We start from the raw sequence: 144,179 nt of genomic DNA, 5'->3' as shown, positions 1-144,179 counted from the left end.
AGTCACTGCAGCCCATGCACACCTACGAACCCACGTACACATGCACAGACACAGAGGCACAGCACTCTGCCTGGCCCAACACACCTAGGAAGACCCAGGACTGCCCACTTTGCCCTTGGGCAACCTAATTTCCTCGCACACTGCACCTGCACCCTGGTCCCCCGAGAGCCACTTCTCAAGGGCACCCACAGGGGCTTTTTCTCCCACTGCTACATGATCTGATTCACGCTCTGTGCTGCGTGACATGACACACACCCTTGAATTCACCCATGTTATATTTAACACTGGAAACAGTCCAGTTTCCCCAGGCCCACGTGTGTGATGAGGCGGTGAGCTTCCCTGTGGTGTTGTTCACGGTGGCACCACACCACCTGAGGTCACCACCCAAGCTTGGCCTCACAAGCGACTCCCCTCCTGTCCTTCCTCACCCGTTCAGGGTAGGACCAAGTGTCCACTTCTGTCAGCACCCCACCTAACTCTGGCCCTTGCTAGACTGACAGCCAGACTGTAAATGATGAGTCCAGTAAATTCAAGAAAAAAAGGAATTGCAGTGGTAGATATGAAGTGAATGAGGAACAGAACTGGACCCAAAGCATTTACCTCTGGGTGCTTGGTGGTACTCCTGAGTCCCAACAGCAGGCTCGTGTCAGTTGCTCTGAAGACGGGTCACAAGAGGATGCAAACTTTAAATTGCCAAATAATTAAGGTTAGTCAAGCATAACTTCAGAATTTCTTTTCAGAGGATAAAACCGTGACTGCTGGCACGTTGAGACGCCCTTAAGGACAGAAAATTAAATTAATTTAACAGTCAGGCTGCCATAACACTTTCTTTGGGATTTCCCAGATGGAAATATGTGTGAATGAGCTCTACAGACTATGTTTTACAAACCCAACATTTCAGGAAGCACCCAGACTGACTGCACATAATCTGCACAAAAGATCTGTGGATGTTCAGTAGATCTGAGAGCTCGGGAACATGTTTGACTTACCACGCATGCTTGACTCTGTTGAATAACGTGAGTGAGCATGGCAAATCCACAATCCTGGACGCTTCAGACTTACCATATTATTGATTCCCACAAGCAGAACAATGCTGTCTGAAATCCCCAGGACTTTCAGGCTGGCTGTGCACATGCCGGGTAGCTAACCTGTGCATGCACTGTAGAAACATTGCAGATTTCCAGATTTATGGCGGCTCAGGCAAAGATCTATCATCACGCAGCCACTCAGCAGGGCTGCCCACTGGCTAGAAACCCTGGGCCAGTGTAAAAACCCTGAGGCTCTGCCTACGCAGCACGTCTGCAAGGAAAACAGGGCATCCCCAGGAACACTTGGATGCGTGGGGGCTCTCTGTTAACCGTGATGGCAACAAGGGCTTGCTTCTGTCCCCTTCGCCTCCAACAAACACTTTCTTTTTCAGACAGAACCCGTGCCTGGTGCCATTATTCAGAAGGTTGCGCTTGTTTGCACCAGCCCATCAACAAACAGATGAGGAGCCCATGCAATGCTAATTATATACTACAGGTACCTGTTAAGCCATTTTATAGACAGTTGTGTGCCTTTATAATTTAAAGGGACAAGTGCAGTGAATTACATGTAAATGAGGTCTGGCTTAGTGTCACAGCATCTATAAAGGACACAAGAGAGGCAAATATAGCAGGGAGCCCTTTTCTTCTCTGCATTACTGCAAAGGAGGCAGGCAAAGCGCCGAGGCCGGTGTTGCCTGCTGACGGGGAAGCGGTGGTTTGTTAGCACAGCCAGAGGCACCACGCGCCCGAAGGGAGAGTGTACCCGCCAGGAACAGGGTGTAGCAGAGGCCTCTCCCCACCAAACCCCAGCCAGCAGGTTGGGATCAGCATCGGAGGGAGCGCCCGCAGCAGCCCTGCAGGGAGGGAAAGGCTGCACCCAAGCCGTCCCCTCCCAAATCCCTGGGGCCAGCTTCCCGCCCAGCACCAGTGCCTGCCGCTCAGAGGATAAACGTGAAAAGAAATGCATGTGAAGGGAAAACCAAGAAAAGGAGGGAAATGGCTAGGGAAGGAAAGCTCACTGTACCCTTGGCCAAGTTCCCAGAGCTATGCAGTTTCCTAGGAGGTATCACACATGATACCACAGCATCAATCCATAAACAAATAAATAAACAGGCAGTGGTATTCACTTACGTACTGCAGTGCAACTTCAGTTATGGTGTTCAATGAAGGCAAAAGCCTGGCAGGATTTTTAAAAGGACTCAAACCTGTCTTGAACAGCGAGGGATCCAGAACTGCATTAGGTAAGAGCCTTCTTAAGAGTCTGGAAGGTTGCACACTCACCTCGTGTCACACAACAACCCATCACTGATGGAGACGAGGAAGGACTTTTTCCAAGAGGCTGGTTTTCTTGCGAGTCCCCTCTTCTAAATTCTCCCACCCTTCTACATTCATATTAGTCATATCTGAAAACAAGAAACTGAACCAGAAACTATGTTTCTTCTCTATTATTTTGGATGCCGATCTGGGGGGGTGGAGGGGGTAGTGCAACTGAGATTTTTAACTTTGCTGACTTTCATGGAGGTATACCTGATTTGCACATACAATGTGCTTGGTCACCTCTCAGCAAAGTTTTCCTTCCACAGACACCACCACCTTGGCACAGCTGGCAGTAACTGGTGATGCTGAGGACAATTCCTACAGTGGTGTAGGTGCCTGCTGGATCAAATTACCAGTCCTCCCTGCAGGTGGTCATTCCTGATCAGCAGTGAGCAAATTAGCAGAGCATCAGGAAAAAGCCGTCTTTGGGAAAGACAGAATTTCAGCTTCTAAGCTGGCCCGTCCATAAACCTGAATGTGTTTATGTAAAAGGAAGAGACCTCTGGAAATCCAGAAAGAGCAGTGTCAGACTGAGGAGTCGTATTCACTGCGTGTTACCGCTGCAGGCAGGCATGGTATAGGAGGTGTTTCACAAACCAGACATGGCTATCGAAAGACCCGCACTTCTCCCAGTGCTTTGCTGGATGAGCAAGTCGTAAGTTAAGGGCCACAGAGTGTGGCTCACCCAGTGGAGAAGCCACCCTTCCCTCCCTGCTTTCCTTCAGGCCAGAGATACCTCCCGGGATTAGATCATCCCTCAGTGTCAGGCTGCAGCACTCGGTTGCCAGCCATGGGTGGGTGTGTTATTAGTCAGATTTACATGTCTAAAACATTATTTGTGCAAACACCCCAGGGCATGGCTACGAATGCGCACAGAACACAAATCTGAAAAAAAAGAGTTCAATAAGTAGAAAAAGCAATGTCTGAATTGAAGCACCCCTACAAGTAGGTCAAATCTACTCACAGCAAGTTGGCTAATATGATTTCTCAATGGATTTACTGCAGAATGTGTTTTGTTATTGGATGCTTCTTCCAGTTGTATTCATATTGCTCTGCTGGATGCAGTATGTGCTCAGTATTTGTCTCTAAAAAGTAAAAACTTAAGTTGAAGAGTTCCACACAAGGGGCACATCTCCAGAAGAGATCCTCTAAGCACCCGCAATAGCCATTAAATCAAAGGGACTTCATAGGCCATGACCATACAGAATAGTTATTCAGCTACCTAACTTGGGGCTGGCAGGCTGTCACTCTGACTTTGTTCAAACCACCTCTCTCCGTGGCACTAGGATGCTGCTGTCCCTGGAGAGTAGTAAAAATCACAAGGAACTCCAGACAGAGACGGTAAAATATGAAGCCAACCTCAGAGGAATGTAACAGACTACAAGCAGTTGACAAGGTATAAAAATGTACTGTAAACCTGTTTAAAACATTTTCACAACAAAAAAAGGAATCTATTTTAAAGGATCCTACTCACACTTTTCATTAACAAGAGAACATTAATGGCCACAGTCAAATGTTGTTGGGGAACCAGGCACGGGAGCATGGGGCCACTGGAAAGCAATTTTGAGCTGTATCAATATCATGCTGAAACAGCTGAACTGAAATGGTGCCCAAAATCTATCCTCCTGACCGCCTGGCTCCTGATCAGTTGTCAAGGAGGAGCTGTGCTTTCCTCCTCCCGCAGCACTGGGGAAGAATAAAGGGCCAGGGCTGCAGCTCTCAAACGGAGAAGAAGAAACGTTGTAGAATCCAGAAAAAAGTCCAGAATAAAGAAACTTTCAGAAGCCTTTTAGGGCACTGGGCTGGAAACATCACTTGAGATCTCTGGCCATTTTGCTGCACACATTTGCACACATACGCTTCTCCTCAACCTCCGCGCACTCTACAGCCCCAGTCCCCACAAGAAACAGGCATGCTGCCCATGTAACCACACCATCACAGTCTTGTAATCCTAGACCTGGTGCAGCCCAATTTACCTGATTATATCGCCTTTGTTCACATTAAGTGCTCATTGTGAAATCCTCTCAAGACAGGAAAAACTAGATAACAGGGGAAGAGCTCCTCTGTGGAGATTGCCACAGATGACACCTGTGAGGCATGTCCCTTCAGTGATGTACCTTTCACAGCTCAAGAAATCAGCATGACATCCAAAATGACCAAAAATTTCCCTGAGACGTCCTAAGCATGCCATCGTTTTTCACAGCCAAGCTGTGCAAGGAACAATAAAACCAAAATTTATTTCAGTTTGCATTCCTAAAACGTATGTAAAGAACCTGACGCAGGACACATAACACACACGCCCCACCACCCCTGAGGAAATCACAAGTAACAAGAGCCAGATTTTTAAAAACTCTTTTGTAATAAATTGATTATGTAAGAAAAAAAGATTTTAAATGATTCACAGGAGTGGTGGGCACACCTGCTAAATTATTCAGATATGGTCAAAATCAGCAACCCCAAAGATAAATGAAGATCATGTTAAAACTCCTCCAGTTGCTGCCAGGAAAAATAAACAGACTCAGCCCACTCTTCATGTTTTAACAACTCTGATCATAACCTAGGGCCATCCTCTTAGGTCATTTCTGTCCTAGACATCATCCATTATCCCTCCACACAACAGTGCAGTTCCAGCCCTGACTTCTCTCTTCTTTATTTCATCCATCCAAATATCCTCCCCTCCTGCCTCCCTGGGTTGCATTGGCGGGTATAGAGGGGAGGGTGCCAACTTGCCTTCCCGCCTGCAGGGAGAGAGTATTAATCCCTTCCTGCTCCGTGGAAATGTGGGAGCTGCCTACCATGCTGCAAGCCAAATCTAAGTTTATTTTTAAATAGTACTCTCTTGATTTTTGGTATTCTAGGTTTAGGAAAGGCTTCAATCTGATCTTATCTTACGCTGCTTTCCTTAGCGACCTCAAATTATGAAGCTGTGATCCAGAAAGAACATAGCAGTTGGTATCACCATATAGAACAATATGCAGCAAAATGCTCTCAGACCTACATCCACGCACATCCCTAAGATTAATTAATGAATGAATTCATTAGACCAAATTGAAACTTTCTGGTAGCAAATATTTGTTGTTAATTGAATAAAAATAAACTACTGAAAATATGGTTATGACCTTTGCATTTTGCTAACATTTTAAAAGCCTACATGTAGTACTAAATACAGAATTACTTGCCTAACAATTTTTCTATAAAATATACTAAGCTATTTTATTCACTTTGTTCCTGTTGGTTTAGAAAAAGCAAACTATTAATTTCTAAAAGTCCCTTTATGGACTCACTATATGGGCCATATATTACAGGTTTTTCTCTGTTTCAGTAGTGTAAAATTTCTAGATTTACACAGCTAAATTAATGAGAATGTATAATTTAGGACTCTGATGGTCCACAGATGATTTGCAATTCTAAATTTTAATTAGCCTCACCAATTCAGTGCAATAACTTATTGTTAAGCACATGCATGCAGGCTGGGACTTGTAAACTTGCACATAGTAGACGATCAACATTGTATTAAATCACTAAGGATTGACAGTATGTAATGGAGAGTTTTGATGTGATTTGTATTAAATGGCTTTTCTGATAGGAGACAGTATTTTTATATGAGTAGAGTATTTGCCTTGTATCTATTTACAGTACTAATACAAAACATAACAAACCAACAAAGCTATGCCAGCAGAAGGGACATTGTTGAAACACATTTTTAATTCCTTGAAGAGTCATGTTTTATTGTTATTTAAGAGGATATATTGGTAGAATTAGAACTGTTTTGAAACCACACCTAGCAACAGTTCAAGGAATGAATTTGTTGAGCAAAAACTGCACTGACAGTAAGTGCACAATTTCTCTAAACTTTCAAGATGAAAAATTTTTGAAGTAAAATGTTTGAAGTTAAGTTTGCTATTTAGGTAGTCGAAGTTTGCTGCTCTTTATCCTTAGTTACGGCACTGACCTCAGGCAGCCCCAGAAAATGTCAACGGAGAATTGCAGCCAAAAAACCACTAAAGCTGCATCCTGTCCTGTGAATGTCCCATTGATTTCGGTGGTGCAGAACCCATCTGAAAAGCTTTGCCGAAAATGGTCATGTGCAGTTCCACTCTAGGATTCCTCTTTTAAGAATGCCATCCTCAAAAATTGTTACTGCCAGCAGCAGTGTACAGTGGCCTAGGGTTTGTCCCAAGTTTCTTTTTCTCCAGCAAGACTAAGGAAAGCCTTCTGCACTGCTTCGTGTGCTTTCCATGCAGAAAATTTAGCCTGTAAAGAGTACCTTCCTCTGGGGGATCCTAATGCTTCAAAAATTATAAGCTGCCACATCCTCAACCTAACAGAAGAGCTGCCATTGACTGTAATAGGAATCAGACTGGCACTTCATTAATGCAGTGCAGATGATTTTTAATACCCTTCCAGGAAAGGAGAGAGCTCTAACAGCATATATGGGACATTATTGTCATTTCTGTGTGTGAAGAGGCAAGTGGGTCTGTTGCAGAGTCCTTTGATGATTTATGATCCAGATGGATTTCAGAAATATAATTTCTTTAGCAAGGACTGAGCCACCTCTGATTTGTTTTCTCCTACTAATGACAAGTCTCCCATGAAGTTCATCATTCTCCAGTAATGTTTCCCAAAGTGTGGATTGTGACTCCTTTGAAGACCTGAAAGTGTTTAAAAGAGGTCACATAATATTAGCAAAAGCAGAGTTAGTCAGCTCAGTTCTTCCAGGCAAAGACTTGTGTTTACTGGCTACCAGCATTTGCACCAGCCCAGGAACTATGATCTTCCTCTCATTGCTTTTAATTGTCCGGCATTAGTTAGGTCCCTTCAGCACATGGGCATGATTGTTTATACTTGCAAGCAGTAATTACCAGCAATTCTCATTATCCCATTCTAAAGGGACTGACCTGCTGTCAATTCAGGAGGTTGTACAAAAGATGGATAAACCAGAGGAGGCTGCATTTTCAGAAGCCCTTGATGTCTCATGTCTAAAGGAGAATAGACAGCAAACAGTTCCCTAATTTTTGAAGAGGTAAATAATATGTGGGTTTGAAACTGTGGAACAGAGGGAGAAGGGGCTGGGCATTCAGCTGGCCTCTGCACCCACAGAAAAACTTACTCTTTAGGCAACAAGTTCACCGTATGAGTTGGGAAGGTGGCAAACTGAAAAAAAAGGAGCAAGTGAAAAGGGAGATTCAAAGAACACTCACCAAAATCAAGATGTTGAGAACAAAATTAGTCATGAAGCCAAAGGACACAAAAAGAAGAAAAATATAATTGCCTAATCATCAGCACCAAGAGCTGGATAATAAATGAGAGGGACTGGAGTTACACAACTACGAGCAACATGACCGTATTACAGAGCCCGGCACGGTGAGTATATTAAAGCGAATTGCTAGGATCTGCGTAGGCACGGGGAACAGGGGAGATGGCCTTGCCTGTCATGTAAAGTACATCATTACACGTGTGCAGCTCAGAAATCACTCACAGCTAAAAAGCTTGGCAAATCTGCCCATTTGGTTTGTTGTTCAGCCCAGCCACCACAGGCTCTTTGCAACCAAGCTGCTCTCTTTGCAGACCTGTTAAAGGTGTATCCCCTACAACTAATCTCCGAGTTGCTGGCACTAAGGAAGAAAACTATCTTGAAAGCTTATGAATTAATATTATCACTTATGAAGTTCAAGATGAGTGAGCAAGTGGTCTATTGTATAGACTATCAAATCAAATCAATCAGCTAGATGGCTACATCCATAATCAGCTATCTGTGGTGCCAGAGCAGAAAACCGCATTATGACCTAGATCTTAATCTGAATGAAGCATTTGGATGTCTTCTGTTGCCATTAAACAAATGCAAAAGTACAGGTAATCATTTCCTAAATTGAAAATTAATTGCATCTGATATAAGGTAAATCTATACTAGAACTTGATTGAAGATAGTTTGATCACAGAACTGTATTTTTGGCACAAGGGATTATATGCCATGAGTTACATGTCAAGACAGTGAAGTCCAAACTAGTAATATATTCAGCTTGTGATTTAAAAGGACAAATGTCACTAAGTAGAAAATAGTTATGAGCTAAATCAAATGAGATAAAGAATTTAAACAAAAGTATGTGAATGTTAACTAGAAATTCTTGAGAAACTGTAGTAGATGTTCGATAAGCCACAGTTCCAAAATGCCAAGGGCAACCATCCCTTCCCTTAGGAAGGGAATGTGAGGGCAGATATTACATTAACTCCTATGAAGGAAAAAGGAAGCTGATAATAATTATTACCAGCCAGAAGATAGGGACCAATAAATAAAGAAATAAAAGCACAGTGACCAAAAAAATAGTGTTATGAAGAAGAAAAATCTTCTATAATTAATAGATTCTACAGTGCCTCTGTAACATATAATGAGATGAGAATGGTAAAATTATCAGTAGCAGTATACAAAAGGCAGAAGCATTAAAGAAATCTTTCTGTTCTGTGCTGGGAATCATCCCAGTCAGTGTATAGTCATATAAGGTAGTGATGAAAGGCGAAGCCTTGAAGCTCTATCAGTTCCCCTGTTTGGCAGAACAACACAATCCAAGTGCCAAACTTTCATTCATATCTCAAAATGTCATTAATTAATTCAAAGATTCAAAGATTATCAATCTGTTGTGATCACCTAACCTGCCCTCCTACATAGCACAAGCCATAGGACTTGCATGAATCCCATCTTAAACTACAGAAAGTCTACTAGGAAAACGCCTACTCGTAAGACTAGAACTATGAAACTGAGAGCTTCCTTCTTGTCAAAGCTTGTTTTGATTCAACTTCTGGCCATCGGAGCCTCCTACCTATCTGCTACACTGAGGAATTCATTACAATACTCTCAAAGCACTGTTCATAGACTACAACCAGGGCCCTCGTTTACCTTCTCCCCAGTAAAATATGAATGTTATGAGGCACATTTTGCCATTCCTCAGGACTTCGTTTGCACTCTTGCTAACATGATAGCATTCTTCTTGCCCTGTGAATACCCAAACTGGATGCTGAATGCCAGTAATTGTTAAACTGGTGCTAAACACAAAACTAACAGCAGTGTCTGCATGAGAAAACTAAACACACGTGCAAGTATGGGCACACGTTTGCTCACACTATGTCATGGTTAGTTCCATAGCACATTTTGGGAATATGTGAACCAGCCCTCTGCCAGACAATGCCTGACCATGGTTTGAGGGATAGCACGGGACAAGTTGCTCAAGCAAGCAGTATGAATGAGGCCACTGTGTCTGGGGGAATCTAGGTATATGGAGGCAAGCTGTGTTATCCCACTTGCCCTCACACAGAGAACTGAGCCTGTCTCACTTCACTGATTAGTATAGATATAGACTCTATAAGCTTCTCTAACCAATTTCCTCATATTTTTAACTTCAAGGGTCATAGAAGTTTGTTTTTCGCTGACCCACAGCAGCAACTCATGCTCAGACTGTTATTCACCCTGTTTACCATGTCCCTCTGAACATCACTCTTCCCCAGCACATATTTGTCCATTCCATCTGTATGACCTAAGACTTTTGTTCTCTCTCCAATGATTTTATATTCAACCATGTTAAAACAAGCAATCCAAGGTCACTTGAGTTATAATACTGGCACTACCCCTTTGACATTTGCTAGTTTCTTCAGCATTGATGTCCTGTGCAAACTTCATGTGCTTTCACCCATATATTTGGAAAAAGTACTGAACATCATAGATAGAAGAACCATTTCTCAAAGAACTTTGCTAAAACAAATCTGTTTAAGGAAGAGGAACTTTCACGCTAAGTAAGAGATTGTGCAATCTCCACCTGTGGAGACATCCCAGACCCAGCTGGACAAGACCCTGAGCAACTTGATCTGCCTTTGAAGCTGGTACTGCTTTGAGCAAGGGGCTGGACTACGGGACCTGCAGAGGTGCCTTGCAACCGAAATGATTCTGTGGTGATTCTCCATTTGTATTCCAAGACCTGTCAGCTGGCCAGCTTTCAATCAATGTAACACGTGCCATGTTCATTTTGTATTGTTTGGCTTTCTTAATTGCTGTCTCATGTGATGCTGGGTCAAATTTCATCATTTCCATTGTCCTTATCAAACTAACTTGCCATCTCATCAAAAAAGGTGGCAAATAGGATTTACAGTATCGATTTCACATAGAGTAATGTTGACTGGCATTAATTACATTTTTCTCCTTTAATTTTTCTTTAATCTAGTCCTAATCAGCTGTTCATTCTTATGCCCATGATTCATAATAGGCCTTACTGTACCTGCCATTAGTTATTCTGGATTCCCAGCTCCTCCAGAGTACCAGGAGTCACCGAATATCAGCCATGAGTAATTAGACACTCTTCAGAACAACTCTGCTGACATGTTTGGATGCAAGTGATCTGGATGCCTTGTTTTTAATGTTTAACTTCTCCTCCAGTTCCTGATGGAACGGAAATTGTTTCATCCCAATCTGCAGATAGGAATGCCATTCTGGACATCCTTCCAGATATAATGTTCATCAAACCCCGCCGTCTCCTCTCTGCCACCGGCAGCTTTCGGGGCCGACGCCGGCATCGCCAGCTGGCAGCCAGCGGGGCAGCAGGCACAGCAGCTGTTGTCCTCCTGCCTGCTTTGCCGGCGGCGGAGGCCTGGACAGCCAGCCTGAACGCTGCCTGCCGCCGCCACTGCGGGCAGGGCCAGGGTGGAGGCCAGCACTGAGGTTGCTGGCTCGGGCTGGCGGGGACCCCACCCGCCGCAGGAGTCACTGCCCGCGCCCTTCCCGCCCTCCTCCTCCTCGGGGAACAGCCCTGGCCCTGCTCGCCAGTCCTCCCCCGGGGCTCTCTGTCCCTGCTCCTCCCTTTCTCCTGCCTCTGCCTCCCCCAGGGCCGCAGCGGCCAGGCCCCGGCCCCGCTCAGCGCTGGCTCCTCCACCTAGGCCGGCAAACGCATTTTAGCTTCCTCTTCTGAAGAGCTTCGGGCGGCGGGGGGGAAACAGCGTAACGGGGATACTTCTTGCTCTTCGTATAACTAATGGCAGGCACTTCAGAATGGCCACTACTTGGTGTTAAGATGCATATCAAGAAGTGCCATTTGTCACACAGAGCCCAAACCTTATCTATTTTGCTGGCCAATCCAACACCAATAAATTCCAGGAGATTCTCACTTTTTTTTTGCCTGCCTACTCTGTTTTTGAGTCAACAAGACATTGGCATTTGTTCACTGTCTCCATACACTTCCACACACTTTATATTTGTCAGTACCTGTGGCACATCCAGAGCCAAATGCCGACACCCCTCTTTCCACTTACATCATCTGCCAGTACAGGCAGTGGACTAACATTCCCAAAATATCACAAACTGACACACTGACGACTGAAAAAGGACAACTGATATTTCTGTATTGCAGTAAAGAGAAGATAAATCCTTTTTGTCCTTTTTTTTTCCTGCCAAAATGCTGGTTAGTTTTGAAAGAAAGCTTAGTAGCCAGCATTGCATTTTGTTAAGTGACCTTAAAAATTACATTCATCGTACCCATTTCAAGCTTGTGAGAAAACTTTTAAATATGTCTCACTATTTTAGTTGCAAAATCTGCTTTAATTTTCCACCGTCAAACCTATGGGCTTTCCTGTAGCATACTGTTCTGCCTTTTGGTCTGCAGCCAACTAGTGTGTTTTGAATCCCAATTATCACACACACAAAAAATAAAGTGATTTTGCATATCAGCACTCATCATCTGTCACTTCCTGAAAAAGAAAATCTACCCAAACCGATCTTTCCACTCTGATTTTAGTTAGCGTTCGGAGCACGAGGCCACCCTCCAAAACACAGCTCCTAGGCTCTCCTGAACTGGTGGAGTTCACAGGAGATGCTAAGGAGGAAGCCACGGGGAGTTTTCTCTCTCCCCTGCTCTACATACCGCCAGAAGTTAGGTGTCTTTAATAGTAAGTTCCTTTCGCCTGAGATGTCGTTGACAAACAATACTTAAAAACATATGATGAATACGAGGAGGATGCGCACCATTCGCAGACCCTGCAGCTATGGCTCACTTAATAAATCATTGCTTTTGGCACTGGGACGTTAATCTTTCCCTCCCTATGAGACAGTGAGACGCCCTTCCCTATACACCTTATCTCCCATCGCATTAGGTTTCTCTCCCACAGTAGAAATCTTCAGACTGAAATGTAGCCCTTTCATTTGTGAAAGATTGTCTTCAGGAGCAGAAATGCTGAAGTTTCATGAAAAATCTTGTATTTATGACATTGTGCAGAGCAATATTGACAGGTTAACAATAGCTCTGCTTCTGACAAATAAATGTGTGGGGGACAATCAAGAGATTACAGGATGGGCCTGGTAATCAGCCAGCTTCAAATGAGTAAGTGGCCACATACACTTATTATCCAAGGCCCTATCCTGCAAGAACTTCAACATATCCCAGAAGAGTCCATCAGGTCCTGTTGAAATTAGGTTGATAGTACCATAAATGTGGAACAAAAAGGAAGACACAAACCCTGCCCAAAGGCTTACAAAGACAAATTGAAACAGAGTCACAATCCAGGCATGGGGATCTGCTTATATCAGCACAGGAAAGCATCAGAGAGAAATGGATCTCCAGAGAAAGAAGACAGACAGATGATCCCTGTTCAGACATGAGCAAGGGACCTGTGAGAACTTCTGGCAGTTCCCTCCACTTCCAGAGACATCCTGTGTGGCTTAGGCAAATCGCTAAGGGATAAATATGTAATATGTAGGTTTCATTCTCATCCTTGGCATGCAAGCACCCCCTGCCTTTCAGAAGCTCTTCATTCATTGCGTGAGAAGAACAAGATGCTCATGCAGCACGGGTGCAGAGATGCTGAACATGACCTAGGAAATGCCAGGAGAGGGATGAGTACTAAGCCAGGCTTCTCCTACAGTGCCAGTGCCTGAGTCCATGCTGCAAGGAGGTGTCCTCTTCCAATCAGGGGCAAGCTAAACCAGGTCAGCGATTGTACGCGGAAAGAGGAGGAGGATGTGGTGGAAGAGATGACGCCCAGTAGCCCTGGGGCAAGGGAACTCACCCAGGAGGTGGAAGATTCAGGTTTGGATGCCTTCTCTTCTGCCTGACTTGGAGCAGGGATTTAACCTCAGGTTTTCTGTCTCCTAAACAAGTGCTCTGAATGCAAACCATCTGTCACCCAGGTTTCTCAGTGTCAACTGCACTGCTTTGCATAGTATTTTTAAATATTCCTTTGGCCAGAGAGAAAAAAACATGCTCTCATGCCCTGGTGCTAGTGATCTGGGATGAATGGTCCAGCCCTCATCCAGTGAACCTTTAAGTACTTTATACAGACTGGATGAGCTGAGACCCACTTCTGAGACCCAGAATATCCTCTAGTCTATTGAATTGGGCACTTTTTACAGGAGAACTGGGTTTAGACCTAGCAAAAGAGGAATCCGGACTTGAACTTCTACCATGTCTGTGCAAGGTTTTGGGGGTTTGGGTTAGGGTTTTTTAGGGTTTGGGGCATGCAGAAGCAGGGACTCCTGTTTCTCATGCTTCAGGACAGGTGCAACGCAGAAGGCATGCTCTCTCAGATTGCACATTTCAGGTGAGGCAGAGAGACTTGGAGCTGTGAATGCCTGCAGGAAGCAGTTATTAGCAGCTCAGAGGCATTGGGGGGGGTGGGGGGTGGAGGATTGTGTGCATGCCCACAGCAAAAATGTGCGTGCATTATGGCCTTAACTTCTCTCATCATCAACACCAAGGGACATCAAGTGCCTCCCAGGCTAAGCAGAACCTTGCACAGGGGGTTCTGATGATCTCAGCAACACACAAGCATCAGGTTAGCCAGATACCAGCCTAAATGTTAATCTAGCCCTTAATCGCCAGACTGCATCTCCATTGTGGTGTGGCAGCATCACAAAGATGAGGCTCCAGGCCAGACTCACCTCCTATCCACCTTACTCGCTTGCAGAAGCACCTTCAGGGCAGGTTCTGGGGCAGCCCAGCTTGTACTCACAGGGATGAACTCTATGTGCACCCAATGCATTGAAGTGCACTCAAGGGCACGCTTACTCCCATGCAGTGCAAACAGGTCCTGGGACTCTGTGAAGCCTCTGCCTAGCCCATTTGCCCCTGCAGACATATCCTATGACCTTTATCAGCTGGACAAGAACACCTGGAGTGAGACAGAAATGTCTCTTGCCACAGGCGCAGATGGTATTTGTGGGCTGAGCTCAGGCCAACTACAAGTGGGAGTGGGAGTGGGAACATGAGATGCTTTGCTGCTGGAGGAGCCTTGCTCCAGGCCATGTGGGAGCCCATGTTGTGGAGGTGGAATACTCCCAGCGCCTCTGCCTCCACTCTGCTTGCAGTAGCTGTGATCATCCCCCTACCAGCAGCACTGTAAGGATGAACACAGCAGTGCGTGCTCTCTCACACGCTGGGGGCCACTGTGACCACTAAAGATAGGGGTATTTCAGAAGAAGCAGGAAAGCCGATCTGACAAAGAAAAAGTAGAAAGGTAGAAGCTCTTTCCTAGAAATACTCCTGAGGAGCAGAGCATAGAGATTAGGGATGAAGAAATGAACATCATTGCCAAATCCCAGCACACCAGTGTCATGAGTCAGGCCCCAAAGAATCACAAGATTTCAAAGCAAAATGACATTTTTGTTCTTTCTATTGGCCGTCTGATTTTTGAGGGTTCATATGCAAACTTTTCCTCCATTAGAAAAATAAAGATGAGATTTTACCCTAGTCATTTATCTCCAGAACATGTGGTTTACACCAAACAGAACAAAGCTCCCAATGAAACTCCCCAAGCTGACAAGCCTCCTATTAATCAGAGGGTTGGAGAGAGAAGGAAGATTGGAAGAAACGTGCAGCAGAAAGCTGGATGTGTAAGAGAAAAAGGCTGCAAACACCTCTTTAAGCCGTTCCTTAAGTCAGAAAGAGACTGGAAGACAGGATATAAATTAGGGAGGGTAGTAACAGTCATACCTCTTGGGAGAAAATGAAATTCTCCCTAGTTTGCCTTCTACCCCAAAGAGACTGCAGCAAGTACTGATTTTAGCTAAGAAACTTAAATGCTGAATTTTAGGTAAGAAAGAAACTTAAAACTTAGATGCAAAGTATGGGTAATTAGTGACATGGCTAATTGGCGACTTCCACAATTTGTTCTCCTACTGTGAAACAAGATGTTTCGTATTTGTGTAGACTGCAGCCTGAAAGGAATGGAAAAAGAAACATTTGAATATTTGCAAACATTGCATTACTTTTTTTATCGATCATGGTGCTATTAAGAGAAATATGTTTGAATGAATTCACTGAGTTTTTTGTTAATGCGTGATGCACACAGATGAGGATGTTGTGGGAAAATGCACTTGGGCATTCATCTTGTTTTCCCAGCAACATCTGCCACATCCATGCTGTTTTCCTGTCCCGGCATGTTAAAGCTCTCCACTCCTGTCTGGGAGAAGGCCCCGCAGATCACGTACAGATCCGAGAATTTTTATGAATGTGGGCAATCCAGATGTAACTGACAGCTTACAGGAAGCAAAATAAAGAGGGGTTTGTGTCCGTGTTTACAGTGTAGCGAACAGGTGAGTTTAATATCAGGTGTTAAATATATCCAGGTAATAAATCACACCACAATAAATCAAAGTCTTATTGCACTGTGAACAGCCTTTTTTCAAACTCATTCTTCCTTGACATGGAGTCTTTGTTCTCATTATGAAACTTCATATTTCTCAACGACTTGCTTTATCAATTTGCCAGTCAAGTTTCACAGCAATACAAAAGCATCAGGATTTCAATCCAGTTAAAAAATTCTAATGTTAAAAGCACAGATATTTAATAATTAATTACTGAAATATCAGCTCAAGTCCCTGTCATTTCAACCAAGATTCTTCATTCCGATCCAAACCTTTCTTTCTTTTTGTATGGTATCCAATACAGACATACTACAATAGTCCCAAGGAAACATAAAAGTCTCTGTTATATCTACAGATAAAATCTCTGTGACTTCCTAAATTAGAGGACTGTGCAGGGGAATGTTTTGGTTCCCTTAAACATATCGAAATAGCCAGCCTCTCAGAGAGGCAGAAATTTTACTTTAAGGTATTGCTACAAGTCTTCTCCAGCATGACTGCTGGGGAGTCTTCCCCCATAGGGACGAGAGAGGGAGAGAGCATGCTAACCAAGAGGGTTTTATGGATAAAGTGCATAAAACCTCTATGCATTCTGTGCACTGCAGTAAAGCTGAGGGCATGCTGCTGGCAGCACAGCTTAGCGTGCCTACATGGGATGCTGGTGCTGGTGACCCCCAGCCTCCCTCACGTCAGGGATCGCTACCACCTTCATGCCTGTGTTGCCCTACGAGCAGCTCCCTCAGCTCTGCTCGGCTTGGGGCAAGGCAGCGCTCACGCACACCTGCCTGCAGAGGAGCATGCGGCTGATAGCAACAGCCACTCACCCCAACGATCCGCCAATGCATCTAGTGCCCCTTCTCCTCCTCCACAGCTGTTTTACCCACAAGGGACTTCAACTGAAATTGTTATGCATCTGAAGTGTATCTTGCAGCATCCTCACCTGAGGGACAGTCTCTGCTAGGAGATGACATGCTGATAGTGGCACCAGTCAGGCCAGCGAAGCAAATATCTAAAAGCTCATCTATATTCACACTAGCTCAAGTTCACTTCCCAACACCCACGTCTCCCCTCTGCCTGTGAAAAATCTTTCAGCCGTAGGGAACCTCTCTGGCTTGCATTTGCCTCGGCTGTTTCCCAGCTAGTGCCCTTCCTGAGTGAACACAAACATGACTCAGCTTTTCCTTTGAAACAGAAGGAATTTGGTTCTCTTCACAGTTCTACTTTGGTGTGCTATGACAGAACACAGATTTGTCTTTCACTTTGTTTAGAAGATGTGACGCCAGTAGCAGTTATGGATTTAATTATATTTCAGCTGCTAGAGAATCTCAGCCATGTTTTTTATGTCTCTTCTGACCTCAAAAAGCCAGCTTTAAACAGGCAGAGCATTCTTTAATATTGCTGATTGTGGCTAGGTCTGACTTAGGTCCTCATAAAAGAAATTACTCCTTTTGTCCAAAATGTTCATTTTGGCAATATAAATCTCTTTCATATATATGTGTGTGTGTATGTATATCAAATAAATCTCGTTTTATAATTGCATAATGAATTGTATAATTAATATTTTAATTTCCTAACGAAACTGCATAATGAATGTCTTGGCACATAAATATATGTCAATATTCAAAATGTCTTTCATACAGGTACACCAACACTAAAGCTTCTCAGTAACCCTTTGTCAGCACAACCACAACAACCTCAAAAGAAAGAAAATAGGTTTGTAAAGGCTGAAACCTCCTGTCAAACGCATCTCAGAAAAGAACAACTTGTGATAGTCTTCATTTTGTTACATATTTAATAATGTTCATTATACCTCATACATATTTCCTATAAATTATTGCTTAAGGATTCATATCTGTGCTATATCACTGTCACCTTGGCTTAGATAGCTCCTCTGCTCTAGCTCCCTAGAAATATATTAGAGATGTTTTATTCTCTTAGTTCAAACCCAGCACCCCTCACTGCTTTGATAAAGTTTCCTCTTCTGGTGGGATTGACTTTTTCATTGCAAATTGGTGATAGACCTTAAAAAGCACCTTGGAGCGTGAGTGGCAAGGAGGAGCTGGTATTGCGCATAGCAATGGAATAAGCGGCGCATTAGGATAATGAAGAGGGAAATGTAGCTATTAGCGAAAGAGGGTGGATCTGAATCAGTCCAGCTCCCTGCCACAGCGACGCCTCACCTACGGCAGGCGTGGGTGAGCGCGGGCGGCTGCGTGCTCCCAGCCCCTCTGCGTGAGGCCGTTCAGCGCCTGCGCCGGCTTCTGACTTAGCACACCTTGGGGTTCCTGGTCCTCTCTCAACCTCTCCAGCCACCCTCGAGAACCAGTTTGGGGTCACAGGTACCACTTCACCACAGAGAGGCTGAACTTGAAATGAAGTCCAGGGGAGGAAAACAGCTCCTGCTCAAACCATTGCACAAAACCCAGTCCCCAGCTTTCACTAGGGACGGGCTAACTTTCATCCATCCATCACTCCTCTCCTGTCCTCTTCCGCCTCTTTCCTGCTTGGCCCATTCCCATTCATGTGTCAGGGGCATGTCTTTTGTGTGTCACTTGGCTGAACACCAGCGGAATATAATTTACATGAAACAGATATAAGACGTAGGGCCACTTTGGAGAATCAACAGCCTCAGGGGGCATTTGTTTTATTTTCCTTCTTTGTTGTGCTGGGAGCGGTATGGGGGAAAGAGCTAAAAAAATGGTATTTAGAAGATGGAGTCCCACTTAATAAAAACTGAATAAAACCAATAAAAATAAGCAAAGAGAAAAGCTTCTTTCTACATTCTCTGTGATGCTTCACTCACAGCATCCGACAGTTGCATTGCTGCTGGCATATTTTCCACGCAGGGCAGGGCTGGCGGGTGGCTTGTTCTTGTACAGCATTGCCACGGCAGGACCAGGCAATGCATCTGCCCTCGTCCTGAAATCAGGGAGCTGAGAAACAGAGCCTCTGCAGGTACAGCAGCTACTGCTGGTATGGTAAAAGCTATGTAAATCTGGATTTGAAGCTTCCCAATTGGGATCAAAAATACCAGAACCCCATAGGCAAAGCACCAATCTTGTATAAACTCACTGTGAAAATTGAGATTGTACACAAAAATCCGTGTTGGGTTCACGTTGACAGGTACCTGCAGGCTTTATGCTTGACCCATTACCATGCCTGCCTGACCCCCTCTAGATTTTCACCAGCCAGGCCAGCACACAGAGGCAACCAAAATTTGCTTTGGATGATTACAAAGAAATGTGATCATGCACCACACCTGACCTGAATCAAACGTGTACTTCTGGGAGATCCAGTCGTACACAGATCCAACATTAATAGTCACAGATTTACAGCCCGAGAAGTTTCCAGAGAGAAACCTACAGGGCCAGGAAACAGTCAGGGATTCATGGAAATTGAAGGCAAAAGAAACCATTATTGCAAATTGCTTCTTTGCATAACAAAGCCTGTAAAATCTTGTTCTTTGAGAGCTATCAATTAAGCAATTTTTAATTCACTTAATGCAGTGGGATTGTACTGCTTTCCTGTCAGGCACTTTTTCCATCAATGTCACGGGGACAAATGCTTTTCAGAAGTCTAACGGGCATTGTTAGTCCAATTTCTAATTTGAAACTGGGAGGAGAAATTGCTATCAAATTGAAATCTAGCTACCGCAAAACTACATGGCTGAGCATTAATTACGCAGCTATCCTTTCTGCTCACTATTTGCATGCCGCAACAGCCCCTCTAAGGTTCTGCCTGAGATCGAAGCAGTTCCCCTGTTCAACTTGCTACAATTTTTAAGCACAGGCAGATCTTTGCAGATCTCTGCGAGACGTCTCTGCGTGCTGAGCTTTAACACTGGCGGTCCAGAGCGTCACTGCCAACTCCAGTAATGCTCTGGGGAGCGATTTTTGAAATGTTTAACTTCAACAGTTACTGCTTCGTGTCCTTGTTGGTTGGTAGGAGCTTGTTTCTGCCCACACCGGGCAGAGCCGGCGCAGCCGGGTGTGCGCACCGCAGCCACCCAAGGGTGTTGCACACCCCTCCCCTGCCTCTGCAACAGCCCCGCCGGCCCCGGGCGAGAGAACTCCTCCCTGACCTTCTCCACAGGCAGTGGGCAAAAGGCAGCACGCTTAGCCCTGGGGTATTTGGCTGTTGGTCTCCAGTCCCCACGGCAAGGCAGGACTGACAGAAAATACACATTATTGTGCAGCCTGATCTGCTAATCCTCTCTAGGCTGCTGGAAATACTCTTGTCTAAGGGCAACACCCTGGCTGTAGGCTTTGGGGAGACTGCTTGCAGTAATTACAGTCTGTCATAACATGAGTTTATTACAATAGTTGTGTTCATGTAATAGACAGAAATGTTTGTTCCCTTATGAAATACACAGATGCTAGAAGATTTATGTGGGTAATGCAAACAATAACGCCAATCACAGATTACGAACCACAGTTGATCTGCATATACTGTACTGAAGAAATAACGACAGCAGTTTATAAACTTATCTGCCTAAAGCCAAGATTTCAGTAAATTATTTACCTTCAAGGAAGCAATATACCATCTCTCAGTGATGCCTCTTTTTATTGACAATCACAAGTTATTTACTGCCACTTAAAAATAAAACATGAGGGGGCTGAGGCCATTTGTCTGCTCAGGGGAAGGATTTCTGTTGGCTTTTTAAGCATGAACGGGCCCCCCCAGGAACCAGGTGCAGCATCAGTATGTTCAGGTAACGCTAGCATAAGCAGGTTTTAATTCCTGAACTCTATCATTTTGGCTGCTGTGGCAGGCACCCTCTAAACACAGTGGTGGAGACCTTGTCTGCTGCAGAACCGGCAGCCAGACCCCTGCACCGCAGCTTGCTCATGGCGATTACGGGAGCTGAAGGTCCTTAACACTAAAACAGTATTTTCCTACCCTTTTTGATCAAAGAAACACCTAATTTTGGGGTGAAAAAAAATCCTTGAATCATCTTCAACAGTACAGCCACAAGACCTAGATACAACTACCAAAAATGAGGTTAAGCTCTCAGTGTTCATTTAGAGCATTTTCTTTTGCGCAGCTTGTTTCCCAGGCTCACCCTCCTGGCACTGTAAAAGCATGGTTTATACGCGTTTCATTTCTTTGTGATTGTTTCAAGAAGCCTTTCTGAGGAGGTGCAGCTCATCCACCACTCGTTGACAGTGTTTTAAAGGACGGGGCCTGAAGACGGCTGCAGCAGGCAGGCAGCTGCCACGGCAAAGGGCTTGTGCAGCTTCTCAGGCTACTTATTTGTGTCAGTGTCATCCAAGAGATGCTCTGTGCCTTCCACCCAAACCACCACAGGCACCTCAGCAGCAGTAATCTGCACCTAGCCTTGAGAAAGTTTCTGTGGCATGGGTGGAAGTTTAATTTGTGTAAAACTGATACTTTTCTGTTGAAAGTTACATTTGCATGACAAGGTTTGTAGTTCCATCCTCTTGCTTTCATTAGAGCAAAATTTGCAGATACTTATTTGCATTCGGCAAATCATCTGTTTATACAAGCCACAGTAACACCTCTTACTTTAAGTCGGCTCTCTGCACACCGAGATGTCAGCAGGATACGCGAAGATGATGAACGTAGCTGTGACACAACTGCTCCTTTGGATCTGCTGTTGACTCTGCTTAAGGTATTTTTACTTAATGTATTTTCCTCCTGAAAAGCAACTAGGTACACACCAGTCAGGCACAAATGGGGAGACTAATCAGTATTGCTTATCGTTTAGAAAGCACCACAAAAATATTTGTCACCTTACAGAAGATAAATTCAGAAGCATTGAACAAACATGCGGGATAGTCCCTGCCCTGAGTAACGCAATTTAAAAACACGAGGTGATACAATTAATGACTAAAAAAGAGAGAAAACAGAGTAAACATGCTATTGAAAATGACGTTAAAATTTTCTCTACTGAATAAATTTAATCGCTTAAATATTGTTTGGCTTACTCTATCCTTTCAGAGCTCTCACTGTGCTTGATGCTTAACTTCCTACTTAATTATTTTTTGAAACCACAGAAGCCCTTTGTATCCACAACACTTGGTGCCAATGAATTCTGCTTTAACAACATGTTGCGTGAAGTATCAGCTCCTTGAACTTCCCACCTGATGATTTTATTTGATGCCCCCTAATTCTTGCACCACAAGAAGCAGTAAGCAGTTCATCCCCACACAGCTTCTCCTTTCCATTCCGTTTATCGACTGCTGGTTTATCCTCCCTCACTTCTCTCTTCTCAGGCTCAGCGATCTTGGTCTATTTAAGTACTCCTGATACGAAACCTATTTCATATCTTCAATGATATTTGTTGACCTTCTCTATACCTTGTTTAATGTTACTGTACCCTTTTTGAGAAGAGCACACAGTATTCAGAATGGGGGTGTATCATGGATTTATACAGTGGGGTAGTTTTACCTTTATGGGCAATTTAGTATCTTCCATTGCTAATTCAACTGAATTTTGGAAAGATGCAAAATGATGACAAAAAAGTAAATGTAAATCTGTAACTTTGGTGACCTCACACTGATTCTGGGACTTGATATTCAAGCTTAAGTTTTTCAAGCCCAATTACCTATCTGGGAAATCTAATTGCCTTAGTTGCCCATATAATTCTAAATATTTTTAAGGCTGTAAACAGAGACTTAGGTGCCTAAATTTTATTTGATAACTCATTTCTAGTTGAAAAAAAAGGTAATCTTTTTCTTTTCTTCTTGAAGTTGCTATATGAGAATGGGGTGGGAATGAAAACTTATAACTTACCTTGTAACTTATCTTATAAGTTAAAACACTACAAATCACAAATCTCCTCCCCACCTCTTTTTTCCTACTGGTATTCTCTGTTTGCTCCTAGAAGCTAAAGACACAACCTGTTGCTGTTATTGACCAGAAAGAGAATCTTAAACAACTCTACTGAGCAAATATATATGTATGTATATATAATTTGAATGGTCACACAGTAAAGAAAGCTTTTCACTTTATGAAGCCAGTTATAACATATATAGCCTATATACACAGGTGTATTGCATAGCTACAGCACTTCTTACCACAGAGCAGCCAGGTACTTTGAACTAGACCTAAATCGGCATAGGTTCTCTAAAGCTAATGGAGATGTGCTGGTTTAAATTAGTTGAAATAGGATGAAGCAATTCTCTGACCATGGAGGAATCATAACTCTCCCGTGACTTTCCAAAGGACTTCCAAGGGCTCGAACAGCATGATTTACCTTGCTATAAGGAGGTCCAGGCAATCCTTACACTGCATTCGCAAAGCTTTTTGGTCACAGCCATACTGCTGACAAAGGCATTATTTACACTGACTGGTCTGGTAAGAGAATGTAAGCACCTTAAAAGTGCCATTCCTCTTGCACAATGAGCTCCTGGCTGCTGAATCAGCGCTCTGGGGAGAGCGCTTCCTGCCAGCCATGGCAGGTGGTGTTCAGCCCGCACCTATCTGTGCTGCCATCGCACCATCTCCCTTCTTCGGGGCTCCTAGCAAAGCCTGTTGCCAGTCAGCACAAAATTGCCGCACTCCTTTTCTAATGCCAGTATTTCATAAACTAACAAATTGGAAGATTAGCCAGCTGTGACAATGCTCCTTTTTACCAGGGCAGGAATAACTGGTGAGAATCCCTACCGTGCACACATTTTCTTTCTGGTCAAGTGCACCGTTCTTTAATTACCAAACCAACCCCCTTAGATCAAAAATATGAAGAATCCCAGTATAACTACTGACTGTTTTAAAATATTTTTTGCTTACATTTGTAGTTACTTGGAAAATCCCAATGACTCCAAATAGTAAACCGCTGTACTATCTGGATAGGGACAGATATACTGCATTTGCACAACACACAGCACTGCCTGAAAACCTTCATCCATACCGGCTAAAAGTCAATCTATTTGAACGATGGATAAAGGTTTATCTTTGATTATCTTGTAAGAGATTACAGCAGAGCTGATGATATGATCCGACAAGTGTTTGCGATCCTCATTATTGTATTTCATAAGCTGCCACTCCACACCTCTCAGCACATCCCTGAACCGTAGCTACTGTGCAGGCTGCAAGGCAATAACGTACAGTCTGCGTGCTGCTAGCTGGTTGGGATGCCCAGTAAAAACAGATGCACCTAAACCATTTGGCGAGTGCTCACTGCAACTGTGTCATGGGAGGGTGCAGAGAGGACAGAGCCAGGCTCCCCTGGGAGGTGCACGGGGACAGGATGAGAGCCACATGCTGGAATGTGGGAAATTCCAGTTAGACACAAGGAAAATGTGAGGGGGACCGAGCACTGCCACAGAGGCTGTGGAGTCTCCATCCTTGGAGGTATTTAACACCTGACAGGACACAGCCTGAGCAACTTGCTCCAGCTGACCTGCTTCGAGCAGGGGGGTTGGACGAGACGATCTCCAGTGGTCCAACCTCAACTATTCTGTGATGCTGTGCATTCATAGCCACTTACCATATTTTAGATAAGGCAGTGGTAGTTAACAGATTATGCGGATTTTCATACCGCTGCAACTATCAAGGGGAAACAGCAATAAAGAATTAAAGAAAATTCAGTGACAAGAAAATAACTGTTATCTACAGAAAAAGAAATCAGAAATGTAGAGGTTGGTGATGTGCTCCCTAACCAAATTACCAGCTGGCAGCACAGCTCCTCAGGAAATGGAGTTCATTTAGACCAGGGGAAACTCCAGCATACCAGCGTCTCTTTTCAACCAGATTTGAGATGAAAAATACAGATGATATATTTTGCAGAAAAAATCCAAATTATTTCACTTAATAAAAAATGTGAATAATGTTAAAAGATGATCACATAATACACACACGCACATACATGCATACACAAAAATAACAATAAAAATAAGAATAAATTAAAGAAGAATACCAACGCTGAAAATTCAGGAAAAGTGATACAGGAGAATCAAAATAAAACAAGATGAGAATATCCAAATGGGACCTCCCCTTTCAATTTTGAACTTCTTTGAAATTTTCCCACTCAAAAAGCCAGTTGTTTTCAACATTCTACTTCACGAAGTACATTTTGCACCCGGTGGAGCAGCGTTTTTCAAAGGAAAATTTCCATTTCAAAACTTTATACCAGTTCAGCTATTCTTCCAAGAGCCGGTATCTTTGAGGAATATGGGCTTTCTTGATTGATACATCTTCATTTTTCCTGAGCCAGGATTTTCCTTTCCTTACAATAAAGCAGTGAGTTCTTCATGTTTGTTACACATTCCTCTAGTGTTTTATAAAAAGACATCTACAAATTTTACTGCCCTGTTTCTTTCCGGACCACCCTAACAAACAACTTCTGCTTTATATTTAGAATTGGCCTTTCTTGCTGGCTTTTATTTTCCTGTGCAGCCCTAACATGATTTACTGTAATTCTAATTTAACTATTAGTTTGCTGCACCATACACCTGATGATATGGCACAAATAACACCTACCTATTTCTCTCGCTGTCCAGGTACTTCATATCCCTCATCACTTAGGCTATTTGAGTACCCCAAATATCGACAAACAGAAATAACATAAATAATACAACTTTCTGACTTCAAAGTGCAGAGCAGAGAGGTAACACGATTAGCTTCCCAGTGATCCTAGCACTCAGTCCTCACTGTATTAAAAGCTGTGACACTGTGCATTACATTCTTGGGTGTAAGCATATAACATTTATGGAGGCGAAAGGAGGTTTGTACTTCTAGTAGTATAACGCCACTAAAGGTCATGTTAGAAGAACCAAAGAAAGAACTCTGTATTACAAAGCTATAAAGAACCCCGACGTTTCAAACCAATGGCAGTGAAAAATGAGACTGCCCCGAGCTGCCACACAGTTAACGTGTGAGGCAGCTGCCGCTCCGCACTCGGTCAGGAAAAGGTTAAGATTTTCTGGAAGTGGTGTCTCCACAGATGGCAAATTCCTCTTTCTGTTCAAATGAGACTGTCAAAAACAAAACAACCTCTTTCCCAGAGAAAGAAAACTAATTTTCCACGAATTCAACCCTTCCTTCTTCCACCATTTCCTCAGCTGTTGGTTCACTGCCAGCTCACTGCATCCTCAGCCCTCAGCTCCCTGTGGTTCTCAGAAAAGACCGTGCTTGCAGCTTGCTGCTGTTTCCCAGCCCCGGCTGCCCTACTCTTGCCGTGGACATTATATCCCCCTTCCCTCTGCTCTCATTCCTACTTTTCCCTCTTGCCCTCGCGGTTCCATCCCCACTTTGTGATATCATGTGCTGTGCAAGCAAAAGACGCTACCTCTCCCTGTAAAGCCTGACTCATTCACACCTCTGAACTCACAAAGTTAATTGCCCCAGGCGTTTTTTCATCTCGACAGCATCAAGCTAAGCCCATTCTCCTGGTGATTCAGTTTCGGATCTATGTATCACCAGCTGCTTTTTCAGATCATCTCTTATTTTCTGTGACAATCTTCGTTTGCTTCACTGGGATCTTCTTTAAGCTTCTTTGACATCAATAGATTTCAGGAACTGCAGTTGGTAGGCTTTTTTTTTAACTTCAGCCTTCCTCCGATGCTGAAAGGCTTCTCTTATGTTCTACCTATTTTTTTTTCTTACCATGTGAGAATAATTAACTGTATGTCATAACTAGTAGGAGCTCAACCATCAGAGTTAAATGTCTTAACTAACCCCTGCATCCTTCTCTGAATGCCTGAACACTCATCCATGAGAATGTGGATGTACAAATTTGCCATTTATATGTACCTGAAACTTTCTCAGTAGCAGGTCTATTTCTCCAGCACGTATTCTAATTCTTTTCTTATTCTCTGGCTGTGGGGCATCAAGATGGTCAATAACTTATAAGTTACTTTACTTCCAGGCAAAGTTTCATACTTTCACACAGTTATGGGAATGGTTTTTTTATATTGTAATGAATTATATAAAAATCTGCCCAAGAATATAAATAGCCTTTATTAGGTGAGCAAGCCAGCAGGAAAACAAACTTGCTTATCATAACTTGATGTGGAATAACACATTCATATGAGAGGGCCAAATTTTCTAGGAATTTCCATTAAATTCCTGAATCTCAGACTTCTTTGTAGGTCTTGGCTGCATGTACATGCAGATGGGCATTTAGTTTGTAACTACATACATGAATCAGGTGGCAACACTGGAGCTGCACGCTGGTACAGCAAGGAGGGACTGCTAGTGGCACAGCTGGCTATATTTTCATCATTTTCAAGCAATACAACCTCATATAATTGCTTTGTTTTGAACACATACAAAAAGCGCAGCAGAGCTGAGGAAGAAAATCCCCAGCCTCTGAACAGCCAAACTATTTGTGCAGCTGGATCCCCCCAGCTCCTGCAAAGGAGACAGAGCAGACAGCCACCTACGCAGCCTTTCAAGCCACCTAATTTCAGTGCTGTGCTAACCCATTGGACATGCCACTTTCAAGCATTTATTCTGCCCATAATTCCCATGCACAGCACTCACAGGGGTTCCTCTTCTAGTCTCTCTCTCCAGCTTAGAATAGTCAAATAGGAGTCAAGACAACTATACTATATGAACTATGCAATGGGTATGCACACAAACACTTATTATTTGTTCTAGCTTTACGTTGTACTTGTTCAGCTGACGAGTAACTTGGGGGAGAACATTTAGAGAGGCTACGTGTGCTTCAGAGGCCAATTAAACAGGAGGTCCTCTCCAAAAAGTTGTGCTTACAGTACCAGGGAGCCAGGGCCAGCTTTGCTCTTAGAGCATCTATGGCACTTGTAACAGAAAGCCCCACTTCTGTGAGAAGATCCTGCACAAGACACCTACATCCAGGAAAAGATAAATACTTTCCATAGGAAAATTGTGAAATCCTTTCGTGATGAAATATTATCACATATTTTCTAAGTACATGGCACATGAAAGTTATTACTTCATCATCTTTTCCTACTGCCTCTCTATGCTTTTAACACCGCTTTCACTCCCCTCCTAATTCCCACCCTCCCTAATCAGCACCTCTCCCAAAATCAGCAATCTCTGCCAGTGCCCGACCACCCAAAGTGCCCTGTGTACCGTGCCTTAGCTGACTGATTCACTGATGACTGCGACGATTACTCCCGATGAGAGAGGGCTTCGTGGGCAAAAGGAACAGAAAGCGATCTCTCGTTTTGCTAATCATAATTCCAATTATGCAAAGGGGATCCCCCATTAGTTCTCTTACGCCTGTTTTCATGGTAGAGCCATGAATTTTCCCATAGCTTTTGAGTAAGCCATGCTGGCTGGCTAAATTCTTTCCTTACAAATAATATCTAGGGCTGTTGATACCCAGGCTTTCCCAACTCAATCAAGGGTGAAATCTAGCACACTCAGTCTCAGCTGAAAAGCAACCTGTTTCCCTAGCACTCAAATGAAGTCCAGCCGGTCAGTTTTTACATCAGGAAATCCTTACAAAATATGCCTCCAGTATTTCCAAGGAGTTTTCTTGGCTGTTAAATTGAACTACGCCATGACAAATTGGCACTTTTTAACAAAATGCAGCCTCATAATTCTCACATTTCTGTAGATAAATGTCAAATGAGAACAATGTGGCGAAATTCCAGGTAGCTTTCTGGAAAGCAGAAAGGGTAATTAATCCTCAGTGTAGTTTAAATCTTCAAAAAATAAAAATGTTTAAAGAGCTCCAGGATTTAAGTTTCAGCAGAGGCTGCTGTAAGTACAGCAAGGCTACAATGTTCTTCCTCAGTGTCTGGCGCTCCCCAGAGATTTTTCTGTATAAATCCCAAAATTTAGGATTTAAGTTTTATTCACATTACGGGGCTGAGCCAGGCTTACCAGGATGTTGGGGCATCCTCATAGCTTCAGCTCCTCATTTCTCCCCTCCTTCCCACCTCTCCAAGGCCTACTCTCTTTTCTTTTCCCTTCAGAGATCACTGCTGTCAGTCCCACACCAGAGACAGGCCATGACCCCCAACGTGGCATTTCTTCCCACTGCAGACCCAAGGGTGTGCTCCATGGTAGGCATTTGCCTGTTAAACATTGAGTCCAAAAAGATCTGTGACATGAAAAAGCCTTACTCTTCTGCCATCGTTTCTGCTTTAGGCACTATATTTTCCCAAAAGTCTGACTTGTTCATTTATAGAAAAAATAATGGGAGCATTTTGCTCCTTATTATAATTGTATAAACATTTAGTGAGAGATCATCATTTTAAGGAAACCTCCATACTGATAGTCCCAATTCTACATCAATCAGAGGAGGTTTTTCCCTTCACTTTGGTGGGAATCAAATCAGACCCCAAACCGCTTGAAAGATGCATACAGGCAAGTCTGTATTTACTGCTCGCTGTTCGGGAGCGTGGCATATGAAAAATCAGACCTGCAGCTCCAGTACCGGGGAGCTCAACATGGAGTACGTGATTCAGGGACTCCTGCAGTGAGCATGACAAGCACAGCGACTTACAGAACAAGGCGGCACACCCAGTATCAATGTTTAAAGAGCTGAAACCTGATCTGATACCTTTGCAGAAGGACAGAGAAGTAAAGCACTATAAATATGTATTAGGAAAGGGATGTAAATTCAAGCTGTGAAACATTCCTTACAGAATAAAACTGTGAGATAGGCCACAGCCAAAACTATAGATCTGAGTTTCCTATTTCTCTGCTATGGGAAATTAGAACCTCGGATACAACTGCACCTAAATCCAGGATTAGGACTTTGGACCTGGATCTAATCTTTCCATCGCTGTGGTTTTTCAAAACAATGTTCAGATCTGATTTAACATAAACTCAGATCCAGACCCAAAATCTCAATTCAGTCTCAACTCCACTGAAAATGAGTTATCCAATTTATGCCGTTCAAATCCAAATTTGTCCAAAATCCTGGGAAGCTCAGCTTCAGCTAAGCTGATTCTGAAGTTCTACAGTGAAGTTCAGATTGAGATGCCTGAAAAGTCTGGAGAAATTACCTAGAGTAAGAGGTATCAGAAAGAGAAATCAGAAGCAAAATAGTGACAGGACCAGCTGACTGCTGAGAGAGGGAAGAAATACTGAGAAAAGGGAAAGAAGGAGACACTGTTGCATAGCTCTGTTCACATTTCTATCAGGTAGGATGTAAAAAGCCAGTTCTGGTGTGGAAACCATGGAGACATGTCACCATGCAATGCATCTATTCCAATAACTCTTGCTTTTCAGGTAGGCTTGCTGGAATGGGAACACTTCCATCCTAACCAGTGATGCAGCTCTGGGACTGGAGCTGACTTCCACTTCTCTTGGAAGCGATGGCACCTGACTGCTTCCACCTGTGAGCAGGTATCTAGGATTTTAGGTAGCTGACGCACTGACATGACGGTGTAGGCATGACATGAGTCTGGGGTAACAGGCCCAAGCACAAGTAACTTAAATCAGTACCAGTGACATCTCTTTAGCTGTTAAAGACCCTCATATCAAAACCAAACTCTTGGTTTAAATGTGGCCCTTCTAAACTGAAATGGTAAAATTCTTACTCCAGCTCTGAGAAGGTCATTTCCATAAATGGAGCCACATGTGGAATATTACCATTTCAGCTTTGCTATTCTTGATAAAGAAGGAAACCACAAATCCTTGCTTGCTCTGTACTACAGAAAGACAGAAGGAAAAACAAGTGGCAATGCTAAGTGACAGCTTGCTGTGCAAGCACAGCCTGAGATGAATGTAAAAGCTGGTAAGGAATGAACCTGAAACAACCCTGTTTCATTCTTAGCGAGACCAAAGGTATAAACCTCCTCCCATATGGTGTCTCCTTGATCAGCAAGATCCACATGGGCTGTTGAACTCAACAGAAACTAGTCTGTGTTACTGCTCCCTCTCTCATCTCTCACGTACTTACCATTGAAAGTAAGTCCCCTAGGTACCGCACAGAACCATAAAGGTCATTATTCAAACAAGAAAGGTACACTCCAAGACACGTGCAAAAAGCACCTTGCCACTGCCCTTACAAAGGCAGTGACATTGCAGAAATTCTGCAAAATTATCATGCCCAACCCACCGTGATTTTGTATTTTTGTCCTTTTGTATTATCCACATCTTTATTTACCTACTTATCATGTGCACGTGTGAAAACTGCACACACAGCCACAGGTGCAGTTGTTGCTGTACTGTTTTGCACATAGATCTGTGCAAAGCTTCAACACACATGGGCCAAGGACAGATTCCAGTGAGATGCAGACGGAGCGCTGATGGTTGTGCTGCAGAAACACTCAGAGGTAAGACCAGGGCCACGCGAGGAAAGGGAGCCCAGACTATGTGCCAGAGATGCCTGACTGATAGGGTAAAGAGGCTGGAAATTGCAGGCTGGATCTGAAATTCAGCTAAGACTTGCATGGGGCTGCAGTGAACAGAAAACTGGACTGAATGGGGTCTCTCACAAAACAGAGAGGAAATCCTAGCAGTGTTTAAAAGCAGGAGTAGTAGCTACAGAAGCAATTGAGATCAAAGGTGGAGGTTTTTTTAAGGTGGGAGAGACTAAAGCTTGCTTGTATTGTGGGGCAAAAAATGGCAGAGCAAAAATAAACGAAAGCAGAAAGCAGAGGAGAGTAGTGATGGGAGAGCTCAGCCTGAGATCAGCCTCCAGCAGGGGTATATTCCCTCCTCGTGCCCCACATGCCCCTATTACCAGCCATAGGGTGCCTGTAGCTTGTACAGCATGACGATGTTCCCTTGACTGCTGCCTGATCGCATTCCTCATTAACCATTCTGGGATGTGCCTTTAGGACCTTTTGGCCAGCCAGATCTACCTACATGACATTGCTGCAGTGGGCCAAGGAGCTACAATGACAAACCTGAGCTGGGATCTTGCATCTATGAGTACGGACACAGACTGTGGGCATGACAGCAGGCCCAGGCCTGTGCTCAAAATACACTACGTTATTTGAAGCATTTTTTCCCAAAATTGATGGCATAGCCCAGGAAATGAAAGCTGGTCTCCAGGACATTAGGCTGGCACCTACAATGCATTTTTTCTTCCATGCCCCAGACATGGCGATTTGTGGATCTATGGATGACTGCTCACATAGTGAACATTACCCACACAGCAAATGCTGGGAAGTATCTTCTGAGTTAAAACATTAACCAAATTCTTTGACAGGCCTGGAAGAAGTAAAGTTAAGGTGAAGCTTCCTTTTTTTTTCCTCTTTCTTTTTGTGAGACATTCAGCACTTGGCTCAGACCCAACATTATGTTAAATGTACTTGGTGCTCACTTGGGTATACAAGAGTTTGAGGATGTTTAGCATCCCAGAGGACTGGGGACACAAATCCAAGGACAGACTTTTCTTAGGAAATCACTTCAGGTGATCTTTAAAATTACAGGGCAAATGGCAACAATAAAACAGGTAATAAATTACTATCAATCACAACCAGAGCCCCATATCTCCTTATAAGCAAGTATCTGAAAGAAACCAAACTACTGGCAGTGCAATAAAACACAAAGGGTGTGGACTTTGTGTAACATGAAGACATAATTTCTGCTTCATGAGTCTACTTATAGAAAGAGGAATGAATTTCTGGGAAGTAAGCAAGTTCATTTAAACAGAAAATAAACTTCAAAGAAAATCATGAAAAGGGGAGGTTAAATGCAGAGATGACTTTGTTTTGAACTCTGTACAATTGCTTAATAAAAATGCCTGCTATTCAAATTTCATTTTTTGTTTAAACATTATAGTTTCTTTTGCTACTCTTGGCAAAATGCTGTCCTTATCCTGGAGGCACTTCTGTCATTACTCTTTTCCTTAGGCTCTGATTTTTAGGCTCCACAGGGACACCAGAATTCATCCCCACAGATTAGCTTCCAGGACTGGGGGTTGCTTATAGCTTATCAGAGGGTGTGGAGTGATGTTTTTCAGATACAGACACCAAAGCTTTCCTGCAAGAACAGTACAGGTTAGCTCAAAGTTGGAGAAACTGGATGTGTCACTACTGTAGAAAAAAAACAAAATCACATTCTTCATTACTTCTTTTCAAACTACAATATAAATTGGAACTATAAGGAACGTACTTCTGATTTTTAACTTAAAACTGCACACTTCTAGAGCAGCAGGGGTTAGCTGGCAAGTCAGCCCCTGCTTTTCTCTGCCTCTGATCCCAATTCCTCTTTTAAAAGACTCTTTGTGATCCTCTTCGGCATGGCCTATCAGACATTCACCAACGAAAGAGACCCAAAGGCAAAAGATGCAGTTTCTATTTACTCACATATTGTCTTTGAGAAGGAGAAGGTGAGATTTTCTGGATGGAGATATGCTTTAGCAATACGTAAGTCCTTCTTTTTTAAACTGATAGGATTTCAATTTTTATCAAATGACATAGCCATATTTTACCCACAATTTCCTTATTCTCTGAGAGCTGACCCAGCTGACATTTATGGCTTTAAGTGTTACCATGCTATATGTGACATCTCTTAATTCACATATGCACTCTGTACACACCGGCAAGGATTGCCAGAAGAAAAAACAACTTTTAACAGTTAAATTTCCTATGGCTTTCAGTGGACGTAGCTTCCTTTGGGGACCTAGCTCCTTTACCTGCCTTTGAAAAACCAAACCAATATTAATATTTAACAGTTTTTATAGCAACCCTTATACCAGGCTTTTAATGATGTTCTTTGAACAGATTAATGAATCAAACCTTCTAATACCCACGAGAGACGAGTAGTATTTACATACAACAGATCCCAAAGACCCCAAGAAGATAAAAATAAAACCCAAAGCCCACTGGAGCCAGAGGAAAGACATGGGCTGACACCAGGGACGTCAGGATCACAGCTTCAGCCAGCCACTGCTCTGAGAGCTGGAAAGAAAAGAAAGTTCCCTATTTACCCACAGGCCTGTCCTTCCCCTGTGAACATCAAACTCACTTGGAGCATGAAATGTTTCTGGAGACTGTGGCATTGTTTTGGCCTGGTTAATATTTCTTTTTATAAAGCTTTTTATCATGCTTTTCAAACAGCGTTAGCACCCACATGACCTGCCACCTTTTATTTTTAAAGAAGTATGACCGGTCAGATTCCTAGCAATAACTATTAAAGCCAGAGGGCATGTAGTAGCTAAAGATCCTCTATACTTATAACCAAGTACTTCTATAAAACACTGCTTCAAGCAGAGAAAATGTGGCAGATAAGGCACTGCTGGATGACAGTTACATTTTCCTCAAAGTAGGAAAAACAATGTCATAGTTCCCCAAAGGCCCCATCTCTGTAGGCTTGAAATAGAGGAAAAAAAAAAGAAAGAAAAAAAAAAAAGTAAGATTTCAATTTCTCAAGAACTTCCAGTAATGAAAAGACAATGGATAAGCCTTTCTTGAACTTTATATAATATTTTTGCATCTTCATGAATGTTATGTATACAAAGTACACATGCACACAAATACGCAGAGATGTCAAGAAAAAGAATGCCATTAACGCAACCACAGAGTTGAGAAATCCAACATTTCAAAGGCAGAAAAATGCAGTCTTAAAATAAAATGCTCTCCCTGAACTTTACCCTCCTGTATTCATTCTAAGATATGGGATTTGTTATAGAAATGAACAGGAGAAATACTGGTGATTCCAACAGCACAAACAACATAAAACCACTTTTTGTACAACTCAGCATAACATCCTCTACCAAAAGCAGTGTTTGGCCCTTCCAGATCTATAGGCTGGAGAACTTCAGCTCAGCCAGTTTTCTGCAACCTTGTCATACTTGAATTGCAATGGTCTATTAATTAAGCTAACTTTGGTTAAACTGTCCTATTGCTGAGCTATCCTTGCGCAAAAAATGTGTGGTTTTATCTGGGGAAAAGTTATTTAATGCATTTGGAATGAAAATGCAGTAAATGCATTCTCCTTGCTACAATGAGACAAACTATGAAATCCAATTAAATTTGATAAAATTGTGCACAGCTGGGACATGAGTTAGAAATCTAAACTAAAGATCTCCCTTTAGTACTCAATATTACTACTACTATCTTTTTTACCCTCCCAAACACTAATGCTCTCATAAATTAGGCAACATACGCTCTGAATATATCCAATTTTCTCTTTGTTTTAGGTGAAATAAAACTAATAACAACAAATTAATGAAATCTCTGCACTGATATCAAACACTGACATTTTATGAAATGCTTTACAAATTCACCGTTTAACAAAGTGCTACTGTACGTTAAAATTAAACGAAAGGTAATATTAATTCCTGCATCAAGGGATTAGAATTTCTGCAGTGTGGTGGAGGTTATCAACTGGAAACACAGAAGAGAAGAAGACTGAGGATACCAGGATCACAGGATGCCCGTTAGACCCAAATGTAATTATGAATTAAGTAATATGGTCCTGGGATATTTCAGACAAAATGTTTCCATTAGAAATGGAATAATACTCATGGCAATGTGCAAAACACTGCTGCACCTTCATCTGAAATATTCTGTATACAATTCTGATCACCCATTGTTCAGGAGGGATGAATTCTGGATGCAAAGACAGTGCAGATGACTGGCATGAGCCAAAGAATGGATAGGCTACCATACATAAGAACACAATAGCCTCATTTGTTTATCCTAGTGAAATGAAGGTCAAATAGGGATACAGCATAAACACCAGAAAACTAAAATAACTTTTTCAGCTACTGAATAATGCTGACACTTGATGGAAATTGGAATTAATAAATTCACAGCATAATTTAGATTTTTAACCAGCAAAGAAATAGGGTTCTGAAACAGACAATAGGAAAAGTGGAAATAGAAGTCTAACGAGTTTTACAGAGAAACTTGATTAACTTATTTATGAAAGGGATTGTATGACACAACTGTCTGCAACAGGAAAGACACAGACTTGACAATCCAAAAGGTCCTTTTGAATTGTATCATCCTACCCAATAGGCATTAATCCTATAGAGATGGTACACCCCACAGGTTTTCTGGGGTTCAGCCACTTGTAGAAGACCGGCCATCACCAATGTTTCAAGGATTGCAACAGATGATAGGAGCTACCATCTCAAAATCACTTTTTAATTTAAATCGAGAGCTCTCAGGCAATGCCTACTAATGTTTACTTTTTTCCTGAAAACTCTCTGGGTTGCTACAGCTACAGATGCACAGCCAGTGGCCGTCACTGCCAAAAGCACCTTCAAGCTCATAGGTGGGGTCTTGCCCTCATCCCTGCCCAGGCTGCTCTGCCAAGCGCTGCCTGGTGACACATCCTGCTGCAAACTGCCACGCGTTGAGCACCAGCACTCAGAGAGCTGGAAACCCTGCACGAAACGTGCAGTAAGCCAGGAGGACTGCATGAGGGACTAGCAGAGTTCAAGTAGCCAGGATTTGGAAATCTTAGTTCTCAGCAGTGGGACAGTTTGTTAGCATAAGCGTTGGATCCTGGAGCGCTGAAGCCTGGCTTTTTGACTTCAGCCTGTTTTCATCAAAGACCATCTTTTTGGATGGATGGGGTGGTCCCACCCAGGGGTTGCTTTCTGGTCCATCTGCAACCTTGTGACTGCACAAGATCTGGAAAACTGCGGCTATTGCATACTGAAAAGAAGCCTTGCCTACCTACATCTGTCGCCTGCCATTCCTCCTGCAATCTCATTAAGCCGTGTTTTGCTTTGCTGACACCAGTGCTGCCAAAGAGATCAGCTGGCGAAGGAGACTGTATTGGCAATGTGGCTGGCATTTTGCCTCCTGCAGTTGAGATCATTTCTGAGCACTGACTCTCTGCTGGTCCACTCGGACGGATGGCCTAAAACTCTCTCCCTCTGTTCAGCTTCCCAATAATGTAGTGTGCTTGCAATTGGGCTATTGCACTGGCCTTGCTCCATAGCAATGATAACATCTATAATTACTATTTTTCTTGCCTTGTATCTTATCTTCCCTAGCAAGCCACCTGAGTTGTTGAAATACTCGGTGAGCCTGTGTCCCTGTTCCATTCCTAAAGCTCCAAGCAGCCCTGTAGCCCATTCATCTTAACTCACGGCAACAACTCCACTTCGCTGGAAGATTTTACTTAATTTTTTTCTAATTTGGGTTAGAATCTTTCTGTTCCAGGCGTTCTCTTGTGAAACACTCATCCCTCTCATTCACGCAGATCTTTTCATTTCAGAGATCAGAGATGTGAAGTGCAAACTCTGTCTTCTTTGCACAGTGTATAAACAACCCTAAATGTAGCATCCAGGATGGGGTTCATTTCACTTCACCTTAGCCATCTACAAGTCAGCCTCACTCAATCATCTAGACTCCCTCTATAAAGACTGGAAAGGGGAAGTTTCTTTCAGAAGGAAAACTTATCTCACGCTGACACATAGGGAGGTCTCACCCTCTGGAGAGGTCTCTCTCCACCAAATGCAGAGCATGTCTAGGACACGTAATACTCAGAAAACTAAAGGTAGATGATACTGATGATTGATGTTTTATGTCTTGACAGTATTTTGTAAACAGAAACTAATTATTTCTGGCTCTTAAAAGCTAAGTAAAACTTTCTAGCCCATTTCAGAGAAGGTAAATAGAAGCACATAGAGAATATATGACCTCTCAAAAGACAGACTGGCAATCACTGTCAAAGTCACAGGAAGAACACAGGAGATCCTCAATCACAGTCCTGTGCTAAGACCATTAAACCATGCCTCTTTCAACAACCGTCTTTCTACTTGTTGCCAGCAAACATCTCAATAGCAGTTTTACACGGGTTATTAATTGCTTGTAGTGACTTGCCTTTGAATAGCAATAAAAAGCAGTCACACACAAAGGATTCTCTGGAACTGGGTGGCTGGTTCATGTCCCCTAACCCCTTCGAGCTGGCTTGAAGAAAGGAGCCAAGTGAGGCGTCCAGAGCCGTTCCAAGTGATCCTTCGCTGCTTTGGATTCAGTAATATTCCAGTGGAGACAGAGCTGTACCAGAAAAGGGGTTTTTTATCCAGTAAAGAAGGGACTTGAGCAAAAGCAATCTTTCCTGCAATCATAACTGTGGAAGGCTTGCCAGCTCCAAACATATTTTCTAGTGTAAAGCAGATCTCCAGCCTTCACAGGTACTATATCATCTCCCATCCATAAAAGTCAGGCCAAGGAACCTTCAAGTTCATACATTATCCAAGCCACTATAAATATGTATCTGTGTGTGTATCTGTATTTATATATGTACGCATGCATATTTGGGTGTACCCAGGAGTGTTTGCATGTGCACACACACAATTTTACAATTCTTAGGAACTAACTCCTGATATTTAAATATTTGGTCCTACTAATAAGGTATACAGCTCACTAGAAATTTGTATGCACCTACAGGGGAACCCTAGAGAGATTTTTTTCACTTTATCAAGCCGGATCTAGCCTTCAGAGCACTGAAGAGACCCACAAGATCAGGAAGGGTGAGGTATGGCTATAAAACCAGGGTGAATAATTAGTGGTGCAATGTAGTTGTAAAATCACTGGGCAAATACCCGCTGTGTCTCTAGTCCATCGAGCTGCTGAACAACCCGTGGGCTGGGGGGGGCATGCCGTGGAGCAGCTCAGCTGTGTCGTACAAGAGGCTGCATGGGAGTTCTGAATTCTTTCTGCCAGCTTGTCAGAAACAGTCGTAAGACAAAGAGAAGGATTTGCTCTTTTTCAAAGAGTCGAGCAGCTAAAAGCAGAAAATAGTGGGTTTGTTTGTGGTAAAGGTAGCAGTATATCCTGCTCTCACTTCGCTAGTGTACAGAAAGAGAAAACATAAGAATGCAAAGCAATGGCATTTTAATTTCAGGTTGTAAACGTTATACCCTGCTCTTCCCACCCCGTGCTTCATGCAAAGGAAAAGCCGCAGCATGCCAGAAAGGAGCTCTTTTCAATGAGCAGGAACAAAACTGAGGAAACTGGAAATCTACATTATTTACTGCGTCTAAACCTCTTTCTTATGGTAAGCGAGAGCCCCGGCCAGCAAGCCGCAAACCAAAAGACACCTTAGTGGTCCAGGAAGTTCAGAGATCTTTGAGTTAAATATTGAGCAATGCAGGTGCAGGCTGCAGATGGGAGGTTTGGGTGTGAAAGCATGCCAAGTACATAACAAAACTCGATTGAAGGAAGCCAATTTTAAGATCTGTCTGAATTCGTTGCACATAGATGGCAGGAATTCCACAGATACCCTGTCTGAGAAACAAGAGTTTTCAAGGTTCCTCAGTGTGTGAACCACTGGCATAAAAAGGGACCTGCTCTGCTCTGCTTTGCTTTGCTTTCTCCCAAGTACAGTTATCACTAGGCACACACAAGTATATCTTCTGTTAAATATGTGGGGGCAAATAACTTCCTGGTGCAACTCAGCTGAAGTTAGCAGGGAATTTAGTCTGTATTCACTGAATCAATTTTTTTTTTCAAGATTTGTGTCTAATTATTTGAGAATTAAGAACTGAAGATTTTGCTGAAAGCACGGAGGCAGACCATCCGTATTTGAATTATTTCCACCTTACTTCTTCCACTCCTCTGCACTTTGTGTTCCCCTATCCACTGGCATATGTGAACCACTTTTAAGATTGAAAGAATTCCTGTTTTGGTGTGTTCTTATCTACCTATATAGAAACAGGAGCTCTAGTTTGTAAAATTGACAGAAGTTCAAGCAATAAATGGAATTATAAAGAAAAAAAAAAACAAGAAAGAAATATCGGGAGGGGGATATTTGGAAAGAAATCAGCTTAGCCTGAAAAGTCTGGGTGCTGATGGGCAGGCAGACTGTACCGTGCTTTCAAACCTTGAATTCTCCCCATTTCTGCAAAACAGCCCAATTACCAGTCCACCACTTAGGGAAGGAAGATGTCACAAAGAAATCACAAAGCCCATGTAGCATCTTCTTAAAGCAAATGATCCTTGCTTGGCTACACAGCAATGTTCAAGCAATGCCTACCACAGGTCCTAAAACAGCGGCAATCACCCAAGAGAAATCCACCTTGCATAATGCATGCCACTGAAGGCTCAATAGCCTTTTGGTGAACCTACTTGCTTTAAGAGTTTCCTTGAGTGGGATCTTTAAAGAAATAAAGAAAATCTGGACACTTTCTTCTTCGTTAGGCTCCCCAACACGCAACTCTCTTTAACATGAATTTTAAAGGGAGAAAGCTACACCAGCTTGCCTTACTAATGCCTGGCTACACGGCTACATGATAATGACTTGCTTGGTTCCTTAAGGCGTTTTCTCTTAGCTTTGCTGAGATGTTCACTAATGTAAAAAAGCAGCAAATATCTGGATCTTACTCCATCATGCGATTTCATCTGCAAACTATATGTGATAATAACACAGCTGACTCTGTTGCACGTAAAGCTTAGCGAAGGGGCTCTATTCTGCAGCCCAACCAAAGCAGCCCTTCCTATTTCCCTGGAACTACTGACATGAATACTGGCATTTTGGATCTGGAGCATGGTCCATACGGTGCTACTAATATATAAAGTCCTATGTATATGCTAACTACTCTGTTACTGTTGACACATACTTAAAAGATAGATCCTACGATTTATTCTTCATGTCTTACATTTCTTTGCTTAGGTCCCAATTCCACCTAACCTTTACAGCAAGCATTTTAAATTTACACGTTCTAAGTTATCATACCTGAAGTATTTGCAGTGTATTACGTTAGGCACATACAAAAGTCTTTGCAGAATCCAGAATACTTATTAATTCACAAAGACTGAAATTCTCCTTTCTTGAGTATGCCTCTGAAATTACCCCTAAACATTTACTCCAACTTAAGGATGTAAACGGGATTTATGCAGGAAGCAGGCTCTTGCTGGCTGTTTACACATGGGTGCATTTTGTCCAGTGGGTGTGTATGTTGATTTTCCACTCTAGAATTTCTGATCCTCCCGATTCTTTATTACTACCTGCCAAAAGCACTGTTGTTCGTGTTGGTTTTTTGTACACTTGAAGTCAGATTTATGACCTTTGTGGTCAAAATATTCCACATTTGATCCTTTTTCTAGTCACCTTTTACTCTCTTCCCCAGCCCTGATCATAACTGCTTAAAAAAGTCTGAATGGATCAGTGACCTTTTTTATTAATTACTCTTATAACTAAAAGCTAGTTTCTTAACAGAGTACGTCTTGGTTTCTGGAGTACTGTGGAAAAAGCGTGTCACTGAGGACTTAGCTCTAAGTTGATGGTGCCTGTTTAAGAAGCTCTAACTTTCTCAAATGCTTATTTCTGAGAACTTCCAGCCCCAAAGGACTGATGTTTTTCTTTGCAACAATTTTCTTTGGGAAGATTTAAGAGTTTCAAGACTTCAGACTTAGTGGCAAACTTTACAGCAAGTGCATAACCCTTTTTGAGAGAAACATTCCTTTGCATTTTTAATTCTATAATTATTTTCCCCAAAGCAATAAAATTCAACTGCTTTTGAATGTTATTCTACCTGTCATAATTTTTAAAATAGCATTTCCTTAAAGCTTCACCCTTAAGTTTAAGCCTCTCTTCTATTTTCATTTTACATCTTAAGTAACTGACACATTTTATTATCATCTCTGAAACCCAGTAAGTAAAAAAATCTGATTTGAGATTTCTGTATTCTGAATTTATACTTACCGGCCATAAGCACACGCCAAAGAGATGCAATTTTGCACCAGAATAGAATCCTACAATCATATCACATTTCCTTTTCAAAAGTCAAGCATTCAAACACGGTAGAAAAAAAAAATGCTGTAAATTGCATTAAAAGTGAGAGCCATTAGAGTTATCCAAGAAAAATATGTATTTTCTGTAAAATAGTGGAGGCTCCACAAGCCCCAAACTCTACATTTCCAACTACTCCTGGAATATGTGGCTGACCAGGAGCAGTTTGTCCAGGCCTTCTTGGTGCAACTCAGCTGAAGTTAGCAGGGAATTTAGTCTGTATTCACTGAATCAATTTTTTTTTTTTCAAGATTTGTGTCTAATTATTTGAGAATTAAGAACTGAAAATTTTGCTGAAAGCACGGAGGCAGACCATCCGTATTTGAATTATTTCTACCTTACTTCTTCCACTCATCTTCTCTGCACTTTGTGTTCCCCTATCCACTGGCATATGTGAACCATTTTTAAGATTGAAAGAATTCCTGTTTTGGTGTGTTCTTATCTACCTATATAGAAACAGGAGCTCTAGTTTGTAAAATTGACAGAGAAGTATGCGAAATATATTGTCCTCTCCTGATGCTCTCTGCAAAGGCTTCATAAAGAGGAGAGATGGCAACAGGCACAATGGGAACAGGCCAAAGGAGGATTTTGGATATTGTACGCCTCAAAGAGATGACAGAGCAGATAGGACGCCTGCAGAAATAAATGCAGCACACGTGCCCCTCAAAAGTATATGCACTGAGTAGGCATGAAGACTTGTGAATGGACACCTTTTTGTGCTCAAGAGTGAATACTGAGCATTTACAAGTACTTTAAATCAAGCTTCAGAATTGCTACAGCAGATTTTTATGATGGTACCTGTAAATAACTGTTCACCAAAGGCGGAATTTCTCCACTGACGTGAACCTGCTTTGGCCATCTCTTACCAGAAGGTTTTGCTGAGGGAGTTCTTTTGGGAGGTGATCACCACAGGAGTAGCTTTGCTGTTCATAAGGGATCCAAAGGAGCCTGAAGAGAGCATGCCTTTAGTGTAGCCAGAGGAGAGTAAACCTGACTGAAAAGCCATCTTCATGTTCTTCTGATCTTGGCCTTCTCAGTCCTATGTAACCCAGACATCTCAGGCGGACTCTTCGGCTGGCATGTGAGCTGCAGCGCTCCCAGCACCAACACACTTTAAAGTGCAGCCATTATTAACGTCCCCACGGCTCTTCCCACTCCCATCCCTAGTAAAACCCTCTTACCAAGTTTCTGAAAGCATCTTTGGAAAGCAGCCACGCGGCTGTCCTCCACCGTTCCCGTTCCCGGTCAGCTGTCTCCTCTCTAACGGCCTTTTCCTCTCTTCCTTCTCTCTTGCATACTGTGAAAGGAGACAATAGGGATAAGGATCTCATCTATGGCTTATATAGATCCAGCAACCCATGTTTTGCTGCCTGTGTGACCCAGGAGAGGCAAGATCTCATTTCTGGATAGTTTTCAGTAACTTTTTCCTGTTTTGGGAACTGTTTTATTTCTGTTTAAATGTTACTATAGATACTGGGAATTCAGCCTCGCAAAGTTACATAACCGGCCTCTGCAGAGGCGAGGGCAAGGGCGTCAGGAGGGACACAGCATCCTCCGGCGCGAACCCGACGCAGAGGAGAGCGCTGGGTGCGCGAGCGCTGGGAGGGAAAGGTACCCCTCGCACCTCTCTCCAGGTCGGGGAGTCTGCGCGCCTGCCCTCAGACCCCTGAGGGACCGAACGCGGCTGAAGCATCTGGGAATGATTGGGTGAAACTAGTCATAGGACAGTCATTAAAAATACTGAAAGGGTAACAGCAGATTTTGTTCAGACGTCAAGAGACGGCAACACATACGAGCAGACGTTCCACAGCTTGGAAAGAGGAATGAAGGTACATTGCATTGGTCTGGACTGTTCAGGACAGGGACGTGCGCAGAAACCAACCCCACCGTGGAAGAAGCTAACTCCAGGCCCAGGGTGCCGGTGTGGCCACGCTAACTAGCCCAAAAAGCAGAGCTAGTCCGTTGTCATGTCAGCACTGTCTCCGTGCCCGAGGCCTGCGGTGGTGGCTGGCTAAGCACAGTTCAAAAGTCACCAGCTTGCTCAGAGCAAACTCTGAGCAAAGTTACCTAACCACGGTGGTATGCTCATGGCCTCAGGCATTTTTCTATTACTCATGAATATCTCTTTATCATATGGTAGGGGAAAAAGAGTTTCTAAACCAACTTGTAAATGCTTAAAGGCATTTGGCTTTTTCACCATCATGTTCATAATTTTGGAAATTACTTAGAAAAAGTCCACTGTCCTCAAAATCTATCAATTGTCTATTGCTGCACCAAATACAACTGAATTTCAAGTGGATACCTGCACGTAAGAAGGGGAAGGATGGTTCACTGATTTCCCAATGTTCCCCAGTTTCCCAATGTTTTCAAGAAAGCCGAGTCCAGCTCTTGACCCCTTGAAACATTAAAGTCTAAGTCCATATTTCCAAACTGAGATAGGCATTTGAACGTTTCAGAGAATCTACTGATTCAGACACTGTAATTTTCACCCTTTCCTGCTAATACTGCCTCCATTTTCCATGAGAGAAATGGTGATCATGCTTCCCTATTTCACAAAAGTGCAGCAAAGAGACATTCCCTTAGTGAGTGTGTGATGCTTATCATCAAAGTTTGAAGAAAAAGACAGCTGAAATGGAGATTCCCTGCATCACAGGCCTATAAAATGCCCAAATGTTTTTTATTTAAACTAGTGTCAGTTGTAATCTTACCTTTCTTGACAACTACTACAAATGCTCCTTTTACAACCAGTACAGATGCTGCTGCTGCTGCTGCTTCAGTGAAACAGGCAGAGAGCTCAACAAGACAGAGACATCAGGCACAGTCATTTAGGACCAGAAGTGAATAACAACTAACATCACACGGCAACAGAGGTAGGCAGATTTCGTGAACAGAAGCCCCGTTTCACCTTCCCTGGATTTTTGCATATACCTGCCACCCCAGTTTTATATTTCACAGCCCCTCAAATGCTCCTCAGTTACACTGATACTGGAGCTTTTAACTCGTGTGCAGTTTTTAATGAAACAAAGGCCATTTAGATACTCTTCAACGATCCAAATATTCGCAAGCTACATGTGCAGTACTGTACTTGAAACGGTCTCTGACACCATTCTAAGTAAGTGCACAGTTAGTCCAGTTTTCCCAAATCACGTAAAACAGGGCAGGCACAGGTCCACTGCATTTGCACATTTAAAAGACAGGGTTTATGTAAATATAAAGAGGGATATTAAATGATCCAGCACTGAGAAGGCAAGCAGGTGGTCATGACTCCAGTGCGTGTAGTGCATAGATATATATACAGACATTTCAATTCTATTTTCTCCTTCAGTCACCAGCAACAAAATTAAAAAAAAAAAAAAACAAACCCGAACAAACAAAAAGCCCAGTTTGCCTTGAGAAATGCCAGCAGAGAACAATTTCTAGGATGTACCGACCCCTCCACTTTTTCACAATCTGATTCCTTCAAAAGTGTCTCAAGATGCACATCGAAGAGCTGATGACTGAAAAAGGACCTGGTCATTTTTGACAATATAATATTAACATGAAGCGTTGTAGGTTAAGGAACAGAAATGGTGAGTCTTCCCTTAAGGTTTAGTGTGGAAAATGTTTTTCTGGTGCTAGTTTTATCTGATTCATGAAAAATTACGAAGGTGTTTGGCGAAACACATTGTACAAATGCTTTTCCTGTTGTATTGAAAAAACCATGAGCACAACTGGAAGACTCACACATATTGTGAAATAGCTGCTTTGCTTTCACATCATTTTAATGTCACTCGATATTTCTTAATGAAATCCTGAACAATAAACTGAGCTGTAGGCAGGATACCTCTGTAGTACCTCACCATGCCTTTGGATGCTCTGAATGCCACATCCCCTTCTATCCCAGTATCTCTTCTTTTACAATTCCATAGACTTTGCTTGAATTATAACTACTATTGGAGTATTTCAGAGAAATTCAGGCCACTTTAACCAATCAGTTTCGTGTGGTTCTTTGCTCAGAAATGCCAGTGTGACCTTACCATTTGCTGAATCTGTAAATAAGTAATTATTTGGCTTACTTATTAAGGTAACACACCCTAGCTAGGATGAAAAACCAGACCTACAAGATAATCCTCATCTCAAGTTTCTGCTGGCTGTACTGTCTCAAAGTATTTGCCCATATTGTACTAGTGAAATTTCATCTACGCCTCATACTGTGGTTGGAAGTGTGAGGCCCAGGTGGTCAAAGCAATAGTTATCTAACAGGTGTTTTCTCTCATTAATTTATGAGCTTAGAATCTTGTTCTGCAGATAGAAAGATATATTTTCCTTACTACAGAAACTGTACTGCTAAGTATGCAATTAAAATTTTCTGCCAAATCACTTTTCATTAAAATAGGTGGATCAATAATGATATTACTCGGTGTCTGTGTAGAAGGCAAAGAATTACATTTCATATAAGGGGACTATATTTCACACTACAGTTGATATCACTCAGAATAATAATCTTTTTGTTTATACATTGAAATTCTAAATAACCACTTTACAAAAGTAATTTGGAAGTATCATGAAAACAGCAGTTATGTTAAAAAAATTAGAAGTGTTGATATAAGAAAAAAAACGTATTTTTGTAAGGATGTATTTTCCCAAACACTTTTTTGCTTTTAATACTTAGAATATGCAGTAAAGGAAAAAATAATAAAAATTGATGGTATTGCTGGTAAAAATAGAGAACAGCACTTGTCCTCTGTTTTTAACCAACAGATACCATTCTTGCTGGAGTATATAGTACTACAAACAGGCACGGAAGATGATAGCCACTGGCCATTCCTTCACTTTGTTGTTAATGGTAATTTTAACTTGCAATTTGTTTTCATTCAGGTTTTCTATTTAACAAGTACAACATTTTATAGGTAGTGGCTGCCATGAACAGCCTGATTTTAAAGCGCATAATGATCCTTATCTTCCCCTAAAAGTGATACTTAATGCAGAATCACAGAATTACAGCATCAGTCAGGTTGGAAGGGACCTCAGGAGGTCATTTAGTCCAATCTCCTGTTCAGAATAGGTTCAGCTCTGATTTCAGAACGGATTTGTCTAGGCTTTGTCCACAAAATCCTGGAAACCTTTTGAAAAGATTTAAGAGCCTATCTGGGCAACCTGTTCCAAAACTTCATGGCAAAAGACCGTTTTTTCTTGGTTTGGCTGGACACGGCCCCCCCCCCCCCCATTCCCTCGTTTTTATGACCACTGTCTCCCATTCTCACACTGTGCCCCTCAGCTTCAGCTTCACCTTCTCAGTAACCTCCCCGTAGGTGCTGGGGGTCTGCTGTTAGGTCCCCCTGAAGCCATTTCTTCTCCAGCCTGTCACAGCCTTCACTGAAATACTCTTTCCATATAGTGATATTTTTAATATACTGATATTTTTAATATACAAAAAACTAGCTAAAGATGGCAACTAGTCAAAACTGGTCACATTCTGCAAAGTTTTTTCAAACATCAAAGGAAGGAACCAATATCATACCAACTTCAGTACATCTCTTCAGATAAAGGAATTAAATTCTATGCTTTATCTGATAAGTCATTTCAGGAGCTCACAATTCAGCAAAGAATTGTGCTAACTTTTCAGTAAAGTATTTAATGACACTAGAGTAGAAGAGATACAACATTTTTCAGTCCTACATTAATTTTTCAAATTCTGCTAGTATACATTTTTCATGCAACACCAGCTTTGCAAGGAAAAAAAAAAAAACAAACAACCAAAAAAAAAAAAAAAAACAAAAAAACATTGTTTCCCAAAATCGCATGCTTTTGGAGGTTGTTTTTGAGTATTGAGCATCATGAGTCATTTGTGACTGTGGAAATTCCAGTAAGTCAATGGAGTTATGTCAGACCTGAATTGGACTCTTTGATTTCTGACAGCACATAATAAACTACACAAGCAAACAAACTCCCCAAGTATGAAAGGAGGAAAAAAATGCAAAAATGGGTGTTAGCATCTTTCATATTTTAAGACACCTCTCAATCGCCAAAATTAGACCCAAAGTTGTTTCTCCATTCTAGCAGGACACCTAAAAACCTGTGATCTCTGGATGAGACCTCCAAAGGTCAATCTGTGTCCTACTCAAGTTATACAAAGTTGAAGCCATACATAATAAAACATGACAAAATGGTGAAAGAAATATTTTAATTAAACAAACAAAAAAAACCTCCAGAATATCTTAAAATTTATCTATTTTCCCATCAGTCAAGCAAATAAATATTAACTGGAAGTATAGCAGCCTTAACTATAGAGTACTATAGTTAGATAGCCTCAACTATCTCCTGGAAGATCCAAGATCTGTTTTTCTCCTTGGAGGAATCTGGCATTGCATCCATTGAGTTGCGGGACTGAGCAAAGTCGAAGTCATGGACCCTCAATAGACATAAATAGATATATCTAAATTACTTTTTGCACAGCAAAGTCAACTTTCATCTGTGAACGATTCAACTTTCTGTCTAACTAACTGGCGCATAACAAGATTTTTTGAGAATGGTAAAGAGCAGAATTACTTCTCTGGACTTCCCATCAAGATTTTCACAGCGTATTTTGTAACACGGAGCAAATCTTTATACAGTGAAAGTCAACAGCTACGTAAGCTAGTTTACATTTTATATCCAGTGAACTGAGCTGAAGAGAGTAACTCACTTCTTATCCACGTGTTTCCCATTGTTTTCTGTTGCGAAGGAACAGCGGACAGAGACTAAAAGCAACAGAACTTTTATAACCTAACCACTGACTGCACATATTTTTTGTACGAGCAAATCACATCATCTTTTTGCTTCCTGTTCTACACTCCGAGGAGAAATTCCAGCCCCAGTACTGAGGAAAATGTCATTACAGTAATAAAGCTCAAGAACAGTAGTATGAGACAACATCCACACAGATGGCCAGACCGTGTTCTCAATTACATCAACATCCACATCTCCTCTTGAGTTCACGTCAGCATAAATTTGATGAGAATTTGGTCTCCAGACCCAAAAATCTTTACACATACATATCTGCTATTACTTCCAAAATTGCTGCTGTTCTTTCTGCTGTGGAAATCTCAAGTGTCCCTCAACTACATCTTGGACATCTATACTTAGTACAACAATCTTTCTACACGTCAAATAATGAAATTCAAGCCCAGCAGCCTTCAGTAGCAGTTATACCTGCAACAAAAACATGCTTGTTCTCAAAAATATCGACATGGTACAAGAAATGCAACACACACACACCCCAGTCCCCAAATGTCGTCTCTGTAATTTTGATTGCTGCAGTGGACTTGAGGGCTGACCCTCGGAGGGCTGGGTTTTTATTAAAACCAGTCATGTGCGACTCGGCGGTTTTAACTAGTAAGAGCAGCGATCCATCTTTTCCTTGTGTGAAGTGGTGAACACAAAAGAGCCTTGTGTTGTGGTGTTTGAAATTTGTTTCTGCACAAAATGAGAATTCATTCCAGAGGTGAGGAAGGACAGCAATTGTCTTGGTCCTCAGGCCACGGGAAGGGGCAGGCGGGGAGGAGGAACCTGGGCCAGGTCAGGCAGCAGGACTCGTCATCCAGCGTGTGGGCAGGAGGAGGGAGGCTGGGAGGGGTTCACGCCTTTCCCCCTGCCCTAGGCCCCAAGCACCTCAACACCAGCTCTGCCCAAGCTCCTCCGGTGGTTTCCTCTTGCCCGCACCTGCGCGACAGAGCCGGGGAGCCTGGCTGCTTGCCGCGGCCGCGCCCCTCCTCCCAGCAAACCATAAGGTCCCAATTACGCAAACACGTGGGTTGACTCACGGGTTGCTCACGTGCCCAAGTGGCTACGAGATGAGAGCCCACCATTTCAATATGGGAAGCTTCAACGCAATAAAAGCGCATCTTATGTTGTACTGTGAGGTTTTTAATACCTGCAAAAGCCTTTCCTGGGGACCGGTGAGTTGGCACTACCCACACAGCTCCCAGAACGGCACGGGAATCATCTGCCAAATGACAGGGCTGAGTCACAGAATTCACAGGAGGGTATATCTATACTATAGTCACAACCGATGTGACTGCAATACAGTGTAAACATAGCTGGGCAAGCTTTAAATTAGCTAGCTTGGGCACCGGTAGCAGTCCAGTCATTGAGTTCAGGCCAGCCTAACCACTCAAGTATTTACCCAGCTTTTTGGGCATGTTTTCCAGCCAGCTCCAAGTTCCCCGCTGCCACAGCTGGATTGCTACCAGCTCCCCAGCTGACTAGTTTAAAACCAGCTCAAGTATGTCTGTGACTGCAGCGTACACATACCTAAGCTTCTAAATCATTTAAACTCCTGTTTAAACTCTTACTGTCTCAACTTCCACATTTCTAAAAACTCGGAATTACAGCACTGGCCTGTCTTGTCACTGTACTGCTGAGATCAAACGTTTGGGGTGCAATAAATAAATACCATTTTAAGTGTGAAATTTATGGTTCTTCCAAGATGTGAACTGTGTTTAACAAAAATAATGAATATTGCTGGCTATGTGACGACCTCTCTCTCATTCATTCCAGAAGCAGTTCAGTGAGTACCAGATGTACGAGGTGACTACCTGACCTGAAACTCTGCAGAACACAGTAAGTTTATACACAGATATCCAAATACCTCAAACACGTCTAGGCCTTACCCTCTGTCTGTGGACTAAGGGAAAAGTCCACTGAGTCCAGTGGACATTTTCCCTGCATAAATACCACTCGCTGACTATATAGCACATTTTGTAACACAGAGCAACTTGGAAGAAACGCCAGCTTAACACTTGCATTGCTTGGGAGCAGCAAACCATTCCAACTTCACCCCATAACCTCAAGTTGAATTAAGGACTGAAAAAGCACAAAAATTTCTTAACTACTTCTTTTATTTTTAATTGATTTTTGGGAAGCAGAAGATGGCTTTTACCTTTAAAAGCCATAAAGTTGTGTACAATTTAAGTCACATTCATCAAAGTGGTAATTTAGCTGATTGTAGCAAGGGTTCATTTCACCATGGCTGGACTTGGTCCTTTAACAGACATCTGAATATATTATACCTTTTCATTTAACTTGTTAATACTGATTTGTTCATGCCAAGGATCCATACATTCCCCTCCACTCACTCTACCTACGACCTCCTGTCTGCTTATACCAGAAATGTGTATGTGCCAACACTCTCCCTAACGCCTGGGAGCATGGATCCTCAAGGCCTTGTCACGCGAAATGCTCCATCTCACGGCAAGGGCTCATGCCATGTGCTACAACCCAAAGGACACCCAAGCAATATTCTTTATTCTTTCAATACCAAGGACTTGCATACCACTTCTCTTCCTTCAGTTTTGAGAGAGAAGTCATTCAGCACATCAACATTTGAAATGCGATGGGGATGATGGGGAGAACGGGGATGGAGGAGGTGTTGTGCTGGAAGATGTTAAGGGCTGCCATCAGCCAGTCCTTTGATCTAGAAACACTTCCAGACCCGGTTAAAACTGCTGGGTCTGCTAACCAGATGGCAAGGACTCTCTGTGTTCCCAGCGTCTCCCTTCTGGTTTTTCAATTCCCATTAAAATCAATGAGATTCTGCTCCCTTCAGAATGTGAACATCCCTTCAAATTTTTGAATTGTTACAGTATGAAAACCAAACACATGAAGGCAACGAAATGCTGACAGGTGTACAATCTTGCTTGGCACCGCAAAAGCATCATTCACAATACTCCCTTCTCCTCTCGTTTGCCAATATAAATCCAAAGTGACTTCACAAGAAGACAGTAAAATGACACCAGATTAGAACAGGTTCATCTGAGGCCAGAACTAGGTAACAGCAGGAAAACCCGGTGACTTTACCAGGAGCAGCATGCTAGCTACTACTAAATATTTTGGCATTTCTCATGATTTGATATCAAAACAGTTCTGCCTCTGACCTAAGGGTTCTAGTTAGCTGTGTACCCTCTGCTAGTTCCCAGAATAAAAGAATGCAAAACTGGGATGTAACTACGTTATCTTGAGCATGTTCATGGAAGAAAACTACAGCAGCTCCTTTTCACAGCCCTAATGAAATGTTTTTCTGTCCGTGTGTATGTTCTAACACAGCAATTCTGTTTATTTTATAGGCTTATAATAAAAAAAAGACACTTTATGAGCTACATGATAGTATTTCAACAATACCTTGTTGTGACATGATATGGTGTAATTACTTAGCAGGAGATACTACAATTTATGGTTATGTCATTGAGTCATACCCTTCAGGGCTTCAGACCGGTGTCTTAGTTTGCTTTTTAAAGCCATACAGACGAGCAAGCTAAGTCAAGGGATGCATTAAAATATCCTGGAAATAAAGACATAGACCGAACACGTGCCTGCACACAGCAGCGTGTTTGAAAACACTTCCCCGATCCTCTCCCCTTCCCTCTTTGCTTTGCTTTTACAGCATTATAATCAAAGAGAAGAGAAATTTCAACCCGAACACGCAGAAACCAGGTATGTCACATCAGGGTCCTACTCAGGCAGTTAAATACACAGACTGGTCCCGCGGAGCCGCAGGTGCTCAGCACCTGCCACCGACTGCACCACCAGACAAAGCACGTAATTGGAGTCCGGCAGGGTGACCTCTCCATCCACAAGAAACATTGCTGGCTTTTCACCCGTCCACGCAGTTTGAGCTGCAGGACAGGGCCTCGCCAAGCACAGCTTTTCCCTCTTCCTTGGTGTCATCATGAGGTACCGTATATCCATCAGGAGAGGACGCGACTTCATATGGCACACTGTAACAACTGTGAGCGCAGTACAGTGAATCAGTGGCAGCACCTTTCCCCAACCAATGGAGCTGAGGCAATAGCCCAGGATATATTTTTTTCTTTTAAAAAGCATTGCTCCGAGTGAAGTCCCTCGGTCTACCGGCGGGTACGGAGACAAGCGGCTACCGTTTCACAGGCGGTAGGTGCAGTGCACCCCGCTGAAGACTCTGCCTCCAGCAGCGAGCGCAGCCTCGGGCCGAGCCCAGCCTGCCGGCCGCCACGGCCTGCCCGCGGCCCCTGCGCCTCGGCAGCCCGGGAGCCGCGCCGCGGGGCCGGGCCGGGCCTCCCCCGCCCAGCCACCCCCGGGCAGGGCGGCAGCCGCCGCGCCCCCCCCGCTCCCGCCTCTCCAGCGGCGAGGAGCGCGGAGCGGGGGCGGGCTGGGACACGGACAGACGCACACCTGCCCCGGGCCGGTGCCGGCCGCGGGGCCGGGCGGGCAGGGGCGGCCCGCCCCGGGGCCGCCGCCTCCGGGAGGCCGAGCTGAGGGGAGCTGGCAGCGCCTCTCCCCGTCTGCCCCTTGCCCTCCCGCGCCGAGCCGCTCCCCGGCGGGAGGCGGGGGCGCGGCGGGCACGACGGGCTGATCGCGGCCGTAGGAAAACACCCCGGCATGGGCCTCCGGCGGCCGGGGCGGGCGAGCCGCCAAGCCGGGGCGGAGGCGGGCCGACACCCCTGCCCCACGCCCGCCGCGCTCCGGCCGCCGGCCCGGCCCGCGCCTCAGCCCGCCTCGGCTCGCCCGGCCGCGGCCCGGCCCCGCCACCTCCCCGGCGCGACGGGGCGCGGCGCGGGCAGCCCCGCGGCGGCAGGAGCGGGGGAACCGCCGCCCGGCTCCGCGCCTCCCCGCTCCCTTTCCCAGCCCCCGCCGGCGAAGCCAGCTCGGCGGCAGCGCCCCAGAGCGAGCACCTCCCTTCCTTCCCCCCGGGCGCTGGGTGTTGCTGTTGTTTTGCTGCCGCCGCCGCCGCCGCAGGTCGGCCGGGGTGGGCGCGGAGGGAGGGAGGGAGGGAGGGAGGGGAAGGGGTGCGCTGCGCTGCCAGCCGGGTGCCAGGCGCACGCCTCTGCCTGACACGGGCGGGGAGGAGGAGCTGGACGGGCAGGTTTGTCAGCGGGGCGGCGGCGGCCCCGCTCCCCTCCCCTCCCCGGGCTGCTGGGGATAATTAGTGTCTGTGCGAGTCCGTCTGCCCCCGGGAGGCAGGGCGGGCGGCGCGGAGTCAGTGCGTGCCCGGCTGTTTGTGCGCGGTGACTCGCCCCGGCCCCTCGGCGGAGCCTCCACCCCGCGGGCGGGGAGCCGCCCGGCCCGCCCGGCCGCGCTCCCCGCCGTGACCCTCCCACCGCCACTCACCCCGCCGGCCCGGGGAGCCTGGCAGGGCGAGCGGCGCCGGCGTCATGTGACAGCGCGGCCCGGTGCCAGGAGCCCGGGGGGAAGGCAGGCGGGCGGAGGGCGGGAGGCAGGGCGGCGGGCGGGCAGCTCCTCCTCGCACACAGACCCGCAGCCACCGCCGAGGCGCCTCAGCCGCGGCGACGCGGGACACGCCGGCCTCGCGCCCCCGAGCGCCCCCAGCCCCCGCCACCCGCCGCGACCCCCGGCACTGCGGGAGCCGACGGAGGCCCGGCGCCCTCCGCACCGCCCGCCGAGCGTAAGTGTGAGGGCGGGGGGAGCCGGGCCGGGCTGCGCCGGCTGCGGGGCGGAGGTGCCGGCGGAGGAAAGTTTCCAGGCGCTGCGAGCGGCGCGGAGCAGGGGGCGGGACGCCGCCGCCGGCAGCCCGGGGAGCGGGAGCCGCGGCCGGGCCGGGGGCCGGCGGGGACAGGGCGTCCGGCTGGCCGCCGCCGCCGCCGCGGGGAGGGGGGGTGCGGGGGCGCACGGCAGGGCTCCCCCCGCGGGCCCGCGAAACTTCCTGCGTGGCCGGCGGGAGCGGGGCGGGGGGGCTGCCGCTCTCCGTCGCGCCCGCCCGGGCGGGCAGCGCACCTGTGTGGCCGGCGGCGCCGCTCGGGGCCGGGGCCGCCGCCGCCTCCCTCGCGGCGCCCTCCCCCGCCGGCCGCGCTCCCTGGCGGGGGCGCCTGCGGCCTCCCGCCCGCCCGCCCCTGGCGGGGGGGCCTGCGGCCTCCCGCCCGCCCCGCGGGGCCGCTGCCCCCGGCCTCCCGCCGGGCTGTGACCGGCTCGTCTTCGGTTGGAGGCTGAAGCGTCCTCGGGTGGCGCACGGGGTGTCGTGCCGGGCGAAGCCGAGGTGGGAAGTACAGCGGGTTCCCTCGGCTCGGAGGGCGGTGGGGGAGATGCCAGGGCGGGAGCTCGCCTCCTGGCAGCGTCCCACCGGTGGCGCGAAGCTGGTCGGCAGCGCCGTGTCCCCGGTTTAACTCCCGGTGGAGTCCAGGATGAGGCCGGCTCTCTCCTCGTGTTGTCGTCTAACCTTGGCACCGCTTAGCTGGGATGTAGGCGAAGTTAAAATGCGTAGAGCCTCGGACAGCTTGGCAGTTAAGTGCGGAGTTAGAAATAACGACCGTAATTGGCTTCCCTTTTCTGGATTTTTTTTTTTTTTTTTTTTTTTAAAGCCGAAGTGGGAATAGGAGTTATTTGCTTTGGGCCTTTGTCAGGTGAGCGCCCGGCACAGCTCGGGGAGCCCTGGCAAAGGAAGGTTCAGCCACAGGAGCCCGCGCTGGGGGATCGCAGCACCTAACCGGAGGCTGGGGGAAAGACCTATTTCAGAATAGCTCGAGTAGTCATTCAAGAACTATATGAAAAAAAAATCATTAAAGTTGCTTTCTGTACTCCCCTGGTGATTCGGGTACTGTACTTGCACTGTCTGCTGTGTTTTATTTGCTTCCTCGCCTTTGAAAATTCAGGAAGCGTCACTGTTTGGAGCTGAGCTCTGAAGGTTTTATTGTTGGGAAAAGCTGAATTTGGGTGGCTGATAGGAGAGCTTTGAAGACTTAACTTTATTTAAACTGATAAATGTTCATACCTGTATTGAAACCAAAGGATTACACGGCTGATCACTAATGATTTTTCCATAGAATACTTTAAAGATACACTGTCTTGATAATCGCATGAGGAGCTGCTTCTTGTGTGAGAGGAATTACATCTGGATTTGATAATCCTGCCTGACCCAGAAGAGATTTATTTCAAACTAACTTTCCTCTTGTATTTTTAAGAATATTTTGTCTAGTATCAAAATACAAAAAACCCAAAGCTGACTTAAGTGGCCTTTTTTATTTTTTCCCAAGCAGGCAAATACTTTTGTGTGTGGGTTTTTTTTTTCTCTCCTGTACACTCTCTTATAGATATGTTATAAACCACAAGGGAGACTGGGGGTAAGGGCAGGGGGAAAAAAAAAAAAAAAACACTAAATGGTCTCTCCCTTCTCTGAGAAACTGCTGAAAATTTCTTCTAAGTAGGAGAGCTGCAAGGGAGCCCTTAGGTGCTGTGAGGATTTGACCTAGGCAACACCTGTTTAGCCAAAAGCAAAAGTCTTCAGATAAATAATGATGTAAATGTGAGTGTGATTAGTCAAAGGCTCTGAGATAATAGAGATGGGAGTTATACAACCACCAGATTACTTACATTTCCAGATTCAGTATGAAGAAAGTAAGGAATTGATACTGTCTGCACAAAACCTACACCTACAGTTGCTGTGTAGATGCTGTACTAGCCGGTTGTCACCTCATGTGCCTTGTTAAACTTGAGCCATGAAACCCCGCAGCAATTATTAGTGTTACTGTGGTACTCATCCACATAGTTTGCCGTAACACATTCTCATTGGATAATACTAGATGTCCCACCCATGGTATATAAATAACCAATGCAAAGTATGTGAGAGAAGAGAGAGTATTTGAAACCACAGCTTTGAAGGAAAATTAATGTCGTTCTGTTGCATGACATCTAGACAAGATGTGCCTTTCCTCTGCCTCATGTCGTCAACTTCTTTCATTTATTCAGCTGGATATTTGTGTGCTTCAAAAATAAAAGCATTATATCCACGGAAAGTCAGGTCCTGCAATGAAGTCCGAGTGCATATGAAGCAGGGAGGTAGAAGGCTAAGCATGTGCTGGCCTCGAGGAGTGTTCTTGGGTGCACTGAGTGATGTTGGTCCTCAGCTGTTGAGCGGTACTGAACAAAAGGGAGGCAGTGTCCAGGAGCAGCTCCAGCTTTACGAATCACTCCTGCAATGGAGATCCCCCTAGCTCTGTCTGCGAAGAAGGTGCTTGCTATCAGGCTGGGCGCTGCCTCTTTGATGTCATGAAGCTGTAGCTCTGTTTAGCTGCTGGCATTCTGTAAATACAGTAATAAACCAACTGGTCCTAGGGAAGGTTTCAGCTAATCATCATGACCCGTGGTGTCTAAAAATCTCCTGCTCCCTTATGTTAAGGGAGCCTGTTTGTAAATAGGGCAGGTCCCCTGCATAAGGACAGTGTTTTTATTCACACCCAATGAACAAACACCTCCACCCACTGTTGTTGTTTTAAAAGACTCCAGCTGCTCATGAATATAGGGTCAGGGAGGGCCGCCTAAATGTTTCTCTGTGCTTTCTCCCCAGCGCAGCCAGCAGAGCTGTTTCCTGTTCTTTGTTTCAAGGCTGGGGTTTGCGTCACACATTCCAAGTGGCATATGTGGTGCTCTTTCCTGTTTCAGGCTGTTTTCTGGCCGATCGGGTAGCCTCGTCCAGGCCCCTTGTCACTGCCCCTCAACTCCCAATCCCCACCCAATGAGTTATCATGTCTCTACACACTCGCGATTGCTTAAGATGCCCGCGTTATGTCATAATGAGGTTTCCAAGTTAACCTTTAACACACGCCCTCCACTCCAGTGTATTTATGGGGGTGCACTGGAGAGCTTCGCTCCCTTCGCTGAAAACTTGTGCTCGAGTCTCCAGAAAGTTGTGAGCCAGTTTTCTGCGCTCGCTTGCTCATCAGCAGACCTGGAATAGCTCCATTAAAGTCGCGGAGTTACACTGGTGCAAAAAGAGTACAGTGAGAAGAGAATCCACATCTGTAGGCTCATGCTTGTAAGAGGGTTTTGGCTTCTGCCCTTACCCAACCTGTATGGCCCACCGTAAACACTTCGTATTTCCTGGTCTCAAAAGGAATAGATATTTTCCCCTTATACAAACTAGAAGATTCAGTGTCTTCCAGATGTAATACAGAAAATGAGGCACTGCTGGCTAACTTTTCTTTGGAATAAATAGGTATGGCTGTTCCACATTTTGCATTTTTGAAGGCATAAAAATAAATTTTTTACTACTGTTTTTGTATTTGTCTTCCCCCACCCTGTTGCACGCAGACATAGATAAACATCGAGAGGAAATTCAGAAAGAGAACATAAATCTTTCTGTCGCTTTGGATCTGACAGAAGAGGAGCTAAAGGACCCAAGCCAAACCTCATTGAAATCAAGAAAAAGACTTGCATTAGCTTCAGTGGGCTTTGAATCAGGCCCTGGATGAAAATGCAAGATGGAGTGTTTATTCTTCTCTGTCACTTATGGGCCGGAATATGTATGGTTTCTGTACACCCAGAAATACTTCCACCCTTCCATTTTACCCCTTTTCTATTTCACTAATTTTTAAGCATTTTTTGGTTCCTGCTGTTGCTCTTTTGGATGCTAAAAGTTAGCTGTTTGTGATCATTGCAGATATCTTTGAAGAAGTATCCGAAATACATGCTTTAAACTTCCTCTTTCAGGGCTTAATTGTATGTGAAAAATAATTTTTACTGAATTACGTGCACATCCTTACATCAACTTGTTTTTTGTCTGTTCAGAAATCCAGATAACAAGAAGTATTTGGCCACAGTTTTGGTAAGTTGTTTATTGATTATTTTCATTTGTTACTCTCAGTTGTTTTTACTTAGTTGTTTTTCTGTTGATTTTAGAATACCGTGGATGAGTTTATCCACTAGAACCCGATTAAATATCTTAATTCTGGTACTGTTAATTTGCACAGGATTTCAAACATATTTAATCTTTTTTCCCATGACAGAGGAAAAGTGTTGCATTTAACTGCATTTAGTATTGGAAACTGGTGTAGAATAAGTGCAGTAAAATTTGTGGTTCACACCTTTTTGTAGCCAGAAGTTCTACAAAATCAGGGACTGAGATTAAAATTATAATAGTTTTGTAAACCAACTTTTTAATATTAATTAACACCACTAACAGGAGGTCTTTGAGAGTTCTTTTATGCTGTCAGCATTGAAGCTTTGTGTTTTCATTCCGAGGCTAGTTGCTTCCAATCCAGAATATGAAGTTTGGCAGAGCTGATTTTTAGAAGAGATTTAACCCTTCCCTATTAAGCATTTGCTTAATGCCGAGGCTTCCTTTGAGGGTTTTGTAGCCATAGTGGGTATCTCCCAGGGGAAGGAAGTGTAAGTGTGGATCAGCCAAATGGAAAGATAAAGCTCTAACAGGTTTTTAATAGTAAACTTAAGTCAGAATGGAAAAAAAACAAAACGCGTGGTCTGCCTATCATGCAGTCAGCGTGTGTTACCAACAGACTAACTTGATCCGTGAAGGCACGACAGACTTTCCACTTTTAAAGAGTCTAAGCTGCTTTGATCAAGGTCTCATTTGTACCCACTACACTATCCAGCTCTTCTCCCTGTTTGTTTTCTTTTCCACTTCCGTAGGTACACAGAAGTTCATCGGCATTTGCCCTGTATTCAAATCTTCATTCAAATTAATCATTTAGCCTATTATTCATAAATGTACACTTCCTTTCTTTAGGATTAGATTTTTTTTTCCTTCTTCATACTATCACAAATGTTGAATCTCTGTTTCATATGTTTCGTGAAATAGTAGAACTCTATGTAAGAGAACAGTATTTTCTGTCATTCTTCCCTCATAATAAAAAGATAGGATTTCTATTTCTCCTTTTAAATTATCTTAAAAATTAACCTCTTAAGAAAAACACAACAAAAAAAAACAAAGTTCAGTGTGGAAGGGAAAGATTATCATACCATTCCACATACCTCACTTGTTTTCGAAAGTCTGATCTTTTATCCTTACTAGACTGTTTCTCCTTCTAAGAAGTAGCTTGAGACAGGAAACCAGACAACAGTCTGCCCTGATAAGGGAGAATATTGTCTAATGGAGGTGCCTCAAGAGCTTTTCTTTCTCTCTTCCTTAGGTTCAGTAAATGTAGAACGGAAGGTTGAACAGGGTTTACGTGGGCTCCATTTTTCCTTGGTAGAGATGACATTTTCTTAACGAGCACTGCAAGTACTTTTTCACCCCAAATTTTTACATACAAGAAAGCCATTGCCAGGCATGTGGCTTCAAAGAGCCTGCAACAGTATTATCATAAATTTAATGGAAATACTGATTAGTCTGCTACACAGCTGATGAATTATTATGTCAATGCAGTTCTAAGTCAAAGTGATGTCAGCAAAGTTAGGACGCACAAGCTGTGCAAAAAACCAGATTTTTCAGCCTGCTTGCAGTTCTGAAAAGAGGAAGGTAAAAGATTTTCAAGTCAATAAAAAGCAAAAATAGTCTGAGATACTAAATAACAGAATCCTGTAGAAATAATTCTTTTTCTTCATGCCAATCAAGTAAAACTTTCAGCAGAAAATTTTTACCCAGGTACCATTTTCTTTTTACACAATATCCGAACTTTTTCAACAGTTACTACAATTTCCCGGTGGAAATCCAGTGAATAAACAAAGACAGAAGGCTGTCAATCAGTAAAATGGTTTTCTTGGTGTACTAGTTCTTCATGATTCTCCCCCCGCTCTGTTCTTCAGGGACTGGCTGCTCCGGTCCCTTCCCCCAGCACCGTGTCTGGGCCGTCGCTCCTTCCCCTGCTCTTGCTTGCTTTGAGTCTGACTGCTGTGCTGAGCTGGAGAGTTTCTTTGCCTGCTGCTATTTTGGGGCCCAGTGCAGTTAAGCGCTTGCTTACTTCCCATTAAAGTTAATGGAACTTTAGAAACACTTTTTTGCTGACTCAGGTCTTGATGAGCAACTGGTAGAGTAAGTGCAAACACATCTTGTTAGTAGTCCTGGAAAACTCTTTTTCGACCCTCTCCAGGGAATCCTGCTCTCAGAAACTGGTTTTTCTCTGTCAAGCTCTCTTTCAAGGTTCCACTGAAGAAGACTTCTCACCCAGGTTCAGAAAACCTCCCCACTCTTTGGATTTCGTCAGTGGAGAGTCTTCTGACATTATCACTTCTCCTTAGTATCAGGGGAAGTTTGACTCGAGGCTCACAGAAGAAGTGATAGTTTCAGAGCAGCAGCCTAAGTCCCAAAGGGCTTGGACTGAAGAGCTTTGGCCACATGACTTAAGTTGGCTGCTAGATACCAACAGTGCTGCAAGAGCTGCAGTGTCTTTGTGGAGGGCACTCATGCAGTGCTAATTTAGCAAATATCATTACGTTATTCTGTAATTATACCAACAATAACAATCATACCTTGAAGCTTCTAGACAAAGCCTCACTGTACCACAGGGCAGCATTCCTTGCTTCCCCCAGGCACAAAGATTGAGAAAGCAAACCCCCGTGCGTGGTTTCATGCAGGGTGAAGAGAGGCAAAATTTGTGGTCACCACCCCCCTGCTCACAACAAGAGTATCTGTCAGGTCACTGACGGCTCTTCCAGGTATATAATGAGAGCAAAGGCTCTGTGTTAGAGGGAGGCTTTGTAGTTGTTGGATGTGCGCAGTCAAAACTGGCTCTCCACCCCACCCCTTCCTTTCATAACAGGTCTGCAGAGTTGATGGACCTTGAAGGTAGATGTACTGAGCTGCTGGGAGTAGCTGCAATGCGGTTGCTCTTCTCCAGCTGCTCTGCAGTGCAGATGTGTAGTCTGGGTGCATTCTTTAACTGCTTTGCTTATTTCATTTAGGGTAAATAATCTGTTCAAGTCCTTGTTGTCAGAATACAGGTTAGGTACCTTTAAGCTTTCATTTACTTTTAATTATGTCTCTGAAACAGTAAACCTTACCTGTCAGGAAGTTAATATCGAAAAGTCTCCAATCCTGACAAGATGGTGAGCTCTACCAGTGATGACCTTCCCTTCTGGAAGGGATACTTTGCTGCATATTGGATCATAAGGGCAGAGCGTGTATGTTTTCTGGCTTGCTGTCTTCACTGGACTTCAGATAGGAGAATACTGAGGGACTTTTCCTGGACTTTACCTTGCACCTGTCCTTATTTGCATACAAAACCCAATTGCTTCATTTGTCTTTCTGAAATACAGGGTGTGAGCAAAATCTTATCAAAAGCCATGTCCTGTTTGGACAAGTTGGACTGACTTGGCAGAGATCCACAGGGTGGAGTGAATGGGAGGAGGCAAGAAAGTAAAACTGGGTGGCTTGTTAGCAGAAAAAGAGAGGGAGAGCAGAAAAAAGAGAGGGTGGAATGTTTGCCTGCCGGATTGTAGTTAATTATTTAGTTTCGGATTACATGCATTTTGAATTCTTCTAGCCCACATGAAAAAAACCCTTTAATGCAAAGTAGTTTATCTAATAACGTGAAAGACAAAGGCCCTTATTTTTTAATATGCTTAATATGAATATATTGTTGTCTCCTCACTGTTTTTTCCAGGGTACCTCAGGAATGAGAGACAGTATTTTGATTTTCCAGAAATGAGTTGTATTTACTAAACAATTTGTGGGCTTTCAAACAAGTGCATTATGAAATCAGTGTGTAAAGTAGAACGCAACTGTTTTTTCATTCCTCTGTAATAGTACCAGATAAGGCTGTTTACCTTCCCTGTTGCCCCCTTCTCAAATGTTTAGGAGAGAGAGATTGGGAGGTTTTGAGTTAGTAGGCATGATTTTACAAATAGACCAGGAAAAACTACTGACTTCTTACTAGAAGTAGCGTGCTTTATTTGGGTGTGAGTGTGCATGTATGTATTTTGTTTGAGAATGTGGTCCAAGCAATCAGTTTAGAACATTATTCTTAAATACAAAGCTAATTGTTTTGTGAGTTTATTTGCAGCCTTAGGAAAGTGTCCTTCTGAGCTAAATTTTAAATGCCAGACCCAAAGCTGATTTATATTGACTCTATAGCAGCTCTGTCAGTGTCCACCAAATAAGAATCTGACCCTGTAATCTGGACCAACAGGACCAAGCATTATATATTGATAATTTTCCTTTCTTGAAAATTGGTTTCCAGTCACTCTCAAATGGGGAAAAGAAACCTACCACTTACGAATAACATGTGATAAAGAAGTGCTCAATTTCTGTGCTATGATGCAGCAATAAAAGTAGCGTTTTCCTCTGCTGTTCTTAGATGACTGCACCTGAGAAAGTCTGAGAATTACTTTTCACTTTTATTCAGGGCATTACACTTTCTGTTGCCTATGTCAGTCTAATTCCTGCACAGTAATTTAGAGCCCTCTCAGGAAACACTCAAACGTATAGCATGACACGTGAAATGTGTGTCAAGTGTCTTTAACACACTTTCTTGAAGTAAAAGGTGAAAAGGAGTAACTCTTAAACTGAATAAAATCCAATTTTAAACAACAAAAGTGACAAAAGGAGTCGCCTGGGAGTGTGACTGCTTGCTTAGAACATACTCTTTCTCCCCCCACCCTCTCCTCTCTCCTCTCTCTCCTCTCTCTCCTCTTTCTTTTCTCTTCTCCTTCTTTCTTTCTTTTCCTTCACTTCCTTCTCTTCCTTCTCTAAAGTACAAATTGGTGTGTCACTTCATCTATGCACATCTAAACTAAAAATTGAAAGTTTCTGGAAACCGGAAAGCAAGTAGTTCCAAATTCTTATGTATGAGGTCTGAGATGCTACATTTTACTCTAAACATTTTTTATGTCTAAAAGTATAACTTTTTTTCTGTTTTCACAGTGCATATATATGTGTGGGAACATGTGTGAGTGATGCATAGATACACAAATATATATTTAATGCATAGGTATGTAGATAGATTTCTGGGCAGACAGTCTTCTGAAACGTTAGTTCTAGCTATGTGAAATGTTAAAAACCTGAAAAAGATAACCATTCAAAGCAAAATAGTATAGTTAATAACCTTCTCACAAACATACTTAAAGTATTTAAAAAATTATCACAACTTTTAGCAAATAGTGCCATCTTGCACAACCACTTCTAAAATAAAACTACATGCTAAGTTTAAACTGGAAATTGCATTGAGCTGCTCTATTTGTTTCCCTTTTCTTTGTGATTTGGCTTTGTCAGGCCTTTGACTTTTGTAAGACGAATTGTGAAGATACTTTAATTTACTTTTGTCACTTGTTTGTTTCCATTATTCAAAATGTATACTCTTGTAATATATTTCCAGAAGTCTTTAAGCTTTATTCATATCCCTGAATAATTATAGACAGACTTGTAACAACTGATGCCATCTTTCTCTGGAAGCTCTTAACAAATTTTTATCTATAAACACACGTGATAGTTAATTGTGAGATTGCTCATTAGTGTAGGCTTATTCGAATTGTTTTAATTTGAGCAGGCACGTCTTAAAATTTTCATGTAAATTTCTGGGAGAATTTTCCAGCCCCAACTACAAATCTTTTGTTGAGCCTTTAGCCTACTTCCTCAGGGTGAGATTGTCTGGATGGTGTAGTCTGGCTGTATTCGTTTCTTTCCAGTGCCATCTACTGGTCAAAATTGAATTTGTGTAAAATTTTTTTGTCCTCGCATCTTAATAGAAGTCATACCACTTCCAGGCAGGGCTGTGCACTGTACAGTGTATGGTCAGAACTTGGTCCTTTAACATCAGTCATATAATGTATGGCCTCAAGCGATTGATGAAAGCTTGCCAACATCTAAATGTCATTGAGAACAACTTTCCTTTGCTTCTCTTGTTTTTTACTCTCTACCCTTATGGCTTACCCCAGAAGAGTTATCTCCTCCTTTTCTTCACAGCATCTTTCCAAGTTGACCGTGGCAAATGTGTGGTATGATAGTTAAGTTATGACATCCTTTATGCTAAATACTTTTATTTCAGGCAGTTTGAGATAAGCTAGAATTGGATAAGTGAGATTGAACACTCTGTAGAAAAAACAACTGAAGCTGCACAGAATACAACCAGATTTTTTGAAGTGCTGTTCTTTGCGCAGTTAGCACAAATTGTTATTGAATTGTCACTAAATCTGTTATCTCATGGAAATAACTAATGTCTTTTTTTATGTTAAGTCATTGCAGCATGTTGAATGTACCACTCCAAATTAGTTCTGGATTTTAATCTTTCTTTTGCATTGATTTCAATGTCACTGTATGTGAAAGTTTCAACTTTTCTATCAGGACAAGAGATATTCTCTCCAGAATCAGTTCACTGTATTATCAGCTAAACAAGATTATTCTGAAGTTATAATGCTGATGAGAAATGCATAGTCTAAACTGTGTATTAGTGTTTACACACTAATGACAGCTAGTGAAAGTGACAATTTTGTGATCTTGGTATGCTGACAGGCACAATTAAAATCCAAATTAACTTTCATTAAAGTGAGCAGATGTCCCTTTGTTTCAACAGCAATTGGAAAAGAATAAACTTACAATAATACAAATATTTAAATGAAGCCTAGTCAAATATTTAAGAAGCCATGTTAGAAATGGATAAATATTCACATTAATTTGACAAAATAGTAAGTTCTTCACAGTTCAGAAAGTTGATTAGAGGGTTTCCTGTGGCTTTCTAACACCTTGTCTTTCCCCTGCAGGCCAGGACATCAGGGGCATCAGAATAGGTGAATAAAAAAGATGCTAATGTTTGACCCAGTCCCTATCAAGCAAGAAGCCATGGAGCCTGTTTCAGTGGTAAGACTTTTAAAATATTTTAGCCTTTGTGATGACTCTGTAGTTTTTCCATTTTTAAATTCATACCAAGTTTTCTGTAAGCTTTGGACTAGCCTAGGAAAGGCTGTGAAGTTATATTTTGTTTTTAGGGCAATCAAATTTACATTCTAGGAAAACTTTTTCTGTAGTTTATGAATTTATTGCCCCTAAATGACCTTCCCCATTACCTCTGCTGGTGCTCCCATCCCCAGAGCAGAGGAGAGAACATGCAAGTACTCCTCAGCCACTGCAGTGCAAATATGATCTCATATCAGCTCATGCTGCTGATGGAGGTGGGTTGAAATTAAGTTGCCAGACTTCACGGTGAAGTGGCAAGTGCCTGTCGTTTCGGTGTCACGCCTTTGAACTAAATGAACAGCTGCTCACCATCCCCTTTTCTGCTTCTCTCTTGGTCTTGAAAACATGTGCTGGGGCTAACTCTGCGCTCTAAACAGCAGAAAATTAATCCTGACAAAAAAGTAATGGCTTTTTGCTGGGTAAGCCGGGTGCATTACCTTACCACATGAACAGATGAGAACCAGGGCAGCAGAGGAGGAATGGGGGAAAAAAGGTGAAGGGGAGACTTTTCTTTTCGATTGGGTTAATTTTACATCAACTTGGTGTATAGGGTCATCTGAGAGAAGAGTCTGATAAGCAAGAGCAGCAGGAGCGTGTAGCTGGGAGGGGGACAGTGGGAATTGTGATGATTTAGGCTGCCAGGGAAATAGGGCCTTAGGAAGCAGTTTCATGTATACTTCACCTATTCCACCGCAGGCTGCTGCTGAAAGGGAAGGTTCAGGCTTTTCTCCCTTCTTTCCAGCTTTGTGTCTCCTTTGTATGACGCGAAGCAGTTGTGTGGCCACAGAATGATTTGGATCCTTTGGATCATCAGCTCATCGAATGGTCAGAATTGCTAACCAACCAAAAATACCCTCATTTTTTGGTCAGATCAGGAAGCTGATCTGACTCGTTCTGCAGCTGCTCAATGTGGGGAGGACAAGACCGCCCCTTTCAGCAGTAGCCTGCAATAAGATCAGATTAAGTGTAACATAAAACCACACCCTTAGAAAGGCTGATCAATTAAAAGGGTGAAGTCAGTGTGCATAAATTAGAGTGCATTAAACTCATGCTCTGAATGGCATCTTTCAGTGAAAAGTTTGCTTCCTGTTTTATTTAAAATGTGGATTAATTGTCATCAATTTAAATGCATCTGTAAGCAGTCTGATTTCTTCAGCGTATTAATAACACTTCTTGAGAGTTAAATTTATATGCATTTTAAAATTACAGTTTGACTTTTATGGGGTTTATTTACTTGAGAGCAATGATAGAAAAATAATTGATCTATCACTGAGGGTGTAAGTAGGACAAATTCCAATATTTGGGTGAAGAAAGAACCTTAGTATTGGCCAGCCTGTCTGTCACGTCAATCACAATTATTGCATAACCTTATTAAGATTAGTGGTGATGATCTACGATTATCAAATGATACCTAATAGTGTCGATCAAAGGCAGAAAATGGGCCACTTCTACAATACAAGTGTCATTACACGAATAACAGAAAATCACTATAGAGACACTGAGGGTGTGGTGAGAAAGCTTTTTGGTGTATTAGCTACTATTTGGATTAAATCCTATTCATCCTCTTACATTATACTGATTTGAGAAATAGTGTAAGTAGGTAAGCAGGTTCTTCACCTGTTTCTGTTTTTCCAAGAGGCTGGCTAAATTTTTAAGTTAAATTCATAGGGTTATGTAGTTTATACAAGACTTGGTGAATTGCTTAAAAATCTGTTCACCTGTACAACAAAGAAGATGTTTCACTGTGGCAGCATAACAGAATTTAGCAAATGAAATCAGATTAGTGCTTGATAATGTCCCCTTGTGGAAGCAGCAGTCTTCTGGGTGGTGATAGGTGTGCTTGTGACATATTGGGCCAGACTTTATTCTTGACAGATTGTCAAGAGAAAAAGCATGGTGATTCTTCTTTTGGATTTATTGATAGCCACATGGATATGACTCAAAAATATTAGAAGTTCCTTTGATGTGTTTTCCAGTTTCTTTGTGGCTTCAGTGCTCTGGCTTTTATTATGGACAAAATGCAAGGGAAGGTAAATGAATTGCTTTGTAAGGCCCAAAGAGGTGAAGTGATGATATCAAACAAAAAAAGAGCTAAATGGAGACTGTAAAGGAATACACGTCGAAATACAATCCTGCATCTTTATAGTGATACACTGTAGTGACATACCATTCTTTCTACGCAGGGATATTTTGGAAAGCAGAACTTATAGGAAAGTGGGAATTTTTTATTTTTATTTTTTTTTTAATTCAAGTCAGACTAAACTCCTACATACACTGTTAATTCCCACAGTAGAAATCCAAGGAAAACGTATCAGCTGAAATATTTTAGGAAAACAGAGCAGTGATATCTGGTTTTCCATTGTTCCACCAGAATACTTCGCATAAGTTCTAGGACAGGTGGGAAAAGACTGCTCTTGGAGGCTGTGAAGTACATTCCTGCTTCCTGCAGTTGTGGCATTTAGAAAGCCAAACAGTGGTAACTGGGCTTTTATTTTTGTTTGTTTGCTATTGTTAATGCTCCGTATTTACAGAGAGAGAGACTGTGAAGTCTTCCTTATTCTCCCATCCCATATCCCGCAAGGGGTACTGTCTGCTTCCCTGGCAAAGAAAGGGAAAGTGACTTACCGAATTTGAAGGCAGTGGTTCGTATCAACCTAATGGCAATTGCTGTGTCCCGGGGAGCTAGAAACTGAAACTTTGCTATGCTAAAAGATACAGGAAGCCTAACTTCAGAACCAGGAGATAGATCTGACTGTGACTTACTCCAAACGAACAGGGTTTCAACCACACTTCATTGATAGTGAAGCAAAACTGTTTTCCACCAGAGCGTCTGTTTGACAGCAGATACTCTCCTTTTCGTTGTCCTAGCATCCTTCTCAACTTTTTCACACTTTTTCTTCCCAGTACAGATCATTTGTAGCACCACATTTTTCTATCACAACTTCATCTGCAGTTCAGATAGAAACGTAGCAATTAAAATCGCAGAAGGAAGAAAAGTTTAGAAAAATGTTTCAGCTTCCTCAAACTGCTAGAAAAAATAGCTGATGTTAAATCTGTGCTAGCTTAATTACAACAATAAAAACCTTCTATGCAAAATAATGCAAGGCATATGGGGTGAAATACCAAGTCACTAAAATAATCACTTCTTAAAAACATCATTATTTTCTTCCTAATTCTTGGAAAGTATTTCTTGCTTGCCTAAATGTATTTTACTTAACTTTTCCAGTTTACAGTTCTCTGTGCAACGTTTTCATAGTTTGGTATTTTTTCAGCACACACCTGGTGTTACTTGAAGAGTTTAAAGAGGATAACTCTTCATACAGAAAGGTTACAGCTTGGAGATGCTCCGTTCTTTAATAGACTCATTGACCAAAAACATTCCCTAAGCTTTAAATTGCATAGTCTTTTCCCTTTCTAGTATTCTTGCAATGGAAGAAATGTTCGTAGGTAGTGACCTTGTGATCATCCCTGACAAATCTGCAGCACTATAAACACACTGATGCTTAGTGGTGGAACATAGACAGTTTGTTGAAGCTGAGTAGACTTCATACTGTAAACCAATAACAGCGATTTTAACAGAAGTACTTAATATCTCTTATGTGTTTAAATTTTGATTTTTTGCCTATGGCCATAACATGATCAGATTCAGTAGGTATTAAATATCGTTAAATATTAAACTCTGTCAATATTCAGTGGCCTTCATCACTTAGAATGCTAATAATTTCGTCGCTTGACTCAGCAGTGGTGGCAAATCTACAGAACTTGTTTTAGCCAGCACTGCTTGCGATAATAGCATTTTAATAGAATTCTGAGGAACCAATTACCATTGAAGGTGAACGTTTTTATAGATTGAATTTGTAAGAATAGTCATAAAGAGAGTAAATAAAGTTTCAGAGGTTTTAATGTAATATTTACTGTTTGAAGATTAATCACCATTGTGTATGCTGCTTTATGCGAGTATTTTACGGAATAGGTGACTCAGCTTTGTTGTTTTATCACAGTGCTATGAATGCAGCAAGAAAATTTAATATTTTCTAAACTCACTGTTTCAAACGGTAACTGAAAAGAAGAAAAATACATTCATGACATTTTGCAAAAATACTTTTAGTTAACGTTGACATTTAAAATCAACTAACTGTCCCTTACAGGGAAGACAGAGGTAAGAAACCGGGAAGATGTATTGCTAGAAGTTTTCACCCCAAGAAAAAAATAATTGAAATGTCATGGAAATTATTGTATAAAAATACAATAGTTTTATACTTCTAATCTGTTTCATTTTTTACCATTTTGAACATTTTTTAGTCCCACTCATCAAAGTCTTTTTGGTGCCAAAGAATTCAGCAGTTCTTTAATATTACTGTGAAACTGCTTAGCCTTAATGTGAAGTTTTACTTATCTAGAATCCAAAAATAGCATTTTATTTAAAAAAATTTACAATATCTAGGGGCTGAACAACTATGTGGATTGCATTTCCTATGTCTGCTATGTTAGAACATCACATCGGTTACCATTTTAAGTTACCTGTTAGTAAACAACCTCAGTTTTCAACACTTTTTAAATGCAAAATTGATCTGGATAGTTGTTTAATAATACTATACTCTGGAATGAATGTTAATACTTCTTGGTTTACAAAAATTATTTCTACTAAAATGTGGAGATGGTCATGTAGGTCAAGATTAGCTTTAGGTTTTATATGATCTTGTAATGCGAACTGCTAGCTACCACTAACAGGAATATTCTTCCAACACACCAAATGTCTATCCTTGTACTAGTTTTCCAAAATCAGACTGGCTAGTTAGCTGCTTTATTTCTCAAAAAAAAAGAGGTTTAGAAATTACCTTTTGCACTCTTTGAGTTTCTCACCCATTGCTCATATAGTTCAGCTGTGTATTTTTTATTGCTTTTAGGGTTCAGATACATAATTTCTTGCTTTAGTGATGATTGTTTTCCAATTCCTTAAGTGGTTGATGGGGACCCATTACTTGCAATTTTAAGTCCAGTTTAACTCCCCTCTTGCTTGACTTCATGTTCTTCAGTATATAGTTATATGCTGGGCATAGCACCATCTGTCTCCCAGGTCAGTTAAGTAATGTGCAGCTTAGTATATGAAAAGCAGTTTTTAAGGGAAAAAGAGTTGAATAAGCCTTGAAGATGTGTTTTCATCATCTGTTTTACATTGCTTCTGAAACAGTTAGTGAATCAGTACTTGAATAAGTTCCTTTGAGTGAAATCTTAGGCTTTATTTAATTCACTTTTATTTAGAAAGTACATTAATGTGCTTTCTTGAAACGTCTTCATTTTGCCTCAGTTTTATTAGCCGCCTTTCTTTTTCAGCAGTAATTGTGTGTGTGTTGATTTATTATTTGATTTTCTTTATTTTTTTCCCCCTCCTTCTGACAGTCATACCCGTCCAATTACATGGACCACATGAAGCCAAACAAGTACAGCGTCATTTATTCTACACCAAGTATGTTGCACAATAAATTCTACTCAAACCCCGAAGGACTATCAAATGGAATCCAGATGGAGCCAGTAGACCTTACGGTGAACAAACGGAGCTCACCATCTTCAACTGGAAGTTCTCCTTCCCCCCTGAAATTTCAGACTGTGCATAGGAGAACTTCACCTGGATTGACTCTGTCCTCACCCAGCTCACCTCTCAGTAAATTCACACCGTCACCCCCAGGAGTACAGCCTATCTCCATGCCAATAACAATCCCACCTGTAATGGCCGCTGCTCTTTCACGCCACGGACTGAGAAGCCCTGGAATACTCCCGGTTATACAGCCTGTTGTGGTTCAGCCGGTTCCTTTTATGTATGCTCCCCATCTTCAGCAGCCCATCATGGTGTCCACAGTTCTTGCAGATGAGATGGAAACTCCTAGTAGCATGCAAGGTTGGTGTTGTCAGAGTGTCTTTTTTATGTCATCTCATCCTGGGTAAATAACAGTCTATCCAAGCACTTTTTTGTGTGTTTTTTGCATTTTAGGGAATGGAACATAATTCCTGTTCTTCTAAAATACGCATGCATAGAATTTACTGTGTAAATATTTTACCAAACTTACCAAGGTCATATTCGGTTCTGATTTATACCTGCATAAAGCCGTTTATCTAGTGAGTCTTGGACTGATAAAAATGTTGGACTGATGAAAATGAATAGAATTGTTTTGAATCATAGTTCATCAGGAGATAGATAGACTAAAACTGGAAGATTTTGTATTTTAACACAAATTGCTGTACTAAATATAGAGCTGAGGGATTTCTTTTGTTTAACTATAGATTTCTACGTATATTTTTTATTTCCATAACTCTCCATATTTTTGATGTGTTGCCTTCCCTCTCCTACCCTCCTCCACACAGTGCCTGTCATTGAGTCTTATGAGAAGCCTACACTGAAGAAAACAATCAAAGTAGAGCCAGGAAGTGAACCATCGAAGACTGACTTCTATCCTGAACAAATGTCACCTCCAGTGATGACCTCATTGTCTCCCCAGCAAGTAATGTTGCAAGAGTAAGTAGCTAACAATAGTCCCAAGATCAGCAGAAGAACGAAAAGCAATTCATTGCAGCAGTTACCAATTTTGAGGAGTGAGAGGGAGTGTTGCTGTGCTTTAGAACATGTGATAGAATACAGAAAAACATCCTGCTCCCCACTGCCACTGTGAAATGTGATTTCAACTTTTTTTTTTTCCGTCTTTAGCAGTATAGGAGTTGATACATATTTATACATCGCAACCACGTAGATCTGCCATTTATATAATGCGTTTTTAAAGTAATGCTAGTCCCAGTCCTACAATTTACTGAAAGTAGGACTCCCAATAAGCCGGTGATACCTGTTTATGTAAAACCAGCAGCAAACTGGAAAGATATTTCATACCGATCTGTGTATTGATGTTACCTAAAATACCTTTCTTTAAAAAGATTCACGTGACTTTCTTTTCTGGGAGGACCTCTTTGTATTTTAAAAAATTTTGGCTCCTTGGTGGAAAGAACCCCCTCAGGCCTATCTACAAGTACTGTATATATCCAGTGAAATTCCATGTTTACCTGAGGCCATTGTTCCGTGGTTGGTTTTTTTGGCAGCTCAAGTAGTTCCTGAAGCTCGCTTCCCTCCCAGGCAGTTGTTTCCACCCCAGTACCAACTCACTGTGCTGGTGCAGCTGTCGCTAGGGCCACTGCATGAACTGAATCACAGATCTAATTGCGTTTAAAACAGTCCTGTTTGGAGAAGGCAGAGCAAGGGCTAGAAAGAAGAGGTTAAGTCTGAGGCAGCTTTAGGTCTGGAGCTTTGGGCACCCTTCCATTTCCCGCTTTCCTACAGAAAATTCTGTCAACTTAGCAAAATCAGGGAATGGCCCGCAGCCGGCTCATCCTTCAGCAGGCAGTGCTCTGGGCAGGCATGCAGGCTGCCGGCAGGGCTCTGGCAGGAGCTGAAGCTGGGAACCGAGCTGGGCTCACGGTACCTGACCTCAGAATCCATTCCTGCCCTTTCTCCCTGCTCACCGTCGCCCTCCAAGCAGTTGTACGAGACCTCACCTCCTAGGGTGACGAAGAAGGGCTCCAAGCCAGACTCCCCAAACCAGTGTGTGAGCGCAGGGTGATGCAGAAAGAGAGGGAAAGCATGGGACAGGCGGTCTTCTGCATTTCCTTCGGAAGGCAGCCTCTTCCTCCTGCTCACGACTGTTCCCAGGTTAGAAGGCGCACTGCAGCTCCAGGGCTTACTACACTCTGCACAGCCTTCTTGTGGCACCCCTCCTCGTTTTCAAGTCTCTTAACCAGCTTAGATGCAGCTTCTAGACTGCAGGCTCTTTGCAATTAACTAATTGCCAGCTAGCTTTTATAAACTATATGCTGTTTATTTAAAAATAACCTTATATGTTGTATTGTAATAAACATATAATAAAATAGTAAACGTCTGTGTTTACTAAATGGTTACTAATTTTCCATAATGGACCTGCCACACAAGGGAGTCAGGTCTGTATGTACTTGGAACTAACTCCTGCTAGGTCAGGACTGTCAAATGGTTCAGTTTACTTTTGTTCTTTGTTAGGCCTCTTTTAACAAGAGCAAACCAGTAAGTGCTGTTCCTGGCCAATACCACACCCTTCCCCCAGGGCTGACACTTCTGCAGACTTGTCACCTGCATTAGTGATTTGCATTAATTATTTCCCAATGAGTTCGACTTCCACAGGAAACCCATCCGCTCAGCAAAAAATATAAATTTTGGTATAACGTGTAGGTAGCACTGCCACAAAAAACATTTGAATAGTCCATCTTTCCAAAGCATCTCCTCTGCTTGCCCATGCAGAGCGTTATGTTTATGGAGACCCTGTCCTCACATTGTAATGGCTTAAATTGCTTCCTAGCTGTCTTGTAGAGCTGCAGTTCTTGCTCTTTCCTAAAGCCAGCCCTTTCAAGTTAACATTGTGCTATATCCGCAACAAGAAGTTTGCAAGTGGTAGTTTTTATCTTTCTATCACTTCAGAAAACACATAGACAGATCACACAAGTTACAAGATGAGAGACCTAGACCTTTATAAAATTTCCTTTTGTCTCACAGCTTCATCAGCCTCTGTCTTTGTGTTATGAGCTATAGTTAGGCAATGATTTTTTTATCATTTTTCATACGTTCCAACTGCCCAAATTGCACTATTCAGATACGTAAGCTACATTAAAGGGGCATAGGAAACCTTCAGTCTCTCTTTTAAGTGACTGATTTTGCATTAGTGTTAGTTTTTGGCATACGCGTTATATATATATATATAATGTTGGTGGAATTTCTGTAGGGATTGCTGGACTTTCTAGTATGTCTGATAATCGATGTAACTATGCAGTTATTTCTAAAATCAAACTTGAGGTAATAATCTCTGACCAAATATAAGAAGGTTCATTAACGCTCTATTTTCATGTGAGTGCAAGTGTCAAAGTCTAACTCATGCTGTCAACATAGCATGGTCTGTTGGTAAAGAAGGTGAAAAAGCTGTTGAAATTTTAACATGACTTTTGGAAGGTGCTTATCTATTAAAGAAAGACATTTCAATGGTTAGCCTTAACGTGAATTTGTATCTGGTTGTGTAAGAGGGAACGAAAGAATTAGGGCTGTACTATTATAATTGGCACTTACTTAATATTTACCTCTGATTTTTGACACTGCCTTAAGCATTTTCTAAAACTGCCACTCCCTACCTGATGATGGATAACATTCTGTAGTCTTGCCAGCCTCCTTCCCTCTAAAGGGAAAATGAGACACAGATGAATTCTCAGCGCCTTTTTTACACACTCTTAGATTGAAAACCATCACAAACGGTGTACAGCCAATACCCTTTTTCTCCCTTTTTCCAGATGTTACCATGTCCGCGACTAGCCTCCACGCATAGGGATTTAAACCAAGTTTGCTTGCTGTGCTAAGCCAGAGCTTCTCCAAAAAGACTAGCATGCAACAGCGTTAAAACTGAGCATTGCTTTAGTGAAGCATTTCTTTGGAAGCTAAAAGCCTGCCTTTCTTCTTTGAGAGTATGTACATCTGTGTCTAACATCAGCATCTGGGGTGTCCTGCCATTACGATATTTTTAGCTAGATTTAATGTGTACTTGAAGAGTACATCACTCAGCAGTCTCAGAAACACCCAAGAAAGAGAATTTGGCTCCCCATTTCAAGCTTGTAACTCTAATAAAAGAATTAATAACAAAATTAAACTTTGCCCGCATTGGTAATTCCCATCCTGCTGCTGTGGAGAGTAATAGAAAATTTTTTTCTTGTTAAACCACACACAAGATTTTCTTTGCTGTGCCTCATAAGACTTTTTATATTTGGTTTTAACCAAAGGACCTTTAGCACATGCCCTTTATTTTGCTGAGAGAAGTAGGTATTCAGTGTTTCTGAAAATTAGGCCGTAAAGGAACTTGGTTTAAGTAACTAATATAAGCTAGTGTTACGAAACGTAATTCGATCAGTAAAGAAATGTGAAATACAGTAACTGAGAAAAGACAGGAGTTCTAGAAAGCTTACTTCCGTCACATGGAGGAGCTGGTTTTGCAACCAGGAATGCTACCTGCACGTTATATACTAAGTCTCAGTTAAGAGCTAAAAAATATATTAAAATCACTGATACAGATCTGCTAACGGGTTGAAAAATGCAACTTTGTGAGGTTGCAAGATTTGTAACGCCACTTACCTTTTTGACGAACATACTTATTTCCTTTTTCTAACATTGACATGGAAGAAAGAATCAAGGTTGTTCCCAATTTTACAGTAGGGGTGTTGTTCAAACCTAAATATCCAAAGTCAGTGACACCTTTCAAGAAGCTCAGTGTGTTTTCACATGCATGAATGTTTATGGTTTTGTTTGTTACAGAAGTCCATGCGTAGTTAGTACATGTCTTACCTGCACTGTACCTGTGGGCTTCAAAAGCAAAAAATTATGTTTATGAAGGTGGAGGGACAACTTCAGACATCCTGTGGGTGTGCCACACAGGCTAAACTCTACTTTTAGGAATTGACGTCAGCGGTATAGGGAGGCCGCACCCTCCTGCCAGCACCAAACAGGAAATTCTTAATTACTCTCTAAAGGAGTGGCTGGAACAATAAAGATTGAGTTCTGCTTTGAAACGCTAAAGATACAATTTCTTTAATAATATGGAATAGCTGTTCCCAATTACAAGCATATTAGTTACATTTGAAGGAAGAATTGTGAACAAATACAAGAAAAGTTCGCTATGAACGCAGAGTTTGAGAAATCTGGGTTTGACTGTGAAAAACAGGAATTTGAAGGGGGGGTTTCCTTTGTAAGTATAAAAAAAGCTAGGGATTAGTAAAAATGGCTACATCGTGCCACAAAATGAGTAAACATTTAAAAATATTGCTGCTAGAATACACAAAATTTGCTAAACCGTCTTGAATTTTTCGACATGCATGTAATGTTGTTCTTTCTGCCAAGAGACAGAGTGGTAGTGAATAAAGGTCTCTGTCATGAATCATATTAGCTGAGGTTTGCTGTGCAAAATGTTTTTCATTTTTAACATTCAGTTTGACTTTGCAGGAATCACCCTTCAGTTATAGTTCAGCCAGGAAAGAGACCTTTACCTGTGGAGTCTCCGGACACGCAAAGGAAACGCAGAATACATCGATGTGATTATGAAGGCTGCAACAAAGTCTACACTAAAAGCTCCCATCTGAAAGCTCACAGAAGAACCCATACAGGTTTGAGCGTTGCTATGCTTTTCTTTCATCAAGTCTATGGTAAAACAGTAGACTAAGCTTTTAGTTTGTGCTAATGGCCAGGTGACCACAGGTGTAAATAACCAAATGACGGAAGTTAGATCTGGCATTGTTCTGAGTATAATTATACGCTGAGCAAAAGACAGAGGATGTAGCAGGAAAAACCCACAACAGGAGGCTGTAAGCCAAAGCAGGATCACGGTGTATGCTGGTATGCTTTACATTCACTGGCTCTTCGCTCATTTTCTGTCCAGTTGCTTGCAGATTACTCACTCCGCACACCCTGTAAACACCAAATCAGTTCAAATTGCACTAGCTCACCTCTTACATCACTGTTAAATTTGACTGAGACTTCCATGGGAGTAGCCCATTTGCAAAAGTCTGGATGGTGTGCCAAATACAAACACATCTGCTTCATGTGGACATGCTAATCACTGGGCTCTTTTCTGAGTGAGTGTTCCAATAAACATGTCCCCATCTCTGTTCTCCACAGAAATGTTCATTTTGGCATGCTGAATGAATATATGTACATCCAAGGTTTTTACAAAGAGATGGGACACTTAGGTAAAATGGAGCCCAGTTCAGGTCTGTCTTACGTCTCTATACAAGCCAGCCCTTTACCTGTTGGGCAGCATAATGGTGTTAAGGAGAAGGAGGATCACGTATGAGAAAGTGACGATGGAGCGAGTTTTTAAGTTGAGCTACTTGTGACAGTGGTGCCAGCTATTTATACTACAGTAACTTTTAAGATGTCACCACAAGATTTCTACGTGCTAAGCTGAACGGTAACACCAGTCCTTTCCTCCAACTAATCTAACAGGGTCCTGGTTTTGAACATTCTTGAACAAATGCTTAAACATTCACATTTCTGGTCTTGATGAGACAAAACAAGTGCTAATATGGCACAGAGAAGAACAGAGAGACAACAAAAAAATCAGTTGTGGCAGGAAACAATTTTTTGATCTGTTAACTTCGACTACACGTTTTCTAGCGCAGAGTACTCTGCAGCCTGGTCCCGTTTGGGGGCTTTATGAGTAAGCATCGAAGTACTTGCTGAAATTGGACAAAGCAAGAGGATAAATCTGTCAAATATTTAACTGATGTGTTTGTGTCTTAAATCCCGACTTCTGTGTTTCTTTTTCCAGGTGAAAAACCATACAAATGCACTTGGGAGGGATGCACATGGAAGTTTGCTCGTTCTGATGAACTAACGCGGCATTTCCGCAAGCATACAGGAATCAAACCTTTTCAGTGCCCAGACTGTGACCGTAGCTTTTCACGTTCGGACCATCTTGCTCTTCACAGAAAACGCCACATGCTAGTCTGAATGTCTTCTGTCCCCGACGTCTGTCACACTTTTTTTTTTTTTCACACATGCATTTTAATTTGGATTCAGCTGGTCTGAATCTCTGAGTTTATACCATTAAAAGCTTACGTATGGTCAGTAACAGATGTTATCTAACCCTTCTATGTCCTTGCCACGGGTCAGACCTAAAGAATGTGAACGCTTTTTTTTTTTTCCCGGGGGATGCTAAGCAAACCCTTTCTACAGACAGTATGTTTAATGTATTCCATTGTGAATAAGGGAATTTGTAAACTAACAGCTCTTGTTGGTTTCCTCATATAATCAACCCAGCATATACCGATAAAGTAGTAAATGTTACTGAATATCCAAAATGCTAGTCCTTGCCAGAGACTTTTATTTATGTGCCCTGTAAGGGATACACTCTCATTTTATGCTCAACAATGCAATGAATGGACTCTCCCAACTGTGTTGATTTCTGCAATATGGTTAATACAACAGTTTTAGAAAGGCACCTGATTCAGAAGTCTCCTCTGCCCGACCAGTGAATAACACTGTAGAAATAAATCTAAGCAATATAATTACTTTACAGAAAGATTGAGTCATGGTATGATATACCCCAGTCAAGAAGAAAAATTGGCAGGAATTGGTCTATACATAATATTGTGCATCTAAACCAGTGTCCTCTGTCCTCTGTATTATAGTGTAGTGTATATATATCCTTGTTTTTATTGCATAATGCCCTGGTGGATTTGTTAAATGAAGACCTTGTGTGACACTCTATGTCTGGTTTCTGTGCAAGTGTATGGATGGAACACACATGGTACTCTCCTATGACATGGCATTAAATGATATTAATAGAAACCTACCACACCTCATTTCAGGGATATAGAGTATCCCTCTGCAATCACTCCCCTACATTTCCTCTACTCTAGATATTTTTTCTTTTTGCTGTACCTCAGAAAATAGCAATCATTATGTTAAAAATGCTCCAAACTGTATTGTTCTGAGTGCCATTTTAATACACTACAGTATTTAAAATTATTAGTCCACAATATTTTTACAAGAACATGGCATCAGATATGAAGCGCTTCTGATGATAAATTGAGTCGTGTATCTGTTTTGGATAAAAACATATACAAAGTCATCCATTTGATAACTCTGATTTGTGACTGGTAGTCTCTCAGCGCTAGGCAGCCTAGGCTTTCCTGTGGGTATGTCTATTGCATTAAAATACCACATCAGCAAGTCTTAACTCCCATGTCAGCTAGCAAACACAACTCAATAGATAAACTGAATTCAAGCAACCTGCAGTTGACCCTAGAAATGTTCCTGTCTCTGGGAGCTTGCGGAAAGGGAGGTTTCTGTCTTTATTAGCCGGCAGACTTTGTGGCACTGCAAGGAAACAAGATGTATTTCTCTAAGCTCTCGTGTACCAGGTGCATTTTTTTCCATTCCCCTACGTAAGGTAAACACCATTCCCTGCAAATTAAACATACTGAAGTCAGCTTTTCCTTTCTCCTGGAAAAATCCACTGGAAAATGGAGGGGTGAGGGGAGGAGGAGTTTCATAAAACTCTCCAGGAGGAGGCAGGTGGAGCGTCCATCTGCAGGTGGGTATATTTGAGTTTATGGGGCAGGTAGGTTGTGCTGCCAGATCCCGCAGAGTCCAGCAGCAAACTGAAACCACCTTGCAGATGCAAGAGTTTGAGTGCAAAGAGCCTTCCCTTGGTGAGAGAGTTTACCAGCTGTTCCGCTGACTTCCACACACCCACAGAATTGGAGGAGAGGATCTGCACTTCTTGGAGAAAGATGCTCCTGCAGCAATTGCTGTGAAATGCAAAGTAATGTTGCAGTTGTGTAACAAATCTTGCATGTGGGAATATGGAACCGGCAATTTGAGGAATAGAGCCCTGAATGCGTGCTCTACAAAGGGGAGAATGGGGATTTGCAGAGCAGGGCTGGGAACGTTGCTGCAAAGCTTTTGTGAGGAAGATCCGTGTGCTCTGTCACAGCACCATACGTCCTCACCACTTCGCCAGGACTGGGGGCAGTTGCACCAGATTTGTCTTCGTGTCGCTGACTCCCATCTGCTTATCTATGGAGCTGAAAAACCTGGGAGATAAATCCGTCTTTTTTTGATCGGCTGGGTTGTTGCTAATGTTGAGGAACTTGCAGGGAAGAGAATGATATTAATAAGCACTGTTCTAGAATGTAGATTTTTGTTGGATTTTTTTATTTTCGGCAGTAGCGATACCATGTGGAGTCAGAACTGGCCGCCTTCCTTAGGCGCTAGGTTTTAATGGCAGTGCCGTAAACGCAGACACGTCACTGACTGGGAGGCTGTGTGGAGCCCCTGTAGCCCCCGTCACAAGCTACAGACATCTAGTATCCTGGGATGAAAACAGTTCTCCATCATGTTCTAGGGAAAAAAAGCAGATGAGATCCTATAAAAATAAGCAGCTTAATGGCAACTGATGCCATTTTAGCTTAAAAAATGCAAATGCATAAAATTTGGAATGCTTAAGGAACATTTCTTTCCAGTGCTCTGTTTCTCTTTCAAGGCTTTCACAAAATGTTTTCTTTAATGTATTGGTTTTCTTAAACTAGAAATCTAAAATCAAATACCCTAAGAGCAGAACTTCTTTGTAACTAAGCATTACTTTGGAGAATTTAATCTAGGTTATTTACCATGTTCATTCATTAGCCTATCTACCTTTTTCCTGAAAATATTTACGCTAATGGTGGGGACAAATGCAGTGAAGATGCAATAGAACTTCTAAGTACCTTTATCCACGTGCCTTGTGATTTAGGACAACACAAATCTAAATATTATAAGTATTTGAGATTATTTCATGCAAATGCCTTGTTTATAGGATTTTTCACTTGTGTCTGTGGTGTCTTTTTTATGGAATGTCAAACAAGTCACAAACACGCATCTTTCAGCTGAAAATGTGAATTTACATCTTAACTGGCTCATTGACTCATTGTAGCAAACTTTGATTTGAGGGGTACCTTGTAGTTTTTAAATATACACAACTAAATACTTTTAAAAAGCCAGTCCTTCCATCTTTGCCCTAAAGAGAAGCCAGTTTAGATATAAAGATACCAAACCCTAATCCTGCAGAACGTGTATATTTAAAAAAAAACCTTTTTCACTAGCAGTTGCCCTGTGCGGTGTGTAACAGGTAATACTGTTTTACTAAAATGTGCCTGTTTAAGCCATTCGATTATAATGAATTCCTAGTTTCTAAGACAATCTCAAAATGCTAAGCAGGTGTTGCTGGGTGTGGTTTTATTTAAATATACACCACCATTCTGCAGTGATATTTCCAATGCCACATCTTGTCCAAATATGTTGTTGTCTCTGTCAAGATTAGCAACACGTAGATGAATACAAATCCTTTCTATGAAAAATGACAAAGCATTTTACATATCTTAAGAGGGCTACACCAGTTTTCATTCTATTTTACAGATATTAGCACTTTTTCTTAATGTACTTTAAATATTAGAGGGTCAAAATAATCTTTGTGCTTAGCATCTCTCCCCTGCAAGAATAGCAGGGATATTATATTTACTTTAATACTTGTGTAAACTATGCAGAAATTTTTTAATAAAATGTAATATATTTTATAAGCTAATAAAACTGAATGGGTAATTAAAGGTTTCTAGCGTACATTACTATAACTTGCAAATATGGAGACATTTTGGTAATCTTTTCTTACTGAAGATGTGAATGTTTAATGTACTTTCACTGTTTCTACTTTGGTAGTCCAATGGGAATTCAGTAATGACGTTTTGTCATGTCAAACTGTGAACATAAATTTGTACTGTACAGTCCTCATCCTATATTTAGTATACAGTGCGTATGTATTATACTTGTTAATAAAACCCTCAGAATGTTGTTTGTGGTCATGTCATCATACGCTGTACGACGAAGAGCAATGGCGCAGGTGCAAGGGTCGGGGCTATGCCCAGGGATCCCTGCCGGCTCCAGGCAGGTTTTCGGATGGCCCTTCTGCAGCGCCCGTGCCCCGCACACGACCCAGGGCAGGGGCAGGCAGGGCGGGCAGGGGCAGGCAGGAGCAGGCAGGGCAGGGGCACGAGGCATTGCAGGCGCTGCCTGTAAGCACCTGCGCTTCTTCGAGCTCCCGTGCTGTGGAGGAGCCAGGCCCAGCAGCGCTCTTAGTGGCAAATTCACAAAAATAGTTTACTCGCTTCTAATTAGGGCATTCGAATTAGTCCATTGGCAGATCTGGAGCACCAAACATGCGAGTTTGCATTTTTTATCACTCACAAAATGGCTGTCCGGGTCTGCTCCTTTAGCCATGCTCTTGCCCACAGCCCTTTCCCAGGCCAGGGTGCCAGAGCAGATGCTGCAGACGCAGGCTGCCAACACGTCGATGCACACGAATCCTGCTCACCTCTGGGCACACCCGCAGGCTTTGCTGAGAGACGATGATGTGTACAGCTGACGAAGAATGTTTTATTTCTCCACACCTTTTCAGATGCCTAAAAAGCATGAGCCCAGTTGAATTCCCTATGCATTTCTTAACACTTTGCATTCCCGCTGAGGTAATCGCATCGGGACGTTGGTGTGTTGCTGCCTGGGACCCAGCAGATCGGCCTGGTGAGCACCCACGCTATGCCGTGGTGACGTACAGAAGGCAAAGCGGGTACAGCAGAAGTAAGGCATAAAAAATAAAACCCTGCAAACAGCAAACGAAATGTGAGAAAATGACCGGCTTGTATATCTTGGCGTCCTGCTTGAAAATAAGGATCGCTCATTGTAAAGCAAAAGTCAGTGCTCGCATCATGCTGTTGATTTATAAGGTCCATTTGTTAGCGAACCAGTATCGGCGCTCCACAGCCTACTGGGCAGGAGGGGCGGACGGCGCAGGGGACGGAGGCACGGCCACCGAGCCCGAGCTGCTGCGAGGAAGGGCTGATCCTGGCCTGCCTTCTCCGGACCAGGCGCACCTGCGAGAGGCTCCTGCGCTTGCTGGGCCGATGTGATTACTTATTTCAGTTTTCCTAAGAGGCAAAATGCGTGGTATGTATTTTAGCATGAACGATCATTTTCAGGAAATATTCAATGATAATTTAATCGGCCACTGGGTGTCACCCTTAATCTAAGAAAAAGGCAAAATTTAAGTTTACTAGATGATTGTAATTTAAGAAAATATTTCTTTTCTCACAGTTAAGAAATGAAGCTGTTCCCTCTGTCTTACCTTCTATCACCGAGTCAGATCCTGTCATGCACAGAAATGTGCTCTAGGATTCAAGACTGATCTTTGTTTCTCTACCGCAATTTTTAGCCATAAACCCACATTTAACATATCCTCTACGATTGAAACTCTGGTCTGGCCGAACACTAACAAAGTCGATACACAATGTTGCTTCCATGTGTGCTTCCAGGCCTGTGAGCTCAGTGAGAGCAGCACCTGACACCATTTTTTATAAATCTGGACGTTAGCATGACAGTATTTCAAGAGTTCGACCAGATACTCATGTCCTGTAAGTCTTGAAAACTTCTCCTCAAGAAACACCTCTATGAACACATTTTTAAAAAAATCTTCAGTGGCGCATTGCCTCATAAAAACCTATGAAGAAAAGAATTTGCTACATTGGGCCAAAATAAAAATAATCAATACTTTATGCACCCTCTGAACAGAAACAGAGTTTCAGGGAAGAAGAAAATGGAAGTTCCAGCAGAGAAGTGATGAGAAACACTGTCAAATGCTAACCTTAAAAAAAAATAAAATTAATCTGCTTTATCAAAGGAACTCAGAAGTGTATTTTCAGTGGCTATAGGGTACGGTACAGTATGTAAATAACTGCAATATTTGGAATGTGCATGGAAGATTTGTGAGGTAGGAAGGACAGAGTATAAAGAGGTGTTACAAGGTTGATATCCAAAACCAACATACTTGGCAGACTTCAGAAACCAAATTATTCCTTTCACACCTACCTACAACTCAGGTTTCAGAACAGCCTTAAAGGTGAGGAACTCTTCCATGGCCCAGACCCCGTACGTTATTTAGGACATAAACCCCAGTTTGCTGATGCGTTACATTTACAGAGACTGGAAAGCCTGATTTAAGAAATTTTATTTCCTCTTTTCTCGTCTAGTAAACAGAACAGAATATGTGCCCATTAAAAGGTTACCACTAAGTGTGAATGCTGATCATGTCCTTAGACTGTAACGCTTGGGAGGGGGAGAAGTCTTTCAGCAGGAGGGACGTGGGTTTTCTGGTAGCGTTCTCCACTGTAAAGCGCAGAGGAGCCCCGGGGAGGCAAAGGCTACAAAACTCCTAACCAGCTTCATGTGCACTGGCCTCTGCGACTCAGCAGTTCCTTAAGTACCTGAGAGCTGTATAGCACACAAGCCTTAAATTATAGACGATGCAACTCTGGCTGCAGCTGAAATAAAGAAGCCACTAAAGCTTAGCCAGGCCGCTGCCTGAGAGCAGACAGCGATGCTCCGGAGGAGGTGCAGAACCTGCACTCAGAGGGATGCTGCACCGTTGTGAAAAACCTGTTAAGAAGGAAACATCCCAGGTCCAGTGGTGCACTCAGGCTGCAGCCCCAGGTTTAACATCACTGCTTCTGTGGAAAGCGCCTCGCAGCTGCCGTAGCCAGCTGGCTGGCACACGAGGTTTGTCGGGCACTCTCGGCAGCACTCTGCGGTGCCCGATGCCCCTGGCCACTGTGCTGGGTTGCCACGAAGCACGAGTGGCTCTCCGGGTAGGGTAAAGCTTTCCTGACTCAAGCTCCTGCAGAGCACTAAGCTCCTCTGTGTCTTTGGACATCTCCCCTCAACAGAAATAACCTTTTCAAGCATGCTGCATCCACCAGCTCCCACTGAAGTACTGAGAGTTTAGCAGTCCTTTTTAAGGCACACAAAGAAAGCTTGGTCCTGGCTTTGGGAGGGGGGAGACGCCAGTTATGTGTTACCAAACAAGTCAGTAGCCAAGTTCCCTTCACCTGAAGTTAAGACTTAATAGAGATTTTTAGCCCTTCTTTCCAAAGGTCTACTTTTAGAGCCAGGCACTTAGCATCCTACTGGGATACCCAGTTAACCTGAGCTGGCAGGTGGGCGCACAGCAGCGTCTCAGCACCTCTGGACACCGGGAAGATGTCCCGTAGCTGCCCATCCACTGCTTCATCTGGCTACCACCACACACGCCTGGCAGGCGCTCCGTCAGCCGCCTCAGCGAGCGCAAAGGATCACATCCTCTTACCGGCTTGCTCACCTCGCGTGCCGCTCGCGGTTGTGGCCAGAGGGCCTTGCATTTCCATTAAGCGGTAAGTATAATTACACAACTCCTCATCGCCAGTGAAATGACACCAGGAAATTTAATAACAGAGGAAAAATGAGAGGTTTATTAGATTGTCAAATTAAATCCAAGCACAGCAAATGATTAAATGTCTCCTATCAAAAAATACCGTTAGTTGAATCAGTTTGATTTTAGCAGGGAAGTTATTTCCCAATGACAATGACTGCCTTTTCATCTGCATGATGACCCTCACCACCTGCTAATAAAAGTGCAAGGTCACTGAGTTCAGTGAAAGTCTGGAGATAAAAGAAGATTTCCCTCCAAACATCAAGCCTCTGAGTTTAAATACTTAAAATATGACCCAATTCAGGGACAGTTCTGGTAATACCGCTCTTTGTCAATGGTTGTGCGAGCTCTGTTTCTTACTGTTCATTTGCAGCATTGCCAATTTTCTATAAATATGAGGGGTTTCCCCATTATTATCATGTAAAACATATTCTAAATACCTGTAAAACTACATTATAATGTAGGTTACTTATTAGCTGCTGCAGAGAGATAGCAATAAAATATATTTTAAAATTTAACAGAAGAATTACAGTGGCACAACTGAGGGAAATTTTTGTAATGAAACAGTAATAGATTGAGGCATCTCATTATTCTTTGCCCTCTTACAGTTGAAAGAGTTCATAATAAGAAAAATATTTTATTGAAATATGTAACTACATTTTAGAAAACAGGAAAAACAAGCAACCCAATATAGCTTGATATGACCATAGCAAAAAGCAGCAATATTATAATACTAGAAAAATTTCCTAACTTCAGATATTAACTATTATTTTGAAGATAACTAATAGCAAATTCTATGAAATCACGACTTAGTAGGTAAATCTAGGCAAGTGGGAATGTTTAGTACAGCAAAGGAAGAAGAATATTAAACAGGGATTAATGGCTCCAACTTTCAGCTCTTACCCAGAGAAGTCTCTGTCTCTGATGAAGGGAAAGACTTCCAGGAAGGGAAAACAGACTTGTAACAAGGCCCAGTGAGGTCTGAAGGTGTAGGGATACTGTACCCTTGACATCTACTATACCAATGTACCAGAAAGGATTTAAACAAGAGTTTTCTTCTTCTTTGTATTACTTAATTAAACCCAAGGAAGCAGATCCCTTCCACCTTAACCACACAACATCCATGTCAGAACAAAGATTAAATGCATGCCTTGACAGTCCTGATGACATTGAACCAACTACTACTTTTGTTACTTTCAAAGATGGCTAGAATCAACAGGAAAAGTCCAAAATAAAGGCAACACAAGTCTACAAAAATCAGTGTAATCACTATGAAAATGTCTCTCTCCTTCCCTTTGTTGATGATAGGAAAATACAGAAGACTTCTGACTACTTTCATGACTAGAATAAGCAATAACACTTTCTGTACGTATCAAAATTATATTTTGCTATAAACAAGGAATACTGTAAAAAACAATAAAAATTTGATTAACACAATTTAATGCAAGACACTCAAGTCAGTTGTTCACATACAGACTTACACTACTAGAAGTAACATCACTCTGCTCCTCATCTGCTTCCAAGGATATTGGCAGGTTAATGCTAATAGCCGCCCTCAGGTTAGCCCAGAAAAGGGCATGCTTGCTCCTCTCCTTCGGCCACTCCAGGTAGGTTCGCTTTGCCATGAGAGCCTTCAGCTTGTGATACCTCGCAGGGATAATACACGGAGTGATCGGCTCCAGTAAAATGAGGATTAAGCTGTTGGAATTCTCACTGAATAATTTGTGATGGGCAAAGTACAGCTCATAGTGACACCACTCGCTCTGCACAAAGTTGGGAGACAACACAAAGATCGACTTGTAGCTCTTCTCAATGCAGTTAATGATGTTCTCCACAATGCTCTTGCCGGGGATAAAGTTTCTCTCGTGCTGGCACAGTTGGACGCAGCCCTCCCCCTTCTCCAAGTTCGGGATCAGCTCGTTCTTCACCCACAATGCATCGCGCTCGCTGTACGAAATGAACGCATGAAACTGCAGAACGGTCTCCCGCTCTTCGGGATGGTTGTGCCAAGCTCTCCGCTTCGTCTGCGTCCACTGCCACGTCATCCGCACGTACCACGGCACATCCAGGTAGATGCACAGAAAGGCCACGACAGCCACCAGCACCAGCGTCAGCAGCAGAGCTGTCACAAGCAAGAGCGTTGTGTTGCAGGACAGTTCAGTCAGGTGGAAGTCCTTCAGCTGCGTTCCTCGCAAGTCTTCCGGGTACTCGCACATATATGCCGCCGGCCAGCCAAACAGCTTCCCCCCAGACTGTCTCTTCAGACGGATAAAGCCTTGCAGTTCACAGGAACACTTGAACGGGTTGTGCCCTGCTTGTAGCTCCCTGACCCTTGGGCAGCTCTGGAAGAAGTCGGCAGATGGGGTGAGGATCAAATTCATCTCTACGTTCAGGAACTCCAGGGACACAAAGCCACTGCACCCCGGCAGGTCAGCCAGCCTGTTTGATGCCAGGTTCAGCTCCTTCAAGGATTTCAGCTCAGCCATCCCCTTGGCAACGCTGGTGATCTGATTGTTGTGTAGGTCGAGTTTTTTGATGTTGACTGGCAAGCACTCAAACACGGAATCCGTCAACTGATTTGAGGACAGGTCCAACTCTGTCAGAGACTCGGCCCACTGGCACTGCACATCAGCTGCATCGTGACTCAGCAAGTTGTTGCTCATGTCCAAATATGTCAGCGATTTCATACGGCTGGTCATGAAGCTTACTTTGGAAAGGCTCTCAAATTTATTCCTCTCCAAACTAAGTAATTTCAGATCTGTCAGAGTGCCACAATTCTGGAACAATTCATCCGTCAGGGCATTGTGAGAAAAATTTAAATACTGAAATGAGCTTGTTCTATTGGGGCAAAGCATGTGTGGCATATAGGCATCATATATTGTCAAATTGGCAATATTCATCTCTGAAAACTGTCTGTATAGAATCTCCTGGTTGAAATAATAAAGTTTATTACGAACATGCTCCAAAGTTAGCGCTTTCATGGAGCCATCCAAAGATATTAATTGTTCCAGAGAGTTTAATAAAGGTAGAAATTCATACTCAGTCAGCTCCCCCAGTGGTCCCCGAAAAGTCAAATTTCTAATAATCAAATTCTCCACAGGTGAATACCAAACAAACAGGAAAATTTGCAAAATGATAGCCCATTGTAAGTCCACAGTGTCAAGCAGCAGAGCTGTTGTCTTGATTTTCTTCAGAAGTGTTAAAGTAGGAGCAGGGAAATCTTTGTAGCTCAAGGTATATCTTAAGTTAACTATTTTTAAGATTTCTGAAGTGCTCATTCCATCATACAAGAGGGAAAAACTGAAGTTTTGGTTTGCTGCAAAAACAATATGGAGGCTCTTTGTATTCAAGGCTGTCAGACTCTGAGGCTCATACAGAGAAAAGTCTTCTAAGGTTAGGAAGACAGTGTGCAGCTGCAAATGTATGATATACCTGAAGTCTGACCTCCCTATCATTGTGGCACTTAATCCTAGGTACTCCAAATGAAACATGTTCCCGAATTCCTGACAGATGGGCAGGGTAGTAAACTTATTGAAAGAAAGATCTAAATGTCTAAGATACGCAAGAGTTTGACAGTAAACTTTGAAAATGTTATTATGAGATAAATCTAAGTATTCTAAATCTTGATTAAAAATGAAGACACTGAAGTCAAGCTCCGTAATTAGATTATGAGAAAGATTTAATACTTGAAGGTCAGAAAGAGAAATAAATTCTGAGATACTAAGTCCGGAGATCCTATTATGTGATAAATCTAATACATGAGTATGGACTGGAATGTTTTTTGGAACATTAGTTAGCAAGCTGCTTGAATAATTTGCAATAAATTCATTTTCCACAGTTGGCTGGATATTATTCCATAGCGTGAATGTAAAGACACAAGCAAAGACATAGATATTTGTAAGGAGTCCCATTATGCCTTCCGGGTTTATCTTGGTTCCTTACAGAAACACAGAAGCATATCTTTCTTTGCTGTTCAATATGCCTCAGTGATGAGTCCAGCCCTACGAAAAGAAAACATGGAATTTGCTGAAGTTGTTGAACTGTTGAATTTGCTTTTTATTGCTAAAATTCAATACAAAATGTATGTAATAAAAAAATTTATTTTTGCATATGCTTGTTCTAAGTTCTTATCAGTCCTCGTCACTCTCATTCTTTAATTCCAATTACTGATTTTCTCAGTTAAGTAGAAACTAATTCCTTTATAATGGGAGGAATACAGTCAGTGGTAAATTAGAAAAACCACAAAGATGTTAAGAAATACAAATTCCTCAACAATCTTCAAAAATTCAAAACTGGTACAAACAGGCATCAGTGCATTTAGGAGTAAAGGAGAACACAACAAGCCTCCCATCTGCTCTTTCCATACACCCCATGTCCAGACACATTTGGGGACAGAACTCCAAAAGCCCCATGGACCCTCACAGGAACTGGTGCAAAAGCAACCTCTTCAGTCAGAAAAGCAAAAGGATATTCCTGTTCACACCCCAAAGACCCAGGACACAGCCATGCACCCCCTCAGGGTCAGCCGATCAGAGAAGCTGATCAGCTTTGTCTTTGCTATAGCACAAAGACCTAGGGGTCCATTTTTCCAGTAAGCCAAGAAGCTTGAGGAGGAATTATACTGTCTCATTAGTATTGTAATGCCAGTTTGTCCAAAAACATACTAACAGGAAAACCACAGCATAAACGGACACTACATATGAAGCAGTGGTACCCAAAATCCGAAACAAAACACTTGACACTTCCAAAGACTCCAGGATTTCCTAGGTAGGAAATTTCCTACATTTTCCAAATTACCCCACAGTTGCAACTTGACAAAGAACCTCTCTAGAAACAGTGAGGGACAATGAGTCTAGTTCTAAGGATCAAAAAGCCCAGAGAGGGAAAGATTTTCTGGATACAGAAAATGGTCCAGTAGAATTAGTATATGGTCCTGTCTATCAATCGCCTACAGAGATTTGGAGAGGCATCAGTCCTATCATGAAAAAGCATGACCTGGGCATTATTCTCTTGTCATCGAGCATTTAACACCACACACAGACAACCTGAAGTATGAGCAACTCATAAACTGTTTCAGGAGACAAACAGCTCCAATTTTTTCCTGTGCTGATTTTGTTTGAAAAAACCCCAACGTTTTAAAATTCTGTCCCTGTGTAATCTTTTTTTAAATAAAAACCAAAAGCCTATTTTTTCAGTTCTAGGTTATAACGTGTTAGTCCCCAATAATTTGATTGACTGATATCAAAACTCATGCCTTCCCCTCCAAGTCTCCTACCAAGCTTAATCAAGTTTTCTTTCAAATAAGTAAGGCAAAAACACGTGTAATCAACATCACTAAAAGCAATAAAAGAATAATCACTAAAGTGTAAATTTCTGCCTCAACAGAATCCAACTGAGCGGTCAAATTCTGTCTTCAGAAAGTTGTGCTAGGATATCTGATTGCAAAATAGAAATGAAGCTGGGATGGTCGGTCCAAGTACAATAGCACTCACAAGAAGAACCAAGACAAGGAAATCTGACCCAGCTTCCTTCAAAGAGCAGCTGGCCCTATTCTTCAGAGTCCAGGCTGGTAAAGAACCCATTGAATCAAATAAACTTTGATCTGGAACTATCTGGAGGAACTTCCCCCTGGGCAAAAGGGACATCAGGAACAAAGAAAGAAATGTTCTGAAGGGAGAAAAAAAAACAATGGTCCGTGCTCCATTGCCAGAGGATTTTTCATTTACTCTTCATGCTATGCTATACACTGCAAGAAGGGACGACCCACGCTGTATAGCACTGAATAGTGTCACAATCAAAGAACAAAGCAGACGTGTAGCAAAGCAATATCAAGGATCAACGATTACCCCTCCAACAGTATTTTATGACGGTATTAAATAAAAGTTGGCTGAAAAATGAAAATTGCCATACCAACCATTTTTTCCTTTCTTCTTTGTTGAAATTCAACATACAGATGAGCATTTTCACTGAAATTTCAAAATGCAAGAATACCTTCCAACAGTGAAGAAACACCAGCACCTGAGATTTGATGAAGTCCAAAATACATATAACAAAAAGAAAAAAAATGTAAATAATGGAGCAAATATAACCCACCATTTGTGCATGGAATTCATCTCCGATCGAAGATCCAGCAAAAGACCTCCTCTGCATACTCGGTTAACATCCTCAAAACAGAATTTCAAACGTATGTAGTCTTCAAGCTGGGGGAATCTCACATGAGATGCTAATTCCTTAAAAATTACTACTTCCTCCGGAAGTAGAAAGAACAGGGTCTTCTTATATAGGCTATATAATTCTAAGAATTAATCAAATTGCCCTACATTGCAGGTATTAAGAGCACAATGAAGGTAAACTTTAACAGTCCAGACTCGAAATACATTTACTTCTGCAATATTTACATAACTGTACGGTTTAGGAGGAAATAAACCTATCTGCGTTACAGAATACTCACCAAGGCAAGATTATTTAAATAATTCTGCATTTCTAATTTCATGTCTGCTTCTGATGGTTACACAGATGTTCTAGAAATTCATCAACTGCATCTCCCCTTTACACACACAGAAAAGAGGAAGCAGAACCTTTACCACCAACTTCTCTTCATATCAAAATCTCTTGCAGAGCTCTACCCCACTGAGTTATTTTCCTCAGCAAGCTGACTAATTAATGTAGCACATTGACAGATGGCAAAAGCTTAGATCTCAAAAGCTAGGAGCAGGGGCAAACTGGCACAGTTCAAAACCTTTACGGTTTAGTCACTTTTACACATCCGATGCCTCGGATGGTTATCAGGGATGCGCCACATTGTAGCTTTCTTCAAAAAATCATAAAAAATGAACTATAGAGAATATTTACTATGGTATGAAAGCCGTAAAGAAGCCATGAAGAACACAGCAATACAGGGCACTCTGAGGATGGAGGAGTCCAATAAAGCAGCCATTTAACGAACATCTTGAACAGGGACATGAGCCTAGCAAGCAAATCAACAGAGCAGAGAGTGAGTGCATTGCAAAGGCAGATGTGAATGACCAAAACCAACACCTCACTCCTGTAAGCCTCCAAACTAATACAACATGCTTCAGTAAGATTAATTAGCACGGAAGAAAAGAAGCAGAGATGAATAAATGAATGAAGATTTATTTAATCTTAATGAATTTTAAGATTAAATTCATGAAGTATGTAATGAATTCTTCAGGTATGAGTGAACTAGGGGGAGAAGGGGCACCTTGGCCTATTCTGGACTCAGTCTAGAGTCTTGCACCTTGGAGGAGAGCTGAAAGCAAGAAGGGATTCAGCTAAAGAAACTGAGAAGTATGAAAATTTATTCTAGGTAGCAGTGCCAGCTATATTTCAAGCGTGCATTAAATTCCTTTTTAAACTTCTCTTTTGCAATTACCTTTTTAATTTTGTAAAGAAGAATTTAACCCTTTGCTTTGCTGAAAGAAAATGTCTGTTTTTCATTTTGAGACTGATGAGTAAGATAGTGGGAACTGAAACTGAACTGAAACCATTCTGCTTTCCTCGGTGCAGTGAACCCGAGTAATACATTACAGAAAACTCTGGGACATCTGTGACCCAAGACAAGACCGGGGATCATGAATGTCTCTCAATAAGCAGCAAGAGTTTGCTTGTCAGCTGATACTGTCTTGTCTTCAAGTTAAAGGAGAAGTTCCCGTTAGCTGGGTGTTAATCCACAAAAATGAATAAACTAAGGCACTTGTTGACAGAACAATAATATCACAATCAAATTGAGAACTAAATTATGCAAACCAGTGGCAGTTTTACTTCCAATATAATCCACGAAAAAGCTTTGCTGCACGGACAAAATCAAATACACCATCAGCTTTCATCAGAACTGACTCCAGTGCACACAGAGCTGTAAAAAGCAAAAGTATCTACTTCTTTAGTTGTAGTATGTTTAATTTCCTTCCCACCCTTCTTTATGGGACTTTAAAATACATTCAAATAAACAGTTTGCCATAAAGAAAAATTTGCAACTGATTAAAATAAAACTGGTACTCCTGAATACTTCTGTTAAATCATTAGGAACATTGCATAACATTATTTTTACTAACCAATTCAGCAAAGCTGTGTTTCGGGCTGGTTTCAGTTTACTGATTAAGTCATTTTGCATGATACACAAGAACCAGAAAGCAGTGTATTTCTGTTCATGCATCCTGAAATGTACCAGCTAAATACCATCCTTTCCATAGTCAGCATGTGTATACGCTCACGCAGATAACGTCCCATTTCTGAAGTTTATATTTCTGGGGGTTTTTTGTATCTGATTCTATCAATGAGCACCTATCTTCACAAACAGCCTTTCCTCAAGGTACATTTCACACTTCTGCCTGTATGTTGTGATTACTTACCCAGAGAGGAACCGCAGCTACGCTCGGCTGGGTACCAGAAGCTATTCAGGACCAGCACGATGCCCAAAGGTGTAAAGAATCTCTCCAACTGGAACTGCAAAAGGGAACTTATATGAGTGAAACACACAGTTAAAACATAGCCAGAGCAGACGGACTGAGGTCCAACAAGGCCAAGTGCTGGGTCCTGCACTTGGGTCACAACAACCCCATGCAACGCTACAGGCTTGGAGAGGAGTGGCTGGAGAGCTGCCTGGCGGAAAAGGACCTGGGGGTGTTGGTTGACAGCCGCCTGAACATGAGCCAGCAGTGTGCTCAGGTGGCCAAGAGGGCCAATGGCACCCTGGCTTGTATCAGGAATAGTGCGGCCAGCAGGACGAGGGAAATAATCGTCCTCCGGTACTCGGCACTGGTGAGGCTGCACCTCGAGTACCGTGTTCAGTTTTGGGCCCCTCACTACAAGAAGGACATCGAGGTGCTGGAGTGTGTCCAGAGGAGGGCAATGAAGCTGGTGAAGGGTCTAGAGCACAAGTCTTATGAGGAGCGGCTGAGGGAACGGGGGTTGTTTAGTCTGGAGAAGAGGAGGCTGAGGGGAGACCTTATTGCTCTCTACAACTACCTGAAAGGAGGCTGTAGCGAGGTGGGGGTCGGCCTCTTCTCCCTAGTAACAAGTGATAGGATGAGAAGAAATGGCCTTAAGCTGTGCCAGGGGAGGTTTAGATTGGATAGTAGGAAAAACTTCTTCACCAAAAGGGTTGTCAAGCATTGGAACAGGCTGCCCAGGGAAGTGGTTGAATCCCCATCCCTGGAGGCATTTAAAAGACTGGTAGATGTGGTGCTTAGGGACATGGTTTAGTGGTGGACTTGGCAGTGATAGGTTAACGGTTGGGCTTGATGATCTTAAAGGTCTCTTCCAACCTAAACAATTCTATGATTCTATGATTCTATGACTCATCCAAGCACTCATGAATAGTTAATAAAATTATTAAAGGTTGCAAAGCCTGTGTTTGGTCATATCGAGGACCTTATCTTCAACTGCAGCTCTCATTGTCACAACTTAACCCTGTGTGTCAAGTAGGTGAAACAAGGGCTAGGTGCCACTGCAAGTCAAAATGAGCAAAGATTGTACTGCATTTATGCCCGAGCCTATTTTGCTTGGGCATAAACAGACAGAAGGATCAAAGCTGTGGAAATCAAACCAGTAACAGAGAGCCACCTTGCAGAATACAGAACTTTCTCATTTATCAGTTTATCAATACTGCTTCCTCTTGACTGAACAGTGACTACAAATGAGCACTATAGTCAATCTCAGTAAATGCTTCTGAAAGAAAAAACAGCCAAACTGAAGCCCTGAGTAAAAACACAGGTTTCACACAGGTTTTGAACCTTCCCCTCAGCAGAATGCCTCATTTCCCACAGAGTCCCATTCTTTTCCCTCGAGCGCCTTTCCCTGCTCTAACCCTCTGCAGCTGAGCTTCAGTGCCAATGCTTTGTAACATTTCCAAAGCTAAAAAAGAGCTGAGAGCTCAGCAGAGCAACCCACATTGCGTCAGGACTCCCAGTCTATCACAGTTCAGTTTCCTTTACACTACGCACTACCTAAATATACATAAAAACAAACATCTACACTTTCACTTCATTCTGCACATTTGGTTTTGGAGGGTGTTTAACCCCCATGTTATCAGTTTTGTATGTTGATATTATTATGTATGTAAAAATAGCATTCTGGCTAGTCATCAAGATGACTAGTCGAATGCCAGGAATCTGCTCTGATACGGTATCTGACATCAGCATATATTTACATACTCCCTTTTCCTAATACCTGGAGTGCATTAGCAGCTACAGCTTTCAGGGTGGAACCAGCTGCAGACTCACATCACCACGGTGCATAGAAAAGGGTAGCTGCTTTCCAAAATGTGCAGATAAAGTGGCTGACATGGGCTGTGAGACTAACGCATGGGCCCACATATGGGAAAAATTTCTTCTTGAACTAAAACTGCTTTTATAGAAAGTGTTCAGAGTATGGTGGAGCCTAAAATAATTGTTTGCAATATTCTGATATGTATTGCTTGAGAAACTCATTCTCTCCCGTGGAATCACAGAAACTAGATGCAGTAATTCACTGCATGTGTACCTGTTTTGTCAATTATCTGGCACATAGCATGGACAAAAATCTAGTAGTATGTGGGCTTCTGGTTCAAAAGTACAAGTTTTAATTGCTCCCCACGCTCATTACAAGCCTCCCTTTCCAACATTATTCACAAAAGGATTTTGGACATATACCAGAAACCTGTAATTATATATTTCTGCTTACGATTGCATCAGCTACATTGCCAGAGGTCACGTAGTTCCCAAGTTCTTTCCAAAGTGGCAAGCAAACCCCTGCTAAAACCTTCCACTCCTGAAAGAAACAATTAATTTCTGGCACCAGCTGTGGGCTCCCACCTGAGTAACAGGATGGATTCCTGGTGCACACTCTGACTTTCAGAGGGTTTCTCTGTCCTCCAGCCAACAGAAGCAGCCAAATGAGTTCTTCAAGCTTCACACACAACAGGGGATGTTAACTGTATTACAGAAGTTTCAAGGGCTGCTGACCTAAAACTTCGAGGCTTTCGAAGAAAATTCTCAAGCAAGCCACTGTGTAACAATCCAGCTGTCCCTGGCTGTGTGAAAGGGATATGCAAACCAAGTTAAGTCTGTTCATCTTCAGTTTTCTAAGGGTTAAATGAGCCATACACTGAAGCAACAGTTGGAGGGGAAGGAAGAAGCACAGAAAACATTTCCTTCCACAGTCCTGAATGAAATGCCTGCAATTTGGTAATAGATGTGTTGTATTAATTTTGAGGCTAAGTGGGATGAGAGAGCTCAAGGTGTTAAATTTGACCTTTCCCCTACAAATTATTAAACAGTCGTTCACAGTTCAAGACTTCAAGTCAAGAGACCTCAGCCTGCTTAGACCTCAGGAAAAAAAAAAATCAAAATTAAAATCTTTTGTTAATAATAATGGAAGACAAGAATGAGATAAAAATGCAAACATTCTATACTAAATGAGGATTTCATCCTAACATCCCTTCTTCTCTCATGTTCATGTTGAAACACATTTTTGAAAGGAAAACTTCCTGCTTGCTGGACATTTAAGCCTGGTGTTCCAGACAGCAAATGCCTGCCCTCCTGGGGGCAAAGAGGAAGTTTGCCGTGATCATTTTTAGCAGTTGTGAATGTTTGCTGGAGCCCAGCCATGTGTTCTTGAAGGAAAAACAGCACAAGTACAGGTCACGGGGCCTGCTGTATTTCTACAAAGGACAGCAAATATTGTAAATGTAGCTTGTCTTTCTGACCCCATCAATAGAGGGTCTTACCTGCGGTCCCAAGACCTGGCAAATTTTTTCAGCCTCTGATTGGTTATTGCCTTTCTGATCAGAACTCGTAGCTGTGCTGCAAAAGATACTGTTTTGGCTGAGAAGCACAGATTCTTTTAATAATAAGCATAAAGTAAGATATATGGGTGAGAAGGAAAAAAGTGGTAAGCTAAAAAAAAAAGCAGGATGTAGAGAAGTCAAGAGTTTCTCCAGTTATAAGCAATGATGATGAAGGCAGTTATGTTACTGCAGATACCTTCTCAGTCCCTTTGGTCAGGGTATCTCTCAGGATCAAAATGGTACCAGGACTCTAGCAGAGGACGGGAATTAGAGCTGTGATTGACTGTCAATTCACTGCTTCTCCCTCACAGCAGTGCCAAACTATGAGCCTCAAAAGGTGAAGAAGTAGCTCATCTTGCCTTTTTATTTTTCTTTTCTTTTTTTTTTTTTAAGAAAAAAACCCCAAACTTTTCTTCCTCACTCAGTCCCCTTTTGTGGCATGGCCATTTTTGTTCACAGAGACCTGTATCTGGGTCCTATCCTTTTAAGCTTCACTGAATCTGAGAAAACACTACCCAGGAACCATCTCAAGTTCTGGACTTCCAGACATCTTCTCAGAATGCATGATTTTCTTCCTTGCAAACTAATTTCAGCAAAAGAGGTCCTGTAACCAAGCTGCCTAAGCCTTGTGATTAATGCAGCTCTGCGAATTGTCCACCAACTCAAGCACTCTTCCATATGACTATACCAACTGCTCCAGATTTTATTCTGCTGAGAAAAAATCACTACAGTATTTCAAGCTGTATTTCTAAATCCACATTCAAACTCATTTGTGATTTGCTATCTCTGTATCAACCTCAAGAGACTTCCAGTAAGGTGAGTTGAACTTTGCCTACAGTTAGGAGGCAGCGTAGGCAACTATGTAGAAACAAGGTTCTGTAACAAAAAGTTAAATATATTGACAACCAATAGAAATCATAAAGTTTTTATTGCTTCACCAAGAAAAAAAACAGAAGAAACTCCATTAGAAAGATTCTTAATCATCTGTTTCCCCACACCTCTTTCCATCAGCCATTGGCAGGTTAATGCTAATAGCCGCCCTCAGGTTAGCCCAGAAAAGGGCATGCTTGCTCCTCTCCTTCGGCCACTCCAGGTAGGTTCGCTTTGCCATGAGAGCCTTCAGCTTGTGATACCTCGCAGGGATAATACACGGAGTGATCGGCTCCAGTAAAATGAGGATTAAGCTGTTGGAATTCTCACTGAATAATTTGTGATGGGCAAAGTACAGCTCATAGTGACACCACTCGCTCTGCACAAAGTTGGGAGACAACACAAAGATCGACTTGTAGCTCTTCTCAATGCAGTTAATGATGTTCTCCACAATGCTCTTGCCGGGGATAAAGTTTCTCTCGTGCTGGCACAGTTGGACGCAGCCCTCCCCCTTCTCCAAGTTCGGGATCAGCTCGTTCTTCACCCACAATGCATCGCGCTCGCTGTAGGAAATGAACGCATGAAACTGCAGAACGGTCTCCCGCTCTTCGGGATGGTTGTGCCAAGCTCTCCGCTTCGTCTGCGTCCACTGCCACGTCATCCGCACGTACCACGGCACATCCAGGTAGATGCACAGAAAGGCCACGACAGCCACCAGCACCAGCGTCAGCAGCAGAGCTGTCACAAGCAAGAGCGTTGTGTTGCAGGACAGTTCAGTCAGGTGGAAGTCCTTCAGCTGCGTTCCTCGCAAGTCTTCCGGGTACTCGCACATATATGCCGCCGGCCAGCCAAACAGCTTCCCCCCAGACTGTCTCTTCAGACGGATAAAGCCTTGCAGTTCACAGGAACACTTGAACGGGTTGTGCCCTGCTTGTAGCTCCCTGACCCTTGGGCAGCTCTGGAAGAAGTCGGCAGATGGGGTGAGGATCAAATTCATCTCTACGTTCAGGAACTCCAGGGACACAAAGCCACTGCACCCCGGCAGGTCAGCCAGCCTGTTTGATGCCAGGTTCAGCTCCTTCAAGGATTTCAGCTCAGCCATCCCCTTGGCAACGCTGGTGATCTGATTGTTGTGTAGGTCGAGTTTTTTGATGTTGACTGGCAAGCACTCAAACACGGAATCCGTCAACTGATTTGAGGACAGGTCCAACTCTGTCAGAGACTCGGCCCACTGGCACTGCACATCAGCTGCATCGTGACTCAGCAAGTTATTGCTCATGTCCAAATATGTCAGCGATTTCATACGGCTGGTCATGACGCTTACCTTGAAAAGGCTCTGAAATTTATTCTTCCGCAAGATTAATGTCTCCAGTTGAGTTAATTTGTCACATTTTTTAAATAGAAGATCTGTTAAATCGTTCTTTAAAAAATTTAAGTATCTAAAGGCACTGTCAGACGAAGGACACAGCATATGTATCAGGTCTGATTCAGCTATTGTCATGGCTGCAATATTCATGTCTGCAAATATTTTGTATAGGTCATCCTGTGAGAAGTACAGATCTGTGATTGTAACACTGTTAATTGTCAATGCTTTCATAGAGGTACCTGAATAGTTAAAGACACAGCCTTTGATGTCGGACAATTGTGTTACGCTGTTAATATTGAAGTATTCAATGGATGAGTGCCATACAGTCTGAAAAATTTCAATAAGAGCATTCCAGTCCACTGACACATTTGTCAGTGTCAGATTTTGTAACCTGGAGCCTTGTCTGAAATTAGATAATAGAGCTACTAATTTTTTTACATTGCCATTTGTGATTTCTGACAATGACAGGCTTTCTGTAGTATTTTGTATCACAACCCAGTCAACATTAGCTTTGGACTGATGACTATTTGTATACAAGAGTGGCAGGCTCTTGATTTTTTTGTCAGAACCATCTTCTGGAAAATCATTAGAAGCAGATGTAAAGAGTTCATTTTCCACAGACAAGCTGATATGGCTCCAAAAAGTTAATGCAAACAGACACTTGTAAAGAAAAAAGTTTCTGAGAGATCTCATATTTTCTGTCATATTCGTTTCTGGTTCCTTGGAGATGCTCAATACTTTTCTTATCTGCCCATCTTTGTTCTAATCCTGTAGCAAAACAAACAAATAAAAAGAAAACCCAGACAGTATCATTAAGTGGCTATGCAGGAGCCATCACAGAGATTGGTTTTTTTAAGGTTCCAATTTCTCATCTCTCCCTTTGACTCAAAAAGCAATGACAGCACCTATTATCATTCAGGAAAGGCATCCTTTATTAAGAGAACACCACTGAAATTTCTATTTGGTAAATATGCTGTATTTTATATATAATGAGTCTGTTTCTTACAAAACATGTCTGATTTCAGAGGTGACTAAAATTTACTGCTTACCTACAGAATTATTGCTGTGATGCAATGCATTATGAAGGCTTCCCATAACTGTATTATACACTTTGATCAGGAAGTACAATACTTGAGGTCAGTATGGTCATCCTCTTGTCAGATTCTCTCTTGAAGGATATGAACTAGACTCAAGAGACTTTTTTTTAAACGCACTTGTGACTATAAAACCTGGACTGAAACATGATTTCTAGTGACTCTACAATGAGACAGTAACAGCTGTGACTTGTTGGACTAAAGCTACAACAAACTTGAGGACTACGTCCTCTGTACCACGAACCATTCCACAAGCTTTCTTAGAAGTCCATTACTGGGTCTAAAATGTACATTCTCCTTGATCTAACACAACCTCTATTACAAAATCTCAACAGCACAACAAAAAACCAGACAGTCCACCAAGTTCTTCTTTTGTAAAGAATGCATGAAGCTAGGCTTGGAAATCATTTAGAAATAGTGGGGCAATATGGCAAAACTTTTCCAGCTTTTTTCCAGATTTTCATTTGGAAAATTTACATTCAGTTTTACCATCATAGCCCTCAAAAGGCATTTGGGCATATGCAGAGAACAAAAGATAATCAGCATCCACTATCCTGTTCTCCCGATTGTTTGGGCAACACTACTAATATGTATATAATCAAACAAAATACGTAACTTCAAGAGAAATCTGAAAAAAAAAAAAAAATCTACCTTCAAATCATTATTTCTTCTTATGACAAAATTTCAGCAATATCCAGGGACTAGGTGAAAGGAGGATACAATTCTTCCACATGTGCTTAATTTTCTTTCTCATTCCTATATCCTGGCATTCAGTCAAATTCTTTACGAGTACCTTCAAACTTTCTTTATAATATTCTATGAAGCAACAAAATTAACAACTGTTATAACACATGACCTGTGATTTGGGGGCTAACACTGGAGAAATTATCCTTTATAGTCATATCCCTTTCAATTCAGAGGTATCCTCAAGTCTTCAAACTTGGCAAAAAGAGCATTATCAAGATATAAGCAGAGAAGCAATCCAGGAGCATAAGCAAACCAAGATCATAGTGAGAAATTATCCTGTTGTTTGAAGAGTGAGAGAAGAGATCAAAATCGAGGTTTTAAGAGTTTTTGCAATATAAACTCAGTATAAACTGACTAAACGTTCATACAAGAAATGTACAGAGTGCATTGAGCTATGATGGTCCAGTAGTAAGGCATGCGCTTTGCAAGTTATCAGCATAATACAAAACTCAAATGTTAAAAATATGTCTTTCACATGGATGAAACATATCATCAAGTTACACCCATTCCTGAACTGTAAAAAACTATTTCCATTAAATCACTGTGACCCCCTCAACTATGGGTGTAGTGCTAATACAAAGACACTGCTATTTGGCCAGTTTCTTTGGATAAATTTACTAAACATAAGCAACTTTACTCTCATTTCTTACCCATACACTTGAAAGTACATCACACACTCGCTAATAACCCTCTATGGAAAACATGGTTCATTTTTAAATAAGATGCAGAATACAAAACAGTTTTAGCTAACTAGCAACTGCATAAAATTAGTAAAATGAAAAGTTTCTCACCAGAAATCCCTGCTCTCTGAAAAAGCTGTAAATGTACTCAGGAAAAGAAAACTTCCTGTAACTCTGCCCTACTGTGTAACAATACTTAGGAACGCCCAAACTTTTTATATAAATGTTTGTGCCATCTACTGACAGCTTATGAAATGACATTTGCTTTCCTTCAGATGTATTTTCCACATACAACATTACTGTAATTTCCCCATTATTTAATTATTATTGAACTATGTGTTTTCATGCTTTGCAATAGATTAAGCAGGGAAAAAAATTAATCTTTTTACCAACTTTCTGTCTTCATCAAATTAATATGAAAATAAGTACTTCTTTTGAGCAAGTTTTACACTGAAATTCAAACATCTTCCTCTCTGGACTTAATAATGATCTAAGTCTATATGCATTATTCTGATTTTTTTTTTTCATTTACCTATACCAATTTAGTTGTCAAGTCCTTATCAAGCTGGTTTATAAAAGTACCGTTTGTCTTATTGTAATTGCCATTTAATGGGAATGGAAAAATAATCTCTCTCTTCTGCTCCAGCAGTGTTGTGATTAGGTTAAATAGAGGACATAGAAACAGTGGGTGGGATCTTTTTTTTTTTTTTTTTTTTTTTTTTAAATTAAAACAGAGCAGCGGCTTCAGTACTGAATGCCCAGACACTTGGGTTATTGTCCTGGCAAAGACATAAAACAGTCTCTCTTTATTTCTGTATAATGTTGGTCAGAAATTCCATCTTAGCCGAGATCTAAATACAGAGCTGCCACACTACAACTTACCTTTCTGGGTTAGCATACCGTAAAGCATTCATGATTTAACATTTCAGTGATGCAGGAAGCAGAGGAAATAATCTTAAAAAATACTTTTTCACTTCAAAGCTTATTCTGTACATCATATTTCATCTCTCAGCTTCAAGTGAAAAGAGGTCATCCAAAAAAGGAAGGGAAAGATAGGACAAGTAGTAAGTGACGGAATATGGACAATTCGTATTCTCTGCTGTTATGCCAATGAGCCTTATGGTGGTACTCTTCGATTCTTTCTCCATTTCTGTCAATACAGACAAGAGCATTCACATCTGGTTTCCAAACGACACCTTATAATGTTGTTACATACAAACCTTACCATTGTCTGCCCTTAGCTAGAAAGATTTTGCTATCCATCCTTAGGATGAGATAAAATCCTAAGGCAAGACCTTGCTTCTACCAAACATTCATTCCTGTTCTGGAATATAAGTTTAACTGCCTGAATATAACCTACCTATTACTCTGATGAATACAGAACTAGACGTACATTTGTCTTACGGCATGTAATAACTGCCGTAATTTAGAGACCCTTATTCGAGAGTATCTCTTCAATTAAGCGACAGTATGAGCTGGCCACTGGCATAGTTTGAGTTCTCCAGTTCTGCCTATATACTACAAAGACAGATAAAGCATATGTTAACAGCAAAATAAGCATATTACCATTCATTGCATGCCACTAGCCCTCATATTTACGACTCAGATTTACCAGTGCAATCACTGGAAGAAGACTAATATATTCCTCAAATGTTATCCATATACTTCTGTGTTTTGTTATAAGTAGCCAAATGTAGTTGTTTCCTTCCATCTTTTCTTTATCTATTTACTAAAAGGCAAGTATCTTTTCTGAAACCCATTAGGAAGGTGATGACACTCAACTTAGAGTAATAACAAACTTCGGTGAAATCTGAGATGAGAAGTGTTCAATCTCTGTTGCTCATTTATTCCACAACGATTTGCAATATTACCATAGTGAGAAAATACAAGTGAAATTAATTACTGAAAAGTGAAAGAAAATTAGAAAATGCAAGTCCTAAACTCAAGAAAGTAATTTAGGAACTTAGGAAACTAATACATGCTTCTATCCCAATAGACAGACATACACATTTATGCATTTAGAATGTTAATTTCATCCTGAATTAATAACTTTGTATTACAATAGTGATTAATACTGTCTTGCAGTTCTAAAACATGCATAGCCTTGTACAGAATCTGCAAAACTGACAGTGTAAGATCAACTTTAAAGTCAAAATTACCAACCATCATGGGGAAAATCAATCTCCAGCTATTGAGCTTCATCTATCGTGATTCCTCCCAAGGCACTGCCCTTACTCTTCCACAAGCTCCACTGAAAAGCAGAGGGAAATCCTTAGGGACACTGAGATTTCATTCTCAGTAAATACATCTAAACATTAATAAATGAACCTAAAAGATGCTCGAACTACCAGCATACCCTGATACTTAAATTCTCATTGAAACGCCTTCAAAATAGACTTATTTAGTGATACAAACCTTTGTTCTGCTACCACCTACCTTAATGGGAAACTTCAGAGACTTTTGCCTGGTAAGCATGTAAGTCACGTAGCGTGATCCGTATTTGCGAAGCACGGTTGAGAACTGGGGCTTTACTTGGTGACCTCCTACAGCAGCTCTCCTCAGTGATTCTCATGTATTATTTTGCTTCCTGTGGCAACAGCAAATATTTCTTTCAGGAAAGAAAGGAAAGACTAGTGATAGAAAGACTAGTGATAGAAAGGGTGCTATGATCAATTGTGGAACTGCCTTTTACCACAGTAAAAGGGCACGCTTCGCCTTAAAATGAAGTGGCAAAAAGAGGAAAGGGTAATGAGGAATTAGCGACAGGAACCACAGGTTGTTGGGCAAGAGCCTGCAATCCCCTTGGTCGAGTATTTCTGGCGTGGCTGCGGGCACCCAGTGCTGACACCAACTTACTGGAAACGTGTGCACGCACCTCCCAGTTTCTTTTATGGGCATTTCCTGTAAACACAGATGTAACGACGGTGCAAAGTGCCATCTGAAAAGCTAAATCTCAGTTATTTGATTCCGCAGCCACACACTTCAGTGGGTGGTTAGCGGCAGCTCGCTTTGAGGAACGATAAAACTTCCTAAAAAAAAAAAAAAAAAAAAAAACCAAAACCACAAACGATGCCAGCTCAGTGACTAGACTCTTTTATACTTAAAATGCCTCAGTATGAACGCTGCTACATCAGCGCTGTCAAATCCGCCCCTTTTGCCGCCTCAGCGAGGACGCGGGTGCGGCGGCCGCCCCGCAGGGAGCCCGCTCCACCGCCCGCCGCCCTCGGCCGGCGCTGCCGGCGGGCTCCCCCGCGCCGGCCGCCTCCCCGCCGGGCGCCCGCCGCCCCCTCCGCCGCGCGGGGCCGCAGAGCGCTGGGAGCCGTGAGGGGCGACAATGGCGGCCGGGAGGGCTCTCCGCCGTGGGTCGGCGCTGCCGCCCCGGCCCGCAGCCTGGAGCTCTGGGCCGCTCGGCAGCGGCGCGGAGCAGCCCCTTCGCAACAGGCGGCCGCCTCAGAGAGACGGAGGGAGAGCGAGGGCAGAGGAGCCGGCCAGCCCTCCCTCCGCCCCGCGGCCCGGCCGGCCCGCGGCGGCCCGGCCTGCTCTGCCTCCTCCCCCCGCTGCTGCCGACGTGGCGGGGCGGGGAAGGGGAAGGAGCCGGGGGCGCGCCGGCAAGGGGACTGCTGAGCGGTAAGGAGCGCAGCGATTTCTGCTTTTTCTCCCGCTTTCGAAAGTGGCTGCGGGCTCCTCACTAATAACTCTGCCTCCTCTCACAGGAGATTTCGAAATTGGAAAAAAAAAAAAAAAAGAAAAAGAAGGGGGAATCTGTGGCCGCTGCGGGTTTGAGGCAGCGGCGCTGCGGCGGCTCCTGCCTCGCCCTGGGCGCGGGGCAGGTGGCAGCGGGGCAGGGGGAGCTGGCGGCGGCAGCGCGGGGCGCCCGGGGGGCCCTCGCCGCAGCTCGCCGGGCCCGCTGCGTCCCGCGGAGGGAGAAGCGACAGCAGGCGTCGAGCGGCGGGGGAGCGCGGGGCGGCCGGTCGAGAAAGTTATCCCTCACGGAGGCGGTGATCCGCGTCTGAGGGCGCCCGTCGGCGGCTGGGCTTTGCTTCCGAGGCGGGATGAAACTCCCCAGGCGGCGGGTCGGCAGGTGCCACCGAGCCGCGGCGGGGACCGCCGCCACCGCCGACCCCGGAGGGGCGGCCGGTCCCGCCGGCCGTTGGCCGCTGCCCGCCTCAGGGCGGCTGGTCGCTGCGGGCGGGGCGCTCGCCTGCCGCCCGGCCCGGAGCTGGCCTTGGCATCTCCCTCGTGAACTATCTGTAGGGAGTAATTCCCTTTGGGCGGAGTTGTCCGAGTTGATTTAGATCAGTATAGTCTCACGGAAGGCAGTTTGAGTGATGCCTTACCCCAGGGTCACGCACGGCTTGTGGTTCCTGACAGATGTGGTAGTTTGCTGTTGCGTGCTTTGCTCCCATGAGGAAAGTTTAGGAGACAATGCAGGGACCTTGGCCCGAGGGGTCCCCAAAGATGACCCAGTCCTGCAGAAATTCATGTGCGCGTCTATGTGTGATCCTTCACAAATTGTACTGGTGTTGGGCATTTTCTTATTCAGATCTAATCCCCGTGCAAAATTCTGATGCACGTATGTACAGATTTTACAGGTTTTAGTAGAGGATCCTCATATCTGATGGTGGAATTTGGTTTACAAATACAAAAATTTTCTTCGGGTGATGCTGCCCATCACACAGTGAGTACTGTTAAAACAATGGCAGTATTTACCTACAGTAAAGCATTTTATAGTGTTTGCTATGTTTGTAATGGAAAACTGCAAATACTTGTGGCAGATGTAAAGATTCTGACTAGTAAATGCATGTTTTCTGAAGATCATTAAGTTGTAATGTAAGCTACAGTAACATAAGTGGCACCAAGTGCTTATTTGTTTATTTTTCTTGTTCACTGATCCCAAATGCTATTCTTGAAACTGTTCAGACAGCTGATCTACATTCAAGTGAAATAAACAGGCTGCTAAAGCCACAAATGTACATGATTCTATAGACTTTAATAAAAATATACTAATTTAAATACATGTTTCTTAGGCAAGCTTCTTCTAAATCCCAGTTACATTTTGCTTTTTTGCCTTTTTTTTTCCTGTTCTTCTGTCTCTTTTAGAACCTTGACCCTTCCTAACAGGTACAAGGCTTTGAACCATATTTAATTAATACTGGAGTCAATGAAAAGACAGTACAGCATCTACAGAGAGGACTCTGTGAGTTTATTTTATGCCATGCAACTCTGCATATAGTCAAGAGTTTGCAATTACAACTCTCTGTCAAGGGTTGTCTTCTGAGTAGAGTGCCAGGCATACTGTTGTTGCCCACAAGTAAGTGGTAGTAATCACTGTAGGGTAGTCCTTTTGGACTCTGCCACTGCCGCTCCTTAATCAGCCACAGAGCTTGCTCAATGGCCATTTCTTTCCCTTCCTGGATCCTCGGCCTGATGACTGTGCAGTGGTGGGAAATACTTAGAAAAAGAAAGTTGCATTGGAAGATAAGGAGTAAATAAGAGAAAACATGTTTGTAACAAGAAAAAAATCAATAACTCTACCTCATGCAAGCTTACCTTGGCTTCAGAATTGAAGTTTAATCACACAGCTTAATTCCAGAACTGATATCTGGACTTTCAGGAGCAGGTGAGATGTTTTGCATTCCCAAGACAGTAAGCCTTTGAGACACGTGATGCAGAAACGGTGTGAGCAGTGAATGCTTCCTGTCTATGAAATGGCTGCAGGGACCATGGTCTGTCATGTTCCTAAATTATGCCCCTTTTCCAACACATAAATATCACCACAGTTTTAGTCACGCTGTGTTTGTCATCCTCCTCTCCATCAGTCAGCAGGCTATAGCAACCCATGTATGTGGAAACGATGAGAAGGAGAGCAAGAGCTGCTTGGCTATTGCAGCTCACATTATCTTGTTCTCCAGTGGCCTTCCATACACGTATAATAGGGAACATAGGAATTAACCATGTGGAAGTTCTTATATTTTACTTCTCCAAACAAATGAACATCCTTTCTCCCTCACCAGACCGTATTTTGGAAAACAGTAATGCTGCTCTTTGTACTTGAGTGCTATCCTGCAAGGTGAATAGAGTATTCAGAGTATCATCGTGAAATCAGTGCCAGCATGGTGCATGTGCCACAGGGCTCCATGCTTCAGGAGGCCTTACATCAAGGCTGTGTTGTTTTTCACCAATAGCTTATGGTAAATGCTGTGTATTTTATAGTCATTCAAACGTTTATGGAACCTAAAAGCCTTAATTTATTTTCTGTATTCAGAATTGAAAATGTCTGAAGACATATGTGATGGCATCCCATCTGAAGAAAAGCCTGAAGTAATGGCAATGCCCAGCCATGAGGCATTGCCTCACGAGTCAGCACCACACCTCGCAGAAGCTGAGATCTTGCATGAGTCTTCACATGATGAACATGGACAGGCCACTCAGAGTGCCAGTAATGGGCAGGAAGGAGACATATTTATTAACAAAAACCCTTTGACTGAAAAAATAGTTGAAAGTCTGCCTTCCAGTGGAGAGGCGACTGAAGACGTGCCCACTGAGTGCAATGAGACCGTAAGCCTTGATGCAGAGTCTGAATCTGAAGAAACACTGCATGAACAAAGCGGTCCGGTAAGTAATGCTTTCTTTTCCATGGAAGCCCTCCCCTCCCTACTTTGTAAGGACAGAATTTTATACAATGTACGTACTGTTTTTCACAAAAGCCTGGGGAGTTATATACAGAGAACCTGCATGGGAATAAAATAAGTTAAATTGCAACACCAAGCTTTTGGAAACTAGGAACAGTTGAATTTCTCTTTGCCAGTATGACATTAATTTGGTCTTTCTAGCCTGATTGCAATAAAACTATACCAGAGCCTAAATCTTATTAAGAATCTAGTCCATTTTGTGTAGATATAATACTCCTGTGATTTTGTTATCTGGCTTTCTGTACAAATCTGCTTCATTCCGTTCACAGAATGAACCTAGAAGAGGTCAGAATTGAAGCTGCATATGCAGCACTGAGTCTTGTACTTGCTAATTTTCAAGTCATTGACTTTACAAAACCAGTGTATGTTTCACGAGGCTCTGTGAAACGGCCCATAGTTTTTGATTTGTTCTAGGCCAGTAGTGTTTGATTTGTGATCCACAGACCTTTGGGAGTCCTATGAGTAATTGCAAGAAGTTAATAAAACTAAGAAAAGCAAGGCTTTTTTACGGCCTACATAGCATCCAAATCCAATGTATGTGACACAGCTGAAGATGTTCTCATCTCCACTGAAAAATTTTCAGGCATCCACAAACTGGAAAAGGTTAAAACACATTGTTTTCGTCCCTCCACCAGTGAGACGGACCTACCTAGAAAAGGTGGCAGGGGATCTGTACACTGCACAATGCGGAGCTGTCTTGGCATACTTCGGCTTTTGATTTTGAGTCGATTGTGTAGGGATGATATGTTACTGGAGACTTTCTTGAGTTTCTTAATATGATTTAAATATGGAATACTGATAATCAATTAATACCACACATTAATGTAGAAGGTGGCTGTGTTTTTATTGAACTCAGTTGTTAGGATTTCCCTGTGCACATCTACTGGGTTACACCTCTGAGGAGACTCAGGCGGAGAAGTCTCTGACTCTGGCTCCTGGTAGAACTCAGGAAGGAAACAGATTCCTCTCCCTAATAATAGCCCTAATAAACTTGTATGGCTTTGTAGGATTGGGTGCCTGAAGAAATATTAGGACATCTGTAAAGACATCTCTCGAGTTTTAGGTGCTTTCAGGAATAGGTGATCTGACCTAAGCTTCCCATTCTGCTTTCTTGTGTACAGAAGCTTGAACTCCACATAATACCCAATCTAGCACCGGCCGTAAGCATTTAGTATCCCGTTAAGAATCTGTTGCACTTTTAGGAATGAAAAGACCTTTAAAAGTCTGGCCTTAGTGACCAAACTGTGAACATAACGGCAGTATAAATAAGTCATTATAATAAAGCTAGAGGAGGGCATGTCTGCCCAGGGATACTATATGTGAAATAAGCTTTAGTTTAGTATGACACCAAATTCTTAGCTAATTCTCCATAGGGATGCTCTTGTTTCACATTGAACTTGTGATCATGTGTTCACTGCACAGATGTGTGCACCGGTATTAGCACCTTCCCAGCCAGATGTTACAGTTCTTCAGCTAGAAGTTACGCTCTGCAGTAGAGCCTGCAGAACCCATTATGGGGCCTTTCAGTCAAAGCCTGCAAGGTTAGTTTAACCCACTGCAGAAGGCTGTTCCAATTAGCCTGTCTATCTGACTTGGTATGGAAACAGCCAAGTGATCAGTTTCACAGACATAGAGTGAGGTTGATGACCTTGTTTTCCTTGCGGGGGAAGAAGGGGTGAGGTGGGAACAGTAGCAACCCTGCAGTGCCATAAGAATGCTACCTTTCATGCGAGGACTACTTTGCACAAAAGCTTAAGCATCTGCCGGAGGAGCTGGTGGCAAAGCTTTTGTCAGTCATCATTCTGGGCTGTTTCTCTGTATGTGCTGTCTCTTGAAAATCGTTCTTCAGAAGGCATCACCATGATTAGGGAAGCCAAGTATTACATGACAAAATGCCTATTTTCAGATTGTATACCCTTGTAAGTAGTGGCACAGCCATTTTTACTCGTATCATCATTTATTACATGCTGGACTTTTTTGCCTGACAAGTTCTTTGTGTTTCCTCCTGCCTTTAGATAATATAAATTTTAGACAGTGGAGTAATATTTTTGTTCTTATAGGCCACAGACTCCTCATCTAAAGCAAGTAGATGGGGAGCTTGGGGTACCTGGGGGAAGTCTCTCCTGTCATCAGCTTCTGCCACAGTGGGTAAGTGTTCAATCAGTAAAGTATATGGAAATATATCGTAATTTTAATGTGTCATTAGACACATTAATGTTGTATCTTAAAGACTGATAGACAGTTTTGTTCTGATATGCTTGGCAAGCGTGATTTTTTTTAATAGGAAGAAGGACCTTCCTAAACTGTCAAAGCACATAAATATTTCTCTGGGTCAGATTATGGACAAGGTACTGGGCTTGTTTGTAGAGTTAGTCAGTTACCTTATTGTAGCTTCTTCACAGAAAGGATACATAATCTGATACAATTACTATCAGCCAAAGGCTTATGGTTTTTGAAGTCAAAGCAGTCCAACCCAAATTCATGGACATGCATGTTTGTGATTTATACACCGTGACTTCTATCTATACAATATGAATTCACTTCTTGTAAATCATTCCAGCTTTCACTGACACCCGGCGAAACTGTTACGCTATCACACCAGACTTCAGAGAGTAGAACGACATATTGAAACATGGACCCTGTCTCTCTCTCCCTATACTCTCATTTCTGATAGTATGTCCTTGTGAAGACTTTAGGTAAAACTTAATCATTGCACATCAAAAACTCACAGACAAAAAGCTAAGCATGCAAATACCTAGTTATCAGTGGGAAATAATTTCTCACAAAACAGCTACCAAGCTGTTAACTAATCAGTTCTCATAAAGGATCCACAAAACACCTTCAAAAGATGAACCTAGGAATTAAAATTAATTGCTAGTTACTAAAAATAACGTATTCCACAGAAGTATTGGTTTTATGATCCCAAATAAGGCTGAGTAATTCTCCTCCCTATCCTCCTCTGTTCCACAGGCAATAAATTATTTCTGTCCGTTTCTCAGAGAAGGAGGGAACTTCCCCTAGCTTCTCTTTTTTTTCAGTAACACCCACACTCAAGAGTTTGTAACTACCTTTTCTGTCAGACAGTCCAAGCAATTAACATATCTAATTAAACTCAGAATGGGTTTCTAAAATGTCTTTGAATTGACATAAGTGAAGGTTGCTGCTGAAAGGAGCGGGCCTGCCCTGCCCCGGCAATATATTTCTTCCTTCACTCATGCTAACAGTATCATTCATGCAGTGATGAGCGGAGCTGGTTTATGGGACTGATTTTGAAAAGTACAAATGAAGTAAGAGCTGGATCTTCAGCTGGATCAGTTTGTAAATTCCCTAATCTGGCTCACCATTTGATCACCCAAATGGTACTGAATGGGGAAATGATGGGAACACGCAGAACGTGCCAATGGGGACAAGGGCAGCTTAACTAGCTGTGGAACTGCGTAGGTGTTCTCAACTTGTATTTAACCTTAAAGTTTAGCGCTTCTCTTTCAGACTTGAAGAAGGCCCACTGTGCAAAAATCTTGCCCGTTTTTTTCCCAACGCTATTAGTAGGTCTAATAAACGGTACTTCTTTCACAGACTTCCATGAGCCTTGCCTCTCTTACACTCTCAGACCATCATAACAACAGCATTCTGAAAAGAATTTGGCTTAACGTAAATAACTAAAGAAGAAAATTTATGTGCATAAAGTAATTTTACTGTTGATCAGTTGGAATTGTAATGCTAATGAATTCTTCAGTTCATTTTTATAGTTGCAGCAGTGGGTTTTTTGGAACAAAGCTCTTTCAAGTCATTCAGTTTTTGCCTGTGAGATAGCCATATTTATATTCTGTTTAGCTTTTGCAATAAACAGTATTCTATCAAATTGACATTCTAATGTTGTTTGTGAGTAATAAGATTATTTGTTACTGAACAGTTACTGTTCTTGCAGGCTTGCAGTGGCAATCTCGCTCACAGTCTTCTGTGGCTTATAAGTCTTGGCCTCACTGAGCGATCAGTTTAGTGTCACAAAGTGTATACACTTTCTGTGGGGCAGTATGTCCACAGATATTTTCTTGCCCAACTGACATGAGCTTGCCTGAAAATCATGGATGCTGTTGGAAAAAGTTTGGGAGACAAACAAGAATGTGTGTTGTATCCCTTCTTACTGTCTAATAAGTAAACAAGACATACCTTTTTATAGCTGTTTGTTGCTTTTGTCTATAAAACCTGCTGCCAGCGTTGTACCTCTGTGGATTCCCATGGACTTTTTAATAATATGATCTCATTTTTATATAGGCCATATAACATCCTGGTTCATATATGTTAAATTCATGCTTAATTGATACTGGGTTCTTAGCCCATCTGACTGTATCAGCATCATAACTATCTTCACGGAGTGTAAATATGCGACCAAGTTTGTTGTCCAGGCAGCCTGACTTGATAAGGTTGTGTGATTGTGTCTATTTTGAATAGACATATCATCACCATATATTCTTAGAATTATTATTATTTAAAAATGAGCACAGTTGGAACAGGTCAAGTTGCCTAGGCAAAGGAGCATCCACATGCAGAAAAGGAAAAAGAAAATTTTAAAATCATTTTAATTTTACATGAGAATGGTTGCTATGTCACACTGAAGACCCATCTATTATCTAGTTTCTGGCAGTGGCCAAGAGCAACTAGGCAAGAGTCTAAAACTAGATGTATGTAAAGCAGCACTTCCCCTGTTTTCTCTTCCCATTTCCTGGAATCTACAGCTTAGACAGACTTTCTGACCCTACTAGGGTCAGGGTAAGGTTGAGTTCCCACATTACTATCTAATAATTTTGGATCTAACTTTTCTCTGTGACTTTGAATTAAGCAGAAATCAAATGTACATTCTTCCATGTTCACTGAACCCAAGGTAACTTGGAAGACCACATAGAAAATCTTAGATTTGTTCCAGGAAATAAGTGCAGCAGAGAGTAGTTTATATTCCTGATATAGAGGGCTTATTTCCTAGTTGTTTGTTATGGAAATTCATGCTTGATCCTGTGAAGTATTTACTGTCTGTCAGTGTCATAGACAGGGTGTGGGACTGTGTATACCATATATCTGCTTCAGTATGGTAATTCCTAGCAAGAGACACAGAGAGAAAAAAAAATTAAAGCTATGGGGAATTTCTATAAGCTTTCTTCTATTTATTAAATATTTATTATTCCCCCTCAAGTTACTCCATGTAATATCTGAGCAGTTCAACTAACACTTCATCTCCTATTCTACGTCAGAAAATAGGTTTGCCATGATCCAGTCTGTTTTAATATTGCTTATTCCTTCAGTGTAGCAAATGGTATAAGTAAAGCTGCTTTCTTGGAATTAGACTTACCAGCAACACCTTCGGTATGTGATTTTTCTGTTGCTCTGTCTTTACCTTTGTACAGCACAGCTGCTTGTCTGGTTAAGTATGGCAAATATTTACTATTCCTTGTACTTTTCTTCAAAATTGTAAAAGCAGCAGAAACAGTTTGAGATGGACTAGATGACATCTTAAAGGCCTAACCAAACACATTCAGCTTTTAACAAATTGTATCATAGAACAGCCCAGGTGGGAAGGAACCTCGAAAGATCATCTAGTCCGGGCTGTGGGAAGGGGCACCTAGGTGAGATTATCTAGCACCTTGTCCAGTCACATCTCTGAAAACCTCCAGCAGTGGGGACTCTATCACGTCCCTGGGGAGGTTGTTCCAGTGAATGACCATTCTTACTGTAAAAAATTTCTTTTTTACATTCCTTTCTCTTTAAGATTGAGCTGAAATGGTTGTTCCAAGGATCTCAGTTTCATTATCCTTCAAACCCTGATTTAGAGCTCCCAAACAGATTAGCATTTTTACTGCATGGCTCTAATTTGTTTAGCATAGCTGATTTTAGTTTCTAACAATAAGGTAGTTTCCATATAATTTGTATCTTATCTCTCTTTAACTAGCTGTGCATATATAGCCAGTGATTTTTTTGGTGATGGTTTTGTATTCTGAAGCAAATGTCTGTTGTCTTTGAACTGATTTTGACATTATTTGGATCAAGGTCCCCGCCACAAGGCAGATGTGATACTCCTCTACACAACAGAACATGTAATGCCTTTGGATTAGTAGCAGTCACTCCCTGAACAATGCTTAGTGGCTGACACTAGATGTCACACTAAGAAAGTTATTGAATCTGTGTCATTAATGAGCTGAAGAGTTTTCTTTCGTTTTTACAAGGTGCAAGTTTGATTTCCCCCCTTGTGGAAGCACAGTGGAGTAGATCCACTGAAATTGTTCCTGGGATGATGAGATGGGAGAAGTAGGCTCACTGTGATCTGGAGACACAACTTGTACTTATTGTTACCCTCTTTCTTTTAAATTGTATTTTTTAGTAAATCAGTAATTACACCATCCAGTGTTTTAGTAACAGTGTTGATAAAACTCTGCTCTGACAGTGGGTTACCATTGCAGTTAAGCCAATCTAATGGCTAGCAGCCACTGAAATGTGCAGTCCTGCTCTCTCTTTTCCTTGCACGTTTCTTTCTCCTCCCTGTGCCGGCAGTCGTGCTCCTCTGAGCTCCCAGTAATCCAGTTCAGAAAGCTAAACTGACATAAGAATAACTCTAGAGGAAAGAAAAATCCATTTTCTGCCTCTTTAGTTCCTTGAACCAACTCACTGAGATAAGTGCCAGGGCAAGCAGTAGGGACAAATATGGAACATGGAAGGAGCAGAACCTCCCATACCAGCACCAAGAAGCCATTAGGTCAGCTTAGCCGTAACAGCAACCCTTTTATCTGAAGGGCTTAAGTGAGGCAAAACATTCTCAGTCTGTACTTGAAGCTTGTGACTTCCATTTTTAAAAACAGCTTGTATGCTTGAAAGCTTGCCTGTTTGGGTTTTTTTCCAACTAAGCTATCCGCTAGCTTAATGAAAGTTACTACCTTCTCCTACAAGCCTTGCCTTTCATATGTTGTATTGTTTTGTATGCATGAATTGTGGCGTTCATAAGGTGCTTAAGTTGTGGTGGTGAACAAGCTGCATTTCCAAGCAAAGTCTGTTCTCTCTTATGCTGTACGCATGTGCTTCCCTCCGTGCAAGTTTGGTTTTTTTTACCTCTAGTGCCATTGGTAAGACTAACATCTGTCAATACGTCTTACACAATAAAAGTAATAAAAAATAGAACCCAGCTATCTAATTTACATAGTCTCTGAAATTCATACTGTAAGGCTGCTTAATGCATCTCTCTCGTGCATTGCTTGTAATTAATATTCTGATGTCTTGATTATTTTTTGCTTGTATATATTCCTCATCTAGTTCTTCACCTAGTAGAATGGCACACAGAAGTATCAGACACCCATAGTTCTCCCTGGTATGCTGAAAACCTTTTCTTGTCACTCAGTATGACAGAATGAAATGTCACTTGTGATGTCACTGTGTTCATGAGCTTGGATAGTATTACACATAGGTATGTCTAATAATCTACATTACATAGCTTAAACTGAAGTCTGTGTGGAATGGAAATGCAAATGCTTCAGATAATGTGAAAGTATTGAAATGATGTGAATATCTTTTCCATTCTCTACAGATATCTCCACTGTTGTGAAATAAAGAATGACACTAAAAAAACCCCAAAGACTGGATGTTATGCTTATACCTTACATAGTCATAAAAAGGACAGTTAATCTCTTCAGAAAACTTTTTTTTTTTTTTTTTTCCCACTGCATAAATTCAGCTGATTAAGGCAAAACTTTTGTGCCTGAAATCAAATGGTGGTCACTCAACTGTTTTGTAAATAACACGTTACAGCTGCTGTATTAGCAACCCCCTTTTTCACAGTTCCTCCTTTTTAAGAATACTGAATGCAAGTATCAGATGGGAGGAATTGTGGACATGCTCTTGGGGATGGCGGTCCAATTTTCTTTCTGTATATCTTTTAACATGGGTTTATGATCTAGAAGAGGTTGAGAACCAATAATCTGTTGTAGCAGCCTTTATGCCTATTGCTATTATTAAAACCTTTTACCATTGCAGTAAGGAGATCTGAAACTAGTCTCATTTACTAGCTTAATTGGAGTTATTCCTGATTTACAGACTGGATAGCACAGGTATTATCAGAATATAGCCTGTGTTTTTGTTTTAACTACAAGGAAGAGAATTTTTCTAAAGCTTTGAAGGGAATGGAGTGCCAATAGGATAGCCTCAAAGTGAGCACAATGGGGTCCCACTTTTTTAGTGTACAAACCAGAGCACAGCTTGGTTTTTCCAGTTTGGAAACAGTTTGGTTTTTCCACATACCTATGCTTCATATAGTGGAGTGATTTCCACCCCAGCCATCTTCAGGTTCCTCCGTTTCTCGGTCAGTGTCAGATGCTAATTTAAGGCCTTGATCTTCATCTTTAGCTTGAACCAGATGAAGCTTCATTCATCTTACTAGACTGAATTTTGATCGGTTGTTCATCAGAAATGTCTCCATGGTGCAACACAGGTGACAAAGACTCTGTGGTAGCCAGGGACAAAATCTCAAACTCACCCTCTGTATCTGTACCGCTGAAGCAGGGAGTCCAGTTGCATGGGAGTACTAGATAGACAAGGGGCAGCGATTCCTGCAGAGAATGGTTTAGGTTTCAGGCGTGCTGAACTGCCCTCCGGAGGTCTCTGTCTGCCTCTTTTCAGCTCTGCAGGGAATCCAAAGCTACTAAGCTGGGAGATGGAAGATAAGAGTGCCTAAAGTGAAGCAGGATGTTTCTGACTAAAGCATTTGTGAGCACTGTGATCTGTCCTTGGGCACATCAGGCAACCTCAAAGGCAGGCCACGTGTTTAGGGCACTGCTTGCAAAACCTTCCTTTTCAAATGAAAGATTCCAGCTAGCAAGATGAACAACAATATTCTGCTGAAATTGCCAGCCAATAGAAAGAACAGAAATCGTGTAGGCAAGGAAAACAAAAGCAACAACACAAGAAAAAAAGCATGCTTTCTTCAAAAAGTAAGCAGTTAACAATACCTGTTGCATAGCTCTTCCGTCTCTGCTGTTACAGATGAGTAAATGGAGACGTTTGAGGTGTTCCTAAGTTTACAATACCAGCTCGGTTGCGTTACCACACCAAGTGTAACAAAACCAGTGCACCTTTATCTCTAAAATGGAGGCTCATCTCCCACAACCTCTTTTATTTCTGTCCCTTTTGAAATTGCAAATAATCATTTTCATTTCCAAAGCAACATGCGATTCTGCAGTGTTTGTGCATATATGTGTATCTAACAGTGCTGACTTGCTTCAGTTGTGGTCTTCTGAGCTCATCTGGTTTTGTTGTTGTAGTCAAACATACATGCCATACAGCTGAGTTCAGCATATCCACTCCTAGCTGACCTGAAATATTTTCTTATCATTTTTGTGCATGTAACCCCAGCCCTGAAAATGCTGCCTTTTATAAGAAGTCTGTAAATATCAGTACAGGAACTGTGTGCCTCCTTTTCTTGGAAGTATAAGCTTGTCTGCAAAACTATGCAAACCAAATTACAGAATATAAAAAAAAAAAATGTTTAGATACAGAAAAAAACTTGAAAATTAATCTGAAAATCAATAACTTTCATACACAGTTAAAGAGAAATTTTTGCTTAATGTTTGTAGTTAATTTTTTATATAATTACAGGACAATAATATTTCGTTAGCAAGTCAAGTCCTTAAGAAAAATTAAGTCAATGGAAAGAATAAAACTCCTTTGCTCATTTAAAAAGTTGTGAGCGGCAGAAGTGGAAAGGAATGTGACATGGAGTATCAATTACATTAGTTTAAAAGAACAATAAATAGTTATTTGAGTGAGTTCCAGGAATTTGGAGAGTAAATAAATGACTCCAGAATCTATTCATGCTAATATTTTCATTGAACCAATTAAAATGTGCAGGAGATTGGGATTAGACAATGTAGTACGCCACTCTCTCATTGGAACAGATTTTGCAAAAGGCAAGACGTTACCCAGCAATGACTTAAATCACTGTGGTGCATAACCTAGTATGTCCTGTATGGTTGGACGTACTGGTACATTTTGTAAGACATGAGATGAAATAGACAAAGGTCATACTTGCTTTAGATGGGTAAAAGCATTTACCTGCCTAGTCTCTCTGTTGCAGTGTACAAACATCAGGACCCCATGCAGCTTATGCTGTCATATAGAAAATTACTTGTTTCTGCTCATCTGTTCCGTAGGGGACATCTGTTCTTTGTGTTTACCTCCAGATACTCCAGTTTTCTTGTATGTGATCTTTCAGTAGTGCTGCTTCACATTTTTTCTAGAGTATATTTATTACTGAATTCATAGAGCACCTGATGTGCAACCCATCTGGAAATCATAGAATCATAAATCTAAGCTTTCCTTCTTCCTACTCCATTTCAAATAGTTTTACTGTATCTTTCTTTAATCAGATATTCAAAAGCATGTTTGTATGACTACACACACACACACATATATATGTATATATATATTCAGAACACTGCAGAGCACTGGTAAGTGATAGGCTATTTTGCTGTAGTTAATGTAACTCAGAAACGATGCTTTGAAGTTTTCTAATAGAGCGTGCACACAATTGTGGGAAAGTATGGACAACATTTAATGAATTGATATGCTTGACTTCATGCCTTAAATGTCTAGGTATCTATCTGCCTGAGCATCTGTGTTAATGGCTTTTCTGAAATAAATTATCTTTTTACAGTTCAGTTTAAGGTAACAAAGCAAAGAAGTATGAAATTGTCATTAGTACTTCTCATAAGCAGGCAGATAGTTAAAGCACTCTGTATTGTCCTACTGCTAGAAGGGATCAGCTTTACGTGAGCTGCAGTAATGGTGTACTGTGCAAGAAAAAATAAAATAGGTTCACTGAAGCCATTTCATTTTGTGTTGGAAAGAAATATTGCTCACCTGGTTGGTTGTTTACTTAGTGCAGGAACTTCCAGCTAAGGAAGATGTGCTAGCTGGATCATTTGTAATGAGAGAAGTATATCATGAACATACTTGTGGATATATCCAGAAGCAGAATAGGCAGACAATTTGAGGGTAGTCATTTTTAAGGGCAGTGTTTTTCAACTACAGCTGATGCAGATTAGGAAGCTACTGTCTCCTTTTGCTGACTACCAGGCAATCCCACCCTATCCTATAGCAGGATATTACCAGTCCATGTGATCTGCTGGTGTAAATAAACTCCGTGTAGAAAAGCAGCAAAGCAATCCCATTCTGTCGAAATTATTCCAATAAAAACACTAATAGCATACATTCTTTACATTAAACTAGACCATTTTAATAGAACAGAGAGTTAGGGAGTCACTATGTGTGCATCAGGTAAAGGTGGTAAAATCTCTGTAGATGATCAGCTGCCACTGGAACAATAATTATGTCTTTGTCATCTGACACCAACAGACTTTACAAAGTATATTTAAACAGCAGATTTGAGGAGAGACACTTTAGAATTTGACTTCAAATGAGCAAATGAGGAGCTTAAATCCTGAAATAACTTTGAGGACCTGGGTCAGTATTCCTAAAATACTTACCTAACATAGCACCTATGCAACAGGCTGAAGAACAGATTCCTCACCTCAGCCCTGGCGTCACCTAGTCCATTACTTGTGGGTTAATAGTTCTCTGGACTTCTGAAAACTACATTAGGCCAAACCCTACAGCATTAGGAGGACCATCAATTTCTCTTTAAATTAATTGTAATAGAATATTTAGCATTTTGAAAAGCAGGGAACTACTTACGTGTGCGACTGAAACAAGTTTTACATTTCAGATCCAATCCAGTGCCATTTGTATTATATTTCAGCTTTATAATTTCTAGTCAGTTAATATACTGGATATAGTAGAACAAGTGAATTATTAACCTAGAAAAAAATTAAGCAGTTGAGGGAAATTTAATAGCTATTCTTGTTATCATTCATGGAGTATAAGAATACTATGCACTGTTAGTAATAAGTTTTCAAATCATGTAATTTAAAATATGCTTCTGCTGCAGGTCATGGGATAACAGCAGTAAAGGAAAAAGCAGGAACTACCCTAGGAATTCATAACGCAAGTTCAGCATCTTCAGAAACAGCAGAGCCTCCTGCAGCTGAAACACCAGTTATCCGTAAGTTCAAGTTTACTGAAATTGGACAAAACTCTCTGACACTGCCAAATTAATCCAATCTACAAAGTTTTAAGATTTTGATCACAGAATCCAGTTTACTGTAATTTGTAATTTGTGACTTGTAGAGTTGAAAGTATGCTGTAGCTTGCTTTTTTTCTTTTGTTAGAAGCAGAAGATTCTCTGGATCAAAGCTCTTCTGAGCATATTCCTTCTTCTCCTTCATCTGGATCTCGTGGCATGTTGTCAGCTATCACTAATGCTGTACAGAACACAGTGAGTCATTTTAGTGGGCCTTTCTGCTCTAGTTATTCTTCATCATTTTTAGGTGCAACTTCACTGTAGGTCACATTTAACAGGTGGAGTTTGTTAAGTTGTAGGTCTTGGTAAGAACAGTTCTGTTCTAAGTCTGTTTAGAGTCTCTTCCATGGCAAAATAACTGCATCAAATTAAAAAAAAAGGTCAAACACAACTAAGTCAGGTACTACTTTGGCACCAGTTTCAGTGAAAAGTATCGTCTTCTCCTAAACTATATAGAATTCTGCAAATTCTTGGGAAATCTTTTTTGTAGTTGTCGTACCATCGTCTGTTTTTTTTGCAGTTAAGTCCTTCCAGAGAAAGTATGATAAAATTTGTTATCATTTTTGAAGGTAGATAAAATAAGAAAATACTCCATTTGCTTATTTTAAGACTTCTGCTAAACTCTGAATTGTTAGTCCCTGGCCCTTACCTTCACCTCTCTGTCTAGTCTCTCATTTCATATTAGCCTTCACAGAAGGTGGTCTGATTGCAGACTCAGTGAGGCAAATCCTTTTGTCCACGGTTCTCTCCTGTTACACTCTCCATATATTTTCTGTGTGTTGCACTTCATCCTTTTCTGGTTTTCTGTGTTTCAGCTTTTGCAAAATCCTGTACCATGCTGTTTCCAAATCAATTTTTGTGTCGGTTTCTTCCCCAACATTTTTTACACACTATTACCATAGCAAATGTTTTTCTCTGAACTTTTCAGTATGATGTTTTCCTTGAAATTATGAAAGATTAAGCATCAGCTAAAAAAGCATAGAAGACTAACTCCCCACTGAGCATGTTTTCTGAAGCAGCAATTCTTTTTCAGTGCATATCCAGTTCCCTCTGAGTGCCTCATCACTCTAATATCAAAGATTTTGGGAGCAGAGGGAGATTCCTGTAGACTATTCCTAAGACTGTTGTTACAGAATCTGGAGCATCGTAGGGCTTCTGAGAACTGGGCACCAGTAAGATTACCTGAGCATTGTATAAGGTTTTCAAATAAGAGAAATGTGCTCTTATGCAAACCTAGAGAGGCTACTATACCACAGTGATGAACGTCACCAAGCAAAAGAATAACTTAAGATCTCAGTAAGTTGCCTGTAATGCCATTTGAGACTTTGGTAGGGTTTTCCATTATATGTCAGGTTACATCAGCATATGAGTATCTGACAGATGCATAATCCAGATTGAAATGGAAATCTTTAGCCAGTGAAAATTCTTCTTCAGTGTATGTGAAAAATTGTGAGTGAAGGCTAATGCTAATACAAAGACACAGGAAAAACAACTGTATTTCAATAGACAGTTCCAGCGTCATCACAAGTGTCAAAATTTTAGAAATCAGTTAGGTCAGGCAAGGTCATCCTGTTCATGAAGGACTTTGGCTCCATATTATTCATATCTAAAATACGTTCCCACAGACTAGATGCCGCTTCAGATAAAATTAAAGTGGTATTATTCATAAATTTTTTATTGGCAACAGGTGTTACATTTCCTCCGGTGTAAGTCTTTTAATTAACTAGAAATATTTGTATAGTTCATTTTTTTCTTTTTTAAAATGTATTCAGAACAAAGTAAAATAATTTTATAAACGTATCAATCCTATTGTTAGTTAAAGCATAGAAAATCTAGGGACCTGAATGTTCAAAGATGGTGTCGGCAAAAGCAATACTCTTTACAGTTCATATTAGCATAAAGTAGAAAGAAAATAACCACATTGCATTATTTTATACAGGGGAAAAGTGTATTATCTGGAGGCTTAGATGCTTTGGAATTTATTGGGAAGACAACCATGAATGTCCTTGCAGAAAGCGATCCTGGATTTAAGAGAACCAAAACACTGATGGCAAGAACAGTTTCTCTGTCTCAGGTTGGATTTATTTAAATACAGCTCTGTCAATGCAGTTTCAGATTCTTTTTCCAGTATTTCAGATGCCTCAGGGAGAGGCTTTATTTATTGCAGGAGGTATTGGCTAGGCTTATGGAAATAAATATTATTCTTTATATTTGCTCCACTTTCTTTTTCTTCACAGAACCACAAAAGATAAGGTAAAATAATTTTTTTTCTACATAATCACATGTACAATAGCTGATTTTAGTAAGATAGTATATGTGGTGATATATCACTACACTCTGGAGACAGAATCAAATTGTTGGTGTTTTTGTAACAGCTGCAGGTAGATATCTTCCAGCATAAATATCACTATACTACTTTCCTTGGAAATGAGTCATACTGGAATATGACATATGGAATTAAAACTATTTCTATCTTAATGTCCATCTAAACTAACGGTACCCTTACACAGTCGTGACTCATATGTTTAAAAGCTCAGAGACATGATAAAAACAGATGTATAAGTGCTGTCAGTACAAAATTATTTTAGGTCTCCAGATACTGAGAGGAGAGAGGCTGTGGAAATCAAGAAACATTGGAAAAAAATGTAATTTTACTACATGTTTACTTCCTTGTAGAGAGGAGTAAGGTATTTTTATTTTAATGAGATGTTTCATCTTTAGTGTTGGTCATTGTAAGTGTAAACAGACTGGTACTGTTGTAGTAGGCCAAAAGCAAGTAACTTGTGTTAAGGCCCACAGGGTTAAAATGAGCTTTTGAGAATACCTTCCTAAACAATATGCATGAATTCACACATAAAATCTGAGGCAGAAAGTGACATAAATCAGTTCTCGTGAGCTGCATAATGCAGTGCTTCCTTTTCAGTGATTTGTGCATAAAACTTTGTGAGTGATCTTTTGAAGGTGGAGGCTGAAAAATGCCATCGTAAGTCTTTTGTAACAAATGAATAACTGAAGACAATAGCATAGAAATTTTGAATGATGGAATAGTGTAAGTAAGTGGCGAGAGTTCACCTATATTCAGAGGCTTATATGTGACTTAAGATGCAGTTCAGATGTATTTGCCAGCTTTACTGTAGCAAATTCATATGGGAGGCCATTCCTTCCTGGTAACAGAAGGAAGGAATAGAAGATCCTATTGTATACACTATTCTGTCCTCCTTATACACTATTGGAAGTGTGTAAGAAGATCACTCCAAAATATCCCCAAGTATATGGCATATGGTTCTGCCCCACCTTTGGTAGAAGTCATACCTTATTAGGCCAATCTCTTTTGTCAGTCCTGCTGTCACATAAAACTGACTTTAGTATCTGCTAAAAATATTTTATATGAAATATTTATGTAGGTGCATTGTTCATGCAAGTAGGTAGGTCCTGAAAATAATATTCTTCCCATTTTGTGGTCTGTGGAATGGATTGCATGACTCTTTAAGGCTGTGTATGAAATAGTCCTTTTTATTTTTCTTTCCTTGTAATTGGTGGCTAAATTTATTATACGGTATCCATAGCTGACATTGCTTATGAGAACATAAGCAAGATTATTTGTTTGTTCATTGTTTTTTAAAAAAAGATGGTTAGCAATTACCATTGGGAAAACCACACTTAGAATACTACTTAAATATGTTATTAGAGAAGTTTATCAAAAAAAGAAGTTAGATATTTCAGTTCTAAAATTTCAGCTCTGCAGGTGTGATAGAGTCCCAAATTCTATTACTACTTCCTAGACAAGCAGAAGCAGAAAGTAATAAAACCTGTCATACCTACAGCACTACCTATAAAACAACAGGAATTATGTATATTTTTGCAGCTGTTGCGAGAAGCTAAAGAAAAAGAGAAGCAGAGGCGGGCCCAGCAAGTTACAGTTGAAAGAACAGCACATTATGGACTACTTTTTGATGAGTTCCAGGGTTTGTCTCATCTGGAAGCTCTGGAAATCCTGTCAAATGAAAGTGAAGCCCAGGTACAGTATGCAGACAGTATAAATCAAAATGGTTGGTAAAAAATTTTTGCTCTACAGGTGCATGTGAAATGAACAGTAAGTTCTTCATCAACTTCAGAGAAAGCGGGGTTGGTCCCACAGGTCAGTCCTTGGCTTCAGGAAATCAATCTCAATACATGTAACTTTTAACTCCAAGGTTAACTCAAAACAAACCACTTCACAACTGAAAGTTATTTTTGTTAGGACCATATATAGTGTGTATTTTTCAGCTTGTGACACTATGCAGATGTCTTTTCAGAATTTGCAAGGAAGTTGGTGTCTTTTGGTTTTGTATCAGGCACTGATACTTACATTCAGGAATTCCAGACCTACTACACCTAGAGGGTAGTGAATTAAAATGAATTCCAGATTACTTATTCAATTCCTAAGTCGTCTTTATTGTGTTAGTTTTTAAACTTACATAAAACTACCCAAAGATATCATTCCTGGAAGCATACAAATGCTATATATCTCTCTGAAGAACATGCTGAAGTTACTAAGGCCTATTTGATAAATATATTTTTGAATTTAGCTGTCAGTGGATCTGTGACAGTAGATTAGCAGAACTTCTGTAGATTCCCAGAAGTGGTATTTTGTACTGAAACAATTTTCTGAATACATTTCTTAAAATACATGTTTTCTTCTTTTTTGTTTTAGTAATTAGCACTCCTTTCTCTCTGGGTTATTTTTAATAAAAAATAACCAACTTATTTTTTTAATGTTTTATTTGCTGTCACAAATAAAAGAAGCTTATTTTAATAACAGCTAGGTACATACTGTCCATGTTGGTTTTAGTTTTTGCAATTATGTCTAAATGCAAAATTATAAATTCAAAACCTACATGTAAGGTTCAAGGGCCTGCTTTTGCAAAAAAAAAAACAAAAACAAAAACAAAAAAAAAAACCACAAAACAAGAAAGATAAATAGATAAGAAGTTCAGGTTAATTGCATGTGTCAAGACTATTTTTCTTTTACTGTTAAATACCACAGGGTAAGGAAGACTTGTGCAGGTTGCTACTATGAGGTTTCTGATGTGCTTCGTGTTACGTCCTAGATAACCCCTGGTTCATAGTCCTGCTCTCTCCAACAGGATTGAATGCAACTGTCTGGCTCAACAAGTCCAATTCCCAGATATATATTCCAAAAGACTCACAGAACATATTCCAGTTACCATACACACACACACACACACACACACACACACACACACACAATACTTACAGTAGTGTAAGCTTGAGACCTGTACTAACAGCCCAAAAGCCACACTCTGATGGGCCACAGGAGGAGCACAAGAGAGACTGAAGGCATTGCTAATGTCCTATGTCCTTCTAATAGCAGGGATTTAAAAATATTTTAAAGCTTTTTTTTAAAGTTTCCATTAAAAATGGTCCCAGTTAATCCTATGAAATGGACAATGCCATAGCGAGGGCCAAAAAGCCCTAGGTAGTCCTTCACAGCCTGAGTTGGGTCTCCCAACTTTACCTTGCATTTAACCTTGAGCATATGAGCTGGGCACATCAAGGAGGAACATAAGAAACTAATGTCTTTCTTCAGTCTCTCACGGAGCCAGTCTGCATGTCTGTCTAGCAAGCTTAAAAGAAAAAAACTTGAAACAAACCTAAAAGTGAAATTTTGCATCAAAGGGAGAGAAGGCATTTCTCTTGGCTTCCATAGGCAGAGAGTGCAATCATGGCATTAACACCGCGTAACTGTAGTGCAAACAAACAGTGATTCAAAGAATCTGTTTCCATCCCTCTTAGGCATGGCACCCTATTAGATATGTAGGGACTTGCAGATACCTGAGACGTGCAAAGACATCTCAATGCATTCTTCAGAACAGGTAGACTGGTAGACTGTCAATAATTTTGGTTGCATTTTGAAGGAGGGGAAACAGGCTTCTTTTTCCAACTCTTCCCATGAATGCTCAGACTAAGCATGAATTGTGCCTGGGCTCTTTTTGACTGCTGTCTTCATCCAAGCAATCCCAAAATGCTTATTACAGTTTGCAATTAAACCATAGATTTATAATTCAAAACTAATGTTCGGGGAGAAGGTAGAGACCCGATGATCTTGCAAGGCTGGTGTAATTGTTGTGATACTCAACAAATTTTGTTGATGAGAACTAAAAATGTGTCTACATTGGAAGGTTAGAGACAAGATTTGAGCATAATGGAAGTTTCCATTTCTTAGCCTATTTTAGTATCAGGCTCTAAATTAGCAATTTAAGAAATGCTTTTGTTTTGGTTAGGAATGCTTACTGTCCCTTCTTTTACAGATTCAGTCATATTTAGCAACACTTGATGGAGAGCAGTTGGAGACTGTGAAAAATGATTTAATTGCTATAAAAGAGATTTTTGTTCCAAAGGAATCAGATGACGAAGTCGTGCAGGCACAGAAAGGTAATTAGAAATACAGAGACTTAACCATATGAATAATTGTTGCTTCTGCAATATAGTAATTTAAAAAATTACAATCCAAACTATAATTTCTGATATCCTAATAGTCTTCATAAGATAGTCACTAAAGTTAATACTCTAAAAGTTCTGGAAGCTGATAAATGCTTAATTTTGAATTTACATGGTAATTGAAGTGTGAGATATAGAAAATATAATGTAAAGAAGTATTATATTACTTTGCTGTATCATCAGTGAAAGCAAAACAAAAATAAGAAGGGAAATTAATAACCTTTTGGATAACAGGTTTTCTTACAGAATCTGTTTATGAAATTGTGTGATCTGAAAGTTTTGGAGTGTTTAGCAATGCTTTTCTGTTTAGCAACTTCATGCTCACTTTGCACCCTCCCTTGCTACATAAGGAAAAGATTAGAGTGCTATAAAGCAACTTAAGAACCCTGAACTTTTTGAAGGAAAGTCACTTGGAAAACTAGCGGCAAAGCTGCTTTCTAGGTATTGCTTGGAAAGACGTGGCATGTGGCGTGTGAGAAAGAAGTTAAAGTAGCAGAAGCGTGCCGTAACTATGACATAGTGCACAGCATTGAGGAGAATGGGACCAGCATGACAGTCCGTAGATCAGCTCACAAAAGTTACAATGAAATGGGTGGGTGCTTTGGTTAGGGATGAAATAGGTGTTTTAAGCAGGTCAGGAATTTTGGTATTCCCCAGAACAGGCTGAGAACAGAAGGATAAAAAGTTAGCTTAAAGCCACTGTAGTTCATGTCTCCGGGCCTGTGAGATCCATACCAAACCTCTTCTAGCTAATAGAAACAATCCCCTTGACTTGACTGAAGACTGGCTTATGCCATTGAACACCATATTGTTGTGTCTCAGAAACTCAGAAACATAAAAAGATATTTATTCCACATCCTCTTGATCTTCTCAGGGGTGCTTTGCCCATAAAATCTACATTTTGTAAGATGGTGAGGTACGCTTTCTCTAGCCTTCAGAAAAGTTAGAAAACCTGTGTTAACATCCACATGTTCTAACTGGAAAGTCTTTTCCACTCAGGCTGCTCTTCTAGCAGTGCTTACTCAGTGTGCCCGATGTCTCTCACAGGGAGCTTATTGTTTCTTCTCGGGGGGGGGGGGGGACAGCGAGTGTTCAGTGTAAAGTCTTAGTATGCTAGAGTTTTGTGCTGGTTTTTTTTCCCCCTTGTTACTCTTTAAAACCCCACATTCCTCTGGGGGTTGTGAGAAACAGAAGTCAAGAAAGTGTATGACCTGCTTAAGAGTGAGGATTCATGAGATGTCTGATGTTTCTTAATTTTTGCGGGAAATAGTTCCTTGCTTTGAAACCAGCCCCCAGGAAAAGCTCTGTTTCTTGCACATAGTGATGTTTTTTCTGGTAGACAGAAGTTCTGTTTTTTCAGTGAAGTGCAGCTGCTGATGATTCTCCTTGAAACATTAACTGGCCTTTTAAATAGGCTGGGACCAAGGCAATGAGCACCCTAAAAAAAAAAAAAAAAAGATCAAACCAGAGTGTACTGCAGATTTTCCCCTGCAAAAGCAAACCAGTCAGCAGTGAAACATATCCTCCTCTCTCTGACAGAGGAAATAATAACCACATACCCGTCCTCTCCACCTTACAGCTGAACGGGTGTTACTTCAGGCTGCAGTTCAAAATGACTCATGTCCTTTGGTGCGATCAGGCTCAAGATTTATTAGTATTTGAACTACAGATAAATTTCATTTATTAATATTACATTGGATAAATTTTAGTTCCACTGGAGGACACCAAAAGAATAGAAAGGTTAATCACTTCTCAAAGCAGCTTTCTGTTAGGGCTGAGCCTACAGTTCTGTGGTCAGGCTCCTAACCTGGGACATGTGGCCTTTACTTCTTTCTTCAGCCTCTCGCCCATAATCCATAGTACATGCAGCACTGCATTGACAGTGCTCTTAACACTGTATAGTGCTTTGACATGTCCCTTCTAGACAGTGTCCTAGTCTGGGTAGTCACAAAAATGGGTTATCTTCATTAAAATATTGTCAGAGTGAATGAAGGCTTCTTATGATCCTCCTGAGTCAGGGAAAACAGACTTTTTCCTGAATTTCTTAATGCACAGGATCTTAAGTGTTTTTATTAAGAGCATTTATGCAGCAAATGCATAAAACCTTATAAAACTTAAAGAATTCCATTAATAGGCCTTTACATGGCAATTGTCTGCCATTTTTAGACAAAAACGATATCCAGCACCTTCCCATGTAATGTTGTATGTGATTTGCATGTCCATTTCCCCTCATGAAGCACAGTTCTATTGAACAGTTTAATGTTTCATTGATAGTTTATTTTGTCAATTTTTACATAGTTTAAGTTGGGTTCCAGTGACTTGCTATTGACTAAGCTTAGAATTCTGGTCATATTTTACAAATAAGTTTAGCTTTCTGGGACCATTGATATGTATCCTTCTGGGAGCACAGTTGATCTTTTAGGGTCTAGGTTTGAGTTGATTTTTTTTTTTTAAAATGGAATTGTTTACCTGAAGTGACTTGTTGGGACCTCAGGCATATTTCTGTGGCATAATTATTTACGCTAAGAAAATGGTCTGTGTTTAATGTTACCAAAAATTTTAAACATCATTTGGCAAGAGCTAGCAGGTTATGTTAAATTCTGTGGAGGTATTTTGAGTTTTAATCCTGCTTGCTAAACAGTTTAAAACTACAGCTAACTTGCCTTCAGTAGGATTTTGACTTTTGCTTCCTAGCTCAATAAAACTTGTATTTTTTTACTTTATGGAAGGAAGCCAACCCCCTAAAAATGTCAAAGATTAACTAATGGTGTTTGAAAATGTTAAATCTTATCTAGCCACTGAGCAGTATTTGAAAACAAGTTAATTACCACTTATTGTTAATTTGTTACTACTTTCTTGTCATCAAAGTCATGTTATTTATATGGTGTCATTTGTCAGCACTATAAATATTCAGCAGAAAAAAGACTAGCTGGGAGGAGAACTAGTACTTTGCATTCAAGTGTTTGAAAAGGGTGGCTATTTGTTTTATGTAAACTGTCAGGATCCCTTCTTATCCTAGACTCTCAGGATCTCATTCAGAGATGTTAGTGCTGCTTTTAGTTTCTACCGTAAACACTTTCAGTCCTACACAAGGAGAAGTTACTGCAGTGATTTTTGGAGGACTGTTTTGGGAAGGTACTGGGGCTAGGCTTTGTTCTTGGCAACTTTGAAACTGGAATCGGGGGCGGGGTTTGCGTCTTTGCTTAACAGTCAGATAGGTGCAAAATCAATATGAAAAGAAAGAAAAGGAAAATATATTTTCTGACACAAGTAGGAGAAAGCCTAATGCATACCTTTCTCTCTAATGTTTCCTCTCACTCTGATTATGCAACACTTTCATGTATTTTTCACTGCATCGTCTTTACCTTTCAGTTGTTTGATGAGAGGAGAATATCTGAAAAAGTAGCTTTACTTATATTTTGAAAGCCATTAACACCAAAAATTTCATATGTGAGGTTAAAAGGGAGCTGGTAACCAAAGTGAGTATTGAATTGAATATGCCAGTTGTCAACAATCTTGGTCATTTTGCATTGATCCAGTGAACTGCTTATCAGTTTTCAGCATGCTGCAGTTTATAAAACAATTCGGCATTGTTTTAAGAACAAGTGAATTCAGTGTAACCAAGAGGTGTTGTATTGCAAAACCTGAAAATCCTATTGCCAAAATTTACTGATAAGGGCAGCAATGAAGTGAACTCTCTGCATCTCTTTGGCGTGCCAGAATACAATCTTCTTGACCTGTTCCCCTGCTGTTAAGAGGAAAGCTCAGTCTCTTCATGATTGCAGGTGAAGAGTTCTTTGTGCTAAATACTTATTTATTTTATAGCACCAAAGATGGGCACTCTATAAGCAAGGGTGAGATGTCCTTTGCTCTCAGAGAGTATAATCTGGGTGTCAGATTCCACCACCTTTCCACATGTTGCAAGGTACTGTGGACCGTAAACAGTTCCACCAAAATCCCCAAACTCAGTAGTTTACTCAGTAGAGTAATGGCCTTCTGCTTTTAAGACCAGTACTGAAGATTTGCATAAAAATGGAAAAACTGGCACTACCTAATAAATGAACAAAAAAAGTGAGAATACAGCAAGACATGAAATTCTTTTTTGAAGTAGCTGGACTTTTATCAGGCTTAGTATGGGGACTTTGACCTTTCAGTGTCATCAGGCTAAAAAAACTGGATTTTGTATATTCCACCAGGAAATGTTAATGAAGATTCCAAACTCAGTAAGTGCAGATGAACAGAACCAACCAAAATACCAACTTTTAGGAACTTAGACCATGTTAGAATATGGCAGCTGCAGGTAGTTGAAGGAATATATATAATAAAGTTGAAGTTTGAATACTAGTGATATTTATCTTTGCTCATAAATCTTGTGAAATAAAAGTGCAGATTCTTTAAGGCTCATTACTCCAAAGCAGAACAGAAAACATTCTTCACTTAAGGAAAGCTCAATCTTAAAATTGAAAAAAACCACACCTCTTAGCTGTGGTTTGCAGACAGAGCAATAGGGAACATGTTTTGCAGTATGTTTCCTCTGGAAGTTATTTGTATCTGGCCCTGCTGCAGTTTTTATTCCTTGGTTTGAAAGAATAGGTTAGTATCTCTTCTTTGGTTATTTTGTGGGTCGTGTATTTTTGTCAGACAACCAGGATCAGGCAGCTTCTTCTCCTCTTACCTGTTTTTGTGAAACTTAGCAGAATTTAGAATGGGGTGGAAAGAGTAGTTGAAGTGTCAAGCTAGCATATCTGGTTGTACAGGTGTCTCTGTTGCTTGTTCTCTTCTTTGTTTGAGCGTATACATGCACACACCCACACACCCCTTTCTTGTATCACTGTCACTGTTTTTCAAGTGCTAGAGCGCTTGAGGAAACTATTTGACTGGATGTATTTGATCATGTAAAATATTATAGTGATAACACCCTAACAGAAATTGTCTTGTTTTTTCTTGCAGCAGATATGGGAGAAGAGTTTGTCAGCATGCTCACTGAACTGCTGTTTGAATTGCACGTTGCTGCTACTCCTGACAAACTTAATAAGGTTAGCACCTGCTAGTGACCTGCCCCTGTTTCTTGGACAAAGACAAAGAGGGAGGGCTTTGTTCTGAAATCTGACAGAAAGCAGTACCTAGCTCAGTTCAGACAGTTCAGAAAGCAAAGTACAGGAGGGTGGGACTAAAATGATGAATGTAGAAAAGCTTTCATAGAAGAAGTGAGATTAGTAAGGCAATACAGTTGCAATGACTAGCTAGCCCAGTGGGTCATGTTAGAAAGCCTTGAACCAGGGATGTCTCAGCAGAACAGAGTTCATGAGCACAGCAGATTTGGTCTTACATACTGGGAACAAAGGTCAGGTTCAGAATTATTTTTCTTGCTCATCATGTTTATTCTCCTGAGGGACTTCTCCAGACCTTCTTAGCTAGAAACAAAGTCTTGGATTTATCTCATCTAGCTTCAATCATCTAAAGGTGAGATGGCTAGAAGCGAGTCACATCACTAGTCACATTTGTACTATCAGGCCCCTTTAAAGGTGGTTCACCTGCTGATCTTAGGCTCAGACGAATATTTATCTCTCTAGCTACATAGATAGACTATGGATAACTAGCTTAGGCTTAGGTCTTAACATATTTTGACTTCATGTTGAAAAAGAGACATCATACATTTCCTACTAACCATAACAGTAGTCTGAAGTTGTATAAAACTTCAAGGCTTTTCCACTCTGATCTACTTTGATGCCTGAGAAGGCAGCTGGAGATACAGTGATTTTCTATTTATTTTTCCGTTAAGAATTTAGTACGTCTCTCTTACCTCTCCAATATTTTTTTTTCTTTTTTTATACCACCTTCTTATTTTTTTATTTGGGAAAATTATTTCTATGTGAATTCCTTTGAAAGATACCTCATAAAGCTGAAATATTAGTAACTTTGGTATTAATGCCAACTTTATGCGTTGGTTAGGAATATACCTGTAGAGGAATGATCCCTGGCTGATCCATCTTTATGCAGTCAGAAATGCTTCTCCCTCCAGTTTCTTAAATATACACTTAACTAAGTGCCACACAGAGGCTTGATATGTTTAAACTTCTGAATGTAAAAAGGAAGTAATTAAATGTATTGTTAATTAATGTCCAGAAACATCATTTGAAATCCCTATGTGAACTGAACTTTGGGGTTGCGTTCTTTGTTTGACAGGCTAGGAAAAAAGCTCATGAATGGCTGGAAGAAGCCAGTTTTTCCACCCCAATAGACATAGAAGAGAAGCTAAAAGAAAAACCTGGAGAACCTGGTGAAGAAAAGACTGAAAAAGAAGATAAAATTGACAGTGATAAAACAGAAGTAGATAAAAAAAAAACTGTGGAGGTAAAATAGCTTCTGGAGGATAAGTTTCATTAAGCAAATTGTCATACTTTGTTTGATAAGATTACTTCTTTACCTTTGTGTGTTGGTTTTATATGTTGTCCTTATTTTTTAAACTCATGGAAGTATTAAGAAATATTAATATATAACTGTTTACTGTAGACCCAATAGGAAACTAACCTACATAAATATTTTTACTGTTGTTAGTCTGTTCCCATAAGTAAGTATCAAAGTAGCAGGTCCTCTGCCTATCACATTGTTTTTATTTTTTTATATCTATGTTTTTGTGTGTATGCATGTGTATACACAACAGAGTGAGCTGAGGGATTCTGGGGTGTAATGTCAATAGCACATTGAAAGTCGTATCTCAACATTCCTCGGCATCTCTTTCTCCCAGTGACAATACACGGAAAAAAATCTCAAACTTTATTTAAACTCTTAAACAGTTTAAATCACAAACAGACAAAACAGAAATAATATTTAGGTAATTCACAAGTGTCCATTTTCTTTATGAAGAAAGAAAAGCACTTAAGGCTAAAAGTATTGTGGCCATTTGGACAACCCCTCTTGTTGATAAGGTTACTTGTGATTGAATATTTTATGCCAAGTTATAGCAATATTAAATGTGGTTGGTATCTTTGTCAAGATTTTTTGAATGAATTCTAATAAAAAAATTATCAGTCATGTTTCCTTACAAAAAAGGTCCAAAGAAGGAGACAGAGTTTCACTGTATATATTACAGATTTTTATGCGATTGCAGATTTCCAGCTGGCATCAGCTTGTGAAAGCTGTAACACCATAGTGCTAGGTAGAATTTTGTATCATTGCTGATAAAAGCCACTTTTTAATTGGGAGTATTATCCATTTCTACTCTGGAGATTCATCTGAGGGATGACTCAATACTTTTGGCTCCATATGAAAGTAATTATGACTTATTCTAGAGTTAAGGGATCTTTGTATTCATTAGGACTAGGTTTAAAAGTGCTATGTTGGAAAATCTGAGAGCCTGACCTAGTTCCCATCCAAATAAATGGTAGACTTGTTCTTAATAAGGTCTATATTTTATAATCTGTGGATATTTCATTTTCCAGTATTGTTTGTGAGGATGACATTATGGCTGATATTACTTCACTATGTATGTGGTGGTATTTCCAGTTGGGGCGGGGTGGGCTCCTGTGTTTCAAATTATTTTATATGTATACATCTATATGTATATTTATCAGTGTTGTTATTATTGATTATATTAGTCCCTGTTTTTAATTTAAGGAAATCTACATGCTGTCCATTGAAAGTCTGGCTGAGGTAACTGCTCGTTGTATTGAACAGCTTCATAAAGTAGCAGAATTAATTCTACATGGGCAGGAAGTAGAAAAAACAGCTCAAGATCAAGCAGAAGTACTGACAAAGTGAGTATTATGTACTTCATATATGAACATTTGACATTTGCTTAAAACTGAAGTTCTGTTCAGCGTTTGGCACTTAAAGGCACAGTAAGTTCATGGATCAACAAACAGCATTGGCTTTAGGGGTCCTGGTGCTATATTTTCTCATGTAATCAAGTTACATAGGCTACCTGTCATTTTTGGACATGGCTAACATATGTATGTTTACAAAAGCACGACCTGTTCACAGGCTGAAAGTTGTTTCTGCTCCAGCAAGTGAATGTGCATGCTAATTTGGGTCGTGTTTCCTGTTCCCACTGCAAAAGATACTGTGCTAGCATATATAGAATTTGCTTTTAGCGTGCATAATGCAGTCTTATTATCTGCCGATACAGTTTCATTATCTAGTGTTTATCTGCCAAAAATATACAAAAATCAATCTGTAGTTCTAAATGATAAGACCACATTTGTCAGCAACTTTGTAGTAAACCACGACAAAACATAGATAAATTCAAGAAGCCAGTTTATCTAGTAGGACTCAAAATTCAGATCTCAAGCTGTCTGTAGTAATCCATTCTACTGATTTCAGTGGGTTTTAATGTCAAGATGTTGTAAGCACTTGAGTCTTAAGTAAGTAAAGTATTTAAGCAAGTGTTTATCTTTAGGAATGCTAGTAACAATAGCAAAGTCCACAGGAACACTTCAGTCTAAAACAAAGTACTTGAACAAGTATTTTTCAGAATTAGAGCTAAGGTATGGTGCACCTTGCAGGATGAGGTTCTATATGATGCACTTGTGAATGTTTAGCAAAACAGTGAAAGATCTAGGAATAGATCTTGTTCTCTCGCATTTTAACCACAAGGGTACTTCCTCTTTTATTACAGAGTAGATATTTTATTGCTTAGATAGGAAATTTCTCACTGTTCTCATTAAAGTTTGATTTATTTCCAACAGTATTTGTAGGAGTTGTGTTGCTGCAATCATCAGAAAGAGAATAGTTAAACTAGAAGTTTAGAATTTAAAAAACTGAAACCTTGCCCTATCAAAAAAGACTAGTGTTTGAGCCAACGTGACATCATTTTGCTGCTGTAGTCAGCAATGAATTTTTCAGTGGAGGAATATAAAAACTGTATAATGAACAAAGTCTACCCCAAAATATTTAAAAAATTACTAGAAGCAAAATTACCTTACGAACATTCCTGGCGTCTAAGATGAAGTTTGTGCCAGGGACAGTCATAGGGTTTTTATCCGTTGACAGGACAAGGGTGTATTTTTATATTTGTCTCTCTTCTTTTTAAACCAGTTTAACAAGTGCCATGTGCAATGAAGTTTCGTCTTTATCAAAGAAGTTTTCCGATTCTTTAACAGCAGCTGGGGTAAGATAACAGCATTTTCTGTAGCATTTGGGCTTTTTTTAACATAGTTCACTTCTTGAAAGAGGAATTATTGCCCGCGTCCGGTGGCTTTACATGAGGTACCAGCAAGGAGTGCACTTCTTTCCTCAGATCAAGAACACAGAGCATTTTTACAGCCGATTCCCTGTTGCAGAGAAAGTTTATAATACTTGGTAGACTGCAGTGTGTCCCCTGCCTTCTAAAATGTCTCTTTCTGGACACTATTTCCCATTTTTCCTCATCACCACTCAGCCCTTCTTATCTTCTTGTACTGAAAGGGTCCCACATTTGAAGTCCCATAACCTGAAGATATTTTCTTCTACGCAGCCTATCCCTTTTGAATGCATTTGTGTAGAAGTCATTAACAGATAATACTTCCAGTACCGTAAGATGGTTTCACAAACTGTCTTCTTAGCCTTTGCTAAATCCCCTGGCCTAGGGCCGCTGTGTTTTCAAAAGGTTTAAGAGATTAGAAAATCTGTTTGGTCGTCCATCTTAAAAAAAAATCACTCTGTCTTGTATCTCAAGATATTCCATTTAGGAACATCCATTTATCTGTGAACTTCTTTGCTAGAAATAGTATCCTGCCTTTCAAGATGTTTCAAAGATGACTGACATCTGAGTATTCTAGTAGGATCCAGAGGCAAAAATTGTGCTGTTGCTGAAATTGTTCTGTAAACGTCGGAGAAGAACAAACTTAGGCTCTCCTGATTATTCCATGAAAACGTGAATGTACATCAAAGGAAATTTTCCCAGTTCTCCCATGAGCTCTTCCAGCACATCTCTGAGCAAGTTTTTTCAGCGTTATTTGTAGAGAACATGATTTATTGGGCTGCTTTTATTCTGAATAATTTACATTCCTTCCTGTTACTCTGGGAGAAACTGCTTATTTTGCATTTTGGGATTGTATTTTAGCATAGCTTTGTGTGACACTTGCAATAAATACATGCAGAGACATATAAAAATAAATTGCACATGAAATATTAAGCTGGTCCAGCTCAGAGAATTGGAAACTAAAGCTTTCATAAGCATTGCACTAGGTTTTGTTCTTACCAACTCCGTACTCAGTTTTCAGGACCAGATTGTTTTTGTGGACATTTGTGTGGACACATAAGAAATTGAGTACAAAGGCACTTCCCACTGCCAAAATACTCTCTAGAAGAGAGTTTTAGTAGGGCAGTCTGGTGATCTTTATGTGCTGCCCCATCCCTGTAAGCTTTTGGAGGAAGATGTGGGCCTTCTGCTCACCGTGATGAGTAGGAAAGTAAGGAGCACCTGTTGCGCAGGGCTGGAGAAAATCTACATCTTCCTGCACGTCCCAGTGGTTCAGCTTCCTCCTTAACCTGCTGACAGCACCCGGGTTCACAAACACATTCCAGTATCCTGCAAAGTGCATTAACTCATAGAAAACTGAGAAATGGCTTAGGACAGGAAATACTGGGTTTTTTCAAACTTATGCCATCCCTATAGTTATATCTGTATAATTCAGACACTACTTGTAGTGCTGGCTGTACACATAGTCTATAATGTTGGTGTTGTTTCTGAGTGAGCAGTAATGCAGAAGTAAGAAATAACAGCTTTGCTTGCTACGCAAGATTTCTTTCAAACTTTAACTTATTGATTCATGCAATCAATAGTATTTAATTGATGCTGCTCTCTATCTGTTTCAGTTTATTGACAATCAACTAAACAGTGCACTGCGTAATGGATTTTCTAGTAACTGGCAGTAAAATTGCTCTTCTTTTCTCTAACCATCTTCCCTTTGTTCTGCCATCTTTCTCCAAACTAAAATTAAGGTGTTAAATGTTTCTTTAAATCTGTAGTAAGAAAGCTACAAGCTTGTAAGCGGAAGTCCTTCAGTTAAATTAATCAGTATTGTGTTTCCTTTGTTCTAATAAAGTCCAACGTTCGGTAGTGAAAGCAAGCAGCTCTTGCTGGAGGTTACTGCCATTCTAAAAAACACAATGCAAAGAACAGTGAGAATAAAAAAAAGGAAAGAACTTTTGCCATTTTAAAAAGCAGAGGAGCTGACGAATCTTGGTTTTCTAGCCTCTAGTAGTGTCACTACTCATTGTACCCATCTTTATTCCTATCTGGTGGTTGAGAAGAATGCTGCGCATGCTGAGCTATGTTTACTGGCCAGCCTGCATGTTCCAGCTCAACAAATACTGCCTCCAGTTTGGGGATCTGAGTTTCTCCTGTTTTCCCTTCTGCGGGGGAGCTAATCTGGGCCTTTCATTTCCTCCTAACCACAGATATCTGTGAAACTTCTAAGAACTTTGTTTTCCTTCTGACCTGTATTTTTCCTTCTTGTTTCCTTGAAAATGAGCAAGGGGTTAAAAAAATTTGGGGGAGATGAAAAGGGCACCGACAGACAGATGGACAGACAATGTCATCACATAAATCTCACATCCATATGAAACCAGGCAATTTGAAACTCTGCAGTACATAAATGGATGAAAAAGTAAAACCCTGGGCCCATCTTAGTTCATTGTACTCAGTGACAGAAATACATAGGGTCTACTGAAGTGTGTGTGAAATGTAGACACAGTTATCAGGATACTGTGATAAACAGTATGAATAAGAATCAAGGTGAAGCAAGACCTTTATAGAATTCATAAAACCGCTTCTCAGAGATCAGTATATTTCTGTTAAATGTATTTCTTGTCCTGGCATTTCATTCTATTTTCTGGTTTACAGAGCAGTATGAAGGCAGAGGTTCTTAACCCCATCATAAACAGTGTGCTATTAGAGGTAAGCCTTCACTTTTTCACATTAGGAAATGTTCTAGTAAAATGATTTTGAAATGAAACAGTCGCATTTATGTCGGAAGAAAAAACTATATAAAAAGTAATGACAATATCATTCTGGCTGTTCAATGCCACGTCATAAACCTCTCGGTTTTGTGTTCAGCCTCTCCCACAAATACTATAGTAGTAATACTGCATTTACGGAGGGTTCTTAAGAACTGTATGACTGGAGTGAGACTGGCCAGCTCTTCAGTTCTGCTGCTGTATTGGTCAGAGCACAGCAGGCAGTTTGCAATGTGCTGTTTAGCCCTTTTCTAACCTATTCACAGGTTGCCTGGGATAAGTCTATTCTTACTGTTCCATTACCTCGTTCAAATATTGCAGGGTATTTCTGATTCATAGATAGTTTCAGACTTCTCTTTTCTTTAACACTGGAGTTGCAGGTATGCTACAGTGTTTCCCATTCATGGCCATTTAGATTTCTACAAAGATTCACAGTCTAGCGGCAGGCTTGGTCGGCACATGGAAAACCATGTGTCAGACATCACCAAAATGTCCATGAGTGATTTCTTTTATTAGACACCGTGATCTATGAGTGACCTCTTCTATTAGACCCTATGAGCTATTTTTCATCAGAAAAGCACAGTGAGTAAAATGTGTCTCAGTTTTACCAAGAAGAGAAGAGGTCAAGAGGGAGTAATATTCTCAGAAAGTACTAAAATGTGTACTATCTGCAGCACGAATTCCTTTAACTCTGCTAACTAGATCACACTTCTCTTTAAACATAAAGAAACATGTAGTAGTGTCTACAAATTGTCATTGTGTATCTAATAGCTGTGTTCCCTTAAAAATGAGGAAAAGATTGTTTTACAATAAGCAATTTTTCACTGAATTAACAATACCTTTAGGAAAATCATGGGAAGTTGAATAGAGCTGTAGTAAAGATTACTACACGGTTTCTTTTGTTATAGGGCAAATTTGCTGTTGCAGCTGATGTATCTTTCTGTGCACCAGGGACTGCAAAATCTGTGAATGTCCAGAATTGTGGAATACAATGTTTTGTACTTCTTAAATCCCCTATTTGTATACAAATATGTGTTAGCACAGCCTAGGTTCATGGAGAATTACAAGCTGCTATACCATTCAGTATTAGAAATTCCAAAAATAGTCCTATGTGTTAAAACCATTATAATAATTCAAACTGTTAATTTCAGTGACACTTCTTCCACCTACAGCGAATTCAAAATTAGTTCTGTTGATGAAAAGACTAGCTGGTTTGTATTTAAAAAGTCAAATCTACTTCTGAACACTCTGGAATTTTATTCTACTCACATTAAAAACAAAACTGTCCAAGAGTTCAAACTGAGGGGAAATCAGATTTTCATATAGTGATTCAGGCTATCCTTGTTAGCTGTAAACTGTTGTAATTTATCATTTTTGTTATCTACAGATACTAAAATCATGTGTGAATACGTATGTTAATATAGCATGATGGGATGTTAAAAAAAAAAAAAGTTTATTTAAAAAGTACTATGTAATTCCTGAAATACATGATAGCTGTACTGACGAACCACGTTTTCTCTCCCCATTAGGGTTGCAACAGTACCACTTATATTCAGGATGCCTTCCAGCTATTGCTTCCAGTTCTACAAATTTCACATATCCAGACCAGTTGTTTGAAAGCACAAGAGTGACAGTTTCCCAGCAGTTGTCACCACGGGGCTTAGCAGAAACCACAGACCTAATGTCTTTAATGTATGCAGATAGGCAGGATGGTATGAGAGATGCCTGGCCACTTAGAGTCCTTTGAAGACACTAAATGCGGTTTTGCACATAGAATATTGAACAACATCTTGAAACTCTTTCAGACTTTTAGACTTTACAAGTAGTTAGTAAAGTGAGTAATTTCTTTTCCATTAGAGTATATCCTTTGCATTAATTTAAACTGAAGTTTATTGATATTAGCATTGACTTAAATACGGAGTCTAAATGTTGACCCTTTCAGTTGTAGACGATGTATGAAGCAAATGAGAATGTAAAGTTTTGTAAAACATTTCAGCCCAAATGACCATTTCCATTGTTTGCATCCTGTCAGTTAAAAATGTATATCTCAAAAGTTGGTTTCAGTATTTAATTTTAGCCAACATGAACAAATTATCGTAGTGTTCTGCTTGTTAAATATTTTTACACTAGCAAATAGTAACATCATAATAATCTGTACCACTTACATAACACGTTGTGTTGCAAGAGTTGTACAGTAATAGGCATTAACGTTAATAAATTAAAATCACGGGGGATATGCATGCAGAATTATACCGAAAAGAAATTTTCTGAGCCAGTTAAGAGTACAGGTAAAGCTCTATATTTGCTGACCCATAATTTTATATTCATTTATATCTATGTGAGGAATAGAAAATTTCCCTTTTTTTGGCAATTGGAACACCCCCAAAATAATCTCCTCTCAGATGTGTTACCGGGTTAGCACTTTGGGGCTTAATTTGGGCTTTAAACATTATGAACCTTTTTATCAAATGGAGTTACTGATACTGACAATTCAGAAATACAGTCTTGGGGCATAGAGAGGAAGTTGTGAAAAGAAGTTAGAGTTGCTTTGGGTGGGGAGGTTGCACGTCAGAGCGATCACCTTTTCTCTGAGGCAGTAGCTAGGCAGAGCATAAATGATCAGCAGGAATGACGTTTCATAATAACACTTCGCTTAAAATCCTGAGCTGTGAACCTCAGAGTTTGTTTAGGCTAGTTTACCTCCTGGACAGGAAGAACCTTCCAATATTTTATGTAGCCTGTTCTCCTGGATTTGCCTTGTTTATTACGTTTCTTTCAGCTATTTTGTTATTTTTTCCTCTTGATACACTCATGAGTTGTAATGCTTTTTAATTGTAGTTAACATCTGAATATGTTTAATCATAGAAGCATAGTTCATACATCATAAAATTAATGAAATAGAGCATGAGGAAATACTATCCTGTTTGTCAGAAATGAGAAACCATGTATCTGCTTTGCACATGGTAACTTTTCTGAGTCCAAATAAGAGAGGACAGAAAGGCCCGTTTGTGTCTTACACTATCGTGGTCCCTCTTCTGCTGGCACGTACATTGTGACTTTTCCATCTTCTGTTACTTAGAGATGAAATTTTCACTGTCTCTGAAATAAGGTTTATTACGCAAAATCTGTTGTCCGCCACCCTGTAATTTAATAGATTTGAGGTATCTGTCTGGGTACGTCGAAGGGGTACATTATTCAAATCCATTTGCACAGAACGTAAAAAGAAACCTACAGCAACGTGCACAAAAATAAGGAAGCCCCTTGGCATCTGAAAAGGCCAAGGAAGCTTGACATTCATTGGTACTTATGCCGTATTGAACAGCTAACATTACTACAGCATGGGAAAAAGAGGGGCAGGGGAAAACGCAGCTGGTAAGCAGACTCACTAGCCCAAAGGCAGGATACCGCTCCCACCAGCCGTTATATCCATGATGCTTCTACATCTGGCATTGCTTTATTTCTGAAAGCATCTTTTCAAAAGTGGATTACAAAATAATGGTTAGTTGATGCACAGCACTGCATCATACCCAGCGCTCCTCTGGCTTCTGCACTTTGCGGGGAATAAACGTACTCTTCTCTAGCAGCCTTCTCTGGCTGCTGGGAGAGACTCGCGCTTGTACTTACCTGGCCGGGGTCATTCTTGTATACCCACTCTAACCCAGAAGAACAGCTCCTCCGTGCGGGTTGCTGAGGACCATGTACTTGCTCCATACACTTCATCATGAGCCATTTCCAGTTGTAAAGATCTGGACATCAGTGAAAGCATTCAGTAGCTTGTAAAAAGGCCTCTTTGTTTAAAGCAGGTTTTTCTGTTGTTCTATGCTGGCAAGCAGAATATAATACCTGGTTAAAAGCTTGTTTATTTTTCAAATGAAGGCTGTCAAGAAAAGTCTAGTGTTTTCACCTATCAACCATTACATCCTGGATTTATTTTTGCTTTAATTTCATCATTATTTTTTGATCAAGAAGCCTTTCTGTCCACGTTGGAGTAGAGCTCTGCATCAGGTACCTGTAAACGTGGTATTACTGCCAAATGAGTCATAGAACATAGCAGCAGCTGTTTCATATTGTTCGTGTGCCAAGTTAATGTTTTCAAATATAAATGATTTTAGTTACTTTTTCATATGGATCTTTTTTCTCTCTGAAATGCAGTGCAGAATATATAGTGTTAAAACTGTCAGAAAAATGTGTTGACTAATAGTGGTGCCTTTTAGCAGAGGGTGAACAATATAGTGTTAGAAGCCTCAGGGGATAATGTTTGAAATCATTGAGGGGCGTTCTTAAGACAAAGATTGCTTGTCTGAGATATTCCTTACTAGAGGTTTCACGGTCTTGCTTAAATTATGTATGTATTGAATAAAGTACCTTACCCTAAAGTAAAAGAAGCTATAAAAAATAACGTGTGGACTTTAAGTATTTACATCCATACAATGTAGGAAGGGAAATAGGGCAGAATATGAGCACAGGGATACTCCGTTGGATCTCAGATGTGATCATCTTGTCCTAGGAAAACTGAATGTTACATCTTTAAATCAATTTTAGGTAAATAATATTTCAGTAGGAAAGTTCTATGTGGATGTAACCAGGATATTTTGTTTACACTGGTTTGTATTTTTCCATCAGTCAAATAAATCATTTGAGATACAGAACTGAGACAGTATACTAAAAAAGAATGTTTTGAAGAAGAATGTGATGGGAGGATGTCCTCAGTGAAGTCTTTCACTTTCTGGTTTTGTGATTTACCTTTGGAATGATGAGTGTGATTTTACTGAGTCTGACAAAAACAGACGTTGCCTTAAACTGCTAAGGGAGACTCTTCGGTCTTTCATCACCGCCTTTTTCCAGGTCAGTACACCGAGTGTGCCTTGGTACGTGTCAAACTACCAGGTTTGAAATACTTACTTAAACAATAACCTAGACTGTGAAAATTACCTGTTCTCTTGAGCAGATCTGTTCTTCGTGGCATTCCGTTCACTTTTGAGCACACCTTTTTAGGCAGAGACAAAGGAGGGCGGCTTTTGCACTCGCTAAGTTGTGAAATGTAGCAAGATGAACCTTGAAGCAATGTCTGCGTACCTACAGCCTTGCCGGTGATCCACTATTACAGGTCATCACTGAAGGATGAGCTAGAAGTAAACTAAGAGACAAGTCATTTGCTGTATTTGTATATTAAAGGTATTTGCTTTTTTATTTATGTTTTTAGGCAAACAAAGCAAGCTGTAAGTTGTTTGCTGCTTTTTAGGGTATAATGTATTCATGTGTAAACATCTCTTCCCCATGATTTGCTCCTACACTCGGGCATCCATTGCTTGAGACAGCTGAACAAAAGAACTGTCTCTTCCACTTTTTTCATGCTGCTTAGATCATCCGCTGAAGCCATATCTTCCTCT

At 41.4% G+C, this 144,179-nt stretch overlaps 4 protein-coding genes across 6 annotated transcripts; 2 read left to right on the top strand and 2 right to left on the bottom strand.

Annotated features, from left to right (window-relative positions):
• Positions 1–53,718: 53,718 nt before the first annotated feature.
• Positions 53,719–81,475, top strand: KLF3 (KLF transcription factor 3). The gene is made up of 7 exons (XM_082315170.1): positions 53,719–53,911; positions 58,024–58,060; positions 64,888–64,984; positions 70,481–70,976; positions 71,441–71,591; positions 76,119–76,279; positions 77,443–81,475. Exons 3-7 carry the CDS (start codon positions 64,928–64,930, stop codon positions 77,622–77,624), a joined length of 1,047 nt encoding a protein of 348 aa, XP_082171296.1. The 5' UTR covers positions 53,719–53,911; positions 58,024–58,060; positions 64,888–64,927; the 3' UTR covers positions 77,625–81,475.
• A 4,927-nt stretch (positions 81,476–86,402) lies between these two features.
• LOC309592324 (toll-like receptor 6) lies at positions 86,403–93,397 on the bottom strand (the record flags this gene model as incomplete). Of its 2 annotated transcripts, none has more annotated exons than XM_082315582.1 (2): positions 93,315–93,397; positions 86,403–88,946 (listed from the first exon to the last, which is right to left on the bottom strand). In XM_082315582.1, the coding sequence occupies exon 2, from the start codon at positions 88,854–88,856 to the stop codon at positions 86,403–86,405; it is 2,454 nt and encodes an 817-aa protein (XP_082171708.1). In that variant the 5' UTR covers positions 88,857–88,946; positions 93,315–93,397. The 2 variants fall into 2 exon arrangements, with proteins under 2 accessions (XP_082171708.1, XP_082171709.1); XM_082315583.1 differs by lacking the exon at positions 93,315–93,397 and adding an exon at positions 90,860–90,933.
• A 4,309-nt stretch (positions 93,398–97,706) lies between these two features.
• On the bottom strand, positions 97,707–104,165 carry LOC309592479 (toll-like receptor 6; the record flags this gene model as incomplete). The annotated part of the gene is made up of 3 exons (XM_082315906.1): positions 103,924–104,165; positions 103,651–103,738; positions 97,707–99,734 (listed from the first exon to the last, which is right to left on the bottom strand). Exon 3 carries the CDS (start codon positions 99,669–99,671, stop codon positions 97,707–97,709), a length of 1,965 nt encoding a protein of 654 aa, XP_082172032.1. The 5' UTR covers positions 99,672–99,734; positions 103,651–103,738; positions 103,924–104,165.
• A 3,595-nt stretch (positions 104,166–107,760) lies between these two features.
• On the top strand, positions 107,761–140,420 carry FAM114A1 (family with sequence similarity 114 member A1; the record flags this gene model as incomplete). Of its 2 annotated transcripts, none has more annotated exons than XM_082315237.1 (13): positions 107,761–108,102; positions 110,240–110,327; positions 120,157–120,270; positions 120,437–120,543; positions 122,288–122,422; positions 124,214–124,366; positions 126,660–126,783; positions 131,800–131,885; positions 133,036–133,203; positions 134,467–134,606; positions 135,886–135,958; positions 138,677–138,730; positions 140,319–140,420. In XM_082315237.1, 13 exons carry the CDS (start codon positions 107,761–107,763, stop codon positions 140,418–140,420), a joined length of 1,686 nt encoding a protein of 561 aa, XP_082171363.1. The 2 variants fall into 2 exon arrangements, with proteins under 2 accessions (XP_082171363.1, XP_082171364.1); XM_082315238.1 differs by having other exon boundaries at positions 107,761–108,106; positions 110,247–110,327.
• Positions 140,421–144,179: the final 3,759 nt, after the last annotated feature.

Source organism: Platalea leucorodia (assembly GCF_965183815.1).
Source record: "Platalea leucorodia genome assembly, chromosome: 6".
Classification (NCBI taxonomy): domain Eukaryota; kingdom Metazoa; phylum Chordata; class Aves; order Pelecaniformes; family Threskiornithidae; genus Platalea; species Platalea leucorodia.
Note: the sequence above shows the minus strand (reverse complement) of the source record. Positions and strands in the feature narration are given on the sequence as shown.

Bases quoted from the DNA above. Each gene is read 5' to 3' on its own strand.
- KLF3 (XM_082315170.1), top strand. From the start codon at position 64,928: ATGCTAATGTTTGACCCAGTCCCTATCAAGCAAGAAGCCATGGAGCCT. The intron at 70,977-71,440 runs GTTGGTGTTGTC...TCCTCCACACAG, and splicing joins AACTCCTAGTAGCATGCAAG to TGCCTGTCATTGAGTCTTAT. The intron at 76,280-77,442 runs GTTTGAGCGTTG...TTCTTTTTCCAG, and splicing joins TCACAGAAGAACCCATACAG to GTGAAAAACCATACAAATGC.